A 142,789-nucleotide genomic window follows, 5' to 3' on the forward strand; every position below is an offset into this window, starting at 1 on the left:
CTGCCTTACCCTGATGACTTCATAGTTCTTGTATTCGTCACCAAATCCTCATTGAGAACGTTTAGATACACTGTACTAGGCAAATCAAGGTAATTAGTTTTGTCCAGCACTAACACAAATGATGGTGGTGGGAGGGGGACACTAGGCATGAAACTAGGACATGAGAGGGGGCACTACTGTGAATCCTCTCTCCTTTGTCCTCAGATGTGCCCTCTCTTTGAAACTTGGAAAAAGTTGACAGTTATATTTATATGCAAAAGTTCAGAATTTAAAGTCTTTAAATAATTACCTTGATGTTCATTCTGGAGCAATGACTAAACCATTGGAGCAGACACCAGGAAACTGGAGATATTGTCTAACATAGGATTCTGCTCTACATTATGTAAAAAATGCTTTTCAATACCTAGACATTAAAGGCAAAAATTTCTTGGCCTTTCGTTAAATGGAAATGAGAAGAAGAGGCAAGGACTCAGCCCTATCTCTAAAAACGGGAGGAGAACCAACCCTGATGTAAATTGACTTTTCATTTCTGTTTCATTATGAGTGACTTCTAAAAAGCAATACCAGTTGCCACGGAGTCGATTCCAACTCAAAGCGACCCCACCTATGACAGGGTAGAACTGTTCTCCAAAGGGTTTTCAATGGCTGGTTTTTCTCAAGTAGATCACCAGGACTTTCAAGGAGCCTCTGGATGGACTCGAACCTCCAACTTCTCTTTTAGCAGCTAAGCCTGTGAACCATTTGCACCACCCAGGGACTGCCTTTAAACAAATAGATTTCTCATAATGCATTTTATTTTCTTAACAGTTTTATTTTCAACAAACTTCAGAGCAATGAAGAGACCCAAAGAGTGGGAAGCCAATATAAATTAGGTATTCAAAAACAACTTAAATGAGAAGCCAATATAAAATTAGACATTAATGAACAATTTGATTCAAAATTTTGGTAAAGACTTTATTGTGATTGGGTAAAGACTTTTATTGTAAATATTTAGATTTACTGTTAAAAATGCCAGGCATTTTTTGCACAATGGCATTTATAAAGAATATTTAAATAACCAAGAAAGTATCTTTGTAATGTTTTTGTTGTTGTTAGCTGCCATCTAGTCAGCCCCGTCCTATGGCAATCCCACGCACAACAGAATGAAATGCTGCCCAGTCTTGTGCCATCCCCATGATAAGTTGCTCATTAGACAGATATGATCCATAGAGTTTTCACTGGCTGATTTTTGGAAGCAGATCACCAGGTCTTTCTTCCTAGCCCATCTTAGTCTGAAAGCTCTACTGAAACCTGTTCAGCATATTAGCCACACGCAAGCCTCCAGTGACAGGTGGTGGCTTTGTATGAGGCGTACTGTCCAGGAATCCAACTTAGGTCTTCCACACGGAAAACAAGTGTTCTACCACTGAACCACTAATGTCCTCATGTTTGGAATGGCTTAATTTTTGTGATAAAATGCTCATTTTCATCTGTACTTAAATGCATATTTTGCGGGACTTACATTGACTGTGGACTAGCATGCAACAAAGATCAAACTTTTCCTGTCCAATTCTGTGTCTCCTAACCTTTATTTGCTTCTCTCCCCCCTTTTATATTTAAGGAAATAACTGTTGTGTTAAGATATTCTTTCACGTTTTATATCAAGTAAGAGTCTCTCTTGCCTCACGTATTATATTGTATACATTAAAATATATTTATGGTAATAAACTCAAACTCATTCTTTCTGAATCTTAACTGTAATACAGAATTTCTCAGCCTTGGCACTATTCACATTTTGGTACAAGAATTATTTGTTGTGGGGGGGAGGGGCTGCCTTGTATATTGTGGGACATTTAGCAACATTTCCTTTCCTCTACACATTAAATGCTAGGTGTGATAACCAAAAATATCTCCAGACATTGCCAAATGTTCCCTGGGGCAAAATCACCCCCAGTTGAGAACCACTGCAATGGATCAATAAAACCTGTTGCCATCAAGTCAATTCTGACCCATAGCGACCCCACAGGACAGAGTAGAACTGCCCCATAGGGTTTCCAAGGAGCAGCTGGTGGATTCGAACCTACAATCTTTTGGTTAGCAGCCGAGCTCTTAACCACTGCACCACCAGGGCTCCATGTAATCAATAGTTGGAGGGGAAAAAAAAAACACAGTTAAAATTATGCAAATCACTATTTCCTTACATGCATTTAGAAATATTTTTCTTCTCATTTTTAAAATGCTGCCTTGTTGAAAATGCTAAAAGACCATCTATCATTACCACACTCATATCTATAAAATCCTAACCAAATTAAGATTTTTGAGCAATGAATCTAGTTGGAAGAAGGAGGTTGTTTGAAGACTAAGCCGCTACAGGCAAATAATTCATACACACAAACATGCACACACACAAAAGTGAGTTATTTGTGAAGTGCTTAAATCCTGAATAATTGCACACATATGCTCTCTTTATTATTTTCAGAATGCATAATAGATATTACTTAGGAAGGTGTTTATGTATTTGGCTGAGGCAGAGTGGCTCAGTCCATCATCCGCTGACACTACAGAGTGGAGTACAGAAAACTGGATAGCATCACTAAGCACTAAAAGCTGTACTGTCCAATTGGTAGTCATTAGCCAGGTAGGGCTATTTAGATTTAAATTAATTAAAATTAAATCAGATTAAAAATTCTTTTCCTCGGTTATTCTAGTCACATTTCAAGTACAAAATAATCAATGTGGCTAGTGGCTACCATATTGGGCAGCATAGAAAGTTCTACTGGACATCATTAACCCAATGCATTCTGTGCAGTCACTTACATAATCACTCATTCATCTAACAAACATTTCTTGAACCTCTACTATGTGTCATGCATGATTCTGGACACTGGCTATACAAATGTGAATAAAACCAAGTCCCTATTCTCAAGGCCAGATAAAGAGATAACATGTTTTTAATAACTGCCACTGAAAATAGCAGACTCTTTAGGGAATGTGAGTTGGCTAGGCACAGCAAGGCTACCTTTAGACTCTACTTCCTCTAGTGGTACTGGGTCCACTAGTGGAATTGAGCATTTCTGTGTGAGCAGGCCCACCAGAGACCTTCCAGAGACATGAGATTCAAGTGGTCAGAAACTAGTTTCTCAACCTTCCTTGCAAAATGATTCTAGAATTTCCCACAATTGATAGTATATTAAAAAAAAAAAAAAAGTATATTAGAAAATCAAAAAAGTTTTTTTTTTTAATCAGTGAGAAGGATACATTAATGGCAACCAAACAAAGCAGTAACAACTAACAGAGTACCACCAGAGGAATTTAGTCGCAAACATTAAAAACATCAAATGATATTTTAAGCAAACAGCCAACCCAAATAAAACAAGGATTTGATTATGCAATCTGTTAATGTCATTTTATTTAGTTTAACCCTGGAAATCTGGAACTAGCAGATCACTGTGACCCATACCTGTGTTCATTAAAACTCTGCAGGAAAGGTGTAAAGAAACATAGACCCAAATGTGTTATTATACTGCCATCTCCTGATCCATGTTATTTTTAAAATATACTTTATTGTAATTTCACTTCAAGTTATAAAGTCATATGAGCTCTTTTCCAACATAGAGTAGAACAAAGAAAAATCTTATAGGTCAGAGTAGAATTGCCCCATATGGTTTCCAAGAATTGGCTGGTGGATTTGAACTGCTGACCTTTTGGTTAGCAGCCATAGCACTTAACCGCTACACCATCAGGGCTCCATCTTGAACTAGAATGTCTAGGAAAGGTAGGTAGATAAAGCCTAGCATGGAATGAGGAAATAGGTGAGAGAAAAACTTTTTAAGTGTCCCCCCCAACACCTTGCCTTGTGCTGTATGGCCTTGAGACAATCTTTGTCTATCTTTCTTATCAGAAACAGTCCAAACCACCAATTTAGAAAATATCAGGGCAAAATCCCACTGGGGGGAGGAGTTTATTAAAAAGATGGTGTCTTAGTTATCTAGTGCTGCTATAACAGAAATACCACAAGTGGATGGCTTTAACAAAGATAAATTTATTTTCTCACAGTCTAGGAGGCTGGAAGTCCTAACTCAGGGCAACAGCTCCGGGGGAAAGCTTTCTTTCTCTGTCAGCTCAGGTAGAAGGTCCTTATCGTCAATCTTCCCATGGTCTAGGAGCTTCTAGATGCAGGGATCCCAGGTCCAAAGACTTTGGTCCTGGCACTGCTTTCTTGGGGGCATGAGGTCCCACTGTCTCTCTGCTCACCTCTCTCTTTTATATCTCAAAAGATTGATTTACAACGCAACCTAATCTTGCAGATTGAGTCCTGCCTCATTAATATTACTGCTGTTAATCTCACCTCATTGACATCATAGAGGTAGGATAAAATCACCTCAGATGACAAAATGGTGGACAATCACACAATACTGGGAATCATAGCCTAGCCAAGTTGACACACATTTTGGGAGGACATAGTTCAATCTACAACAGGTGTCAACTAATCAGCTCCATTCAGACATTCTCTTTCCTACTTTCACCCTTCTCAACCTCCAGGGCATTAAAGTTGAAGGAGACTGATTTCGTCCAGTGCTGCTTTACTAAGAGTTTATCAGCAAAATTCCCTTTAAAGGAGTTGGCTTGTGGAGGGTCAGCAAATGAGTATGATCGATAATAGTTACTGTGGTCCCATGGCCTCTATTATTTCAGGGCTCCATCATCCCTATGGATAAGCGTACCTCTGTGACTGCTTCTCCTCCTGTCAGACGTGGCCTACAGAGAAGAGCCACTTTTGAACTTTTTAGTGTTGCTCAAGCCGTTTCACCAGTTCATTTTTAATGGCTTTGATAAATGGTGTGTCTTCTGGGCCCTCACATGGAATGTATTTCTCTGGTGGGTCTTCTGCCCACATGTAATATAACCATCCCAGCATGCCCACCTTCCTCAGCCTCTTTATTTCTTTCTCCACTGTCTGCCATGGCAACTGAGGCATTTCACTCAGCCTTGGCTATCAATTATTTCCTCCAGGCTGCTAAAAGCCACCGTAGTAGCAAGTTTGCTTGACTTCCTTAGGTATTTGCCAGAGTGTTAAATTCCATATTTTGAGAAAGTGCTCCCAAGTCAATGAATTCTTGCTTATCCAGTCTTCCATTCCAGCTCCCTTGATAAAGAAACCTCAAAATTCAATCCCAGGAACAGGAGTATTCTTCTGCCCATGCATTTTAGCTAATTCTTAGAACTTTTTCTGTGCAGAGTCTCTTTTATCCCTTATCAGGCCAAGCACATTCCCATTAGGGCTATTGCCCTGGATGTTGGTTGAAGATGCCAGAATATCACCATAGGGGGCATTTGTTGACTTACGGGAAAGCTGAAGCAGCTTTCAACATAGTGGAAGAGCTGGCTCTTACAATGAGAGGAAGGCCACTTCTGCAAGCTCTGAGGTCTCAGGGAGGCCTCCAGAACCAGCATCATTAAATACATCCGTGTAGTTGTCCCCATCTTATGTTTAAGGGTCCCAGGTTTCAACCATGGCCCAGCATAACAGACCTGCCTTGACTTATTCAAGGCAGTATTCAAACATCTTGCCAGCATTCAAACAGCTCTGGAACTCTGTGAATCAACCTATTAGATCTTCAGTTTGGTGCTTAACTATGTCAATTTTTCCTCTGCAGGAAATAAGGGCCTCTTTGTAATTGGCTGCCCTACTCAGCCTTTACCAAAAAAACAAACAAACAAACCCATTGCCCTCAAGTTTATTCTGACTCATAGCAACCCTATGACAGTAGGATGGAGTAGAACTGCTCCACAGGGTTTCCAAAGAGCAGTTGGTGGATTCAAACTGCAAACCATTTTGGTTAGCAGCTGAGCTATTAACCACTGCACCACCAAGGCTCCACTCAGCTTTTAACCGATTATAAACAGCCCTAAATTTCTCCTTATCCTTCCTCAGGGCAATAAAACAATTTAGCAGTAACCAGCCAACTCATTGTCTTTGTAGGTATTTTCTTGCTTTATCTTGCAAATGCCTGAATAAACCACCAGGAAGATTCCCCAGGTCACAACTAGCGAAATCTTTAGCAATTCAGTGCCATTTTATGCCAGGTATTATCTGTGTCCATATACCACTCAGGTTGGCACCCTCTCTGCCCAACAGGTAGTGAAGTGAGTTAGTCAGTCCTACATTTTCTCAGAATGATCACATACCCTCCACTCAGACCACAAGATGGAATTTGAGGTGCAGGAGATTTATTGGGGATAATTTCTGTGAAGGAAAATGAGATGCAAGCTGGAGGCTCAGAGGGAGCCTTCAGTACAGTGCAGGGCAGTTCTGATACATGTGTAGTAGAGTGAGAAGAAAGAAGAGTTATATAGGAAGAGTCCCACATGGCAGTGCAGTTCCAAGGAAATTCAGTCAGGACTATGAGCAGCCCTCAAGCCAAGGTCTCCCATCAGAGAAGTCCCACATCTCCCAGGAATGGGCCTGCATTAAGACCTCGCTGTGCTTAGTCACAGGCAGAGAGAAGCCTAGGAAAAGCATGGTTTATGTGAATGCAGTGGTGGGCTCAGAGGGTATCACCTGAGCCATTTGTCAATTATACACCCTAGAGCAAGAGATCTGAGAGGTTTATTTCTATGGTCACCACAACCACAAATCCCTGTCTAAACTACACACAGAACTAAATGAGAAAGAGAAAATGGTAATGTTAGTACAAAAACACAATTTTTGTGACCTAAGTTGAGGAATAGATTTCTTAAAGCAAAGAATCAAAAGTAAAAGTTTTAAGGAAAAATCATAATTTTCCTTTTCTCCTTAAAATTTGACTACATAAATTTTTGACTTTCTGTTACGCAAACAATACTATGCATAGAATGTTGTTGTTGTTGTTAATCAATTCAGTTCTGACTCATAGCGACCCTATGCACAACAGAGTGAAACACTGCCTGGTCCTGCACCATCCTTACAATCTTTGTTATGCTTGAGCTCATTGTTGTAGCCACTGTGTCAATCCATCTCATTGAGGGTCTTCCTCTTTTGCACTGACCCTGTACTTTGCCAAGCATGATGTCCTTCTCCAGGGACTTATCCCTTTGACAACATGTCCAAAGTATGTAAGATGCAGTCTCGCCATCCTTGCTTCTAAGAAGCATTCTGGTTGTACTTCTTCTAAGACAGATTTGTTCGTCCTTTGGTCAGGCCATGGTATATTCAATATTCTTTGCCAACACAATTCAAAGGCATCAATTGTTCTTCCATCTTCCTTACTCATTGTCCAGCTTTCACATGCATATGATGTGATTGAAAGTACCATGGCTTGGGTCAGGCACACCTTAGTCTTCCAAGTGACATCTTTGCTTTTCAACACTTTGAAGAGGTCCTTTGCAGCAGATTTACCCAATGCAATGTGTTGTTTGATTTTTTGACTGCTTGTTCCATGGCTATTGACTGCGGATCCAAGTAAAATGAACTCCTTGACAACTTCAATCTTTTCTCCATTTATCATGATGTTGCTCATTGGTCCAGTTGTGAGGATTTTTGTTTTCTTTATGTTGAGGTGCAACCTATACTGAAGGCTGTGGTCTTTGATCTTCATTAGTAAGTGCTTTTTAATGATTTTTTTTTTGATGCATAGACTAGGAGAAGATATTTGAAATGCCTAAATCTGACAATGCAGTGATTATGTAGAACACATACACATGCACACATACACACACACTCCTGCAAATCAACAAGGAAAAAGAGAAATCTTAGTAAAAAATATGGGCAAGGGATATGAAAATGCAATTTACAGAAAATGAACTCAAAAAGCTAGCAAGCTTGTAAAGAAATGCTCATATCACTTGTATTCAGGGAAATACAATTAAATCAGCAGAAAGACACCACTTTACAACTAATAGACAAGTATAATAAATGCAAAGTACAGGCAAGGATGTAGAACCTGCATGAATTGCTGGTGGTAACAGTCAATGCTGGTCAAATTATATCTTTGCCTGCCATGTTGTTGCTGTTTTTAGGTGCAGCCCAGTCGGTTCTGATTCACAGCGATCCTATGTACAACAAAACGAAATATTACTCGATCCTGTGCCATCCTCACAATAGTAGGCGTGTTTGAGCCCATTGTTGCAGCCACTGTGTCAATCCATTTTATTGAGGGCCTTCCTCTTTTTCTCTGACCCTCTGCTTGACTGAGCATGATGTCCTTCTCCAGATGAGACAAACCTTGCCATCTTCACTTCTAAGGAGCACTCTGGTTGTACTTCTTCCAAGACACATTTGTTCTTTCCTCTGGCAGTCCATGGTATGTTCAATATTCTTCACCAATGCCATAATTCAAAGGCATCAATTCTTCCTTGGTCTTCTTTACTCATTGTCCAGCTTTCACATCTATATGAGGTGATTGAAAATACCATGGCTTGGGTCAGGCACACCTTAGTCCTCAAAGTGACATCTTCACTTTTTAACACTCTAAAGAGGTCGTTTGCAGCAGATTTGCCTAATGCAATGTGTCATTTGATTTCTTGATTGCTGCTTCCATGGGTGCTGACGGTGGATCCAAGTAAAGTGAAATTCTTGACAACTTCAATCTTTTCTCCATTTATCATGATGTTGTTCATTGGTCCAGTTGTGAGGATTTTTGTTTCCTTTAAGTTAAGGTGCAATCCATACTGAAGGCTGTAGTCTTTGCTCTTCATCAGTAAGTGCTTCAAGTCCTCTTCACTTTCAGCAAGCAAGGTTGTGTTACCTGCCTATCACAGATTGTTAATGAGTCTTCCTCCAATCCTGATTCTGCTTTCTTCACATAATCCAGTTTCTCAGGTTATTTGCTCAGCGTACAGATTGAGTAAGTATGATAAAAGAATACAACCCTGACGCACACCTTTCCTGGTTTTAAACCAGGCAGTATGCCCTTGTTCTGTTCTAATGATCGCCTCTTGACCTATGTACAGGTTCCTCATGAGCACAGTTAAGTTTTCCAGAATTCCCACTCTTCTCAATGTTCTACACTGGAGTTAATATCTCATATAATGCACAAAGCCACTTTAAAATTGTATCTAGTATACTTTCTTCAGGTTAGACCAATTAGAATCTTTTAATTTTCTCTTATAATTTCAAGGATAAACTAAAAATCAGGAACACAGGAATTCTTCATTTGAAAAGAATTTGGGTCTGAGAAGTGGAGACTTATGGCAGAAGAAAAAACAGAAATCCTTGAGTAATGCTTCCAATTGTTACAACCTCCAGGCTCAATGATCCATCTTTATTTAATTTTCAAAGAAAGGAGAGAGCATTTTCTCAGCTTGAATAAATTTCTCAGGATGTTAGAATAAGAGTGAAAGGATTATGCTCATAATTCTGTGCAAAATAACCATCATAGAAAGATTTCATTTCTCAGAGTTGCAGGCAACATAAAGAGAAAGTTCTTATACATTAATCTTTTAACTTAGTTTCTCATATTCCTAACTAATACTTGTAATTAACTGCACTGACAAATTTGATTGGAAGAAATACATTAACACATTCCCTTTTTTCTGTTCAACTTAAAATCATGAACAGTATGATAGCTACACCTATGATATTCCTAGATCATTATTCAAGCCATGTTCTTTTGCTTGGATGGAACAGCCACCTACAAAAGCATAAAACAGCCTTATACTAAAATCTTTATGACAACAATTTTCACAGGAACCATCTCTCAGAAGGAGATACAGGGATGATGAGTAAGTGAAATTACTGGTCTCCCCTGCCCACGTCAACTCAGAACTGATTCCAGGTGATTTGTTTTATGTATTTAGCTTAGAATTCAGTTAGAAAAATTGTTCCACTGCCTCATCCTTGCCCCAAATAAAAGTTGTGATTCAATGTTGTAAGAGGATATTTGCTATATTTTATGCCCAAGTTCAATGGAAATAGAGAGGTGGAGTATAGATTCTTGTGTAAATAAGAAAGATTATGAAGAGAGTAAATGAAGGCTATGAAAATTGAATGGATGTGGAAGGCCAAGGAATAGATAGCAGGGGATTAATTAGGGAACAATGTGAAGTTTGGACTTATTATATTTCAGATGTCAGAAAGCACAGAACTGTTCCAGGAGTCAGAGGAAATGTCAGGGATTTAATTCAGAAGAAATATAACCGTGTATAGAGATTCGAGGGTCAAATGCATAGAGGTGATATTTGAATCTGTGGCAGTAAATTAGATCACCAAATGAAAAAGTATGCTCAGGAACTCTGGAGTGAAAGGAAGGTGGGAACAGTGCCAGGAAAAATAAAAAGGAGAACCAAAAAAAAAAAAATCATGGAAACCAAGGGAGTAAAGATTTCATAAGAAAAGTGCAATTAGCAATATAGAATACTATACAAGACGAAGAAAGGAAAAGACTAACAAAAAGCCCTATAGATTTGGTATTGGAAGGAAGTGATTGGTTTTAAAGAAAAATTTTAATAATGTGGTATGAATAGATTTTGTTAAAATAGTTTTAGAGTTAAATGGGATAATGCAAGTCATCTACTGCAACTATTCATCCAGTGATTTCTCTCCCAGGCTATCCATTTCAAGGGTTGGTCCAACTGAGGCTTACCAGTTACAAGAGTCTCACCACATCCCCTGACAATGCTGTCCATCTGTTGGCAGCTCCAACTGTTAGAAAATCACTAATGGTATGTTCACACTAGTTTTAAGTTCTTTCATTTGTTAACCTTCCAAACATTTTCTGACAGTAATTGTTTCCTTCAAGCTATTCTTTTTGTCTGTACCATGGTGGCTCCTAACTTTTAAACATACTCCAATGTGTTGATTTTCCTCATAAAGAATGACACTTAGAAAGCAACACGGTAGCCCTCTTTTTGTCTGAAAGTATAGTCAGAATTGGCCTATCTCTCTTATTCCTAGATTCTAACACCTGTAATATGATGCTAAAATTTAAACTTCAGGGAGATACCAAGGGAGTGTAGTTGCGAAATTCCCAAGAGAGGTGCCAGAACATGATTTGCCACCAAGGACCTGCCCAAGGCTCTTGAAACCCTCATTCAAAACAAGGACAAGTATGAAGGGAAACTGGTGAAGGTATTTCTTTGAAGAAAGTTGTTGCCACGCCCAATCTTAGGAAAGGTGGTGTAAGACTGCAAACTTCTAACTCCATGCCTAGCAAAGAGGACTTAAAGGGACTACCTCAGAAACCTATGAAACGTGATTCAGTTCCTTGCAGTTGAGAGACACACAGGACTATTATACCTGACTCATGCCTTGGAAAGCCTGAATGGACTGTGTCTTGAAACTGACTCCTGATTTAGTGATACTGAGTGTGAGACACACTGGCCCCCAGTGTGGCATCAGGGCCAGGTGCATGCTGCTCCCCTTGGATCAGTACTTTCTAGGGATTAGATGTGGGCCAAGAGATCAGGAGAGCAGACTAAGAAGTCTCCTGGGGTCGCTCCAATAAGGTCACCTGACAAGTGAGGAGAAACTAAATTAAATCTACTGCCATCAAGTCAGTTCTGCCTCATAGTGACCCTATAGGACAGAGCTGAACTTCTCCACAGGGTTTCCAAGGCTGTTAATCTTTACAGAAGCAGACTACCACATCTTTCTCTCATGGAGCTGTAGGTGGGTTCAAATCACTGACCTCCCAGTTAGCAGCCAAGCATTAAACTACCAGAGCTTCTCATCCAAAAGAGGAGAGGTGTACCCCATATGTCTCTGTACTATAGGAAGAATCTTGAGTGACCACAACAAAAAGAAATGCATTCCTTCTGAACACTGGAACTGCACGAAAGAGTCAGTTTAGTTATCTGCTAGGCCCAGCATAAGTTAAACCAGTTACAAAGAGTATATGTTCAAGAAAGAACTGTTTTTTTCTCATTACCTTTCCTTAGAATAAGGCTGGGACAATGAGTGGAGTTAAAACATCTTGAAACGGAGAAAGGTAAAAGCAGAGGAAGAGAAGCCTATACAACTTTTCCCACTGCAAACTTTCAGCCACAGTGGAAAGAGGGAAGAAGATATAATGCTAAATCAAGTTAGAAATTTTGATTAATATCTTGGACTGAACATTTTAATTACTGAACTAAGACTGTGTGAACTAACATAAGACTTGATGAGCAGAAAAGCCACGGGACCTGCCAGATTTTCTATAAAGGAACAGAAGAAAATTATCCCCTGTGAAGCATGTGAATACATCGTGTTATTCAACTTACCAATTAAAAAAAAAATTACAAGTCTATTAATGCTGCTGAAAGTTGAATTGGTTTTGTGGGAAAGTATCACACAAGTGAAGTTGTTGCTGCCTGATATATAGCATCTACTCTAACTGAACTCCTAAGTCCCATTTATATTAAAAAAAAAACTGCTAATTCATGTGTTTCCTTTTTCTTTAGGGTGGGCTTAAAGAGGATTTCATTTTACTTGGATCCACAATCAATGTCAATGGGAGCAGCAGTCAGGAAATCAAACAAAGTGTTGTATTGGGTAAATGTGCTGCAAAAGACCTCTTTAAAGTGTTCAAAACCAAAGATGTCACCTTGAGGAATAAGGTGTGCCTGACCCAAGCCATCATGCTTGGTAAAGTAAGGCATCAGAGGGAAAGAGGAAGACCCTCAACAAGATGGACTGACACAGTGGTTGCAACAATTGACTCAAGCATAACAACGATTGTGAGCATGGCACAGGACCAGGCAGTGTTTTGTTCTGTTGTACATACGGTCGCTATGAGTCAGAAGCAGCTTGACAGCACCTAACAATCACAACAACATAAGGCAGGCTTTAAAAAAAAGTATGTGGTGTTAAATAAAAGATCATTGACAATCATATCAGAACACCTGGATCTAATTTCTAGCTCCAGCACTAACTGAGGCAACTTATACTATTCATTTAATTTCTATAAATCTTTCTAAAACAGGGCCACAATAATTTATTAAGAGTGCTTAAAGGATAAAATGAGATACTTAATTAAATTGATTTGTACACTAAAATACTATACTGAGGTTTGTTAAAAATAAAAATAATTACGATAAATAAGATGCATAAACAAGCAGATACAATGAATAGAAGAGTCTCAGAAGAAGTGAGAGGTAATAGTATCAAGAACAAAGAGACAAGGTTACATCTTAGATAAGAATATTTCATCTTTCAAGACCAATGGCCAGGAAGAAATGAGGAAGAGGATAAAAAAAAGATTTTTGAGGTTCAGAAAAAGGATGCTAAGGGACTTTACATTATTTGGATTTATTATCCATTATTTTTTTTTACTATGAACTAGATAGGTGGGAAGATTGGGTCATATTGTAAATGTATGTTGTCGTTAGGTGTCACTTGATCTGTTCTGACTCATAGCAACCCTATGTACAGCAGAATAAAACACTGCTTGGTCCTGTGCCATCCTCACAAATCATTGCTATGCTTGAGCCCATCATTACAGCCACTGTATCAATACATCTCATTGAGGGTCTTCCTCTTTTTTTCTGTCTACTTTACCAAGTATGATGTCTTTCTCCAAAGAATGTTTCCTCCTAAAATGTCCAAAGTATGTAAGATGAAATCTCACCATCCTCGCTTCTAAGCAGCATCTGGCTGTACTTCTAAGAAAGATATGTTCATTCTTTTGGCACTCCATGGTATATTTAATATTGTTCACCAACACCATAATTCAAAGGTATAAATTCTTCTTGGGTCTTCCTTATTCACTGTCCAGCTTTCTCATGCATATGAGGCAACTGAAAATACCATGGCTTGGGTCAGGCACACCTTAGTCCTCAGAGTGACACCTTTGCTTTTTAACACTTTGAAGAGATCTTTTGCAGCAAATTTGCCCAATGCAACGTATCTTTTGATTTCTTGACTGCTGCTTCCATGGGCATTGATTGTGGATCCAAGTAAAATGAAATTCTCAACAACTTCAATATTTTCTCCATTTATCACAATGTTGCTTATTGGTACAGTTGTGAGGATTTTTATTTTCTTTTTTATTGTTTTCTTTATGTAATCCATACTGAAGCCTGTAGTCTTTGATCTTAGTGTTTCAAGCCTTCTTCACTTTCAGCAAGCAAGGTTGTGTCATTTGCACGTCGAAGGTTATTAATTAGTCTTCCTCCAATACTGATGTGCCATTCTTCTTCATACAGTCCAGCTTCTTGGATTATTTGTTCAGCATACAGATTGAAAAAGTATGGTAAAAGGATACAATCCTGATGCACACTTTTCCTGATTTTAAACCAGGTAGTATCCCCTTGTTGTGTTTGAATGACTGCCCTTGGTCTATGTACCGGTTCCTCATGAGCACAATTAAGTGTTCTGCAATTCCCATTCTTTGCAATGGGAATGGATATAAATATTAAAATTAAATATATTCTCCTGATTGTTCATATATACACATTGATAGCAAAATACAACTTCTTTAAGTGTGACAACTATTAATCAATGTCAATAATTCCCCAGAGACCAGATCATATAGATGCATCCCAATATGGTTCCAAGTTATCAGAAAAAGATTCTTTGTGACTAATGATAAAAATTGATAATCCAAATATACTGAAAGATAAAATTCTGTTATCAAAAGATACAATTTAAAAAGCAAAAGAATAAGCCACAAACTGGAAAATATATTTTCAATTCATATAACCAAAAAAAAAAGATTTATAATCATAATATTCATTTGTTTGATAAATATTTATTAAATGCTTAATATACAGGGACCTACAAGTAAATAGGAAAAAAGACATACAACCCACAGAAAATGTGAGCAGAAGATGTAAATGACATTTCAAAGAAGAGAAAATATACTTTAAAATATGCTACATCTCACTACTATTAAAATAAATCCCAATGTAATACCATTTTATACTCTCTAGATCCGCAAAAATTAAGAAATCTGATAATACCAGGTGTTGTTAAGGACTTGAATCTCTAGAAATTTTTATAAACTGCTAGTAGGTGTTTCAGGAAGACCAAAGAATTGATACCTTTGCATTATGGAGTTGGCGAAGAACATTGAATAAACTGTGGACTGCTAAAAAACAAACAAATCTCTCTTGGAGGAAGTACAGCCAGAATGCTCATTAGAAACGAGAATGGCGAGACTTCGCCTCACATACTTTGAACATGTTATCAGGAGGGATCAGTCCCTGGAGAAGGACATCATGCTTGGTAGAGTGGAGAGTCTGTGAGAGAGAGGAAGACCCTAAATGAAGTGGATTGACACAGTGGCTGCAACAATGGGCTCAAGCACAACAACGATTGTGAGGACTGTGCAGGAATGGATAGTGTTTCGTTCTGTTGTTCATAGGGTCGCTATGACTTGGAACTGACTTGACAGCACCTAATGAGAACACTGTTTTTTTTTTTTTTTTTTTTGGTGATTAAGTATTTATTAGGAAACTCTAAGTATGTAGATTCCACAGTGCACTGGGAAGTTGGAGTACTTGGTCAGGAAGTGGAAGGAACCACACACATTAAGAATTTCAGCATTGAACTGACTGTGTCATAAAAATATTGAGGGCATCAGATACAGATTATACATTCTCATTCAGCTAACGGTGTGTCTCACATTTGGATACTAGGATGTTTTGACTTAGCCTAAAAAGCAAATCATCATATTTTAAAATTAAAAAATAATTTTTTGAATATATTTTCTCTACCCACTTCTGAGTTTCCCCAATGGCATCAGGGATGGGTTGGGCTCATGGATAGGATAAACTCAGGTATGGGGTAAGGAATAGGATAAGCAACAGAGATGGGTAAACTTCATCAAGGTCTGTGAAACACATTACTTTGCTATGAAAAGTGTTTTTATATATTGAATGAGCTCTTGTTAAAAAGCCATATAAACAGCTGTATCCAAAAGGCTACACCAAAATGCCCTGCAGTTGGTCCAGTCACCTCCCTGCCTAACACCAACATGCTTTTCTCCTCAGCTCAGACTCGCCATGGTTGACAACAGTGGGTGTTTTAATTGGCGCCTTTGAAGAAATGATGTTTGCGAAGGTGAGCATTCACATATCTAGAAAGCCAACAAATCTGCCCCTCTGAGTATCCTTGCATATGTTTACTGGGCAGTATGTGCAATAATATTCATAAAGGAATGTTGTCCATATTAGCAAAAAAAAAAAAAAAAAAAGGAAATAATCCATTTTGTTTAACAAGAGAATGGGTAAAAATTTTTAGTATAGTCACACAATAGATTATTACACCACAGTGAAAATAAATGAACTAGAGATACATGCAAAAACATGAATAAGTTTTAGAAATATAGTAAAAATATGGATAAGTTTTAGAAATATAGTACTGAGCTAAAAAAAATTCCAGAGATTACATACTGTCTGGTATTTTTTTAAAAAGCTCAAAACTAAGTAAAAGTAAATATGTTGCTTAGAGTTTCATACATATATTAAACAAAAACACTTAAAGAAAAACATAAAATAGTAAATAAATAAGCATAGTGGTTAAGTGAGGATTCAAGGATGGGAAATGGGGGAGATGGGATGGGTAAGGAAGAATAGGAAGGTATTAATAATACTGGAGCTCTTAAGCTTGGTGTTGGGTACATAGGAATTTATTTTAGTGTTTTCCATAAAATTCTATAAGCTGTGAATATACATATTCTTTATATTCTTATATGTATACAAACTCACATAATATTAAAAATTAAATTTAAGTTAAAAATTTAAAAGTTCATGAAGGCAAAATTTGATTGAAATAGATTTTATTGAAAACTAAGGTTTCCCAGTCATTGAATTTTTGAGTATCAGTAACCTCTCTTTGCAGTTGGGCAGTTTTGCAAACGGGTATACCTTTTTAATAGTTAATTTTTCAGAATTCCCCTTTTAATTTCTAACATATGCTTACGTAAATCCTGCATAATTTGTAATAGCAAAAAATTGTAAGCAACTTGAATGCCTAACAATAAAAAAAAAAACTAGACAATAGGAAAGGCAAATAGAAAAGAATTTAAAAACATTCCTCAACTTTTAAGTACTGTTTGACACTTGGCAGAAGAGATTACAAATTGTTATTAAATGTTTTTGTTTTAGTATTATATTTTATAAATTTCTGTTAATGGACATACATTAAGAAAATATAGACAAAAGATATGTTAAAAAACACTTCAAACAATAAAAGAAAATGAGCTAGAGTTTTCAGGGTTTTTAATTTTTTTCTTTTACATATATTAACTTTGAAGTATTTCTCAAATTTAACAGTTACATAAGACTCAGAAAAGGAATATTTGTCTGAAACACAAATCAAACATTAAAATGTCAAATATATACCTGAAAGATACTGAAACATCTATACAAATATTTACTGTAAAATAAGAAAGATTTGCTGGAAAATAGTTATTTTCTAGTAAATTATTGTTTCAAACTAACAGTCACTGTAGTGAAAATTCGTGATTTTCGTGGCAACAGTAGCCTAATTCCCCTAAAAAAAAAAAATTCCTCTTCCATTCTCAACCTTTTTTTTTTTTTTCAGGTAGAGGTGAAACTAGGTAGGGATATAAGAAAAACGAGGTCAAGGTTGACCCCAAGGTTGTTGGCCTGAGCAACAAAAAGGTTGGAATTGACATCAAATTAAATGGAAAAGGGTAGGTGAAGTAGGTTTTGAGGGAAGACTCAATTTTAGATACGTTGAAGTTCAGATGTCTATTAGAAATCCAATGGCCACAATTCTTCTTCCCTCACTCTATCTCTGCTGTTTGCTATGTAATTTTGCAGAGTCTACCTTCCCCACCTCTTTAATCTGGCCTCAACCATGTGACTTAATTTAGCTAACAAAGTGCAAGAGAAATGAGTAAACCTAGGTCTCAAGAGAATTTTCATGTTTCCACATGCTCTCTTGTGTCTCTACCAACCTCACGAGAAGGATATGCTCAGGCTTCCTTGTTGGCCCCAGCTTGTGATCTATAGATTCATGAGAGAGGCCAGACTAGATCAACTGAACCCCACAGGTGTCTGAAAAGTAAATGCTTATTGTTTTATGCCACTGAAGTTTCAGGGTGGTTTTATTATGTAGAAATAGCTGATTAATACAACTGATGTATACATTTAGGGGTCATCAGTACACAGTTGGTATTTTAAAGCTTTTGGACTGAATGATCTAACCAAGAGGGCAATGATAAATAGAGAACAGTTTCTGAGGTACACTAACATTAAGAGGTTGGGGAGAAGAGGAGAAACTAGCAACAAGACTAAATGGGAAGAACAGTGAGGTAGGGGGAAACATGAGGAAAAATAGTGTCTCATAAGCCAAGTGGAAACCCTGGTGGTTAAGAGCTATGGCTGCTAACTAAAAGATGAGCAGTTTGAATCCATCAGGTGCTCCTTGGAAACTCTGTGGGGCCATTCTACCCTGCCCTATAGGGTTGCTATGAGCCTGAGTCCACTTGATGGCAATGGGTTTGTTTTTTGTTGTTGTTGTTGTTATTAGCCAAGTAAAGAAAGATTATCAAGGAGGAGGAGGTAATCTGGTTAACTGCTGCTGATAGGTCAAGTAGAATTAGGACTAAGAATTTAGGACCACTAGATTTAGCAACATGAAGGGCACTAATGACCTCCATAAGACCAGATTGGGTAGTATGGTGTGGGAGAGAACCCAATTAGATTCAGTTTAAGAGAAGAACAGAAAAGAGAAAGCATAGACAACTCTTTTAGAGACTTTTGCTGCATAAGGTAAAATACAAATCAGACTGCAGCTGATAGGAGAATTAGAATCAAGGGAAAATATCTTTTTTTTTTTTTATTAACTTTTATTGAGCTTCAAGTGAACGTTTACAAATCAAGTCAGACTGTCACATATAAGTTTACATGCATCTTACTCCGTACTCCCACTTGCTCTCCCCCTAATGAGTCAGCCCTTCCAGTCTTTCCTTTCGTGACAATTTTGCCAGCTTCCCACTCTCTCTGTCCTCCCATCCCCGCTCCAGACATGAGATGCCAACACAATCTCAAGTGTCCACCTGATATAATTAGCTCACTCTTCATCAGCATCTCTCTCCCACCCACTGTCCAGTTCCTTTCATGTCTGATGAGTTGTCTTCGGGGATGGTTCCTGTCCTGGGCCAACAGAAGGTCTGGGGACCATGGCCGTCAGGATTCCTCTACTCTCAGCCAGACCATTAAGTCTGGTCTTTTTATGAGAATTTGGGGTCTGCATCCCACTGATCTTCTGCTCCCTCAGGGGTTCTCTGTTGTGCTCCCTGTCAGGACAGTCATCGATTGTGGCCGGGCACCAACTAGTTCTTCTGGTCTCAGGATGATGTAGGTCTCTAGTTCATGTGGCCCTTTCTGTCTCTTGGGCTCTTAGTTGTCTTGTGACCTTGGTGTTCTTCATTCCCCTTTGCTCCAGGTGGGTTGAGAACAATTGATGCATCTTAGATGGCCACTTGTTAGCATTTAAGACCCCAGACGCCACATTTCAAAGTGGGATGCAGAATGTTTTCATAATAGAATTATTTTGCCAATTGACTTAGAAGTCCCCGTAAACCATGGTCCCCAAACCCCCGCCCTTGCTCCGCTGACCTTTGAAGCATTCATTTTATCCAAGGGAAAGTATCTTTAAAGAGAAAAAGTAACAAAGTGTACAGTAATGGGTGAACAATTCAGCAAAAAGTAGAGAGCAAAAAAGTGGTGCTGTAGATGAAAGAGAGAAATTTTCTTAGAACGACGTACTTGAGGAGGTAAGAGATGATGGTATGTAGTACACAAGGGGAAGGATTGACTTTAGATAGAAACATGGAAAGCCCATATACGGCAACAGGCCAGAAGGCAGAATACGTGGGTGCAAGTGCAGGTAGGTGGGCGGATGTGATGGAGGGTATCTGTGAACATTCTCCTTGACAGCTTCAATTTGCTTAGTGATGTAGGAAGCAAGGTCATCAGCTGAGCGACAGAATGGAGGAGTAAGTGAGGGTTTTGAGGAAAGACGACAATCAAGAAATCATTGCACAGGAATGTGGGAAAGTGAATGGACTAGGGAAGTATAAAATGACTGCTTGAAGCAGTAGGGGTCCTTTGAAGGATCTTTATTGGGGATTTAAAATAAGATCAGTCAGCTTATGCTTTTTTTTTCCTACAGCCCTGTTTATCCGCACAAAGGAGCCCTGGTGGTGCAGTGGTTAAGCAGTAGTTCAAACACACCAGCTGCTCTGAGGAAGAAAGATGTGGCATTCTGCTTCCATAAAGATTACAAACTCAGAAACTCTATGGAGTAGTTCTGCTCTGTCCTGCAGGGTTGCTATGAGTCAGAATTGACTTGACAGCAATAGGTATTTTTTTTTCTTGGTGTATTTGCACAAGGGTACAGGTAAAAAAAAAAGTGGAAACTTGGATTTGTCCAAAGCTATGTTTTCATCAAGAGAATACAAAGTAAAAGATAGGCAAAGAAGTTGATGTATGCAAAGAACTGATTTTAATGATTGCCCATGCAATTTAAGCTGGGTAAAGGAAAATACAGTACATAATTTAAGAGGGGGAGCAGTGGAAAGGTGGTGGGATCAGCAGACTGGAGGCTCCAATTGGGTCAAGGGATGGCTCAAGTTGGAGTACCAGACTAGGAAACTGGAAAGATAGGATGACACATGAAATTGAGATTATGGAGTGGGTGTACTTATTGGTAACAAATTCTAATGTCCATACAAAGTTTTATGGAGGATAAGATTGGAGGTGAGAAGTTCTAGGAAGAGGCTAGGGTTGGAAGTATCAACCTCATGCATGTGGAAATCACCAAGAATTAAGACAGGGGTCATATTGAAGAGAGTATCAGTGAGCTAGGAAATAAAATATTTGAGAAATAAGAATAAGTGAACCAGGGATCAATAGAGGATAGCCACAAGGAAGATCTAGTGGGTGCTATAATCTGATGACATGAGATTCAACGCTGAAGGTTTTAGGGGAAGGAGGAGTAACCTGAAGACAGTAATAAGGACCAACAAGGACCCACCCCAATTCTAGGCTCAATGATATAAGGGATGGGTAGAATAAAAACAGTAGCTATATTAGGAAAATGAAATTAAGACTACAATGTTTTCAATTGGGAAGGGGGATACAAACTCCTTGTCATGGCTCACCAGACCCTTCATGACCTCTCTGATCACACCAACTTCATCTTTAGAACACTGCACACATCACACCACTCAAGCTACATTGGATTTCTTGCTGCTCCTGCAACACACTGTGGCAGCTCCTGCTATGGGCTCTCTACCCTTGCAGCTCCCTCTGACTGGACATCCCTCCCCCAGCCCCACCATCTTCACATAGCTAATTCCCTCACTGTTTTCATGTCTTGGCTCAAATGGCACCTCCTCAGATAGGGTATCCCTGTATTCAGTCCCCAAATAGGATCCCTAACACTCTCTAACTTTTGATTCTGCCTTATTTTCTGCACAGCATTTTTTTCTGGCTGAAGATAGAATTTCTGATTTTTTTTAATTATAAGAATAGGTCAGTGGAGACAGGGCCTTCCCCCACCCCACCCCCACCCCCCACCCTAATCCTAAAATACATAAAACATAGCCTGGCATATCATAGGAGCTGAACAAATTATCATTCTATTGAATGAAACAATGAATGTCATTGTATTTAAGTCTTAGGCTTCTCTGAAATATTATAACGCTATGAAATCTGAACATACAACTCCTAAGCTATGTGATATTTTCCACCTGATTATTTCCAACAACATAACAACACTTGTTTGTCACCTAGTATCAGTTTTGTAATTTTGCCTTAGCAGAGATAGGAAAAACACTATTAGTTGAAGAAAAATCTCATTCAGAGATATATCTTAAATCCCCCTTTAAAAAAAAAACCATTGCTGTTGAGTCGATTCTGGCTCATAGCAATGCTGTACGACAGAGTAGAACTGCCCCACAGGGTTTCTAAGGAGGGGCTGGTGGATTCGAACTGCCAGCCTTTTGGTTAGCAGCCAAACACTTAATATTATGATTATCTCATGATATAATCCTTACGAGCTATAACATTTTTTCATCACAATAGCAAATTAATATGAGGCAATAGCAAAGCAGTAGCATGCCAATGTAAAGTTGGCAAATCTTTTTTTTTAATCCTTAAGGAGTATTTTCTGCAAGAAATTTCAACTTTAAAAGTACAGTTTTAGGCATTAACAACTCCATGCAATTTAGAGATAAAAAAAAAAATTATTGAGATCCACTCAAAAAGATGCCTAAAGTGAAACAAACATATAAAAATTCACCTGTGTTAAAAGTGTAACTGTTGACAATAACTGTTTACAACTTTATTCCTATTACACCAGGGAAGTTAGATTGGGACATTGTAGTTGCCTGAGCTGGTACAATATGAAGGATAGACTAGAAGAATGGCCAAGAGCTGCTACTCCCATCTTCAACTCCAGTAATTACCGAGCCATGAGTTAAAAAAAATTTTAAAAAAAAAAAACTTTTTTTTTTTTTTTGAGGTCAGCTATGTATCAGGTACCATGAATACGGCAATTGTAATTGATAAAGATTAGGGGCTTTGGAGTCAGAGACACCAAGTGATAAATGAAGCCTCCACCACTTACATATGTGAGATTAGGCACGTGATCCTCGGTTTCCATTTTGTAAAATGGAGTTAATTACTACTTCAAAAGGGATATTTTGAGTATTAAATAACATAATTCATGGAAGGCATTAAGTGCAATGTCTAGTTCTTGACAAATAATAATATAATACTTGAAATTTGTTAGTTGCAATTACTATATTGTTATTTGTTATTCTATTTTAAATATATTTTTATTTAGGTAAAATTTACATTCAGTAAAATTCATTCTTTTTAGTGTATAATCCAGTGCACAGTTACTAGTATTATCCCTGTTTTATAGACATGGAAGCTGTCAAGATTTTAATCTTGGCACACTGACTGTGGAGAGTCTGGCCACTTAAAGCCCTAAGCTATACTGTCTAAGGAGATTATTTCAAATGTATTTTCATTAAGTGTTAAAAGCAACAACTGATGAACACCCTTTTTGAAAGTAGTGTTTCCCTTAAATGGGTGTTGTTGCTGTTGTTATTAGGTACCATCAAGTAGGTTCCCACTCTTAGCAAACCTATGTACAACAGAAGAAACACTGCCTGGTCCTGTGCCATCCTCACAATCATTGCTATGTTTGAGCTCATTGTTGCAACCACTGTGTAAATCCATTTCATTTGGGGTCTGCCTCTTTTTTGCTGACCCTCTACTTAACTAAGCATGATGTCCTTCTCCAGGGACTGGTCCCTCTTGATAAAACCAAACCAAACCCACTCTTGATAGCATGTCCAAAGTATATGAGACAAAGTCTCACCATCCTCAGTTCTAAGGAGCATTCCAGCTGTACTTCTTCCAAGAGAGATTTGTTTGCTCTTCTGGCAGTCCATGGTATATTCAATATGCTTCATCAACACCATAATTCAAAACCATCAATTCTTCTTCGGTCTTCCTTCCTTATTCATTGTCCAGTTATCACATGCATATGAGGCAACCGAAAATACATAGTTTGGGTCAGGTGCACCTTAGTCCTTAAAGTGACTGCTTTTTAACATTTTAGAGGTTGTCTTTGTTATCTAGTGCTGGTATAACAGAAATACCACAAGTGGATGGCTTTAACAAGGATAAATTTATTCTCTCACAGTCTAGAAGGCTAGAAGTCCCAATTCAGGGTGCCATCTCCAGGGGAAAGCTTTCTCTCTCATGGGCTCTGGGTGAAGGTCCTTGTCATCAATCTTCCCCTAGTCTAGAAGTTTCTCAGAGCAGGGAACCTGGGTTCAAAGGATGCACTATGCTCCCAGTGCTTTTTTTCTTGGTGGTATGAGGTCCCCATGTCTTTCTGCTCACGTCTCTCTTTTATATCTCAAAAGAGATTGGCTTAAAACACAATCTAATCTTGTAGATTGAGTCCTGCCTCATTAACATAACTGCCACTAATCCCCTCTCATTAACATCAAAGAGATAGGATTTATAACACATAGGAAAATCACATCAGATGACAAAATGGTGGACAATCACACAATACCGGGAATCATGGTCTAGCCAAATTAATACACATATTTTGGGGGGACATAGCTCAATCCACAACAGAGGTATTTGCAGCTGGTTTGCCCAAGGCAATGCATTGCTTGATTTCTTGACTGCTGCTTGATTGGGTGTTGTTGTGGATCCAAGTAAAATGAAATCCTTGACAACTTCAATATTTTCTTCATATATCATGAAGTGGCTTATTGGTCCATTTATAAGGATTTTTGTTTTCTTTATGCTGAGGAGTAATCCATACTGAAAGCTGTAGCCCTTGATCAGTAAGTGCTTCAAGCTCTCCTCGCTTTCAGTAAGCAAGGTTCTGTCATCTGCATATCGCAGGTTGTCGGTGAGTCTTCCTCCAATCCTGATGCTGCATTCTTCTTCAGACAGTCCAGCTTCTTGTAGTATTTGATCAGCATACAGGTTGAGTAAGTATGGTGAAAGGACACAACCTTGATACACACCTTTTCTGATTTTAAACCATCCAGTATCCCTTTGTTCTGTTTGAATGACTGCCTATTGATCTACGTACAGGTTCCTCACAAGCACAATTAAGGTTTCTGGAATTCCCGTTCTTTGCAATGTTGTTCATAATTTGTTACGATCCACGCAGTTGAGTGCCTTTGCATAATCAATAAAACACAGGTAAACATCTTTCTAGTATTCTCTGCATTCAGCCAGGATCTATCTGACATCAGCGTTGATATACTTTGTTCCACATCCTACTGTGAATTTGGCTTGAATTTCTAGCAGTTCACTGTCGAAGTACTGCTGAAATTGCTTTTGAATTGTCTTCGGCAAAATTTAACTTGTTTGTGATTTTAATGATAACTTCTGCATTCTGATGAATCACCTTTTTTTGGAATGGGCACAAATATGGATCTTTTCAAGGCAGTTGGCCAGGTAGGTGCCTTTCAAATTTCTTGGCACAGATGAGTGAGTGCTTTCAGCATTACCTTTGTTTGTTGAAACATCTCAGTAGGTATTCCATCAATTCCTGGAGCCTTGTTCCTTCTTTTTCACCAATGCCTTCAGTGCACCTTGGACTTCCTCCTTTAGTACCAACAGTTTTGATCTTATGCTATCTCCTGAAATGGTCGAATGTCAATCAATTCTTTCTGGTGCAGTGACTCTGTGTATTCCTTCCATCTTCTTTTGAAGCTTCCTGCATCACTCAATATTTTGCCCATAGAACGCTTCCTTATTGTAAATTGAGGCTTGAATTTTTCTTCAGTTGTTTCAGCTTGAGAAGCATGTTCTTTCCTTTTGGTTTTCTAATACCAGGTCTTTGCACATTTCATTATAGGAGTTTACTTTATCTTCTCCAGCTTCCCTTTGAAATCTTCTGTTCAGCTTTTTCACTTCACCTTTTTTTCTGTTTGCTTTAGATACTCAACGTCCAAAAGCAAGTTTCAGGATCTCTTCTGACATCCATTTTTGTCTTTTCTTTCATTCTTGTCTTTTTAATTACCTCTTGCTTTCTTCATGTATGATGTCCTTGATTTCATCCTACAACTCATCTGGTCTTTGGTCATTAGTGTTCAATGCATCAAATTTATCCTTGAGATGGTCTCTAAATTCAGGTGAGATATACTCAAGGTCGTACTTTGGTCTCATGGAATTGTTTTAGTTTTCTTCATCTTCAACTTGAACTTGCATAGGAGCAATCGATGGTCTGTTCTGCAGTCGGCCCCTGATTTTGTTCTGACTGATGATATTGAGATTCTCCATCATCTCTTCCCACAGATATAGTCCATTTGACTCCTGTGTATCCTGTATGGCAAGGTCCATAGATATTGTCATCATTTATGCTGTTGAAAAGAGGCATTTGCAATGAATAAGTCATTGGTCTTGCTAAATTCTATCATGTGATCTCTGGCTATGTTTCTCTCACCAAGGCCATTTTTTCCAATCACTGATCCTTCTTCTTTATTTCCAACTTTTCCATTCTGATCACCAGTAATTATCAATGCATCTTGATTGCATGTTTGATCAATTTCAGACTGTAGAAGTTGGCAAAAATCTTCAATTTATTCTTCTTTGGCATTAGTGGTTGGTGTGTAAATTGGAATAATAGTCTTACTAACTGGTCTTCCTTGTAGGCGTGTGGATTTTATCCTATCACTGACAGAGATGTGCTTCAGGATAGATCTTGAAATGTTCTTTTTAAATGTTGAACACAATGCTATTTGTCTTCAATTTGTCTTTACTGGCATAGTAGACCATGTGATTCTCTGATTCAAAATGGCCAGTACCAGTCCATTTCAACTCACTAATGCTTACAATATCAATCTTTATGCATTCCATTTCATTTTTGACTACTTCCAATTTTCCTACAGTCATACTTCATACATTCCATGTTCCAATTATTAATGATGTTTGCAGATGTTTCTTCTCATTTTGAGTTGTACCATAGCAGCAAATGAAGGTCCCAAACACTTTACCCATATCATTAAGGTAGATGCTACTTTGAGGAGGCAGCTCTCTCCCAGTTGTGCTTTGAGTACCTTCTACCCTGAGGGGCTCATCTTTTGGCACTATATCAGACAATGTTCTGTTGCTACTCATAAGGTTTTTACTGGCCTCTTTTTTTAGAAGTAGATCACCAGGTCCTTTTTCCTAGTCTGTCTTAGTCTTGAAACTCCACTGAAACCTGTCCACCATGAGTGACCCTGCTAGAATTTGAAATACCAGTGGCATAGCTTCCAGCATTACAGCAACACGCAAACCACCACAGTTCGACAAACTGACAGACGAGTGGTGGTTAAATGGTTACCACTGGTTAAAAGATTATTGTCAAGGTGGAACACTGTGTATAGCCATACTATGGAAAATTATGTAGCCATTAAAAAGAATAAGGTAGATGTGTGTCCAACATAGAATGATCTTCAAACATTAAGTGAAAAAAAAGCAACTTGCCTAAGGATGTGTACTATATGGTTTTGTTAATTAATCTGCATATATGCTTCTCTATGGCTGTGTGTGTGTTTGTAATATTTAGAATATTCTGTAGAATGAAAGGAGGCTTGTCTTAAAACAAATGAATGCCATAATTACTTTTGGGGAGAAGGCAAGGAAGTTGTGGTCAAACAGGGCTTCAGCCTCATTTCTAATGCTTCAATATTCACAAACAGCATACATTTATATACTATTTGCCTAATTGAAAATATTATTTTTCCCCTCCTCATCTCTTTTTTTTTTTTTGACAAAAGCCTCTGTCATATACGTATGATAGTATATATGTGTGTGTGTGTAGGTGTATAAACATATGTGTGTATACATATGTATATATATATATATATATACGTTTTGGTGTTGTGTGCTGTTGTGTCAATTCTGACTCATAATGGCTCTACATGACAGAAGAGAACTATATAAAACATTGTTATATTGTAAAAACCTGCTTGGCTATGATTTTATTTGTATGTACTCTCAGAAGTATTTTTTAAAAACATGATTATGTTTTAATAAATTCACTATATCTCTGTGTTAAGTGGAGATAATCATTGTTGAACAAAAATTAACAAATATTTCTTTAGTTTTATTATGCACTGGCATTTTAAGAACACCTGACTATTTTTACTGAGAACTATTATGTAATGATTTTTTAAAAGAGATTTGTATATCTATAAACAGTCTTCTTTAAACTCTTAATCCTAGTGCATTCCTAAGATATTGCTCATTTAAATTCTTGCAACCCATTTCTTCTTAAAAAAAAAAAAAAGAGTCAATACCAAAAAAACACTGCTTTCTTATTGGGGCTATGCTGTCTTCTGGCTGTTTTTTTCAAGCTATTCTTTGGGTTGAGGCTTCTCTGTCCAGACTTGTCAAACTAGTTTCATTTCAACTACTTATAATTTGTTTCCTTATTTCTTCCAGCCGTGTACCTCTAATATATCCAGAGATGTCATATAGTTGATTAGAAAGTCAAGTTCAGTGGGTGCAGACCTGTAAGATCGTATTCTTCCTCCCATAGAGAATGTATCGGTAAGTTCAGTTTTGCTTCTTTGCTGTACTGCCTATCCGTGGCTAGATTCCTGACTTGTCAGGGGACAGCTGGCGAGATGTACTTACTAGATTCAATCTGCGTTGGCTCTTGTTAGATTTCTGGAATTATTATAGCAGCCTGGATTAATTAATCTCTGTTTAAAGTCAATGTTTTTGTATAAAACTCATTGTAAGCATTATTTCATGGTGCCAAATTCAATAGTTGGGGTATTAGAAGTTGATGAAAAACTATATTGCATTGTGTCCTGGTTGATTTTAATTTTTGTTGTTGTTTTGGGTGCTGGTAGTGGTGTGGTAGTGGCATTCATTGAAGACAAGCCTCTTTTCAGTCATCTGACAACTTTAGCTTCTAGAGCACTTTCTGCTTATCTGTTTCCCTTGTACCTTACAGCCGTGGACTAATGCAGATTGGGAGGTAAATAACTGCAGAGGCATCCGCCTTCGCTTTAGAAGTTCCAGGACTTGTTGGGAGGGGAGGGAATGAGGAAATAGGAGATCAAGAGTGTGGAAAACATGTTTACTCCTTGAAATTCTCCCTATTAAATATTGGGGAAAAAATTATTCAAGGCTTTTTTTTTTTTTTTTTTTCAAACTGGGGTTTGTCACAAGCGGAGGAAAAAGTAAGACTCCTTGGCATAAGTTTTCATATAATTAAAATAGTCATTTAAAATGGTAATGATATTAATACTTCACCATTGTTGAGAGTTATGCCATTTTCACATATTATTTCATTTCATAATCAAGACACCCTTGTGAGCTCAGTAGAGCTGATATCATTAACCCTCATTTTAAAATGAGGAATCTGGGGAACACAGAAGTTAAGGGGCTGTCTGGGTCTGCAGAGTGGTCAGGTGCCAGGGTCAGAGCTGTAATCCACTGGACTCCTTAGAATCCAGTGTGCCTTCTTAGCTACTAACGCCTGTCTAGGTGGCAAAGATGCCAACCAGAGAATCTCAGCAGTGGAATTGATTTAGATCTGCCTCTACATTGGTGAACCTCCTGAACTTCCTTCCCCACTCAAAATAAATGTTTGTATCAGCTCTTTAGTGAGCACACACTAATTGTCAAAGGCACCTGAACGATCTTCTTTGAGACCCTCAGAAAAAGTTGCTACAATGCTTCATTTGTAATTGGAATGCCATAAATACTCATTGAGCAAATGAATGAAAAATGCAAGATATCTAGCATTATTTATTTCTTTATTAAAACTCACTGATTTTGAGAAAGCATACTGTATGTTTTTGAAAAGAACTGTCTATGGAAATCATGATGTTGTAAAGCAGTAGTTTCCACCTTTTGTATTTCGCACATTCTCAAAATTATAGACACCAAAAGTTTTCTTTCCCGATGAACATTTATGTGTTTACAAAAATGTTTTAAGTTTAAGGGAAGTGAATTACAATAGTAATACTGGGGTCAATACTATTGTTTCGGACATTTATCACTTCTCCTGGTGAAGAGGGGACAGAGTTTTCAGAGAAAACAACAAATGGTTATAGCTTTTTTTAGTTAAATTTATGAAACATTAATCTAGAGTTTGGAAAGTTTGAAGGAGATGTCAGGTCACACTAACAGGCAGGATTAAGAATTGAGGCGAAGCGAATGCTTAATAATTACTATGACACCCTATGTCTCACCTACGTTAATTCTACAATATGTTCCACTGTCATTCTCACCACTCTTGTTTCTTTGTTAATGAGAAACATGATGTGGAAGCGTTGTCAAGATATATTTCTTTCAGAGCTTTGCTGTTTCTGCTATAATAACCCTTGGATATCTTCTCCCTGGGTTTCATGATCCTCCTCTCTACATTTAAGAAATGTTTTTTTCTAGTGTTCCACTTTACTGTGAATATTCATTTGCATTTCCTTTTAGTAATATCTGCACTGCTTCTTATAAATTCAGAAATTGAATGATTCATCAACTTTAAAATTTTAATTATCTTCCTTATAAAAGATAAAATACCAAATGACTTCATATGAGATTGTTTCCTGTTCCCTGAAGTCCGGCCTATCTCTCTTCCCATGGCTCATTTATGTTCGGTATTGTTTAATAAATGCAAAAATTAGATTCTTATCCTTCCTTATCATACTTTAGGAAAAAAGGTAGTCCTCTCAAGTCCTTTGCAAACTTTCATGTTTTACATTTTAATTTCATTTCAGACATGTTTCAATAAACTTGTTAATTTACCAAGTCATTCCCAAATATATTCTAAAACTGCATCTTCAGAGTTAAAACCAAATTAGCAAAGCTATGTGTAGCTACTGAGCATAAAGTTTTGCATAAATTCTTAATTGAATATTACTTTTTTGGTTAGTTTTCAATAAACTCATCATACTTACTATGTGCAATATACACATATTATATTAACTCACTAAATCTTAACAACAGTCTTATGATACAGGTACTGTTTTTATTGCCATTTTACAGATAAAGAAAATAACTAGCCCAATGTCACACAGCTAATGAGTGGAAGAGCTGGGATTTGAACACAGGCAGTCTGGAACCAGAGTCTGTGCTTAGCTATTATGATATCCTGATTTTTCTTCTTTTTGAAAATTGTCAGCAGAAAAATAACTTTTTTTAATTTAATTTAAAGCTTGAATAAAAGTTCCACAGTGCTAGTCACTCAGTAGGGTTCTATCTACAGTCAATGAATATGTGTTTATATCGTAGAGATTTAAATATCCTTTATAATATCCTTGCCTTGGTTTTGCTTTCCTTTTTTTTTTTTTTTTTTTGATTTTCTGACATATAGGGAACGATATGTTTGGTAGATGAAGAAGAGAGGATGGTGGTTATGTGCAGATATGGATACAAAAACCAAGATGTGTAAGAATTTACTGTAAGAAAAGTATTATCCCATTGTGGGTGGTGATTTCTTTATCATTATTTTAATACCAGCTGCAATTTATTATGTATTTACTAAATACAGATCACTAATATACTATTTCATTTATTCCTTATAATCATCAAACAATTTAAACTTTATTATTACCCAATTTTAGAGAAAAAGAAATTTACCCCAGGTCACAGAGTTACCGAGCTTTAAACTCAAACTATCCACCCCATCCTATTCCCATTACATTTGTAGATGTGCCCCTGAAACATTTTGGAAAGATGACAAGAAATTGACTCACTGAGGATACAAAAATAATATCAGCAAAATTTGATTAATATACTCCCAAAGGCTTTCATATTCATGTCAGAGTGATTGAGATACAAACAGGACAGATAGTTTTGAAGCCAGATAAAACCTCCCTTTCCCTTAGCTCTGTAACCTGTGTTGCCTCTTTTCTCTGAGTCTCAGTTTCCTCATTAGTGAAATAGAGACAATAAGGCCTGTCTCACCATGCTGTGGCAACAATTACATGAGAAAGCCTGTATGAGAACTCTAGACATGGAGAAGGAATTTGATACATGCTGGAGTCCATCATTTATTCACTTCTTCATCTCAATATCTCTGGGTAGTATTTATTATCACCAATTTACAGATGGAAAAACTGAAATTCAGAAAGGTTATGTAAATTCTTAAGCTACATGTTAAAGTGCCACAACCAGGGACAGAAGCCAAAGTCTACTGACCCTAAAAGATGGGCCATCTCTGTTATACCAAGATCTCTACAGATGATTTGCCCAGGCAGGTGAAGGCTTAGAGGAATGGTCTTTTTAATCTTTAACTCTCGTTTTGTTATTTTCATGGAAATTTATGATTTGTGACATTTTAAATATTTACAGAAGTTTTCTAGTACTTCATTGTTTTCAATCTCATAACACATATTAAGGCAAAAGCATTAAAGGTTATACCATAAATTGCATGAAGATAAAATCCACGTCTTGTTTGTCATTGCCTCCCTAGAGAACAACATGATACCTAAAACATAATAGATGTTAGAAAAAATATTGTGGAAAAGATAAATGGGTGGGTGGATGGATAATTGAATGGATGAGTAGATGGAGAAAGGAAAGCACAAACAAGACAGGAGTAAGAATAATTGTAATGTCTGGTGACTTCTTAGAAGTAGTTTGTTAAGACATTTCTAATGTGCAAGATTGTAAACTGGGCATTTGAATACAAACAATTCTATTTGAATCCACCCATACCATCCCAGTCTGGGTCCTAACTACCAATATGATACATACTTTACAAACTTTGTTATGTAGGACTGCAGCCTGTAACAAAAATATGTTAGGGCTAAATTTCAAAAACTTTAAAAAAAAACGCCTATACAACAATCTCCAGTAGTTCACTTTGTATTTCCAAAAATTATTACTTGAATAAAATATCCTTTATTCTTCTTCTAATTGTATGCTTAACACCGAGTTCCCTTTTCATGGACTAGTTCTCCACAACCACCACCACCTCAAAAATTAGAGTTTAAATCTCACATGCTTTCCCTGAAAGCTATAAATGCCCATTTTTATGAAAGTCATGATATTTTCAGTTATGTCAGGAAAAATTCTAAGACGGTTGTAAGATTCTCATCCCTTACTGTACATACATCTTCTCCTAGGTATTGAATCAAACATGAGTCTAAATACCACTATGAGAATACTTTGCAAATGCGATTAAGCCCCAAAGCAGCCTACTTAAAATTGGGATATTATCTTCGGTGGGCCTAACCTAATCAGATGACTTAGTAAAAGGGCCTGGGCTTTTTCTGGAGAGTTAGATACAAAGTATGAGGGAGATTTTATGTGAGGAGTCACAAGGGTAGCATCTAGGAGTTGAAAGTGACTTCTGGCTGAATTCAGCTTTAAGGAAGTTAATTCTGCCTAAACCTGAGTAAGCTTGGAAGAGGATCACAAATCTGAAATGACATTGTAGCCCCAACTGATACCTTGATTTCAGCTGCGTGATACCCTGAGCCGAGAACCCAACCATGTTGCGTACAGAACCACATGCTAATAAACTGATGTTGATTTAAGCAGCCAAATTTGTGGTTATTTGTTACACAGTGATAGAAAACAAATGCACCATTGTTTGTTTTATGGGTGCAAGTAAAGTAGAAAAAAAAAATACATGAGTGTAATTGTGAGTCTATAGTTACTGAAGATTCTCTACCTACAAATAGGCTTTTTGTAAGGTATTGTCTTGGTTATCTAGTGCTGCTGTAACAGAAATACCACAAAGGGATGGCTTTAACAAAGAGAAGTTTATTTTCTCATAGTAAAGTAGGCTAAAAGTACAAATTCAGGGTGTCAGCTCCAGGGGAAATCTTTCTCTGTCAGCTCTGGAGGAAGGTCTTTCTCATTCATCTTTCCCTGGACTACAAGTTTCTCTGGGCAGGAACCCTGGGTCTAAAGGACAGGCTCTGCTCCCTGAGCTTCTTTCTTGGTGATATGAGGTCCCTAACTCTCTGCTTGCTTCCCTTTTATCTCTTGAGATATGAAAGGTGGTACAGGCCACACCTTAGGGAAATTCCCTTTACATTGCATCAGGAATGTGACCTGGGTAAGGGTGTTACAATCCCACCCTGATCCTCTTAACATAAAACTACAATCACAAAATGGAGGATAACCACACAATACTGGAAATCATTAAAAAAAAAAAAATTTTTTTTTTTTTTTTTTTCTATCCCAGCCAAATTGATACACACATTTTGGGTGGAACATAATTCAATCCATGACAAGTATAGATATTTTTTCAAATATAATAATATTATGTAAGTGACTGATAAACAACCTCTCCAGAATGGGAAGTTGATGATACATTCTTGCTTTCAAGCATTGCTAGTTCATAACCATGGAAGTTGGCAGTAAATTGAAAGTTTATTCATATAGCATTGAGTAGCTGCAGCTTTTATTTTTGGCTCTGCAGCTTTTGTAATTTGGCATTGTGTCCCTGCTATATTCCCCAAAGATTTTCTCAAAAGGAGAAACACTGTAACCCACTACTTATCACCCTAGTCCGTTAATCACCATTTTCCTCCAGGTGCACACAGCTCCTTCTATATGATTTGTGAATGTGACTGTTTTGGCCGCTTGAAGTGATGTGTAAATGTACATTAATTGTTCTTCTGCTCATGATCCCAGAATTCAGTCTGTAACAGTATGAGTGTGTGTGTGTTGGACATGGATGTGTAATCTTCCTGTCACCTACTTTCTCTTTTTGTCTTATTAAGAGGCACTGTGTTGTGATGCAGAGATAGATTTCAAAGCCTGTAAATTCCCTTTCTCCTTTGGTCCTTTTTCATTTTAAAATGACTTGGGGACACACTGATACTGTTCTCTGCAAAAATGAATGAAAATTGTACGAATGAATGCATGAGATGAATACACAAATGATAAATCTATTCTAGAATTTAAATGTAATCGATAGAGAGTCAGTCTGGCATGGAGGATAAACTAGGTTCTTAAGAATTAAAAGACCTGGGTTTGAGATGACTACTTCTATTATACTGAAGAAGTCACTTAATCATCTCTGGACCTCAGTTTTCTCTTCTGAAAAATGAATAAATTATACAAAATAGTCTTTCAGGTCTCTTTCACTTCTGACCTTAGGTTTTAAACCATTTAAATGGCTACGTAATGGCACACTCCATGGAGCTTCTGCTTGCAGTTATATGCTAGTACTTTAACTCTGTTATCTCAAAGAACATGCTGCCTTTCCACAGTCAATTCTCTAGTGTCTTTTTAATCAGTCAATGAGCACATGGTCAATATTTTACATATCCAGAAGAATTCAGCTCTCTCAAGTTCTACTAGGTTTTTGGCTAAATTTATTACTTAAGGTAAAACAGTTGTCTTAGGCTGGGTTCTCTAGAAAAGCAAAACTGGTGAAGCATATAAATGTGTGTGTGTGTGTATAGAGAGAGACAGAGACAAAGAGACAGATTTAAGTCAAGGGAACGGCTCAGGTGGTTGTAGAGACTGGAAAGTCCCATGTCCGTGGGTCAGGAGTCAGGCTGGAGGTAGCTACAAGTAGCTACAGGGGCTGAGGAACACATGATTGGTAGATCAGATGGCAGGTTGCTGGCTCAAGTCCCAAGAATTTGAGCTGAGATGACAACAAGCCAAATGCAGGATCCAGAGCAGAGCAAAAGCCAGTGAGCTTTGCCAGAAATTCCATACACGTTGGATACAGGCCTTACACCCAAGGAAAATCTTTTCAGTTGATTGGCCACTCATACCAGATCTCATCATGGAGGAGATTATACTATATAAGATTTCAACATGGGGATGATTATGTCATTACAAAGCTGCCAAACTACCAAACCACTGAGAGTCATAGTATAGCCAAGTTCACACACAACCTTAACCATCACAACAATCACGTTCTTAACTTTTTAATTTAAAAAATTTGTACCTTTTTTCAGGTATTTACATATAAAATATATCCTATATTTAAAAAAAACACATAAATCAATCAATATTTATTAAAAGCCTACTTTGTGCAGGGCACTGCACTAATTGTTGTAGAGGAAATGTGAAAAACATCTGTATATATACACATGAAAAGATAAACTACAATGAAAGGAATAAATAAAGTTTACCAAAGTGGCAAAGTACAATGCTGTCAGTAATAGTATAATATCCATATGCCTATAAGGAAGACCAGTTAATATGACTATTATTCAAAATTACACCCCAACCTCTAATGCCAAAGATGAAGAAATTGAAGATTTTAAACAACTACTGAAGTCTAAAGCTGAACAAACATGCAATCAAGATGAGTTGAAATTACTGGTGAACTACTGTAAAAACTCATGAAAAGGTTTACATACAAAAAGAAACAACACCTGATGGTTACGAGGGAGGGCAAGGGTGGGGATGGAAAAACACTAAATAGACAACTGATAAGTGGTAATTTGGTGAAGGGTAAGAACTTACACGATACTGGTGAAGCCAGCACAACCTGTACAAGGCAAGGTCATGGAAGCTCTATAGACACATCCAAACTCCCTGAAGGACCAAATTGCTGGGCTGAGGGCTGTAGGGACATGGTCTCAGGAAATATCTAGCTCAATTGGCATAATATGGTTTATAAAGAAAATGTTCTACATTCTACTGTGGTAAGTAGGAGGCGGGGCCAAGATGGCGGACAAGGTGGACGCTACTGCGGATCCCTCTTGCAACAAAGACTTGGAAAAACAAGTGAATCGATCACATACATAACAATCAACAAACTCTGAACAACAAGGACAGACTTAGAGACGGAAAACGAACAAATACAGGCAGACAGCGACTGTTTTCAGAACTAGGAGCCAGCGTACCAGGCAGGTGACCTTCGGAGCCCGATCTGGGAAAGAGCCCAGGGGGGCAGACGGCACAGACAAGGTGCCCAGCCCTACCCCCCGAAACCATCCCGGGAGAGAGTCTAGCTGGTTGGCGCGGGCTGCATAGCGGCGCAGCCGGAGGGAGAAGCACCAGGGAGGCAGTGACTGATCTTGGAGCGGGGAGAGCAGCGTCCCAGCCGGGGAGCCGTCCCGCAGGGAATTTGGCGGGGCGCGAGTGGGGGGGGTCAGCTATATTTCCCTAAAGCGACCCCGGGGCAGGGCCCACACGTTCGTGCGGGGGGACGCCCACCCAGTTCGCGCGTGTGGCGCGGCACACCAGAGGGAGAAGTCCCCGGGAGGAAGTGACAGGTCTTGGAGCGGGGAGAGCAGCGTTAAGCCGGGGAGCCCTACCGCTGGGATTCTGGCACGCCCGGGCGGGGCGTGAGCGCGGGGTCCAATTATATTCCCCTGAATTGACCCAGGGGGCGGGCCCACCTGGTCGTGCGGGTGACGCCCACCCAGTTCGCGCTAGCGGTGCCGCGCACCGGAGGGAGAAGTCCCTGGGAGGAAGTGACTGGTCTTGGAGTGGGGAGAGTAGCGTCCCTACCGGGGAGCCGTCCCGCCCAGATTTTGGCGGACAGGGGCGGAGCGTGAACGCGGTGATCAGCTCTATATTCTGTGGTGCTACACTCCTAGCTCTCTGATCCCTCCCCCACCCTCCCCAGGCGGCTCCATTAACATCCGAATACCTGGAGCCAGAGGGACAATTCAGATAGGGATTTGACTGCATCTTTTTTAGCTGATTACCTGGAAAATCTAGTTTCCCTGTGATGGCTCGGAGACAGCAGTCCATATCAAACCCCATAAAGAAACAGACCATGACAGCTTCCCCAACTCCCCAAACAAAAGAATCAAAATCTTTCCCAAATGAAGATACAATCCTGGAATTATCAGATACAGAATATAAAAAACTAATTTACGGAATGCTTAAAGATATCACAAATGAAATTAGGATAAATGCAGAAAAAGCCAAGGAACACACTGATAAAACTGTTGAAGAACTCAAAAAGATTATTTAAGAACATAGTGGAAAAATTAATAAGTTGCAAGAATCCATAGAGAGACAGCATGTAGAAATCCAAAAGATTAACAATAAAATTACAGAATTTGACAACGCAATGGAAAGTCAGAGGAGCAGACTCGAGCAATTAGAATGTAGACTGGGACTTCTGGAGGACCAGGGAATCAATGCCAACATAGCTGAAAAAAAATCAGATAAAAGAATTAAAAAAAATGAAGACACCCTAAGAATCATGTGGGACTCTATCAAGAAGGATAACTTGCGAGTGATTGGAGTCCCAGAACAGGGAGGGGGGACAGAAAACACAGAGAAAACAGTTGAAGAACTCCTGACACAAAACTTCCCTGACATCATGAAAGACGAAAGGATATCTATCCAAGATGCTCATCGAACCCCATTTAAGATTGATCCAAAAAGAAAAACACCAAGACATATTATCATCAAACTTGCCAAAAACAAACATAAAGAGAAAATTTTAAAGGCAGCCAGGGAGAAAAGAAAGGTTTCCTTCAAGGGAGAATCAATAAGAATAAGTTCAGACTACACAGCAGAAACCATGCAGGCAAGAAGAGAATGGGACGACGTACACAGAGCACTGAAGGAGAAAAACTGCCAACCAAGGATCATATATCCAGCAAAACTCTCTCTGAAATATGAAGGCGAAATTAAGATATTTACAGATAAACACAAGTTTAGAGAATTTGCAAAAACTAAACCAAGACTGCAAGAAATGCTAAAGGAGATTGTTCGGCCTGATGACCAATAATATCAGGTACCAGCACAATACAAGGTCACAAAACAGAACGCCCTGATATCAACGCAACTCAAATAGGGAAAGCACAAAAACAAAGTAAGATTAATTCAAAAAAATAAATGAATAAACAAAATAATTCACATAACAGGAAATCACGGAAATCAATAGATAAACGATCACAATAATCAAAAAGAGGGACTAAATATAGGAGGCATTGAACTGCCAGATGGAGAGTGATACAAGGTGATATAGAAGGATACAAGTTAGGTTTTTACTTAGAAAAATAGGGCTAAATAATAAGGTAACCACAAAAAGGAATATCAATTCCATAACTCAAGAAAAAAGCCAAGAAAAACGTTATAACGACTCAACAAACACAAAGTTAAACATTATGAAAATGAGGATCTCACAAGCTACTAAGAAAAACGTCTCAGCACAAAAAAGCATGTGGAAAAATGAAATGGCCAACAACACAAATGAAAAGGCATCAAAATGACAGCACTAAAAACTTATGTATCTATAATTACGCTGAATGTAAATGGACTAAATGCACCAATAAAGAGACAGAGTCATGGACTGGATAAAGAAATACGGTCCATCTATATGCTGCCTACAAGAGACACACCTTAGACTTAGAGACACAAACAAACTAAAACTCAAAGGATGGAAAAAAATATATCAAGCAAACAGCAATCAAAAAAGAGCAGGAGTAGCAATATTAATTTCTGACAAAATAGACTTTAGACTTAAATCCGCCACAAAGGATAAAGAAGGACACTATATAATGATAAAAGGGACAATTGATCAGGAAGACATAACCATATTAAATATTTACGCACCCAATGACACGGCTGCAAGATACATAAATCAAATTTTAACAGAATTGAAAAGTGAGATAGACAACTCTACATTTATAGTAGGAGACTTCAACACACCACTTTCGGAGAAGGACGGGACATCCAGTAAGAAGCTCAATAGAGACACGGAAGACCTACTTACAACAATCAACCAACTTGACCTCATTGACTTATACAGAACTCTCCACCCAACTGCTGCAAAGTATACTTTTTTTTCTAGTGCACATGGAACATTCTCTAGAATAGACCACATATTAGGTCACAAAACAAATCTTTGCAGAATCCAGAACATAGAAATATTACAAAGCATCTTCTCAGACCACAAGGCAATGAAGCTAGAAATCAATAACAGAAAAACTAAGGAAAAGAAATCAAATACTTGGAAAATGAACAATACCCTCCTGAAAAAAGACTGGGTTATAGAAGACATCAAGGAGGGAATAAGGAAATTCTTAGAAAGCAACGAGAATGAAAATACTTCCTATCAAAACCTCTGGGACACAGCAAAAGCAGTGCTCAGAGGCCAATTTATATCGATAAATGCACACATACAAAAAGAAGAAAGAGCCAAAATCAGAGAACTGTCCCTACAACTTGAACAAATAGAAACTGAGCAACAAAAGAACCCATCAGGCACCAGAAGAAAACAAATAATAAAAATTAGAGCTGAACTAAATGAATTAGAGAACAGAAAAACAATTGAAAGAATTAACAAAGCCAAAAGCTGGTTCTTTGAAAAAATTAACAAAATTGATAAACCATTGGATAGACTGACTAAAGAAATACAGGAAAGGAAACAAATAACCCGAATAAGAAACAAGAAGGACTACATCACAACAGAGCCAAATGAAATTAAAAGAATCTTTTCAGATTACTACGTAAAATTGTACTCTAACAAATTTGAAAACCTAGAAGAAATGGATAAATTCTTGGAACAATACTACCTACCTAAACTAACACATTCAGAAGTAGAACAACTAAATAGACCCATAACAAAAAAAGAGATTGAAACGGTAATCAAAAAACTTCCAACAAAAAAAAGTCCTGGCCCAGACGGCTTCACTGCAGAGTTCTACCAAACCTTCAGAGAAGACTTAACACCATTACTATTGAAGGTATTTCAAAGCATAGAAAAAGACGGAATACTACCGAACTCATTCTATGAAGCTACTGTGGTGAGTAGCGTCTGGGGTCTTAAAAGCCTGTGAGTGGCCATCTAGGATGCTCCACTGGTCTCACCCCTTTGGGAGCAAGAAAGAATGAAGAGAACTAAAGATAAAAGGGAAAGACTACTCCAAAGGATGAATGGACCATATCTACCACAGCCTCCACCTGACTGAGTCTAGTATAACTAGATGGTGCCCAGCTACTACCACTGACACCTCTGACAGGGATCAAAATAGAGGGTCCCAGACAGAGTTGGAGGAAAATTTAGAACAAAATTCTAACTCAAAAAGAAAGACCAGACTTGCTGGCCTGATAGAGACTGGAGAAACCCTGAGAGTATGGCCCCCAGACATTCTTTCAGCTCAGTAATGAAGTCACCCCTGAGGTCCACCCTTCAGCCCAAGAGTGGACAGGCCCATAAAACAAAATGAGACTAAAGAGGCACACCAGCCCAGAGGCAAGGACTAGAAGTTAAGAGGGAACAGAAAAGTTGGTAATAGGGAACCCAAGGTTGAGAAGGGAGAGTGTTGACATGTCGTGGTGTTGTCAACCAGTGTCATAAAATAATATGTGTACTGTTTATGAGAAACTAGTTTGTTGTGTAAAACTTCACCTAAAGTACAATTAAAAAAAGAAAATTACTGGTGATTGGAATGCAAATTAGGAAACAAGAAGGACCAGTAGTTGGAAAATATAGCCTTGGTGATACAAATGATGCTGGAGACCCCATGATAGAATTTTGCAAGACTAACAACTTCGTTGAAAAGTCCTTTTTCGAATAACATAAATGGCAACTATACATGTGGACATCAACAGCTCGAATGCCCAGGAATCAAATCAACTATGTCTTTGGAAACAGACAATGGAAAAGCTCGATACCATTAGTCAGAATAAGGCCAGGGGCTGGCTGCAGAACAGACCATCAATTGCTTATATACAGATTCAAACTGAAGCTGAAGAAAATTAGAACAAGTCCACAAGAGCCAAAATACAACCTTGATTATAACCCACCTGAATTTAAAGACCATCTCAAGAACTGATTTTACGCACTGAACATTAATGACCAACAACCAGACGAGTTGTGGAAGGACATCATACATGAAGAAAGCAAAAGGTCATTAAAAAGAAAGGGAAGGAAGAAAAAAAAACAAAATGGATGTCAGAAGAGTCTCTGAAATTTGCTTTTAAACATCAAGTAGCTAAAATGAAAGAAAGAAATAATGAAGCAAAAGAGCTGAACAGAAGATTTCAAAGTGCAGCTCGAGAAAACAAAATAAAGTATTACAATGAAATGTACAAAAACCTGAACATAGAAAACCAAAGAGAAGAACAGGTTCAGCATTTCTCAAACTGAAAAAACTGAAGAAAAAATTCAAGCCTCAAGTTGCAATATTGAAAGTTTCTGTGGGATAAATATTAAATGGCACAGGAAGCATCAAGGCAAGATGGAAGGAATACACAGAGACTCTACCAAAAAGAAATGGTAGATGTTCAATCATTTCAGGAGGTAGCATTTGATCAAAAACTGATGATGGTACTGAAGGAGCATGTCCAAGCTGCACTGAAGCAAATGGTGAAAAACAAGGCTCCAGGAATTGATGGAATACCAATTGAGATGTTTCAATAAACAGATGTAGCACTGGAAGCACTCAATTGTCTATATCAAGAAATTTGGAAGACAGCTTTGTGGCCAACAGACTGGAAGTTATCCACATTTGTGTGTGTTCCAAAGAAAGGGGATACAACAGAATGTGGAAATAATTGAATATCATTAATATCACACACAAGGAAAATTTTGCAGAAGATCATTCAAAGTGGTTGCAGAGAGGCAGAGCCAAGTCGGCAGAATAGCCAGACACTTCCTGCAACCCCTCTTACCACAAAGACCAAAAAAACAAGTGAAATGATTATACTTATGACAAGCTAGGAGCCCTGAGCACCAAAGGCAAAGTTGAAAATGGACCTGAGTGGCAAGAGGAGGGAGAGACAGTACAGAAGCAGAGAGGAGTTACTAGACCAGAATCGCCAGGATCCCTTAGGCACCATTCCTGGGAGTGGCTGCAGAGAGCTGGTGGTAGCATTCGGCCACAGTTTCCTCAGGGAGAAGCAGCCAGTCGCACAAACTACACACACTTCTGGAACCAGAGAAGAACGGTGCTCTTGGCAAAACCTAAGAACTTAAGTATATTTTACTGCACCCCCAGCCACCAAGCCAGCTTCGGTGGCTGTTCATTTCCCTGGGCCTGAGATAGGCCATGTTGAGCGCCCGGAGCCATTCTCCTGGCCTTGGAGTCGGAATAAATTCACAATTTTGGGAAAAGATAATTTGCCAGCTCCACTAAACAGGGGAGCTCAGGACAGAAGTGGCTTCTGTCCAGGCATAAGCAGTCTGTAGACTTTGAATACCTTTCCCCCCCTGCATGGACCTGTGTGAGCCTGTTTCAGGAAAATAGGCCCAGTTGGCAGACTGCAACCATTTCAACTGTATGGTGAAGATGTGGGTGTTTGATATTTGACATTGCTTTGCCTATTAAATAGGGTCCTCACCTACCCTAATCAGGGGTGTAAGGACTAGAGGCTCCACTCAGGTCACCCAGACACCCGTGACAGGGGTCCAAAGATAACTGGTACCTCCCAGTTCTTACAAACAAAAGCACTGGGTTCCCATGGTCAGTCTGCAGAATCCACCCACCTGTACGCTCTAGGGAACTGGGATGCACTTTCCTCACAGATATTTGGGGGACAGTTGTCAGCCCCTGCCTTGTTCAGAGAGTGACCCCCTGCTGCAACCAGACACTGGAACCTACCCCAATCACCCCTGCCCCTCTAAGACTATAGGACAGAGCCTGTATCATGCACTTGAGGATCAGCTACCTGGACACCTAAGCTGTATTCATACAAGAAAAGTGAATGGACTCCTAGACTGACATACCTGATAACAGCTCTAGCCATCTGGTGACAGGATGTCAGAGCCTCAAAGTCAAAAATAATCAAGCTAGCTTACTCAACAAACCCATTTGGGCACACCAAAACAATGCAACAAGCTAGGATACAGTAAGCAAACATAAAATAAACTAATACAATCACTTATAGATGGTGTTGGCAAAGAATATTGAATATACCATGGACTGCCAAAAGAACAAACAAATCTGTCTTGGAAGAAGTAGAACCAGAATGCTGCCTAGAAGCAAGGATGGTGAGACTAAGTTTACATACTTTGGACATGTTATTAGGAAGGATCAGTCTCTGGAGAAGGACATCATGCTTGGCATAGTACAGGGTCAGCAGAAAAGAGGAAGCCCCTCAACGAGGTGAGCTGGCGCAGTGGCTGCAACAATGAGCTCAAACATAACAATGATTGTAGAGATGGCTCAGGATCGGGCAGTGTTTCATTCTGTTCTGCATAGGGTCGCTATGAGTTGGAACTGACTCGACAACACCTAACAACAACAACATAGGTGGCTTCGATACAAAAATCAATATCAAGTCACATAAGGAAACAGACCATGATCACCTCAACAAGCTCTCAAAGCAAAGAATCAATGGATCTTCTGGATGAAGGTGCTTTCCTGGGATTACCGGAAGAAGAATTCAAAAGATTAATATACAGAACTCTTCAAGACATCAGGAACAAAATTAGGAAGGAGATCAGGCAATACACAGAATGAGCCAAGGAACACACAGATAAAGTAGTTGAAGAAATTAAAAAGGTTATTCAAGAACATGATGAAAAATTTAATAAGCTGCAAGAATCCAAGAGAGACAACAATCAGAAATTCAGAAGATTAACAATGAAATTAAAGAATTAGACAACTCAATAGAAAATCGGAGGAGCAGAATTGAGCAAGTGGAAGGCAGAATTGGTGAGCTTGAAGATAAAGCACTTGGCACCAATATATTTGAAGAAAAACCAGATAAAAGAATTTTAAAAAATGAAGAAATCTTAAGAATCATGTGGGACTCTATCAAGAGAAAGAAAGTATGAGTGATTGGAGTACCAGAACAGAGAGGGACAACAGAAAATACAGTGAGAATTGTTGAAGATCTGTTGGCAAAAAACTTTCATGTCATCGTGAAAGATGAGAAGATATCTATCCAAGATGCTCATCGAAATCCACATACGGTAGATTGTAAAAGAAAGTCACCAAGACATATTATCATCAACCTTGCCAAAATCAAAGATAAAGAATTTTTTTTATCTATGTTCCAGTTTTATTGAAATCTTTTTTACATCTTGCTAAAGGGCCATGAAGTTAATAATACCAACAATAAAATTTAAAAACAAAAACCAAAAAAACCTGTTGCTGTTGAGCCTATTTCAAATCATAGCAACCCTATACCATACAGTAGAACTGCCCCATAGAGTTTCCAAGGAGTGCCTGGTGAATTTGAACTGCCAAGCTTTTGGTTAGTAGCCTAACTCTTAACCACTACACTACCAGAGTTCCATATATATATATATATATATATATATATATATATATATATATATATATGTATGTATGTATGTATTTTTTTTTATGTATGGGACACCAATGTTGGAGCCATTTGGAGTGCTGCTGCTGGTTGCTATGAGTTGGAACCAACTTGATGGCAATGGATTTGGCTTTTTTTTTTTAATCTTTTTTTTTATATAAATTGTATTGTGCTTTAAGTGAAAGTATACAAATCAAGTCAGTCTCTCACACAAAAACTTACATACACCTTGCTACATATTCCTAATTACTCTTTCCCTAATGAGATAACCCACTCCCTCCCTCCACTCTCATTTTCATGTCCATTCTGTCAGCTTCAACCCCCACTACCTTCTCATCTTCCCTCCAGGCAGAAGATGCCAACATAGTCTCAAGTGTCCACCTGATCCAAGTAGCTCATTCCTCACAAGCACCCCTGTCAAACCCATTGTTCAGTTCAATCCACGTCTGAGCAGTTGGCTTCAGGAATGGTTCCTGTCCTGGGCCAAGAGAAGGTCTGGGGGCCATGACCACTGGGGTCCTTCTAGTCTCAGTCAGACCATTAAGTCTGGCCTTTTTATGAGAATTTGGGGTCTGCATTCCACTGATCTCCTGCTCCCTCAGGGATTCTCTGTTGTGTTCCTTGTCAGGGCAGTCATCGGCTGTGGTCGGGCACCATCTAGTTCTTCTGGTCTCAGGATGATGTAGTCTGTGGTTCATATGGCCCTTTCTGTCTCTTGGGCACATAATTGCCTTGTGTCCTTGGTGTTCTTCATTCACCTTTGACCCAGGTGGGTTGAGACTCACTCGTGCATCTTAGATGGCTGCTTGCTAGCGTTGAAGACCCCAGATGCCACTCTTCAAAGTGGGATGCAGAATGTCCTTTTAAAATTTTTTATTATGCCAATTGAATTAGATGTCCTCTGAAACCATGGTCCCCAAAATCCCCGCCCCTACTACTCTGGCTTTCAAAGCATTCAGTTTATTCTGGAAACTGCTTTTGGTTTAGTCCAGTTGTGCTGACTTCGCCTGTATTGAGTGTTGTCTTTCCCTTCACCTAAAGTAGTTTTTATCTACTATATAATTAGTAAATAAACCTCTCCCACCCTCCCTCCCACCTCCTTGGTTTAAACTAATTCTCAAATTCTTATAATAGTGGTCTTATACAATATTTGTCCTTTTGCAACTGATTTCACTCAGCATAATGCTTTCCAGGTTCCTCCATGTTATGAAATGTTTCACAGATTCATCACTGTTCTTTATCGATGCATAGTATTCCATCGTGCGAATATACCATAATTTATTTATCCATTTATCCATTGATGAGCACCTTGGTTGCTTCCATGTTTTTGCTATTGTAAACAGTGCTGCAATAAACATGGATGTGCATATATCTGTTCATGTAAAGGCTCTTATTTCTCTAGGATATACTCTAAGGAGTGGGATTACTGGATCGTACGGTAGTTCTATTTCTAGCTTTTTAAGGAAGTGCCAAATTGATTTCCAAAGTGGTTGTACCATTTGACATTCCAACCAGCAGTGTAGAAGTGTTCCAATCTGTCCACAGCCTCTCCAACATTTATTATTTTGTGTTTTTTGAATTAATGCCAGCCTCGTTGGAGTGAGATGGAATCTCATTGTAGTTTTGATTTACATTTCTCTAATGCCTAATGATAAAGAGCATTTCCTCATGTATCTTAGCCACCTCAATGTCTTCTTTAGTGAAGTGCTTTTTCATATCCTTTGCCCATTTTTAATTGGGTTGTTTGTCTTTTTGTGGTTGAGTTTTAGCAGAATCATGTAGATTTTAGACATCAGGCGCTGGTCACAGATGTCATAGCTGAAAACTTTTTCCCAGTCTGTAGGTGGTCTTTTTACTCTTTCGGTGAAGTCTTTAGATGAGCATAGGTGTTTGATTTTTAGAAGCTCCCAATTATCTGGTTTCTCTTCAGCATTTTTAGTAATGTTTTGTATGCTACTTATGCGTGAATTAGGGCTCTTAACATCTTCCCTATTTTTTCTTCCATGATCTTTATCATTTTAGACTTTATGTTTAGGTCTTTGATGCATTTAGGGTTAGTTTTTGTGCATGGTGTGAGGTATGAGTCTTGTTTCATTTTTTTGCAGATGGATATCCAGTTATGCCAGCACCATTTGTTAAAAAGACTGTCTTTTCCCCCATTTAACTGATTTGGGGATTTTGTCAAATATCAACTGCTCATATGTGGATGGATTTATATCTGGATTCTCAATTCTGTTCCATCGGTCTACGTGTCTGTTGTTGTACCAGTGCCAGGCTATTTTGACTACTGTGGCAGTATAATAGGTTCTGAAATCAGGTAGAGTGAGGCCTCCCACTGTGTTCTTCTTTTTCAGTGATGCTTTACTTATCTGGTGCTTCTTTCCCTTCCTTATGAAGTTGGTGATTTGCTTCTCCATCTCATTAAAAAATTTTGTTGGAATTTGAATCAGAACTGCATTGTATATATAGATGGCTTTTGGTAGAATAGACATTTTTACAAGGCTAAGTATTCCTATCCATGAGCAAGGTAAGTTTTTCTACTTATGTAGGTCCCTTTTGGTTTCTTGCAGTAGTATCTTATAGTTTTCTTTGTATAGGTCTTTGATGACTCTGGTTAGATTTATTCCTAGGTGTTTTATCTTCTTGGGGGCTACTGTGAATGGTATTGATTTGATGATTTCCTCTTTGATGTTCTTTTTGTTGGTATAGAGGAATCCAACTGATTTTTGTAAGTTTTTCTTGTAACGTGAAACTCTGCCAAACTCTTCTATTAGTTTGAGTAGTTTTTCTGAGGAATCTTTAGGGTTTTCTGTGCGTAAGGTCATATCATCTGCAAACACAGAGACTTTTACTTCTTCCTTACCAATCCGGATGCCCTTTATTTCTTTATCTGGCCTAATTGCTCTGGCTAGGACCTCCAGCACAATGTTGAATAAGAGTGGTGATAAGGGACATCCTTGTCTGGTTCTCGTTCTCAAGGGAAATGCTTTCAGAATCTCTCCATTTAGGGTGATATTGGCTGTTGGCTTTGTATAAATGCCCTTTATTATGTTGAGGAATTTTCCTTCTATTCCTATTTTGCTGAGAGCTTTTATCACGTTGGACTTTGTCAAATGCCTTTTCTGCATCATTGATAAAATGATGTGGTTCTTTTATTTTCTTGGTGGATTACATTAATTGTTTTTCTAATGTTGAACCATCCCTGCATACCTGGTATGAATCCCACTTGGTCACGGTGGATTATTTTTTTGATATGTTGTTGAATTCTGTTGGCTAGAAGTTTGTTGAGGATTTTTGCATCTATGTTCATGAGGGATATAGGTCTGTAATTTTCTTTTTTGTGGAGTATTTACCCGGCTTTGGTATCAGGAATATGCCAGCTTCACAGAATGAGTTTGGGAGTACAACGTCCTTTTCTATGCTCTGAAATACCTTTATTAGTAGTGATGTTAACTCTTCTCTGAAAGTTTTGTAGAGCTCTCCAGTGAAGCCGTCTGGGCCAGGGCTTTTTTTTGTTGGGGGTTTTTTGACTACCTTTTCAATGTCTTCTTTTTTTATGGGGCTGTTTAGTTGTTCTACCTCTGTTTGTGTTAGTTTAGGTAGGTAGTGTGTTTCTAGGAATTCATCCTTTTCTCCTGGGTTTTCAAATTTGTTAGAGTACAACTTTATTGGTCCATTTAGTCCATTTACATTTAGTGTAATTATAGATAAGTATGCGTCTAGTGCTGTCGTTTTGATGCCCTTTTTTGTGTGTTGTTGACCTTTTTGTTTTTCCACTTAGTTTTTTGTACTGAGTTTTTCTTTGTAAATTGTGTGTTCCTCATTTTCATAGTAGTTGAATTTATTTTTACTGAGTCATTATGATATTCTTGGTTTTTATTTTGAAGTATGGAATTGTTAAACCTCTTTGTGGTTACCTTAATATTTACCCCTGTTTTTCTAAGTAAAAACCTAACTTGTATCACCTTATATTGCCTTGGTTTCCTCTCCATACGGAATATCCATGCCTAGTGTATTTCATCCCTCTTTTTTGGTTATTGTAATCTTTTACATAATGACATCAATGATTCCCTGTTTTGAGCATTTTTTTTAATTAATCTTATTTTGTTTTTGTGATTTCTCTATCTGAGTTGATATCAGGATGTTCTGTTGTGTGACATTGTGTTGTGCTGGTATCTCATATTATTGATTTTCTCATCAAAGAATTTCCTTTATTAATTCTTGTAGCTTTGGTTTGGTTTTTGCAAATTCTCTAAGCTTGTGTTCATCTGTAAATGTCTTAATTTCACCTTCATATTTAAGGGAGAGTTTTGCTGGATATACGATTCTTGGCTGACAGTTTTTCTCCTTCAGTGCTCTATGTATGTCATCCCATTGCCTTCTTGCCTGCATAGTTTCTGCCAAGTTGTCCAAACTTATTCTTATTGTTTCTCCTTTGTATGTGACTTTTTTTTCATCCCTGTCTGCTTTTAAAATTTTCTCTTTATCTTTGGTTTTGGCAAGTTTGATGATAATATGTCTTACTGATTTTCTTCTGAGATCTATCCTCCATGAGGTTCAATGAGCATCTTGGATAGATATCCTTTCATCTTTCACGATGCCAGGGAAGTTTTCTGCCAACAGATCTTCAACTATGCTCTCTGTATTTTCTCTTATCCCTCCCTGTTCTGGAACTCTCGTCACTCACAAGTTATTCTTCTTGATAGATTCCCACATGATTCTTAGGATTTCTTCATTTTTTTTAATTCTTTTATCTGATTTTTCTTCAAATATATTGGTGCCAATTGCATTATCCTCCATCTCCCCAATTCTGCATTCCAATTCCTCGATTCTGCTCCTCTGACTTCCTATTGAGTTGTCTAGTTCTGTAATTTTATTGTTAATCTTTTGAATTTCTAAAAGCTGTCTCTCTATGGATTCTTGCATCTTATTAAATTTTTCACTATGTTCTTGAATAATCTTTTTGATTTCTTCAACTGCTTTATCTGTGTGTTCCATGGCTTTTTCTGTAGATTGCCATATTTCATTTCTGAGGTCATCCCTGATGTCTTGAAGCATTCTGTATATTAGTTTTTTATGTTCTACATCTGGCAATCCCAGGAATGCATCTTCATCTGGCAAAGATTTTGATTTTCTGATTTGGGGGTTTGTAGAAGCAATCATGTTCTGCTTCTTTATGTGATTTGATATCAACTTCTGTCTCTAAAAAAAAAAAAATCTCCAAGCCATCTATAAAATATTGTAATGATTTATTTTATATTTGCTCACTGAGTCTTATCTTCTTGTTTTTTTGTTTGTTTCAATACACCCAGATGGGCTAGTAGAATGCACTAACTTGATTTTTGTAGCCTCTGAATCACTTATGTCCTGTTACCAGCTGGTTCGAGCTGTTACTAGGTATCCGGGCCTATGAGTCCATTCACTATTCTTGAATAGAACCAGTTCAGGTGTCCTGATAGTGGGTCACCTACTGTGTAGTGTAGGCTCTCACTTATTATCTTAGAGAAGTAGTGATGATGGTTGTATGTCCCAGTTTCTAGTAGTGGCAGGGGGACACACTCTGAGGAGGACAGGATGCTGACAGCCTTTCCCCAAGTGCCAGTGAGGTAAGAGTGTCTCTATTCTCTACAGCCCTCTGGTGGGTGGGCTCTGGAGCTGTACCTTAGGCACCCAATGCTTGTACCTCTAAATATTGGTATGTGTCTCTATCCTGAGACTCCTTTTGCAGGTGGCTAGGTGGTGTGGATGGAGCCTCAGCCCTCAGTTCCTTGCTGTGGATCAAAGAGGGCTCTGTTTAATAGGTTGAGAGGTATCAGACCTCCAAAACGTACCTTCCCACTGATCAGCTAAAACAGTTACAGTCAGATCTCTATCAGAATTGCCTTTGCACTATAATAGCCACCTGGTCCCTGTAGGGGTGAAAGCCAAAGACTTGATCTCTTATGCCTGGATGCAGCTGGTTCTGTATCTTTATTCCAGCTTAGGGAAGTCAGGAAAGGATTTTTCCCCTGACTGTTAATTGCTGTTTTTCCCAGACCAGAAGAATGGATTAGAAAAAAGAAAAAAAACCTCCAGGCACTTCACTCACTGGCCCAGGGAATCCAAATGTTAATGAAGCCGGCTGGGGCAGGGAAGGGAGGGATCAGATAGACAGGAGAGAGTAGTGCGGTAAGATGGACAAAATTACTTATCTTATTTGGTGAAGACCATTTTATCTGAGATTCCAGAGTTGTGTGTAGCCTCTGTGCATTGGCTGGGTCCCTGCCAAGGTTGCCCCAGGGAGTTAGGGCTGTGTTGTGTGCTTGCCCAATCATGGGAAGCCACTATCAGCCATACCACACTTAGTTCAAAGCCCAGCTCTGAGGTCTCCTTGCTGGGATGCTGTGCTCCAGGCTCTGAAACCAGTTGCTGCTTCCTTTTGGTTTCTCATTCCCCTGTCAGCTGCATTGGTATGCAGCCTGCGTGCACTGGCTGGGTTCCTGCCGAGTTTGCCCCCAGGGGGTTAGGGCTGCATCCGGTGCTTGCCCTGTCTCAGGAAGCCACTATTAGTTGTGCCGCGCTTAGTCCAAAGCCCAGCTCCAAGGTCTCCTGGCTGGGACGCTGTGCTCCAGGCTCTGAAACAAGTTGTTGCTTCTCCACAGTTTCTCATTCCCCTGTCAGGCATGTGGGTATGTAGCTGGTGTCCACTGGCTAGGTCCCTCCCAAGATTGCCCCAGTGGGTTAGGGCTGTGTCCTGTGCTTACCTTGTCTCAGGAAGCCACGATCATCCCCACCACTCTGGCTCCAAGGAACCACAAGGACTCAGGACTGGGGTGTGGCACGCAAGGCTCCAAAACTGGACACTGGTTCAGCATGCGGCTTCTCACTCCCCTGTCACTAGGTCAACTCTTTAGTTCTGTGTTTGATGGTCAGGGTTTGTAGATTTTCATGTATGTAATCCATTCATTTGTTTTTTTTTTTTTTTTTTTTTGAGTCTTTGTTGCAAGGGAGTTCAGTGGAAGCTTCTTCCTTGTCAGCCATCTTGGTCCTGCCTCTAAAGAGAGAATTTTAAAAGCAGCTCTGGATAAACAAGAAGTCACCTACAAAGAAGGGTCAATACGAATAAGCTCGAACTACTCGGCAGAAACCATGCAGGGAAGAAGACAATGAGATGACTTATATAAAGCATTGAAGCAAAAAAATTGCCAGCCGTGAAATATATATCCAGAAAAACTGTCTCTCAAATATAAAGGTGAAATTAGGACATTTCCAGATAACCAGAAGTTTAGGGAATTCATAAAGACCAAACCAAAACTACAAGAAATACTAAAGGGAGTTCTTTGGTTAGAAGATCAATAATATCAGGTATCAACCCAAGACTAGAACACTGGACAGAACAATCAGATGTCAACCGAGACAGGGAAATCACAAAAATAAATCAAGATAATAAAATGCTCACAACAGGGAAACAGCAATGTCATTATGTAAAAGAAGACAACATTAAAACAATAAAAAGGAACTAAGAAATGTAGTCCTAGATCTTTCATATGGAGACGAAGACAAGGCAATACAAAGAAAAAAAGTTAGGTTTAAACTTAGAAAAATAGGAGTAAATATTCAGGTAACCACAAAGGAGACTAACTGTCCTATTTATCAAAATAAAATACAAGAAGAAATGAGAGAATAAGCAGAAACAAAATCAACAACAATGAATACGAGGAAAAGACAATATATAAAGATAAACTACCCAGCCCAAAAAATTCAGTAGGGAAAAGAAACTGTCAACAACACACAAAAAAGACATCAAAATGATACCACTAAACTCATACCCAGTCCCAGTGCCATACCTATCTATACTTATGCTGAATATAAATGGACTAAATGCACCAATAAAGAGACAGAGAGTGGCAGAATGGATTAAAAAACACAATCCATCTATATGCTGCCAACAAGAGACATACGTTAGACATAGAGACACAAACAAACTAAAACTCAAAGGATGGAAAAAAATATATCGAGCAAACAACAATCAAAAAAGAGCAGGAGTGGCAGTATTAATTTCCAACAAAATAGACTTTAAACTTAAATCCACCATAAAGGATAAAGAAGGACACTAGCATAATGATTAAAGGGACAATTTACCAGGAAGATACAACCATATTAAATATTTATGCATCCAATGACAGGGCTGCAAGATACATAAAACAAACTCCAACAGCATTGAAAAGTGAGATAGACAGCTCCACAACTATAGTAGGAGACTTCAACATACCACTTTCAGTGAAGGACAGGACATCCAGAAAGAAGCTCAGTAAAGACACAGAAAATCTAAAGGCCACAATCAACCAACTTTACCTCATAGACATAAACAGAACAGTCCACCAAACAGCAGCCAAGTATACTTTCTTTTCCAACACACATAGAACATTCTCTAGAACAGACCACATATTAGGACATAAAGCAAGCCTCAGCAGAACCCAAAACATCAAAATATTACAAAGCATCTTTTCTGACCATAAGGCCATGAAAGCAGAAATCAACAACAGAAAAAGCAGGGAAAAGAAATCAAACACTTGGAAATTGAAAAATACCCCACTTAAAAATGACTGGGTCATAGAAGACATTAGAATGGAATAAAGAAATTCATAGAATTCGGTGAGAATGAAAACACTTCCTATCAGAACCTTTGGGACACAGTGAAAGCAGCGCTCAGAGGTTAATTTACATCAATAAACACACACATCCAAAAAGAAGAAAGGGCCAAAAGCAAAGAATTATCCCTACAACTTGAACAAATAGAAAGAGAGCAACAAAAGAAACGCTCAGACACCAGAAGAAAGCAAATAATAAAAATTAGAGCAGAATTAAATGAAATAGAAAGCAGAAAAAAAAAATTGAAAGAGTTAACAAGACCAAAAGCTGGTTCTTTGAAAAAAATTAACAAAGCTCATAAACCATTAGCCAAACTGACAAAAGAAAAACAAGTGAGGAAACAAATAACCCGAATAAGAAATGAGATGAGTGATGTTACAACAGACCCAACTGAAATAAAAACAGTCATATCAGGTTACTACAAAAAGTTGTACTCTAACAAATTTGAAAACCCAGGAGAAATGGATGAATTCCTAGAAACACCCTACCTACCTAAACTAACACGAACAGAGGTAGAACAACTAAACAGCCCCATAACAAAAGAAGATATTGAAAAGGTAGTCAAAAAACTCTCCCCCCCTCAAAAAAAAGAAAGCCCTGGCCCAGAAGGTTTCACTGGAAAGCTCTACAAAACTTTCAGAGAAAGGTTAACACCACTACTAATAAAGGTATTTCAGAGCACAGAAAAGGAAGGAGTACTCCCAAACTCATTCTATGAAGCCAGCATATTCCTGATACCAAAGCCAGGTAAATACTCCACAAAAAAAGAAAATTACAGACCTGTATCCCTCATGAACTTAGATGCAAAAATCCTCAACAAACTTCTAGCCAACAGAATTCAACAACATATCAAAAAAATAATCCACCGTGACCAAGTGGGATTCATAACAGGTATGCAGGGATGGTTCAAAATTAGAAAAACAATTAATGTCATCCATCATATAAATAAAACAAAAGACAAGAATCACATGATCTTATCAATTGATGCAGAAAAGGCATTTGACAAAGTCCAACATGATAAAAGCTCTCAGCAAAATAGGAATAGAAGGAAAATTCCTCAACATAATAAAGGGCATTTATACAAAGCCAACAGCCAACATCACCCTAAATGGAGAGAGCCTGAAAACATTCCCATGGACATCGGGAACCAGACGAGGATGCCCTTTATCACCACACTTATTCAGCATTGTGCTGGAAGTCCTAGCCAGAGCAATTAGGCTAGATAAAGAAATAAAGGGCATCCAGATTGGCAAGGAAGAAGGAAAAGTATCTCTATTTGCAGATGACATGATCTTATAGACAGAAAACCCTAAGGAAGCCTCCAGAAAACTACTGAAACTAATAGAAAAATTCAGCAGAGTATCAGGATACAAGATAAACATACAAAAATTAGTTGGATTCCTCTACACCAACAAAAAGAACATCGAAGAGGAAATCACCAAATCAATGCCATTTACAGTAGCCCCCAAGAAGATAAAATACTTAGGAATAAATCTTACCAGCGATGTAAAAGACCTATACAGAAGAAAACTACAAGACACTACTGCAAGAAACTAAAAGAGACCTACATAAGTGGAAAAATATACCTTGCTCATGGATAGGAAGACTTAACATTTTAAAAATGTCTATTCTATTAAAAGCGATCTATAGATACAACACAATTGCAATCTGAATTCCAAAGACATTTTGTAATGAGATGGAGAAACAAATCACCAACTTCATATGGGAGGGAAAGAGGACCCGGATAAGTAAAGCATTACTGAAAAAGAAGAACAAAGTGGGAGGCCTCACTCTACCTGATTTTAGAACCTACTATACTGCCACTTGGTGACGTAGTGGTTAAGTGCTATGGCTGCTAACCAAAAGGCTGGCAGTTCGAATCTGCCAGGCGCTCCTTGGAAACTCTATGGGGCAGTTCTACTCCATCCTATAGGGTCGCTATGAGTCGGAATCGACTTGACGGCAGTGGGTTTGGTTTTTGGTTTTTATACTGCCACGGTAGTCCAAACAGCCTGGTACTGGTACAACAACAGACACATAGACCAATGGAATACAATTGAGAATCCGGACATAAATCCATCCACATATAAGCAGGTGATATTTGACAAAGTCCCAAAGTCAGTTAAATGGGAAAAGGCAGTCTTTTTAACAAATGGTGCTGGCATAACTGGATATCCATCTGCAAAAAAATGAAACAAGATCCATACCTCACACCATGCACAAAAACTAACTCAAAATGGACCAAAGTCCGAAACACAAAATCTAAAATAAAAAAAAGATCATGGAAGAAAGAATAGGGACAACACAAGGAGCCCTAATACATGGCATAAACAGTATACAAAACATTACGATGAAGAAGGGAAACCAGATAACTGGGAGCTCCTACAAATCATACACCTATGCTCATCCACTGACTTCACCAAAAGAGTAAAAAGATTACCTACAGAGTGGGAAAAAGTTTTTAGCTATGGCATTTCCAATCAGCATCTGATCTCCAAAACCTACATGATACTCTAAAAACTCTACAACAAAATGACAAATAACCCATTTAAAAAATCGGCAAAGGATATGAACAGGCACTTCACTATAGAAGACATTCAGGTAGCTAACAGATACATGAGGAAATGCTCACGATCGTTAGCCATTGGAGAAATGCAAATCAAAACTACGATGAGATTCCATCTCACTCCAATAAGGCTGGCATTAACCCAAAAAACACAAAATAATAAATGCCGGAGAGGATGTGGAGAGAATGGAACATTTCTACACTGCTGGTGCAAATAGTAAAATGGTACAACCACCTTGGAAATTGATTTGGCGCTTCCTTAAAAACACTAGAAATAGAATTACCATATGATCCAGCAATCCCACTCCTTGGAATATATCCTACAGAAATAAGAGCCTTTACACGAACAGATATATGCATACCCATGTTCATTGCAGCACTGTTTACAGTAGCAAAAAAATAGAAGCAACCAAGGTGCCCATCAATGGATGAATGGATAAATAAATTATGGTATATTCCCACAGTGGAATACTAAGCATCAATAAAGAACAATGATGAATCCGTGAAACATTTCATAACATGGGGGAATCTGGAAGGCATTATGCTGAATGAAATCAGTTAGTTGCAAAAGGACAAATATTGTATAAGACCACTATTACAAGAACTGGAGAAATAGTTTAAACAGAGAAGAAAATACTCTTTGATGGTTATGAGAGGGGGGAGGGAGGGAGAGGGGTTTTCACTAATTACATAGTAGATAAGAATTATTTTAGGTGAAGGGAAAGACAACACAATATAGGCGAGGTCAGCACAACTGGACTAAACTAAAACCAAAGAAGTTTCCTGAGTAAACTGAATGCTTCAAAGGCCAGTGTAGCAGGGGCAGGGGTTTGGGGACTACGGTTTCAGGGGACATCTAAGTCAATTGGCATAATAAAATCTATTAAGAAAACATTCCGCATCCCACATTGTAGAGTGGCGTTTCGGGTCTTAAATGCTAGCAAGCGGCCATCTAAGATGCATCAATGGGTCTCAACTCACCTGGAGCAAAGGAGAATAAAGAACACCAAAGACACAGGTTAATTATGAATCCAAGAGACAAAAAGGACCACATAAACCAGAAACTACATCTGTCTGAAACCAGAAGAGCTAGATGGTGCCCGGCTACAACTGATGACTGCCCTGACAGGGAACACAACAGAGAACCCCTGAGGGAGCAGGAGAGCAGTAGGATGCACATCTCAAGTTCTCGTAAAAAGACCAGAGTTAATGGCCTGACTGAGACTAGAAGGACCCCAGAAGTCATGGTCCCTAGACTTTCTGTTAGCCCAAGACAGCAACCATTCCCAAAGGCAACTCTTCAGACAGGGATTGGTCTGGACTATTTATAGGATAGAAAATGATACTGGTGAAGAGTGAGCTTCTTGGATCAAGTAGACACATGAGACTATGTGCGCATCTCCCGTCTGGTGGGGAGATGAGAGGGTAGAGGGGTCAGAAGCTGGCCAAATGGACACAAAAATAGAGAGTAGAGTGAAGGAGTGTGCTGTTTTATTAGGGGGAGAGCAATTAGGAGTATATAGCAAGGCATATAAATATTTTTGTATGAGAGACTGACTTGATTTGTAAATTTGCACTTAAAGCACAAGAAAAATTAAAAAAAAAAAGTGGTTGCAGTAGTGTATCAACAAGGAATTGCCAGAAGTTCAAGTGAAATTCAGAAGAGGACATGGAATGAGGGTTATCATTGCTGATGTCAGATGGATCTTGGCTGAAAACGAAGAATATCAGAAAAATGTTTACCTGTGTTTTATCGAGTATGCAAAGGCATTTGACCCTGTGGATCATGACAAATTATGGATAAGACTCAAAGAATGAGAATTCCAGAACACTAGAATTGTGCTTATGAGGATCCTGTACATAGACCAAGAGGCAGTCGTTTGAATAGAACAAGGTAATATTGCATGGTTTAAATTCAGCAAAGGTATGTGTCATGGATTGAATTGTGTTCCTCAAAAATATGTGTATCCATTATGCTAGGCCATGATTCCCAGTATTGTGTGGCTGTCTACCATTTTGCCATCTGATGTGATTTCCCTATGTGTTGTAAATCCTATCACTATCATGTAATGAGATGGATTAGCAGCAGTTACATTGATGAGATCTACAAGATTAAATACTGTCTTAAGCCAATCTATTTTGAGATATAAAAGAGAGAAGCGAGCAGAAAGACATGGGGACCTCATACCATCAAGAAAGCAGCATTGGGAGTAGAGCGTGTCAGTTGGACCCAGAGTTCCTGTGCAGAGAATCTTTTAGTCCAGGGGAAGTCTGGTGACAAAGACCTCCCTTCAGAGCCAACAGAGAGAGACAAAGCCTAATCCTGGAGCTGATGTCCTGAACTTGGACATGTAATCTACTAGTCTGAGAGAACAAATTTCTCTTTGTTAAAGCCATTCACTAGTGGTATTTCTGTTATAGCAGCATTAGATAATCAAGACAGTGTGCATCAGGGTTGTATTCTTTCACCATACTTATTCAATCTGTATGCTGAACAAATAATCCAAGTAGCTGGACTATATGAAGAAAAATGCAGTATCAGGATTGGAAGAAAGCTCATTCACAACCATTGATAAGCTGATGAGGCAACCTTGCTTGTAGGAAGTGAAGAGGACTTGAAGCCCTTACTGATAACGATCAAAGACTACAGCCTTCAGTATGAATTGCACTTCAACATAAAGAAAACAAAAATCCTCACAACTGGATGAATGAACAACATCATGATAAATGGAGAAAACACTGAAGTTATCAAGGATTTCATTTTACTTGGCTCCACAATCAACGCCCATGGAAGCAGCAGTCAAGAAATCAAAAGATGCATTGCATCTGGCAAATCTGCTGCAAAAGACCTCTGTGAAGTGCTGAAAAGCAAATATGTGACTTTGAGGAGTAAAGTGTGCCTGACCCAAGCCATAGAGTTTTCAGTCCCCTCATTTGCATGCAAAAGCTAGACAATGAATAATAAAGACCAAAGCAGAATTGACTTCTTTGAATTACGGTGTTGGCAAAGAATATTAAATATACCATGGACTTCCAGAAAACGAACAAATCTGTCTTGGATGAATTACAACCAGAGTATTCCTTAGAAGCAAGGATGGCAAGACTATGTCTCACATACTTTGGACATGTTATCAAGAGGGATCAGTCCCTGGAGGACATCATGCTTGATAAAGTAGAGGCTCAGCAAAAAAGAGGAAGACCCTCAAGGAGATGGGCTGACACAGTGGTTGCAACAATGGGCTCAAGCATAGCAACGATTGTGAGGATGGCACAGGACTGGGCAATATTTTGTTCTGTTGTACATAGGGTCGCTATGAGTCAGAACCTGCTCAACAGCACTCAACAGCAACAACAACCAGAGTGGCAAGTTGCAAGGAAGGGGCACTGCAATGAACTAGAACACCTGGGTCTTTCTAAGTTACTTGACTCCTAACAAATCAGCTACCGTATCTCTCTCAGCCTCTGTTATACCATATGTAAGGTTGATATAACACCTGCCTGACTTCCATGGATTTATAAAATTCCTACTTTGTATCAAGCACCTTTTTAGGTCCTGTTCCAAGGATAAAAGTTGCAGCAAGACTAGACTAGTCAAGCCCACTGAGGAGCTCACAGTTAACTGTGGGCAAATATATATGCAAGCAAATACTTGATGTAATGTGATTAGCACTATTATTGATGACAAGGTACTAGAAAAAACCCAAAATTATTACTTTATTTCTCCAGAATTGTGGAAATTTCCACTATCTCTGATGTACTACAATATAAAGTACACAGCATTACTTTTGAAATATTCTTACCAAATTAATTGAACCAAAATCTAATCAAGACTTTAGATCTAAACCCCAGCTTACAGGAAATGCAGGAGCCAGAAGAACAATTTAAATGAAACCACAGGTAAGCATTCAGACAAAACCTGATGATGGGTCATTCTAAAGAGCAACTAGTTTGATCTTGTCAACAAGCCATTGTCTTTAAGAATAAAAAGAAAGCAGATTCTTTTAGATTACAAGAAATTTAAAAGCTGTAACCAAATGTACTGCATGGTCCTTCATTATATCCTGGTTTGTACAAACCCGCAGTAAATACAATGGGGATAATTGAAGAAATTTGAAGGATGACTGGGTATTAGAAGATATTAGAGAAATATTGTTAATATTGGGAAGAGTGTTAATGATATTGTGGTTAAGTGATTCATAATGATTTGGCAAAAAGTCATGCTTTTCACATTAAAATGTATCAGCAAAAAACTAGATGAAGCAAGTATGGCAAATGTTAACAATTGGTAAAAACTATGTAAGAATATATGGGTGTTCAGTTATACTATTCTTTCTAATTTTCTGTGAGTCTGAAATTTTCATAATAGCCAACAAGCAATAAAAGAGAAAAAGTAAACGAGACAATATATTTAAAAATCACTTTGCAAACTCTAAAAGGGTAGAAAGATGAAAGAGATGCTGAGGTGTGGGAGAATTGGAGGAGAGGTCCTCCTTAAAGTATATGTGCTACTTTGGACCAATCACACTACTAAGAGGAATCAGGCCTGGCCACGTCAGAGTCCACCAAGTGCCTGTACAAATAGAGACCAGGAGCAAGATTACGGACTACCAAATCCAAATCTTTTTTAACATCTTCTATTAGGCAAAAATGATCTTGATCATAATTATAGAGAAATGTCTTCTTGCTGGGAAAGGTAGACTAAAGTAACTTGTGTGTATCCTAAGAGATACAAACAGTCTGTAACCATTACGATGTGAGACTAACTAGTAGATTTCCTTTTTTGCAGAGCGGTAGGATTTGGCGCTCGAAGCAGTGATTTGAAGCCATGGATGATTGCCCTTTTCCTTGTGTTATCACTGATGGTGGTGGCAGTGACCATTGGTCTTCTGGTTCACTTCTTAGCCTTTGGTAGGTAAAATGAAGGATTTCAGTCAGTTCGATTTTATTTTTCTTCAAAGCCTCATTCGCATATATGTAAACACGATTTAATAAAAAATACTTGTGTTTCTACCTGTAAATGTTCATATTCAGAATTTTTTTTCATTTATTCAGTTACTCAGTCACATAGTTATTAAATGCCTACTACCTGGTGGGCACTTTTCTGGCTACTGTTGATACATCATTAAACAAAGCAGACAAATCTATCTCCATGGACCTCACAGTCCATTTTTCTTTTGAGAATCTACACAAAAGATCAAAAATAGCAATTGTGTGAAATTTACTAGTAATCACTAAAAAAATTCCAAATTATATATTCCAGTAAAAAGTGATGATAAATTAGTTATTAAATTAGTTATTAAAATTTTACTCATGGCCATCCTTTTTTGTCCACCAACATTTCTTTGGCAAGAAAAAGTTACTTGTTTAATAATGAATGTCAAAATTATGGATAAGCTATAAGTATGACATACCACTATTATTTATTTTTAGAGAAAAATTATACCCTCTCCAACAAAATACTGAGAGATTACATTCTATGCCTATTGTTGTTGCTGTTGTAAGGTGCCATCCAGTCAATTCCAACTCAAAGCTATGGATAAGAGAATGAAACACTGCCCGGTCCTGTGCCATCCTCACAATCATTGTTATGCTTGAGCCTATTGTTGCATCCACTGTGTCAGTCCATCTTGTTCAGGGTCTTCCTCTTTTTTATTGGCCCTCTACTTTAAGAAGCATGATGGCCTTCTCCCAGGGATTGATCCCTCCTGATGACATGTCCAAAGTATGTGAGATGTAGTCTCGCATCCTTGCTTCTACGGAGTATTCTGGTTGTACTCTTCCAAGACAGATTTGTTGGTTCTTTTGGCAGTCCGTGGTATATTCAATATTCTTCGCCAACACCACAATTCAAAGGCTTCAATTCTTCTTTGGTCTACCTTATTCGTCGTCCAGCTTTCACATGCATGTGAGGCAATTGAAAATACCACAGCTTAGATCAGGCGCACATTAGTTTTCAAGGTGATTTCTTTGCTTTTCAACACTTTAAAGAGTGTTGCAAAAGATTTGCCCGATGAAATGCATCTTTAGATTTCTTGACTGCTGCTTCCATGGGTGGATCCAAGCAAAATGAAATCCTTGACAACTTCAATCTTTTTTTGTTTATCGTGATGTTGCTTATTGGTCCTGTTGTGAGGATTTTTTTTTGTTTGTTTTCTTTATGTTGGTGTGTAATCCATACCGAAGGCTGTGGTCTTTGATCTTCGTCAGTAAGTGCTTCAAGTCTTCTTCACTTTCAGGAAGCAATGTTGTGTCATCTGCATACCGCAGGTTATTAATAAGTCTTCCTCCAATCCTGATGCCCCGTTCTTCATTTAATACAGTTTCTCAGATTATTTGTTCAGCATACAGATTCAGTTAGTATGATGAAAGATACAACCCTGACGTAAACCTTCCCTGACTTTAAACCAATCAGTATCCCCTTGTTGTGTTCGAACAACTGCCTCTGGATCTATGTACAGGATCCTCATAAGCACAATTAAGTGTTCTGGAATTCCCATTCTTTGCAGTGTTATCCATAATTTGTCATGATCCACACAGTCGAATGCCTTTGCATAGTCAATAAAACACAGGGAAACATCTTTCTGGTATTCTCTGCTTTCAGCCAGGATCCATCTAACATTAGCAGTGATATCCCTGGTTCCATATCCACTTCTGAATCCAGTTCGAATTTCTGGCTGTTTCCTGTTGATATACTGCTACAGCTGCTTTTGAATGATCTTCAGCAAAACTTTGTGTGTAATACTAACTTCTGCTTTCGATTGGATCACCTTTTTTGGGAATACACATAAATACTAGTCTCTTCCAGTCTGTTGGCCAGGTAGCTGTCTTCCAAATTTCTTGGCATAGACAATTGAGCACTACCAGTGCTGCACCTGTTTATTGAAACATTTTGCTTGGTATTTTGTCAATTTCTGGAACCTTTTTTTTTGCCAATGCCTTTGGCGCAGTTTGGACTTCTTACTTCAGTACCAGCAGTTTCTGATCATATGCTACCTCCTGAAATGGTTGAACATTGACCAATTCTTTTTGGTATAGTGACTCTGTATATTTCATTTATCTTCTTTTAGTGCTTCCTGCATCATTTAATATTTTCCCCATAATCCTTCAATACAGCTACTCTAAGCTTGAATTTTAAGTTCAGTTCTTTCAGCTTGAGAAATGGCTATTGTGTTCTTCCCATTTGGTTTTCTACCTACAGGTCTTTACACTTGTCATTATAATACTTTACTTTCTCTTCTCAAGCTGCCCTTTGAAATCTTCTGTTCAGCTCTTTTACTTCATCACTTCATCCTTCCATTTTAGCAATTCGACGTTCAAGAGCAAATTTCAGAGTCTGTTCTGTCATTTTGGTCTTTTTTTTCTTTCCTGTCTTTTTAATGACCTTTTGCTTTCTTCGTGTATGATGTTCTTGATGTCATTCCACAACTCCCCTGGTCTTTAGTCATTACTGTTCAACCCATCAAATCTGTTCTTGAGATCATCTCTGAATTCAGGTGGGATATGCTCCAGTTCATCCTTTGGCTCTAGTGGACTTGTTCTAATTTTCAACTTGAACTTGCATATGAGCAATTGATCATCTGTTCCACAATTGGCCCTGGCCTTGTTCCAACTGATGATATTGAGCTTTTCCTTTGTCTCTTTCCACAAATGTAGTTGAGTTGATTCCTGTGTATTCCATCTGGCTAGGTCCACGTATATAGTCACTGTTTATGTTGGAGAAAAAAGGTATTTGCAATGAAGAAGTCGTTGGTCTTGCAAAATTCTATCATGCAATCTCTGGCATGGTTTCTATCACCAAGGCTATGTCTTCCAACCATCAATCATTCTTCTTTGTCTCCAACTTTCACATTCCAATCACCAGTAATTATCAATGCATCCTGATTGCAGGTTTAATCAATTTCAGACTGCAGAAGTTGGTAAAAAATCTTCAATTTCTTCATCTTTGGCCTTAATGATTGGTGTGTAAATTTGAATAATAGCTGTACTAACTGGTCTTCCTTGTAGGTGTGTGAATATTATCTTATAAATCACAGCATTGTACTTTAGATCTTGAAAAGTTCTTTTCGATAATGAATGCAACGCCATTCCTCTTTAAGTTGTTGTTCCTGGCATAGTACATCATATGATTGCCTGATTCAAAAGGGTCATTACTAGTCCATCTCAGCTCACTAATACCTAGGATATGTGTTCCATTTCATTTTTTTGACGATTTTCCATTTTCCTAGATTCATACTTGGTACATTCCCTGTTCCCATTATTAATGGATGTTTGCAGCTCTTTCTTCTCATTTTGAGTCATGCCATATCAGCAAATGGAGGTCCCAAAAGCTTGACTCCATCCATGTCATTAAGGTTGACTCACTTTGAGAAGGCATCTCTTCCCCAGTCATCTTTTGAGTGCCTTCCAACCTGAGGGACTCACCTTCCGGCACTATATCAGACAATGTTCTGCTGCTATTCATGAGATTTTCACTGGCTAATTCTTTTCAGAAATAAACCACCAGGCCCTTCTTTCTGGTCTATAGTCTATTGCCTGTAATCCTACAAAAAATACATTTCACGGTTCTCTCATTATATATTGCATCTGTCTGCACAGAGTGCAAATCCTTTATTATTTTTTACAAATCCCAACAATGTCACTCCCACATGGATATATGTGATAAAACCACAAGCTCAGGCTGGATAACTTGAATGGTCTAATCCACTGTCAACCTCCACAGACTTGATAGGGGAATGAAGAGTCTATTAGAACTTTAAAAGTCTTAAGGACATAGTCCTAGGCCTCGTATGACAATCCCGTATGTAGTTTCTTTACACCAATGGCAAAAGATTCTCAGGTCAGTTAATTTGATTGTACAAAAGTCCCTTTACTATGAGTGTGAGTTTTGATAACAGTATAGCAGATACTGTTATGATAGATAATGTTAAAGTAGTTAGGTAAGTGATCAGGGAGACCAAAAAGACATTATAGTGTTCAGAGATGTCTAGCTTAGGGAATACATCATCCTGCGAGCCCTCTGTCTTTCCTAGGTTCATGGCCAGAAAATCCATTGTGACCTCCCTAAGAAGAGAATTTGTTTCATGTCTGCTCCATGCTGTATCGTTAATTCTTCGTAGCTTCCTTGCCCTCTCTGGCCCTCACTTTTAAAATGGTCAAGTTCCTTGGTAGTCTCCACTGCTGTCTATTGTCTTTTTGTTTTGTTCATTTGTTTGTTTGTTTTTAATTGTGCTTTCGGTGAAAGATAACAGCACAAGTTAATTTCTTGTTCAAAAGTTTACACATATCTTGTTTTGTGACATTAGTTGAAATCCCCGCAATGTGACAGCACACTCCCTCTTTCCGCCCTGGTTCCTTGTGTCCATTTGACCAGTTCCTGTTCCTTCTCGCCTTCTCATCCTGCTTTTGGACAGGAGCTGACCATTTATATCTGATTGAACTAAGAAGCACATTCCTCACGTGTATTATTTTTTATTTTATGGTCCTATCTAATCTTTGTCTGAAGAGTGGGATTAGGGAATGGTTTCAGTTCTGGGTTATCAATGCATCCGGGGGCCAAGGTTTCAGGGGTTCCTTCAGTCTCTGTCAGACCATTAAGACTGGCCTTTTTTAAGTGAATTTGAGTTTTATTCTACATCTTCTGCTCTGTTCGGGACTCTCTGTTGTGTTCCCTGTCAGGGTGGTCATTGGGTGTAGTCAAGCACAATCTAGTTCTTCTGGTCTCAAGCGAGTGGAATCTCTTGTTCATTTGGTCCTTTACTGCTCTCTATTTTCTTACCTTTCCTGATAGCAAAGCAGAGATTTGATTAACTTACACCTATTAAACCCTGTTCTCATCTCCAAACACAGCCAGCTTTTTTCCAAGTCTTTTCTTTCTTCATCTTTCTTAGTGTGCCTGGCTCTCCTATTACAAATCCAAATTTACTAGTCCATTCATTTATGTCTACTTCTAGTAGACTATAAGGTGGCATACATTTCACATTAGGAAGAGTCAATGCAGAAATTAAGTGTCCAGGCTCTAGACACTTACCTGGGTTAAAGTTTGAGTAGGTTGCTTATTGGTTGTACACCATAGAGCAAGTGACTTATTTCCTTTGTACATCACTTTCCTCAACTGTGAAATGGAGATAATGCCAACTTTAGAGAACTGGTGTGAGGATCAAATGAGTTAATACATGTCAAATGCTCAGAACAATGCTTGGCACTCACATCAGATACTATTATTAACATAAAACATTAATTATTGATTTCATTTTAATTTCTATGAAACTCAATTAAAAAAATCCCAGTAATATATTTAAGACTTTCTAATTAGCCCCATTATACTGGGACCTTAGACTTTGAAATCTATGACCAAAGCGCTTAATTTCTTACTTTTCCTTTTCATCATAGACCAGAAAATGGAGTATTATCATAGCACTTTTAAAATTTCACATCGACGTGAAAGTAGCAATTCTGGACAAAACAACACATACCAATTTAAGGACTTACGGGAGATGAGTGAGAATTTGGTAAGTCAGATAAAGCTATTTTTATCATAAAATAATGCAAATGGAAGGAATTTTGTGGATCATTTTCAATATTTTTCAAAACATGACCTTCAGATCACATGCACCAAAATCAACTTGTAGAGTCCTAGGACCCACCCCAGACCTGCTGACTCAATGTCTGATGAAATGAGCAGGTGGGAAAAAGGGAATATAGGCGAGGAATCTGCTTGTTCAACAAATGAGTGATTCCAGTGAACTATTCTTTCTAACTTAACCATCTCATTTAAAGGTGAGAGAATTGAGGCCAAGGTATCCCAGCCCACTGCTCTTCCCAATGTACCGTATTATCACCCAATTGCAAAAGCCTAACCATACCAGAAATGTTTATTTGTAAGACTACATGCTTTTTTTACTATTATTTTATTGTGTTTTAGGTGAAAGTTTACAGCACAAACTAGTTTTTCATTCAAAAATTTATAAACAAACTATTTTCTGATACTGGTTGCAACCCCTGTGATGTGTCAGCAGTCTCCCTCTTTCCCTTTCTACCCTGAGTTCTCAGTGTCTATTCTTCCAGCTTTCCTGTCCCTTTCCTGCCTTCTCATCTTTGCTTTTGGGTAAGTGTTGCCCATTTGGTCTTGTATACTTGATTGAACTAAGTAGGACATTCTTCACATGTGTTATTGTTTATTTTATAGGCCTGTCTAATCTTTGGCTAAAAGGTAGACTTCAGGAGTGGCTTCAGTTCTGAGTTAGCAGGGTGTACGGGGGCCATAGCCTCAAGGGTTCCTCCAGTCTCTGTCAGAGTAGCAAGTCTGGTCTTTTTTTGTGAATTTGAATTTTGTTCTACATTTTTCTCCTTCTCTGTCGAGGACCCTCTATTGTGATCCCTGTCAGAGCATCTGTTGAGGACCCTCTATTGTGATCCCTGTCAGAGCAGTTGGTGGTAGTAGCTGGGTGCCATCTAGTTCTTCTGGACCCAGGCTTGTGGAGGTTATGGCTCATGTGGTCCGTTAGCCCTTTGGATTAATATTTTCCTTGTATCTTTTGTTTTCTTCATTCTTCTTTGCTCTGGACAGGATGGGATCAATAGATGTATCTTAGATGGCTGCTTGCAAGCTTTTGAGACCCCAGACACTACTCACCAAAGTAGGATGTAGAACATTTTCTTTATGAACTTTGTTATGCCAGTTGACCTAGATGTCCCCCAAGGGCACCTGTTTTTTTGTAAGGCCTTATTATAAGATTTAAGTATTTTTAAAGTTCATGAGAAAAGGAAAGATAACCATAGGTCTTTTTTTTTTTTTTTTATCTCACAAACATACTAATAAAGACAAAAAGCCCACATCTATCGTGTAATAATATTCAGATTAAATACTAGCAATTTTTTAAAAGCTAAAATACAGGACTATCACCAAAGGGGAAAAGATTAAGCACAGTTGCATAATAGTTTTACTCAGGATGCCTATGAATACTCATTCAAAAACTAAGTTCAAGTAAATTGACAAGGAAACACAGGAGTGTGGAGTTATTTAAAAGGGGAAGAAAAGACAGGTGTTTTGGTTTATTTTAGTCAGAACTTTTTCTTTCCAAAACATTTCTTTTTCAAATCAATTTTCATTTTTCCATGCCACTATCTGCTCCTTGTCCATATGCATACTCAGTTTCAACACATTTACAATATCTTAAATGGTGTTTATAGTTTATATTTTAAATATTAAATCGTGTATATTTTTTCCATTTTGTGGTTTCTTTAATCCTTAATCAATAATTAATGTTTATAGATCAAAATGCATCCTTCCACTCTTTTATATTGAGATGATCTTAGAAAATAGCATATGCAAGCAATCCCTTTTTGTTGGTGGTGGTGAAAATACACACCACAAAATATACACCACTTCAACAATTTCTACATGTACAACTTAGTGACACTGGTTATACTGTTCAAGTTGTACCATCTTTCTTGAAATCATTTTCCAAATTATTTCACCATCATTAACACAAGCTTACTGTTCCATGCCTCTCATCTAACCTTTCAAGTTGCTATTGTCAATTTGATCACATATGGATAATTCTTTAAAAGAGCACAATGCTTATGGCAGACATTTCCTAATTAAGCTAAACTATTGTGTGGTTTTAAAGATGACTTCAAAGGATAGCTTCAGTTTAAAGTTTAAACATTTTCTCAGGGTAATATTTTCAGGGCTTCATCCAGCCTCATGGCTCTAGAAAGTTTGGATTCCATGAGAATTAAAAATTCTATCCCTTATTTTTCCCCTTTTGATCAGGATTTTTCTACAGAATCTATGATCAAAATGTTCAGGAATGGTAGGCAATCAATTCTTGAAGGATGTCAGAATAAACCTGGAGCCTACATACATATCCCAGTCCCTCCTTTAATCTTAATTAACTCCAGATTTCCTAATGTTAAAAAAAAAAATTCTGACTTAGTTACAAAGATATACACATTATTTGAACAATTGAAATGTTATACTTTATTAGGAAAGTTTAAAATCTGTTTTCTTTATGGTTTATAGCCAGCATTGATGTTACTATTGCTGTTGTTTTAAGAAATTCTTCCTTTTCTGAAGTAAATGAGCAGGAACCCAATGTTGTTGTTGTTAGGTGCCGTTGAGTCAGTTCTGACTTACAGCGACCCTATGCACAACAGAAGGAAACACTCCCCTGTCCTGTGCCATCCTTATAATAGTTGTTATGCTTAAGGTCATTATTACAGCCACTGTGTCAATCCACCTCGTTGAGGGTCTTCCTCTTTTCCACTGACCCTGTACTTTACCAAGCATGATGTCTTTCTCCAGGGACTGATTCTTCCTGACAACATGTCCAAAGTATGTAAGATGCAGTCTTGACATCCTTGCCTCTAAAGAGCATTCTGGTTGTTCTTCTAAGACAGATTTGTTCATTCTTTTGGCAGTCCATGGTATATTCAATATTCTTCACCAACACCACAATTCAAAGGTGTCAATTCTTTGGTCTTCCTTTTTTGAGTTTAAGAAATGCAATAGAACTTTTGAAAGGAAGTGGGAGAAATTTAGGAAAGTAGACCTTTAAGTTTCAGTTAAGCAAGTACTTCTGGGGTGAGGGAACGATAGGTACAAAGGCTGAGTTAGGTAATGGCACATTATCATCATTGGCACATGTAAGGCTCTTCTCTGGCTGTCATTACTTATTTATTCTCTTACATCTCCATATCTCACTTCTATTCCCCTCCTCCCTGCAAGCTACCATTATAATGTGTTTCATGTTTTTTCTTTTGTTTGTATTCATTCTTGCAAAAACATACTTTATTGTTTTGTGTGAACATACTTTTAGTTAATAGAAGCGGTACTGTTGTAGCTCACTTTTTTTTACACTTTTTTATTTAAAACATTTTTTTAAGATCCATCCATGTTGATGTCCATCTAATTTATTGCTACTAACCGCTACATGATGATTCATAGTGTTCATCTACCATACTTTACCTCTGTGCTTGCTCACCATCCTGAGAAATGCCATACTGAATACCCTCCTATTATCCCCTTATATATCTGTGCAAGTACTTCTGGGACCAGAAATACTGAATCATTGGGTGGGCAAATACTTAATTGGGTGGGCAAATATTTAATCAGGTGGGCAAATGCTTAATTAGTGCAAGATTAAACTTCATAATGACTGAGCCAGTATGCATTCCCACCTGCAGTGCACAAGGGTTCCTCTACCTGCCCCCACCCCATGTCTTTGCTAACATTTGGTATGACAGGCATGCCTCGTTTTATTGTGCTTCACTTTATTGTGCGTCACAGATATTGCATTTTTTTACAAATTGAAGGTTTGTGGCAGTCCTGCATTGAGCAAGTCTATTGGCGTCGTTTTTCCAACAGCATGAGCTCACTTGTTATCTGTGTGTCACATTATGGTAAACCATGCAATATTTGAAACTTTTTCATTATTATTATATCTGTCATGGTGATCTGTGATCAGTGTCTTTGTTGTTACTATTGTAATTGTTTTCGGGCACATCAACCTTGCCCACATAAGACCGCGAACTTAATTGATAAATGCTGTGTGTGTTCTGATTGCTCCACCAACCGGCCTTTCCCCTTCTTTCTCCCACCCCTTGGGCCTCCCTATTCCCTGAGACACAACAATACTGAAACAAGGCCAATTAACAACCCTACAATGGGCCCTAAATGTTCAAGTGAAAGGAAGAGTCACACATCTCTCACTTTAAATCAAAAGCTGGAAACGATTAAGCTTAGTAAGGAAGGCATGTCGAAAGCCAAGATAAGCTGAAAGCTAGACCTCTTGTGCCAACAGGTAAGCAAGTTGTGAATACAAAGGAAAAGTTCTTGAAGGAAATTAAAAGTGCTACTTTAGTGAACACACAAATGATAAGAAAGTGAAAAAGTCTTATTGCTGATAGAAAGTGTTAGTGGTCTGAATAGACAGTCAAACCAGCCACAACATTCCCTTAAGCTAAAGCCTAATCCAGAGCAAGACCCTAACTCTGTTCAATTCTATGAAGTCAGAGAGGTGAGGAAGGTGTAGAAGGAAAGTCTGAAGCTAGCAGAGGTTGGTTTATGATGTTTAAGGAAAGATGCCGTCTCCATAACATAAAAGTGCAAGGTGAAGCAGCAAGTCCTCATGTAGAAGCTGCAGCTAGTTACCCAAGATCTAGCTAAGATGACTGATGGAGGTGGCTACACCAAACAACAGATTCTCAGTGCAGATGAAACAGCCTCACGCTGGAAGAAGGTGCCATCGAGGACTTTCATAGCCAGAGAAGAGAAGTCAATGCCTGGCTTCAAAGCTTCAAAGGACATGCTGACTCTCTTATTAGGGGCAAATGCAGCTGGTGACTTTAAGTTCAAGCCAATGCTCATTTACTATTCTGAAAATTTTAGGGTCCTTAAGAATTATGCTAAATCTACACTTCCTGCGCACTATAAATGGAATAATAAAGCCTGGATAACAGCACATCAGTTTACATCATGGTTTATTGAATATTTTAAGCCCACTGCTGAGGTCTACTGTTCAGAAAAAAAGATTCCTTTCAAAATATTACTGCTCATTGACAATGCACCTGGTCACCCAAGAGCTCTGATGGAGATGTACAAGGAGATTAATGTTGTTTTCGTGCCTGCTAATACAACATCCATTATGCTGCTCGTGGATCAAGGAGTAATTTCAAATTTCAAGTCTTATTATTTAAGAAATACATTTTGTAAGGCTATAGCTGTCATAAAGAGTGATTCTTCTGATGGATCTGGCAAAGCAAATTCAAAGCCTTCTGGAAAGGTTTCACCATTTTGATGCCATTAAGAACATTCGTGATTCATGGGAGGAAGTCAAAATATCAACATTAACAGGAGTTTGGGAGAAGTTGATTCCAGTCCTCATGGATAACTTTGAGGGTTAAAGACTTCAGTGGAGGAAGTACTGCAGAGGTGGTGGTAATAGCAAGAGAGCTAGAAATAGAAGTGGAGCCTGCAGATATGACTGAATTGCTTGAATCTCATGATAAAACTTTAACAAATGAGGAGTTGTTCCTCATGGAAGAGCAAAGAAAAGTGGTTTCTTGAGAAGGATTCTACTCCTGGTGAAGATGCTGTGAAAATTGTTGAAACAACAACAAAGGATTTAGAATATTACGTAAGTCTAGTTGACAAAGCAGTGGTAGGATTTGAGAAGACTGACTCCAATTTTGAAAGAAGTCCTACTATGGGTAAAATGCTATCAAACAGCATCACATGCTACAGAGATATCTTTTGTAAAAAGAAGAGTTAATCAATGCAGCAAACTTTATTGTTGTCTTATTTTAAGAATTGTCACAGCCACCTCAACCTTCAGCAACTGCCACCTTGATCAGTCAGCAGCCATCAACATCAAGACAAGATTCTCCACCAACAAAAAGATAACAACTGGCTGAAGGCTCAGATAATGGTTAGCATTTTTAGCAATAAAGTATTTTTTAATTAAGATATATACACTTTTTTAGACATAATGCTATTGCACACTTAATAGACTACATACAGTATAGTGTAAACATAACTTTTATATGTACTAAAAACCAAAAAACCAAGCCCGTTGTTGTCAAGTCGATTCTGACTCATAACGACCCTATAGGAGAGAGTAGAGCTACCCCATAGGGTTTCCAAGGAGTGCCTGGTAGATTCAAACTACCAACCTTTTGGTTAGCAGCCACAGCTCTTAACTGCTAGCCACCAGGGTCTCCTTATAAACCAAAACCAAACCCAGTGCCCTCGAGTCCATGCCGACTCATAGCGACCCTATAGGACAGAATAGAACTGCTCCATAGAGTTTCCAAGGAGCACCTGGTGGATTTGAACTGCCAACCCTTTGGTTAGCAGCTGTAGCACTTAATCACTACGCTCCTTATACACACTGGGAAACAAAAAACTTCATTTGACTCACTTTATTGTGATATTCGCTTTATTGTGTTAGTCTGGAATTGAACCTGCAATACCTCTGTGGTATGCCTGTGTGCAACTTACTCTTTTTATCAGGAGCCCTGGTGGCACAGTAGTTAAGAGCTCAGGCTGATAACCAAAAGGTCAGCAGTTTGAATCCACCAGCTGCTCCTTGGAAACCCTATGGGGGAAGGTTTACTCTGTCCTGTACGGTCGCTATGAGTCGGAATCTACTCGACGGCAGTGGGTTTGGCTTTTTGGGGGTTTATAGGGTTGCTATGAGTTGAAATCCACTCGATGGCAACGGGTTTGGTTTTGGTTTCTAACAGGTGTAAGGAGTCTCTGGTTGGTGCAAATGGTTAATACACTCAGTTGCTAACTGAAAAGCTGAAGGTTCAAGTTCACCAAGAGGTGACTGGGAAGAAAGGCCCAGTGATCTACTTCCCAAAAAATCAGCCATTGAAAATCCTGTGGAGCAGAGTTCTAGTCTGACACACCTGGGTTCAGAATCGACTTAATGGCAACTGTTTTTTATTAGGCATAAAGTAGTATCTTATTTTTTATTTGTTTTGCATTTTTCTAATTACCAATGAGTATACGCATTGTTTTATATACTTATCAGCCTTTTGGGCTTTGTTTGCTATAAATTGTACATATTCTTTGGCAATTTTTCTATAGGAGTTGTTTTGCTTTGTTTTATTCTTATGCTTTGCAGGAGTTTCTTACATATTCTACAGATTAAGTTTATTAGTTTTATACATTGTACTTATCTTGTACTTTTTTGTTTTTGATTATTTCTGGCCTTTATGATACTGTTCATAATTGAAAACTAAGTTGTTTGTTGTAGAAAATAAGTGCAGAAGAACTTCAAAGAACAGGAAGACCAAAAAGGGTCCCCCCGCCACCACCACCAAGTTAGCTTTAGAAGAATTACACGAAAAGTTCTTGCCTCATCCTGAGCCACTTCTGTTTATTGTTGCTTAATCTCAGTGAATAGGCAACCAAGAAAACATGTTGCAGGTCCTGTTCTTCCTCATAATTTTAGATTTTCTGATTTGAATACAAGCGGAGAGGTAAGAGTAAAATGAATTCACTCTCAGGTGCGGCTAAAACCCATCCCAGGTCCAAGTTCTCCGAGATACTGGCACAGACATGTCTCATCTGTCATCTCACTCTTCAGAGACCTAGTAATTCATTGTACCTCCAAATAGGTATGTTATTTTCATTATTATTCAAACTTTATAAGTTTAGGTAGGGTCACTGTATTAGTCAGGGTTCTCCAGAGAAAGAGTACCAATAGAATAAATATCCATTGCCACTGAGTCAACTGCTACTTATAACAACCTTATTGGACAGAGTAGAACTGCCCCATTAGGTTTCTACAGCTGTAATCTTTATGGAAGTAGGCTGCCATGTCTTCTGTGGAACAGCTTCGAAGCCCTAACCTTTCAGTTAGCAGCCCAGAATTTAACCACTGTGCCACCAGGGCTCCTTATAGAAAATATATACATATATATACCTATATGGTTTCAAGTTATAAGTTACTTATACTGTTTCAAATCTCCCCTCCTTCATTTATCAGCTGTGGCACCTTAACTCCAGAGGCCTATTATTATATTAAAGGTTTTAAAAGTGGCTGAGAGATATATTTGCATATGTATGTCTAGCATTTGAAGCTGAAGAAAATTAGAGCAAGTCCACAACAGCCAAAATACAAACTTGAGTATACCCGACCTGACTTTAGAGACCATCTCAAGAATAGATTTGATGCATTGAACGCTAACGACAGAAGACCAGACAAGCTGTGGGATGACATCAAGGATATCATACATGAAAAAAAAAAGGTCACTAAAAAAAACAGGAAAAAAAGAAAAGACCAAAATGGATGTCAGAAGAGCCTGTGAAACTTAATCTTGAAATAGAGTAGCTAAAGCAAAATGAAGAAACAATGAAATAAAAGAGCTGAACAGAAAATTTCAAAGGGTGGCTCGAGAAGACAAAGTAAAGTATTATGATGAAATGTGCAAAGACCTGGAGTTAGAAAACTAAAAAGGAAGAACATGCTCAGCATTTCTCAAGCTGAAAGAACTGGAGAAAAATTTCAAGCCTCGAGTTGCAATATTGAAGAATTCTACAGGGAAAATATTGAACAATGCAGGAAACATCAAAAGAAGATGGAAGGAATACACAGAGCCATTGTACCAAAGAGAATTTGTCAATGTTCATCTATTTCAGAAGGTAGCATATGATCAAGAACCAATGGTACTAAAGAAAGAAGTTCAAGCTGCACTGAAAGGATTGGCAAAAAACAAGCCTCCAGGAATTGACAGAATACCTATTGAGATGTTTCAAAAAATGGATGCAGAGCTGGAAGTACTCAATCCTCTATGCCAAGAAATTTGGAAGAGAGCTACCTGGCCAACCAACTGAAAGAGATCTGTATTTGTGCCCATTCTAAAAAAAAAAAAAAAAACAAAAAACTGATCCAAGAGAATGCAGAAATTATCAAACAATATAATTAATATTACACACAAGTACAATTTTGCTGAAAATCACACAAAAGCTATTGTAGCAGTACATCGACATGGAACTGCCAGAAGTTCAAGCCAGATTCAGAAGAGAACGTGAAATGAGGGATATCATTGCTGGAGTCAGATGGATCTTAGCTGAGAGCAGAGAATACCAGAAAGATGTTTACCTGTGTTTTACTGAGTATGCAAAGGCATTTGACTGTGTGGATCATCACGAATCATGGATAACATTGCGAAGAATGGAATTTCCCAAACATTTAATTGTGCTCATGAGGAACCTGTACATAGACCAAGAGGCAGTTGCTTGAACCGAACAAGGGGATACTGCATGGTTTAAAACCAGGAAAGGTATGCATCAAGGTTGTATCCTTTCAACATACTTGTTCAATCTGTATGATGAGCAAATGATCTGAGAAGTTGGACTATATGAAGAAGAACGGGGCAACAGGATTGGAGGAAGACTCATTAACAACCTTCTATATGCAGATGACACAACCTTTCTTGCTGAAAGTGAAGAGGACTTAAAGCACTTACTGATGAAGATCAAAGACTACAGCCTTCAGTATGAATTATACCTCAACATGAAGAAAACAAAAATTCTCACAACTGGACCAATAAGCTACATCATAATAAAAGGAGAAAAGATTGAAGTTGTCAAGGATTTCATCTTACTTGGATTCACAATCAATGCCCATGGAAGCAGCAATCAAGAAATCAAACAACATATTGCATTGGGCAAATCTACTGCAAAAGATCTCTGTAAGGTGTTAAAAAGCAAAGGTGTCACTTTGAGGACTAAGGTGTACCTGACTCAAGCCATGGTATTTTCAATTACTTCGTAAGCATGTGAAAGCTAGATAATGAATAAGGAAGACTGAAGAATTGACACCTTTGCATTATGGCACTGGCAAAGAATATTAAATATACCATGGACTGCCAGAAGAACAAACAAATCTATCTTGAAAGAAGTACAGCCAGAATGCTCCTTGGAAGCAAGGATAACAAGACTTGTCTCATGTGCTTTGGAAATGTTATCAGAAGGTAACACTACTTGGAGGACATCATGCTTGGTAAAGAAGAGGATCAGGGAAAAAGAGGAAGACTCTTAATGAGATGGATTGACATAGTGGCTGCAACAACTGGCTCAAGAATGACAATGATTTTGAGGATGGCACAGGACCAGGCAGTGTTTTGTTGGGTTGTACATAGGGTTGCTATGAGTCGGAATCAACTCAATGGCACCTAACAACCTAACAATACGTCTAGCATAAACATCCTATATGGTTGGAGAAAAGATATAGATAGGTAAGTTTTCTGGGGGAAGTTTTTTAATGAAGGAAGCAATATGAGCCAACTCTAGCTTCCTGCTAAAGTTGTGAATATGGCAGAGTCTTCCCTTCACATAATAATCCAGAATCTTTCATTATTCAACACATATAGTGCCATGTTAGTCACTGTAGGAGAGACTAAAAGACATCATAATCTCACTCTTTATTCCCCTCTTATAATTTTTTTTAACAGAATAATTAAATTTAGTGGGTAACAAACCTAGGAAGGACATGAACCTTCTAAATAATGACCTTCTAATGTGTCAGACACTCAGGTTTTAAATACCTTTAGTACAACTTTTAACAGATCCTAATTAGATATTTTCCTCTTTTAAAATGATAATTTAGAGATATAGGTTTTGTGATACCCTTAAAGTTACTTTATCTTTTATAACCCTGAATCTCAAAGTTCTAATTCTATGAATTTACTTTGCTTCTCAATCTCAGGAATGTCAACCCATCTGAGATAAGATTATACAATGTATTGCTGCTTGCTTGGTGTAGTGGTTAAGTGCTACGGCTGCTAACCAAGAGGTCGGCAGTTCGAATCCGCCAGGCGTTCCTTGGAAACTCTATCGGGCAGTTCTACTCTGTCCTATAGGGTCGTTATGAATCAGAATCAACTTGATGGCAGTGGGTTTAGTTTTGTTTTTTATATGCAGCTAGTTAGTCACAGATGTCTGATTGATTCTCATTCTACAAGGAAACATTGAGGAAGGCTAGTGCGATCAAATGAATGAATTTGACAACATCATGTAATGTCACATTCCATTCAGTTATATCATTACTTCCTGGCTCAAGGTAGTCAGAAATTTACACTTCTATGACACTCTACCTACATCCACAGACCGCATATGACATAGGTCTAACAGACTTCTCTAATAGACCCAGCACTTGGCTCAAAGATGCAGGTGTTACAAAGATAACTATTGTGACAAAGGGAGTAACCTGATGCCCAGAAGGCCAACAAGCTTCAAAATCCTGTGAACACTATGCAGTGCTCAGGTTGGCCATGCTCTATCTAGGCTTGGAATAAAGATTCACAGCTTACTTCTAGAATCTTGGGTTTCATCAAAAATCTAGAGTTTTAAGTAGATGCACTAACACCTTTAAAGGACTGTGATAAAAATTATCAAGATTATAGTCCCTATTTTGGGAGGACAAAGAAAGCAGCCTTTGGAGGAGGGTATAACAGTTTCTGGTCCACTTACACGCTGCTTCTTGCATGTCATCAGGTAGGAGCTCTTAGTGAGAACCCACCTGTGTGCTCACCCTGAAGTCAGCACTGTAAGGGCATTATCAGGCTCTGAAGCTGGACTGTCCTGGTTTGAATCCTGTCTCTATGGTTCACTGCCATAACACCTTGGATGAGACACTTCCTCATTTCTATAATGCAAATAACAATACTACTTACCTCAGAGGGTTGATGAGAAACCAACTGAGTTCAAATACTTAGAGCCATGCTTGGTACACAGTTAGCTCACAATAGTGTAACTATTTCTGCTATTATAACTATTGTAGTCTTACCATGGAGGAACTTTCCACAAGGAATCAAGTTATCTGAAAATATGAAAAAAAAAAACTCTTCAAATACTTCATGTGAGATTTTCTTCTTTCTCTAGGAGCATTGTTCTCAATTTGATGTAAAGTACATTCAAAACTCTTGTGAAAACTTCATGGTAAATGAAAAACTTTCTGATAAATTCTCTCATTCATTCATTCAGCAAACATAGGCTTTATACCTACAGTATGCAAAGCGCTGTGCTAGGTATTGTAGAATAAGAAAATATGAATCACCGTCCCTACCCGTAAAACATTTACAGTTTAGTATGGGAGATAATGTATTTGCATAAATCACTATAGTAAGGAGTAGAAAGTATAAGAGGGAAGAAAAACTAAGACAGGAGGAGGAGAGATTACTCAGGATTATGGAACGAGCCCTAAAGAAAACAGCGTCTGAGAGAGACTTTGAAGGATAAGTGTGATTCAGAAAAGCAGAGCTAGTAGAGTAGGGAAGGTCATGACAGACCAAGGGAATAGACTGAGAAGTGGGAGTATGCAGGAAAACAAGGGCCATGACTGATGATGGAATTGTCAAGCCTAAAGTGGACTGGTGGTGTCCAAGTCTGGGCAGGTGAATAAGCCACGGAAATCTGGCCCTGTGACTGACTACAGGCTCAGATGTAATTGCACTCTATTCTCTAATTCTACTTGAGTTCAGCCCTTGTAGCAACGTAATTTCAATTAAGACTTCCTTAAAGCTAGAGATGTCTTTTTAAAAAGCATCTCTAATACTATCCTTTGCATGCTACTTTTGTTATGAGAAAGCAACAGGGTCCGAAGCTTTCCCTTCGTCACGATATTTTTTTGGTTCTTTTAGTTCTGGTATATGTTGAGAGAAGCAGATGTTATAGTCCATCTGCCAGTCTTTGGTGGCATATCTATGAGGTTTGCAGTCTCAGCCCTGAAACACCTCCTGTGTGAATACATGGACTGGCTGTGAGAGAAGTCAGTCGGGAAGCATCTGACAGTGAAAAGCTGATGACCTGTGTAAACAGAGTTAGTATGGGAATAAGAACTAAATGGTGGGGCGAGTCTGTCTGTTTGTTTGCATTGCCAGCCTCTCCCTAACTCTTTCATTAAACACCCAACTAACCTTCAATTGCCCTTTTAGAAATTAATCTCAGTGCAATTTCCAGCATTTCAAAATCATCAAACAGAAAGAGGCACTCCCCTGAAAGAGGGTCTTTTGTTCAATGTTATGAAACTAACTCTAACTAGAAAACTCTATAAATGCCCCAAGGTAGAATAATAAATTACTGACTTTATTAAAACCAAACTCATTGCCATCGAGTCGATTCAGACTCATAGTGACCGTATAGGACAGAGTAGGGCTGCCCCCTAGGGTTTCCAAAGAGTGGCTGGTGGATTTGAACTGCAGACCTTTTGGTTAGCAGCTGAGCTCTTAACCACTGTGCCACCAGGGCCCCTCTGATTCTGTTAGGACTGTAAATAATAATAAATTCATAACAAGTTGGTACAGAGCTAAAAAAAAAAAAATAGTATCCTTCAAAATTTCTGGGAACTTGGGATTGTAAAGTATTGGCAGGAAGAGTGTTTCTGATGAGGTAAACCTTATTGTGCAAGGGAAAATGATTTCAAAGCCTTTAGAAAGCTATTTTATGCATACGCTCCATTCAGCAATAAATTTTATGTTAACTATTTCTCTGATTTTCCTCTGTTGTAAACTCTACTAGTGTAGGAACTCTTTGTACCCATCCTTGTGTCCTGGGATTTCTCAAGCTGCTGCCCGCAGACTGCCTGGATCACCTGAAGATGATTTAAATGCAGATTCCTAGGCCTCGCCTCAGACCTGCTGAACAAGGCTGTATTAGGGCAGGGCCCTGGAATCTGAATTATAAAGAAGAAACTGCTTTTTACTGTGATTACTGAAGTTCTGCATAGATTTTTCTTATGTTATTCTTCCAGCTTTTATCTCCCCAAACAAACTAACCACTCAAAGATAGAATTGATGCTGGGCTTAGGTATCTTCTCAGTAGGCATGCTGCCAGATGAATGATGTCATCGAAAGAGTCCAAAATTTAATCCAATTCATCAACAAGTTACGAACTGCCAAGGGATCAGTCATGGGTGGAACTTACTCAGAGGATAATTACAAACCAAACTTCTTTAAATACACAACTGCTATTTGTTTCCTTTTAAAATGTGCCACTTTTTCTCCCTATTGTGTTTTGTTTCCTTTTCTTTTCTTCTCAATTTCCCCCTGATAATGAGTAATAGTACTGTCTGTGTATGACAAGAAGCTAAATGATTACAAATAACAATGTCACTCTAACAAAACATGTTTTCAAAAATAGTTGTACTTCTAGTATATAAACCCCATATCTCCACACCCCATTTAGGTTTTTCTTATTCAAGTACAAATAAAGGTATATTTTGGACAACAGCAATTTCTCTATTTTCTAAATGCTATATCTGATCTTAACTTTATAGCCATTACCAAAATATACACAAGTGTTATACTTCATCATTAGGTCAATCAACTATTTTTTATAACTTAGTGATATGTTTTCTATGAAAGAAATTGAAGTAAAATTTGTATCACATTTAACGGGGGCCTGTGTGGTTGAATATAAAAAGATGGACCCTAGAGTTAGAAGACCTGGGTTCAAGTCCCAGTTTGTTATCTGTGTGATGCTGGGAAATTCACATAATGTTTCTGGGTCTCAGTTTACTCCTCTAGTAAAATAGGAATGACAATAATTCTATCTCGTAGGATATTTGTAAGGATTAAATTAGAATATAGAATATTTCGGTTCCTAACGAGCACATTTATGATTGCCTTTTTTAATAGGCAATAGGTTTTGTTTGGTTTGGTTTAATAATGCTAAGGAGCCCTGGCAGCACAGCATTTAAGAGCTCAGCTGCTAACCAAAAGGTTAGCAGTTCGAATCCACCAGCTCCTCCTTGGAAACCCTATATTGCAGCCCTACTCTGTCCTATAGGGTCACTATGAATTGGAATCTACTTGATGGCAATGGGCTAACAGTGCTAAGGAAATTATAATTTGTTCCTTTTCCCTGAAAAGACCTCTCATTTACTTTTATTTAGTTTTCTTGCTCTCACTTAAAGGATTTAGGAAAACTTTTTGCAAGTTCATCTTACCTAGTAAAGAAAAAAAAAAAAAACTAGTGCCATCGACATCTTAAAAAAAAAAAAAAAAAAAAAAAAACCTAGTATCAAATGTAAAATGTAGTAACTGCATTCAGAATGACACTCTTGCCACCCAGTGGTCATTAGGGGATACCTCAAGTGAGCGCTAGGTGTGATAAACCAGCACAATGATGCCATCGCAGCAATTAACACTGGGGATATATGAAGCAGAAGCAATAGCTTTTCTTTCCCTTCTTTGGTTACATACACTGAATAACACAACTATGATCTAATCTTGGAACACCAGCCTACTTTCTTTCTCCCTGATTTACCCTAGAGCACACCATCAACAGTACCAATTTAAAAATCTTTGGCTTTCTCCTAAATCCCTAATACCTCCCCCCTATGTTTTACAGCCAAAGTCATGCAGAGAGATGTGAGGCCTTCAGTGCCAGAATGGGGGTAGGAAACTAACAGTAATTAACTACCAAACCATACCTTTCATTTTATATTTGTTTAACATTTATAACCCTATGAGTACCACATCAATATTTTTGTTTTGCAGGTTAGGAAACTGAGGCTCCAATTAGTTCAACAGTTTTCTAAGGTCTCCCAGTTCATAAGTAGAAAGATAGGCTTCAAATCCGGGGCTATGAGGCTCCTAGGCCATGGTTCTTTCCACCACCCCACAGGGCCTCCTTCTTTTTTGCCTCCTCTGCTCTGTGTCTTTCTGTTTCTCCTTCTATGGAGTATAAAGAAGGTATTTTCTTCTCCAGACACCTATTTCCAGCACATGAGAATCACTTGGGGAGATTTTTTTTAAATATGAATACCTAGGTCCCCTCCAGAATAACTGAAACCAAAGCTCTGGGGGAGGGGCCCTACCATCTATAATTTGTAAAAAAAAAAATTCTGCAAGTGATTCTGTTGTACTGTTTGGGGTTCAGAAATCACTGTTTTAAATAATGGTATTGCTCATATTAATTTTTTTCTATTCCTTTGTTATTTAAGCTAGAGTATATCCTCGCTATAAAATATCTTATTAACATATAGTTTCTCTTACAATTACAGGTAGATGAGATATTTATAGATTCGGCCTTGAGAAAGCATTATATCAAGAACCAAGTGGTCACACTGATGTATGTATGTCTGGGCAAAGGTGGAGTCACAAGTCTGGAGGAACAAAGAGCAAAAGAGTCAGAGGACCCTCATTTATTGTGTGCCTTTATGAGCTAGATTCTTGGTTAGAATTTTTCATAAACATTATCTCCTTAAAAGCCTTGAAAATATAAGGCTGACCTCTATTTTGTAAATGAGAAAACTAAACTTGGGCAGGGTGGAGGGGCAGTGATTTATTTAAAATTCCTCAAGTGACAATGTCCCCAAGTGAGGGAGCCAGGATTCAAACGCCCATAGGCTGATCGTAAGGCCCAAGACCTACCAAAGTTCTTGGCCTCAGGAAAACCCAGCAGCATATCACTCATATGCAACAGGTGGTATCCAGATATATCATTTCTAAAAATATTAAGAAGGCAAAATTGACTACAAAATGGGATCATAGGTTTTACCTGTAATAAGGCTCTAGTGGAAGGAGGCATGTCCAAATCTAAAAAAAAAAAAAAAAAAAAAATTCTGTTATAATAATGTTTGTTTGGTAGAGGTGGAAGGAAGACTAATATCAGTTGTAGGTTTCAACTATGTTATTTTGAAAATCACACAAGAGAACATATACTTAATTAGGCACAAACCCAAGCTCATCTACTTAATGAAAAAATGTATATATCTAGGCTTGGATTTATTAGAAGGGAATAACAATAATTTTTCTCACCAACAGACATTATTGCACTCTTGACAGAGTTACTACAAGTTGCTTCCATTTTTACTGAGTAACTAGTGACCTCAGAAAGAATTTTATAACATGAATTGGATAATTTTTGGAGATGATGAACATATAAATACTGGAACTTTCTAGATGTCATGACTCTATTTTCAAATTCTGACCTGTAATAGCATTCCAGCCATATTATCATAGTCTTAGGAACTCCTTGGATTTGTAGTCATATCAATATGGGAGCTTTCCTATGGGTCCAGAAAAATTCCGCCCAATAAATATTGTTAATCCCGCTGACTTAATAGGGGAAATTACTTTGTCATCTGTTTGCCAATTTAACTTAAAATTCTGATTATTCATGTCATAATGTTCCAGAGCCTAAATGGACCGGAATATATAAAATGCCTCTCAACTTACATGATATCCTCTTTTTAAGCCAAAGGATAAGGCTTTTGTGTCTTTTAGAGGTTTGACTTTTTGAATTATAAAAATAAGATATATGATAGGTCAATACCTGTTGGTTTCAATTTTTTAAAAAGATTTTAATTGTTTGATTTTCCAATTTAAGAAAATGTAAATTCAGTCCCACAGGTGAAGAGACATGACACCTGTCTATACAAAAAAAGTCAAAGGAATTGGCTATATTTAATCTGGAGAAGATTCAGGGACTACAGTACTGCTGTATTCAAATATTTATATCAAAGAAGAATTTGATGTTTTGTGTATTTTCCAATTAGCAGACCTAAGTCTATTGGAATGGAAGATATAGGGAGACATATTTTAACTCAAAGTGAAGAACTCTCTTAAAATCAGAGCTGACCAAAGAGGAATGAGTCTCTTTAGGGAGGTGAATTTCCCATTATTTTAATTACTCCAGCAGGGTTCAAGAATCTTGTGTCATGGGTACGGTAGAGGTGATTCAGTTATCAAACAGATGGGTGATTGACCTAAGGGACCATTAAAATTTCTTCCAACCCTCAGAGTCTATGATCTGAACCATTATTTTTTGATGTCTGTGTCATACACAATTGCTGTAACAAATCTTCAAATTAATAATGGAACTGCACTTAAAACATAAAGAAAACACATTAAGAAATCATCTTTGGTCAGAGAGTGACATTTAGAAGAGTGTCAATGTGCGAGGATTAGTCCTTGATGCTCTCAGTAACCAAGACACAATTCAGGGGAAGAAGACAGAGGGACAAATGTAGGAGAGTACTGGATGTATTTGCTGAATACACATCTTTCTCTTGTGCATCCTAGTCCAGAGGAAGATGGTGTGAAAGTAGATGTCATTATAGTGTTCCAGTTCCCCTCAATGGAACAAAGAACAATGAGAGAGAAGGAAATCCATAGCATCTTAAATCAGAAGATAAGGAACACAAGAACTCTGCCAATAAATATCTCCTCAGTTCAGTTTAACGGTAAGTAGGTACCTTTGTACGTGATATGAAGTACCTTATAAAGTCAATTTTATGACTAAAATTTACTTGTCATTATTTCCACTTCAAAAAAAAACAGCAAGAATTTAGCTGGAAGAAATTTTTAAGTTAAAAAACTGACATTTCAAGGCTTTAATATTCTCTGATGAAAGCATATCTGAAGTTAAACATCAAGTAGCTTTACCTGCAGTAATTTAATGGCATTTGTTCCAAAATAAAAACAAACCTTTACTACCATCAGAGGTTAATCTGACCCAGCCACCGCCTCTGTAACTAAGCAAGTGAAAACACTGAGGGTTTAGCAACAAAGGCATTTCCGGGTGGTACAGGCCTAACACATGAACTCATGTGTTGCCTTTTAAAAAATACCAATAGTTTCTGTATATATTGATGTTATATTTTGTTAGCTTTTTCTCCATGAAACTTTGGGTGATATACCAACTTTGGAATCTGTAAAGGCATCTTAGAAAAATGTTTTAAAAATAACTAAACTAGCAAAAATAAATTATCGGACCCATTTACACATAAAACCAAAACCAAGCCAAACCCATTGCCATGGAGTCAATTCCAACTCATAGTGACCCTGTAGTTCTGCTTTTTTTTCCTCCACCCTTAGCTTATTACATCATTATCATTTCTCTAAAAGGATCTTTATCAACTCCCTTCTATGCCCTTTATATGAAGCATCTAATTTAATTTCTAGATTCCTGCTACATAGGCAAATTCCCCTTTATAGATGTGAAAGGAGTACAAAAAAGAATTCAATAAGTAAAAAGAGCTAAAATCCAAACCTATATCTCACTCCCAAACTATTTTACTACCGTTACCCCAAATGTGTTCCTGAAACACTAATTTCATGGTAGTTCCATGAAAAAAGGTTCTGTGGTCAAACTCATTTTGTAAGTTTTATGTATGATATTCATCTCTTGGAAATTCATCACTAATATTACCATATTAAAGGTGCCGAGGAGCCCAGCTAGACAGAAACCTGTTTATCCTTGTACACTAAGCTGCTTCCACAAGCATCTACTTCCAGCAGATGGGTGTAGACTTCCATTACAAATTTCTATGGTTATCAGACTTAAAGGAATTCACAGAAAAGAATTAAATGATTTATATTAGATGGAAACAGGATGCCCTGTGCTTTTAAGGGTCTGGCTGACTTCTCAAGAGGGAACCTGGTCAAGAAGTGAAAATCCTGGTCAGGAAGTGAAAATCTGAGGGAAAGAGATGGGCAGGAGTTTGCTGATGTGACAAAGAGTCAGCTACTCAGGGAATAAAGATGGGAAACTCTCCCATCCCAGGAAGGAAGAACCTGTCAAGAGTTTAATCCACTTTGTTAGGAGGGGAAGCAAATTAATCAAGGTTGTGAAAGAGTGGCCATTCTGATAAGTTACATGAGGTAGTCTCTGTAATGCCCAACATCCAGTTAATTTGCCAGGAATTTAAAACCAGAAATGTTTTTAAATTCCTATCTGAAACCAGAAATGAAGCATGAAATGGCGTAGGCTGCCTGGCCTTTTTCTTACAGGCTTAGCTTATAAGCTTCAGCTTACTTTAATGACTACTAGATTAAAAGGCAGGGTATGCTGATGGAGAACCTGAGTTGAGATTTAGCTGACTAATTCTAACTCCACTGAGTCACTACAGGACCACCCAAATAATTGGCCCATGCCTTTGCCTTCGTTTCTCCTCAGTAAAATTGCAATGACCATGTTTGCTCTTCCTTAAATCGTAGAAATATTATGAAGATATGTAAGAAATTAGAAAACATGATATAAACATAGAGACCATTACTATTTAGAGAGCTTTTAAATTATGCATATACCTTGGAAACCTGAAAACATTAATTCAAATGATTGGCAGTAGAAAGAGCTAGAGCTTTCGTAATCTCCAAATGTAAAAACAGAAGTATTTACTAGCACTTAGAAGGTGTCCATTTAGTGGAAAGCTCAGAAGAATCCTTACAGGCAAAAACATCACTCTCAGGAACACTTAATTTACTTCCAATTCACTTCCAGGGAATGAGCAACACTCACTTCCAAAGAACGGAAAACCATAGACATTTCAAGACAAAGTCTAGAAATGATCCTGCAACTTAAGATTTATCCAGAATTTTTTTTCTTTGTCAAGAATCTGTGCTTTGTTTTGACAAATAACCTTCATGTGATGCAATGCATCAAAAAAAAAAAAAAGCAAAGTTAAAATCTACTTCTTCACACTGCCAATGCCATGACTAAGGTAGAGCACCTACCTACATGCCAGTTGCCTACATATATGCTTCTGCTCACATCATGATGCTTGTAGCATGCAGAGCCCTAGATACATCAATTACTCCCAGCTCAGAAGTGTGTTAGAGGTCATTTTCAAGACGAAAATGTTAATGCTTCTTTTCACTCCAAAACCTGGAAATCTTCATCAGCTAGTTACTTGTGTATAGGCAGTTTTCCTCCAGATGCAATCATTCTCCCTAATTTTAAAATCCAATTACACTCACAACCATTACACACCTTCATACCATTCCTAGAAATGGATGGGTTGTATCTTATTTGAACTAGGCTGAAGTTTTAACTGAAGAATTATAATATTATGCCATTTTTTCACTTTTAATGCATTACTACTAGGGAAAAAATAAGTTAGTTTTTAAAAAGTGAAATAGGACATTTACTATCTTAAACTACATTTCAGAGTAAATTGAGTTTCTTCTACAGAATAAGCTCTGAGAATCTGTCCTGAGCAATTGATTTTTTTTTTTTTTTTTTTTTACCATGAAAGGATTTGAGAATACCTTCAAGGGTACCTTGAATTGAGTATTTTCAAAACTTTCCACTTTGTAGAGTTCAACATCGCTAGTTTTCCTAGTGGGACTCATAGAAAGCTAGTACAAACATTCTTATTTTGTACAAGAGGAAATAAGATGCAGAGAATACGAATTCGAGAAACATGGCCCTGATAGAAATAAAAAAACAGTTCTATCCTCATTCTGCTCAGTAAGTCATTTTTACTTGAAAATCGTGATTGTTTCATGCAACCTTCCACCAGTTTTAGGTTTAAAGGTTTGTGTTTCCTTTGTCAAATTCCTAACTCTTATAAACTGACAGAGTTTAATCTTATTTAGGTTCAGTACAATATTTATCTCTTACCAGTACTCAGCAAATGTTGGGTAAGGATGCATGATAGTTTCATCTTCAGAAAAAGCATTTTGATAGTTAAAAAACTGTATTTTAGAAATATTTTCTGTATACTTTATGAGAGTTTTCAGACTTTTTTCTGCCCTGCAATGCTTTGATCAAGCACAAGGCTTATATAAAATCTTACACAACAAGACAAAAGCAGACCTGTTCTGGTTAAGCCTGGTTTTGACACCTGGAGACACATTTACTTGCTCCTTCTTTCCCATCTCATGAAGTAGAATCAAAAGAGGCTTCAACCTGCACCGTTGAAAAACCACTGCCCTGTACTAAGCAAGCTATGTGTGGTTTAGATGCCTTAAACTATTCACTGCTTAGGGTATCATCCACCCAGTTAGAGGTTTCCAATAAGTGTCTACAAAAATTGTACATGTTTGTTGTCATATCAGATATCCATTCTCTTAACTGATCTATATGGCCAACTGTCTAGAATGCACATACGGTCACTATCCTCTGGTAATTCCTAGTCATTGACACCATCTGGGAGAATATCAAATCACCATTATTTGTTCCATTTTGTTTTTCAGCAATGAGCTCATCAACAGGGAAGCTAACTGTCCAAGCATGTAAGTCTAGTGAGTTAATGTAAACAAGTTCAAATTCCATATCAGAAAGGATATCTTCAAATATTAGCTCATAGTTTCCCATCCATGTTCCACATTTTTGGGAAGAGAGAGTAAGAATTAGACAATAGATATAAAGGTGTCTTTTACCCCTAATACTCAACACTTTTTTTTTTTCTAACTCTGAGCCCGATCTTTTAGTCATGTTTTAAGAAAAATGTTTTACATGGTGGAAATTTTTAGGCAATTTGAAGAAACTATATATTTCTGGTTTGCAATAAGTGGACTTGCTTTTCTAGTTTTTCTAAATTCTATGAAATGTTCTTTCTGCTAAGAAATAAAATGAGAAAGTAATGGATCCCTTATCTTTAACTGACCTGAACAATTAGCTTAATATACTCATCTCCATAGTGCAATGGTTCCACTCACTCATTTTGTATCAGCATGGCCTTCATTTTGAATGATTTTTACCAAAGTGGCCATGAATTTGAATAAAAGTGTTTATGCTTTTCCCTCTATGTCTTGCAAACTTAGTAAATATTTGCATTCATTTATTCGACAACTTTTTTTTTAACATCTACCAAGGACCAGAAACTGTGTCGGAAGCTAACAATGCCATTGTATAAGGCACAATCTCTACCTTGAAATAAATTAGAGTTCAGAGATTGGGGTGATAGATAAACCAGGAAATGCTAAAATTGTATAAGTGTTATGACAGAGAAAGTTCACGGTACTATGAGAGTCAATAAAGGAGGCAGCTGACGAGTCTTGTGGGCTCAGAAAATGATCCCTGAAACAGGACAAAGGAGAAGACGTGAGTCAAATGAAAGGTGGGGCGAGTGTTCTAGACAGGCAGAGTAGTATGTAAAAATATCCTCAGGCAATCAAGAACATAGTCATTTCTTGTAACTGAAAAAAAGTCAATATATCCGGACTTGAAATATGGAGCTTAAAAATTTGAGGAAAGGGTGTGGTTAACAGTAATCAAGGGCCAGAACCATGCTGAAACATTTAACTTTATTTGGAGGGCAATGAGGAGTCACTGAAAGATTCTATACATTTCAGAAAGATCACTCAGGCTACGGAGAATGGAGAATGGATTCGAGAGGCAAAGCTGGAGGCAGGGAGAGGAAATGGTAGTCTAAAGTAAACTAGAGTAACTACAGAGGAATGGAGATTTCTAAAATGGCTGGCTGTATTTCGAGAGTAATTAATACCAGTAAAATGAACTTTCTTCTCGGATACCTAATTCCTTGAGACAAGAATAGAACATACTATATTTTCCTTATTGGCATCATACTCAAAATATGCTTAATTCTTAGTAGGAAACCTAAGTAGTATAATAATCTTTGATCTAATGAAGATAATATACAAAAAAAAAAACCCAAGCCTATTGCCATCAAGTCAATTCCTACTCATAGCGACCCTACAGGACAGAGTAGAACTGCCCCCATAGGGTTTCCAAGAAGCAGCGGGTAGATTCAAACTGCCAACTGACACAAGCTCTTAACCACTGCACCACCAGGGTTCCTAAAGCTTATACAGCAAAAACCCAAATCTGTTGCCATTGAGTTGATTCCAACTCATAGTGATCCTATAGGACAGAGTAAAACTACCCCATAGGGTTTCCAAGGAACAGCCAGTGGATTCGAACTGCCAACATTTTGGTTAGCAGCTAAACACTTAACCACTGTGCCACCAGGGCTCCAAAGGATAATATAGTATAAATTTGGTTCCCCCCACCCCCAACCCCAACATCTGTAAAGATGAAGTTTATGTGGAAATAATGGACCAGGGACTGGTAATGGACATTAACCCTGCACATCTTAGGAACGAAGTCATCAGAAGACTAGATGGGGAGTGGATTTCGACAAATGAACAATTTACTTGTCTGACCAGGGGGAGCTGTTCTTCTGGTGATGACTTCATGTCAAGTTAGCACTGCAAGATCACCCAAAATGGAGAAACAATAATCTTAGTATGAGCTCCCAGGATATCTGCATAATTGCTACTGCAACTCTTCAGGACTGATTTGACACTTTCTGGTGTGTCACCCTTTGCAATTTAACATAGCTTCAGTAGGAAGCATATATCCATATATATACATACAGAGGTGGGCAAAACATCAACACATCAGGAAATACAGGAAAGAGTATTCATACACTACATGCTTGTACAATGATAGATGTAAAAGTTATTGCTTTGCAACACTCCATTAAGTTCTTTGTGTCATATAAAATTCAGGGAGCCATTTCTTATAACTTAACGATCTCATTTCTTTCAGGTTGTGGTAAACGAGTTGTTCCATTAATTGTCAACAGAATAATGTCCGGTGACATTGCAGCCAAGTCTGCCTGGCCTTGGCAAGCTTCCCTTCAGCATAACAACGTACATCAGTGTGGAGCCAGCTTGATTAGTGATACGTGGCTCATTACTGCAGCACACTGCTTTAAGAAGTAAGTTACTGACCTTAAGTTGGACCCCATTACTGGTAAAAATCACTGAGTTGTATCATGTTTTGAGTGATACAATCCCTAAATATTACTGAGGTAAAATAAGAAAAAAATTATTTCAGGATCTTTCCTAAAATGCAACTTGAATACTTACTGGGAAAGTTTGGTCAGAATAGAGACAGTAGTAGTCATTATCTTAGTGTTGGTTAATCAAGTCCTAAGAGTTTTAAATAAATGGCATAAGAAAGCAGAAATCATCCTAATGCAAAATAACTACTAACTTTAAAAATTAATCCCTTGTCAATCATCTCTACTTAAAATTAGTTCTGTTTCTGCCAAACATCTGTGCCAATCACATGTTGATCATGAATAATATGCAAATTAATTGCAATCTTTAAAAGATGCAAGACGTTGGTAACTGTAATGATAGAGAACCGCTCATATCAAATTTACAGCATTGACATAAGAAGATCTGGTGGATAAGAGCAGTCCACAACCAAAATGAGAAAATCACCAGGCTGATAAGGATAGGCACTTCAAAAACTATTTATTTGATTAAGAAAGATTTTTGGGCCATTCAATGTGGCCTCTATATCATATAATCATATAGCACCTCTTATTAATGGTGCACACTGGTCATGAAGAATACTGTGCTTTCATATTTTTTTTCCAAAAGAATAGTTAACAGTTGCTTCATTTTTTATTCATTTTGACTATAGCTGTAACATAAATTGTATTAAATCTAAGATGAAATTACTGTTTTTTTCATAATTTTTAGTTTTACTTTTCAAGATGAAATTACCGTTTTTTCATAATTTTTAGTTTTACTTTTCAAGATAATAACCAGTCAAATTATTTTATCACTATTATATTTAAAATTTTGCATTTCTTTCTAAGCAGATTCACTTGATGGCCTTTCTCCAGTACTATTTTTCATATTGATAACAAGGGCTTCCTAAGCATCTCTGTAAAGTAGGTGGCAGCCAGATTTAGTGGATAAAATATTGCCCCAGCCAGCAGGAGAGATGGATCTAATCTCTGTGACCTTGGGCAAGTTATTGAGCCTCCTGCATTAGGAGATGGATGGACATGATCTTATCAAGTTCCTTTTGAGCTCTAAAATTTTGACTTTTGTTACCACAGCAAACTCCATCTACTAAGGAGTCTAAATCAATATAGAAACTTGAATTCTTAAAGTTCGAAAACATGAGATCAAAAGTCCAAATACATTAAAAAGCACAGAAATCCCTGATTGAGGTGCCTCGTTTCACACTGAATACCTCAAAGTTACAGGGAGCTTGTTATCTCAAAAGCAAGCCAATTTTGTGGTAAATCTGTTTTTTGCAAATATCCTTGTAACACTGAATATCAAATTTGCAACCTAATAACTTCCACCCACTGATATTTATGCTTTCATCTGGAAGAACAGGGATCAAATTTATTTCATCATCTATGTCTTTTTATTCAAAGAGAATTGTTCCTTAGCTTCTCTTTTTCAAACCAAACACTATACAATGAGTAAGAATCTCCATACCGTATGTGAAGATAAACATCATTAGTTTATTGCCACAGCACCAGCTCCCAGATACCCTACCTACCATCTTGATTCTTCTCTTCTGAACGTTACTGATTTTTTGAGTGCCTCCCTTAAGGTGTATGCCAAGAACTAAGGACACTTCTCCAGCTATGACTAATGTCATACATGACAAAGTAAAATGGGAAGGCTTATGGGAAGAACAAAATAAATTGAATAAAAAGATAATATGTATTTTAGAACTAAACAACTCTACCCAAAGAGTGATGATTAAGAATTCTTGGGATACTTTTATGACTTGCCAAAGATATCTACCCTGTACCATGTTTTTTAGGCTTAGAAGATGATGGTAGAAATTAGGCTCAACAATTTAGCTGATGATACACAGCTAGAAGGAAAAACAGGTGTGTTGAGTGAAAAAAAAAAAACACCACAAATATTAAAATGACCATAATTATGTTAATAAGATAGAACTAAATGATTAACTTCAGCAGGTATAAATGTAAGGCTCATATTTGAGTCCAAAAATCTAAGTGTTTCAGTACGAAAAGGGGAAATGTGCTTTAACATGTGAAAATTACTTAGAAAGTTTGCTGGAAGTGAGTTAACTATGAGTCAGTTGCCCCCAAAACTAATTTAGGATTTAGTTGCATTAAAAGAAATTTAGGGAGGCGGAGCCAAGATGACGGAATAGACGGATGCCTCGCGGAGCCCTCTTCACAACAAAGACCGGAAAAAACAAGTGAAACGAGTATATTTGTGACAAGCTGGGAGCCCTGAGCTTCAAAGGCAAGCTTAGACAAAGAACTAAGGGGCAGAGGAAGGAAGAGACTGTTCAGAAGTGGAGAAAAGTTGCTGGACATGAATCACGGGGAGCCCTCAGGCACCATTCCCGGAGCAGCGACAGTGGCAGCAGTGTAAGCGGTGGTGGCGGGGTGGTCCTAGCATTCAGCCGCAGTTTCCTCAGGAAGAAGCAGCCAGCCATACAGCCCACTCGCACTTCCAGAACCTAAGCAGAAGGGCGCTCTCAGCAAAAACTAAGTACTTGCATATATTTTACTGTGCCCCCACCAAAACCAACCCAGCTTCAGTGCCTGAATCCCTAGGCCTGAGAGAGACCCTGGTGAGCACGTGGAGCCATCCTCCCGGCCTTGGGGAAGGAAAAAATTTGCAACTGGGGGGAAAAGATAATTTGCTAGCTACATTAACTGGGGGAGCTCAGGACAGAAGCAGCTCCTGTCCAGGCATAAACCGTCCATGGACCTTGAGCACCTTTCCCTTCTGCATGGACCTGTGTGGGCCTATTTCGGGAGAATAGGCCCTTGTTGGCAAACTCCAACTGTTTCAGCAGTGCGGTGGAGAGATGGGTGTTTGATGTTGGACATTGCTTTGCTTATTAAACAAGGTCCTGACCTACCCACAACAGGGACCTAGGGACTGGTGGCTCCACTTGGGTCACCCAGCCACCCGCAACAGGGGCCCAGGGATAACTGGCACCTCCCAGTCCTTACAACAAAATCTTTGGGTGCCCATGGTCCCTCTGCGGAGCCCACCACCAGCACGCCCTAGGGAACAGAGACGCGTTTTCCTCAGAGACACTTGGGGGTCGGTTCTCAGTTCCCTGCCTTGTTCAGAGCGTGACCCCCTGCTGCAATCAGATACAGATATATATGCCAATCACCCCTGCCCCTCTAAGACTGTACGACAGAGCCTGTACCACACACTTGACATCAGCTACCTGGAAACATGAGCTGAATTCATACAAGAAAACTGAATGGACTCCTAGATTGATATACCTGATAACAGCTCTAGCCAGCTGGGGACAGGACACCAGAGCTCCAAAGGCGAAAATAATCAAGCTAGCTCAAACAACCCATAGGGGTATATCCAAACAAAACAAAGCAAGCAGCTATGACACAGTAAGCAAGCATAAAATAATACAATAACTTATAGATAGCTCGGAGACAACAGTCAATATCAAGTCACATAAAGAAACAGGCCATGATCACCTCAACAGGCTCTCAAAACAAAGAATCCAGGGATCTTCTAGATGAAAGTGCATTCCTGGAATTACCAGATGCAGAATACAAAACTTTAATATACAGAATCCTTCAAGACATCAGGAAGGAAATGAGGCAATACACAGAACAAGCCAAGGAACACACAGATAAAGCAACTGAAGAAATTAGAAAGATTATTCAGGAACATAATGAAAAGTTTAATAAGCTGGAAAAATCCATAGACAGACAGCAATCAGAAATTCAGAAGATTAACAATAAAATTACAGAATTAGATAACTCAGTAGAAAGTCAGAGGAGCAGAATTGAGGAAGTAGAAGCTAGAATTTCTGAACTCAAAGATAAATCACTTGGCACTAATATAATTGAAGAAAAATCAGATAAAAGAATTTTAAAAAATGAAGAAACCTTAAGAATCATGTGGAACTCTGCCAAGAGAAATAACCGATGAGTGGTTGGAGTACCAGAACAGGGAGGGATAACAGAAAATACAGAGAAAATAGTTGAGGCTTTGTTGGCAGAAAACTTCCCTGATATTGTGAAAGATGAGAAGATATCTATCCAAGATGCTCATCGAACTCCACATAAGGTAGATCTTAAAAGAAAGTCACCAAGACATATTATAATCAAGCTTGCCAAAACCAAAGGTAAGGAGACAATTATAAGAGCAGCGAGGGATAAAAGAAAAGTCACCTACAAGGGAGAGCCAATAAGAATAAGCTTGGAGTAAGTACTCAGCAGAAACCATGCAGGCAAGAAGGCAATGGGATGACATATTTAAAAAATTGCCTGCCAAGAATCATATATCCATCAAAACCATCTCTTAAATATGAAGGTGAAATTAAGACATTTCCAGATAAACACAAGTTGAGGGAATTCGTAAAAACCAAACCAAAACTACAAGAAATACTAAAGGGAGTTCTTTGGTTAGAAAATCAATAATATCAGGTAAGAACCCAAGACTAGAACACTAGGCAGAGCAACCAGAAGTCAACCCAGACAGGGAAATCTAAAAAAAAAAAAAAAAAACACAAAGCAAGTTAAAAAAAAAGCCCAACACAGGGTAACAGCGATGCTATTATATAAAAGAAGACAACATTAAAATAAAAAAGAGGGTCTAAGAAATGTAATCATACACCTTCCATATGGAGAGGAAAATACGGTAATACAAAGAAATAAAAGTTAGTTATAAATTTAGAAAAATAAGGGTAGATAATAAGGTAACCACAAAGGAGACAAGCTATCCTACTCATCAAAATAAAATACAAGGGAAAAATACAGACTCAGCAGAAACAAAATCAACAACAACAAATATGAGGAAAGAACAATATATAAAGAAAATCTACTCAGCACATGAAATCAAGTGGGAAAAAGAAGATGTCAACACACAAAAAAAGACATCAAAATGATAGCACTAAATTCATACCTATCCATAATTTCCCCGAATGTAAATGGACTAAATGAACCACTAAAGAGACAGAGAGTGGCAGAATGGATTAAAAAACAAGATCCATCTATATGCTGCCTACAAGAGACACACCTTAGACTTAGAGACACAAACAAACTAAAATTCAAAGGATGAAAAAAATATATCAAGCAAACAACAATCAAAAAAGAGCAGGAGTGGCACTATAAATTTCTGACAAAATAAACTTTAAAGTTAAATCCATCAGAAAAGATAAGGAAGGACACTATAGAATGATTAAAGGGACAATACACCAAGAAGATATAACCATAGTAAATATTTATGCACCCAATGACAAGGCTGCAAGATACATAAAATAAACTCCAACAGCATTGAAAAGTGAGATAGCTCCACAATAATAGTAGGAGACTTCAACACACCACTTTGGGTGAAGGACAGGACATCCAGAAAGAAGCTCAATAAAGACACGGAAGATGTAAATGCCACAATCAACCAACTTGACCTCATAGACATATACACGACACTCCACCCAACAGCAACCAACTATACTTTCTTTTCTAGTGCACCTGGAACATTCTCTAGAATAGACCACATATTGGGTCATAAAGCAAGCCTTAGCAGAATCCAAGACATTGAAATATTACAAAGCATCTTCTCTGACCATAAGGCCATAAAAGTGGAAATCAATAACAGAAAAAGCAGGGAAGAGAAATCAAACACTTGGAAACTGAACAATACCCTGCTCAAAAAAGATTGGACTATAGAAGACATTAAGGATGGAATAAAGAAATTCTTAGAAACCTTTGGGAAACAGCAAAAGCAGTGCTCAGACGCCAATTTATATCAATAAATGCACACACCCAAAAAGAAGAAAGGGCCAAAATCAAAGAACTCTCCCTACAACTTGAACAAATAGGAAGAGAGCAACAAAAGAAACCCACAGGTACCAGAAGAAAACAAATAATAAAAATTAGAGCTGAACTAAATGAAAAACAGAAAAATGACGGAAAGAATTAACAAGACCAAAAGCTGTTTTTTTTAAAAACTCAACAAAATTGATAAACCATTGGCCAAACTGACAAAAGAAAAACAGGAGAGGAAGCCAATAACCCGAATAAGAAATGAGAAGGGCGATATTACAACAGACCCGACTGAAATTAAAAGAATCATATGAGATTGCTATGAAAAACTATACTCAAACAAATTTGAAAACCTAGAGGAAACAGCTGAATTCCTAGAAACATACTACCTACCTAAACTAACACAAACAGAGGTAGAACAACTAAATAGACCCATAACAAAAGAAGAGATTGAAAAGGTAATCAAAAAACTCCCCCCCAAAAAAGCCCTGGTCCGGACGGCTTCACTGCAGAGTTCTACCAAACTTTCAGAGAAGAGTTAACACCACTACTACTAAAGGTATTTCAGAGCATAGAAAAGGATGGAATACTTCCAAATTCATTGATGAAGCCACTATATCCCTGATACCAAAACCAGGTAAAGACACCACAAGAAAAGAAAATTATAGACCCATATTCCTCATGAATGCAGATGCAAAAATCCTCAACAAAATTCTAGCCATTAGAATTCAACAACATATCAAAAAGATACTTTACCATGGCCAAGTGGGATTCACAGCAGCTATGCAGGGATGGTTCAACATTAGAAAAACAATCCACCACATAAATAAAACAAAAGACAAGAATCACATGACTTTATCAATTGATGCAGAAAAGGCATTTGACAAAGTTCAACACTCATTCATGATAAAAACTCTCAGCAAAATAGGAATAGAAGGAAAATTTCTCAACATAATAAAGGGCATTTATACAAAGCCAACAGCCAACATCACCCTAAATAGAGAGAGCTTGAAAACATTCCCATCGCGATTGGGAACCAGACAAGGATGCCCTTTATCACCACACTTATTCAACATTGTGCTGGAAGTCCTAGCCAGAGCAATTAGGCTAGATAAAGAAATAAAGGGCATCCAGATTGGCAAGGAAGAAGTGAAAATATCTCTATTTGCAGATGACGTGATCTTATACACAGAAAACCCTAAGGAAGCCTCCAGAAAACTACTGAAACTAATAGAAGAGTTCAGCAGAGTATCAGGATACAAGATAAACATACAAAAATCAGTTGGATTCCTCTACCCAGTGCCCAGCAACCCTGTGCCATCAAGTCGATTCCATCTCATAGCCCTCTACACCAACAAAAAGAACATCGAAGAGGAAATCATCAAATCAATGCCATTTACTGTAGCCCCCAAGAAGATAAAATCTTTAGGAATGAGTCTTACCAGAGATGTAAAAGACTTATACAAAGAAAACTACAATACACTTCTGCAAGAAACCAAAAGAGACTTATATAAGTAGAAAAATATACCTTGCTCATGGATAGGAAGACTTAACATTATAAAAATGTCTATTCTACCAAAAGCAATCTATACATTTAATGTAATTCTGATCCAAATCCCAACGACATTCTTCAATGAGATGGAGAAACAAATCACCAACTTCATATGGAAGGGAAAGAGGCCCCGGATAAATAAGATATTACTGAAAAAGAAGAACAAAGTAGGAGGCCTTACTTTACCTGATTTTAGAACCTATTTTACCGCCACAGTAGTCAAAACAGCCTGGTGCTGGTACAACAACAGATACATGGACCAATGGAACAGAATTGAGAATCCAGACATAAATCCATCCACATATGAGCAGCTGACATTTGACAAAGGCCCCAAAACAGTTAAATGGGGAAAAGACAGTCTTTTTAACAAATGGTGCTGGCATAACTGGATATCCATCTGCAAAAAAATGAAACAAGACCCATACCTCACTCCATGCACAAAAACTAACTCAAAATGGGTCAAAGACCTAAATATAAAATCTAAAATGATAAAGATCATGGAAGAAAAAATAGGGACAACGTTAGGAGCCCTAATACATGGCATAAACAGTATAGAAAACATTATAAATAACATAGAAGAAAAACTAGATAACTGGGAGCTCCTAAAAATCAAACACTTATGCTCATCCAAAGACTTTTTTTAGCTATGACATTTCCGATCAGCCCCTGGTCTCTAAAATGTACATGATACTGCAAAAACTCAACTGCAAAAAGACAAATAACCCAATTAAAAAATGGGCAAAAGATATGAATAGACACTTCACTAAAGAAGACATTCAGGTAGCTAAGATATATAAGGAAATGTTCACGATCATTAGCCATTAGAGAAATGCATATCAAAACTACAATGAGATTTTATCTCACCCAACAAGGCTGGCATTAATCCAAAAAACACAAAATAATAAATGTTGGAGAGGCTGTGGAGAGATTGGAACACTTCTACACTGCTGGTGGGAATGTCAAATGGTACAACCACTTTGGAAATCGATTTGGCGCTTCCTTAAAAGAACTACCATACAATCCAGCAATCCCACTCCTTGGAATATATCCTAGAGAAATAAGAGCCTTTATACAAACGGATATATGCACACCCATGTTTATTGCAGCACTGTTTACAATAGCAAAAACATGGAAGCAACCAAGGTGCCCATCAAAGGATGAATGGATAAATAAATTATGGTGTATTCACACAATGGAATACTACACATCGATAAAGAACAGTGAGGAATCTGTGAAACATTTCATAACATGGAGGAAACTGGAAGGCATTATGCTGAGTGAAATTAGTTGCAAAAGGACAAATATTGTATAAGACCACTATTATAAGAACTTGAGAAATAGTTTAAACCGAGAAGAAAACATTCTTTTGTGGTTATGAGAGGGGGGACGGAGGATGGGTGGGAGAGATGCATCCACTAATTAGATAGCAGATTAGAACTACTTTAGGTGAAGGGAAAGACAACACACAGTACAGGGGAGGTCAGCACAATTAGACTAAACCAAAAGCAAAGACGTTTCCTGAATAAACTGAATGCTTTGAAGGCCAGCGTAGCAGGCACATGGGTCTGGGGACCATGGTTTCAGGGGACATCTAAGTCAATTGGCATAATAAAATCTATTAAGAAAACATTCTGCATCCCACTTTGAAGAGTGGCATCTGGGGTCTTAAATGCCAGCAAGCAGCCATCTAAAAAAAGCATCAATTGGTCTTAACCCACCTGGATCAAAGGAGAATGAAGAACACCAAGGACACAAGGTGATTACGAGCCCAAGAGATAGGACCACATGAACCAGAGACTACATCATCCTGAGACCAGAAGAACTAGATAGTGCCCAGCTACAACTGATGACTGCCCTGACAGGGAACACAACAGAGAACCCCTGAGGGAGCAGGAGAGCAGTGGGATGCATACCCCAAATTCTCATTAGACCAGGCTTAATGGTCTGACTGAGACTGGATGGACCCCAGTGGTCATGGCCCCCAGACCTGTTGCCCCAGGACAGGAACCATTCCCGAAGCCAACTCTTCAGACATGGATTGGACTGGACAATGTGTTGGAGAGGGATGCTGGTGAGGAGTGAGCTTCTTGGATCAGGTGGACACTTGGGACTATGTTGGCATCCTCTGCCTGGAGGGGAGATGAGAGTGTGGAGGGGGTTAGAAGCTGGCAAAAAGGACACAAAAACAGGGAGTGGAGGGAGAGAGCGGGCTGTCTCATTAGGGGGAGTGTAATTGGGAGTGTGTATAGCAAGGTATGTATGGGTTTTTGTGTGAGAGACTGACTTGATTTGTGAACTTTCACTTAAAGCACAATAAAAATTATTGGAAAAAAAAAAAGAAATGTAGAACCCAGTATAAATAAGATGTTAGACTTTGTGTTGGTCAGATCCTACCTGGGGTAATGCATTCTGTCCTGGTCAACACACTGAAAGGGAATGTGACAGAATGAAATGCTCTTAGAGGGTCTTAGCAAAGAAAGATGACAGTATATACCTTGAGTTTATCACTTAAAGTGTGGCCCACAGACCAGCAGCATTCACATCACTAGGGAGTTTGTTAGAAGTGCAAGAATCTCAAGCCCTATCCCAGACCTTCTAAATCAGGAGCTGCATTTTATAAGATCCCCAGGTTATTTGTATATACATTAAGGTTTGGCAAATACTGCCCTACGAGACAAAAATTTTATCCTGAGAAATCTGTAGCAGAGATAATAGTTGTATTCATATATATGAAGTACTTTTATGTGGAACAGAACTAGGAAGTCAAATTTATACTGAATTGAAGGAAGAACTTGCGAACAGAACTGCTGAAAGATGAAAGAGGCTCCAAGAAGAAGAAATGTATGCTAAGGCCAAGAGGATGCCACCATCTGCAGAATAGTTCAAGCATGGACAGTAATCACCTGACGGTGTTCTTATAACAACTATCAATATTTACTAGGCAGTACTTTACAGGAAACCTTGATAGTGTAGTAGTTAAGAATTGAGCTGCTAACCAAAAGGTCAGCAGTTCAAATCCACCTGGTCCTCCTTGGAAACCCTATGGGGCAGTTCTGCTCTGTCCTATAGGGTCACTATGAGTTAGAACCACAGCAATAGGTTTGGTATTTTTTGGTTTAGTATGTTACAAGGAGCCCTGGTGGCACAGTGTTTAAGAGCTCAGCTGCTAACCAAAAGGTTGGTAGTTTGAATCCACCAGCCATTCTTGGAAACCCTATAGGGCTGTTCTACTTTTTCCTATAGGGTCACTACGAGTCAGAATCATCTTGATGGCAACAGATTTGGGTTTTGGTTTAGTATATTACAAATATTTGGTTAAGTGCTTAAAGATTTGTTCTATGTAATTCTTGCATCCACCCTGCTCGGTAAGTCCTATTTTAACTGAGGGGGACAAGAAAATTTAAGTAACTTGCTCAAGGTCACGATGTTAGGACATGGTAGAGATGAAAACAAGCATAGTCTTCTCCGTGTCAAATCATATCTCTCAGTCTTTCAAATCCCACTATATCAGTGAGAGGGCTAGATGACTTTTTATGACTCTTCCTACCACGATATTCTTTCATGTTTCGTTATTGCAGCCTAATATTAGATTAACACTTTAAGAAACTCCATGACATGATTAATTATTTTTCAGCTAATAATATACATAATTCCGTGATACTTTTTATACACAAAGGAAACCGTGGTGGTATAGTGTGGTTAAGAGCTACAGCTACTAATCAGAAGGTTGGCAGTTCGAATCCATCAGGTGCTTCTTGGAAATACTGTGGGGCAGTTATACTCTGTCTTTTAAGGTCACTATAAGTCAAAATCAACTTGACAGCAAGAGTTTTTATATAAATGACTACCAGACCACTTTGAATTTGTGTAATTTATTTTGGGAACTAAATGACTATTTTATATTTATCACCATGAAATTTCATCTATTTGATTTGGGTCCAGGCTGAAAGTTTAAAAAGTTTATTCTTATTCTTGACTTAGCTTTTCATATTAGGTATCTCTTTTAGGCTTTGACATCAAGAAACATAAACACAAGCTGTACTAAACCGTCAGGCCACTTTTGTTTGAAAGTTCTAGAATGATCATTCTCAGTTGAGTAAACACAATTCAAGGTCTGGCCTTTGTATTTCTAGCTCAAAAAACCTGATTTATGTTAATTTCACCTACACACAATTAAGTAGAGGGAACAGCTTTTCACAAATAAAAATCACAAGATACTTATTTACAAACCAGTATTTTTGCTATATGAACAACTGTATTCACAGAACAATTTTTATTTAGCTTTTTTCATTACAGTCTTTTTGCACATCAAAATGGTGTATCGAAAAAATGTAGTTACCTTGGAAGTAAAAAATAATAATAATCCCAGCATAATTAAAATGGTCAAATTAGACTTAACTCCCACTGATGTGCTTAAATGTTTCTTTCTAGGACTAAAACTGTCATGGGGTGCCTTCAAGATGATTCCGATGCATACTTACCCTATGTGACAGAGTAGAATTGACCCACAGTTTTTTTTGGGTATAATCTTTATAGGGAGGCTTGGTGGTACAGTGGTTATAAGCTTGGCTGCTAACTAAGAGGTTGGCAGGTCCAATCCACCAGCTGCTCCTTGGATAACCCTATGGGGAAGTTCTACTCTGTCCTACCAGGTCGCTATGAGTTGGAAGCGACTCAATGGCAATGAGTTTGGGTTTGATTTGGTTTTAATCTTTATAGAAATAGATCGTCAGGTCTTTCTCCCACAGAGCCGTTGAGTGGATTTGAATTGTCCACCTTTCATTTAGCAGACAAGCGCTTAACCATTAGTGCTACCAGGGCTCCTAAGCTACCCAATAAGAAATAATTAGGCTTAGAAACAAGTACCTATGGGCAGAATCTCTCTCTTTGCTTATCTCTGATGTATCGTGCTAGTTCAGTTAGGTACTTAAGGATTTTAATATTGCTACTGATAGGTTTTGATGGGAGACAGTGTCCTATAAAGAGAAAAGCAGAGAGAACCAGGCAGACATGTGAAACAAGGCAAATAATTTAACCCATTAGGCCTTACTTTCCTCAAGTATAAAGCAAAGGCTATATTACTACATGATCTTTCTGATCCCTAAAAAAAAAAAAAAAAAATACCTTAATCCACCAGTTACTCAACCCCACAAACTACAAGTTACCTATACTTCATCATTTCTCATAGGAGTACTACAATAGTCTTCTGACAGCTTTTACCACATCCTCTTGCCCTCCAACAATCTATTCTCCAGAAAAAGCCAATGTGATTTTTTTTTTAATGTAGATGAGACTATACTACTCCCTGGCTTAAAATCATCCAGTGGATTTCTATATCATTTAGAATAAAATCTAGACCTATCAGACAGTAAAAATCTGGTCTCTGTTTGATGAGGTTGTTACTTCTCCAACTTCCTCCCCCATCATTCTTCCCTGTATGTCCTGAATTACAGCCCATCTGGTCTACATTCTTGGGAAGATTGCCTAGTAACTTGTCTCTCCAATTTTCTCACAGCTGATTCTTTACCAACCATGTCTCAGTCTAAATGTCATGTCTTCAAAAGAGATTTCCCTAACCATCTAGTCACTCTACTCCATCTGATTATGCTCAGAACATAGGTATCCAATAAATATTTGCTGAAGGGATGAATAAATGAATACTTTATGCATAGCTCGCATCATTATCTGAAGTTATTTATGTATTTGTTCATTTGTTTCGTCTTTTTTCTTCATTAGACTCTAATAATTCTATGAGCAGGGACCTTATCTTTCTTGTTTATCATTTTATCCCCAGCACTTCAAATAATGCCCCACCCATAGGTGTTCAATATATATTTGCTAAAGGGATGAATGAATGATCTTTTATGTGCCTTCCAGTTCTAAAATTCTAATATTCTGTTTTGGATTTCAGCTCTAAGATGTTGTTTGTATACATTTTAGTTTTCAAACAGTAGCAATAGATTATATTTAAAAGGTCAAAGAAAATTTTCATCATAGCCAAATAGTCCCGGGATGATATTTTCTCATTTCCTAGCCTAAATACAATTAATGTAGTGCAGTTCACATATTCTGTTAATTTCTAATCCTTTCTAGTAATGCAAAGCCACGTCAATGGACTGTTAGCTTTGGAACAACAATCAACCCTCCCTTAATGAAAAGAAATATCAAAAGAATCATTGTTCATGAGAGATACCACTCCCCAGCAAAAGAATATGACATTGCTGTTGTAGAGTTCTCTCCCAGAGTCACCTTTACTGATGACGTACGCCCAATTTGTTTGCCAGAAGCCTCTGCATCCTTTCAACCAAATTCAACTGTCTACGTCACAGGATTTGGAGAACTTTTCTATGGCGGTGGGTATCTCAAAAAAGATCACAAAGCACTAAGCCTTACTTAGAGCAATGCAGTTTAATCTGCATCAATATTATTCTGCCAGGGTGGGCTTCAAGACAGATATAAAAGAAGCAGATGTTCCCTCAGCAGCATTAAAATCTATCCCTATGTGATATTCTGTATGTAATGCCAGCTGTGCATCGGTATGTTGGCACCCTTATGATCACCTTCACCTCAGGGTCCTTGTTAGTATCTCCCCTCTCCACATGAGCCCCCTGTCCCTAACAACCCTTTTCATTTCCTCCTCCCCTTAGCTTTGATCAATAACTCATTTTCACTTTCCTAAATCACCTCACAAATTTTTCTTTTGCTCAGGTACAAACTCCAGTTGCAGCAAAATGTGCTTCAGAACTAAAAAGGTTAATTTAAGGGTGATCAGGAATAGGAATACTGTGTAAATTGCCTCTGATTACAAAGCTTTCATCAAAAAAAAAAAAAAAAAAAAAACTCCACTGCAGTCCAGTCAATTCCAATTCATAGTAACCCTACAGGACAGAGTAGAACTGCCCCATAGAGTTTCCAAGGCTGTAATCTTTAGGAAGCAAGCTGCCACATCTTTCTCCCATGGAGCAGCTGGTGGGTTCAAACCACCAACCTTTTGATTAAGCTGAGCTTAACCACTGTGGCACCAGGGCTTCTCTAAAGCTTACACACCAAAAAACCAAACCTTTGTTGCCATCAAGTCAGTTCCAACTAAGAGTGACCTTACAGGACAGAGTAGAACTATCCCATAGGGTTTCCAAGGAATGGCAGGTGAATTCAAACTGTCGATTTTTTGGTTAGCACCCAAGCTCTTAACCACTGCACCACCAGGGCTCCTAAAGCTTACATTAAAAAAAAAAAAAAATCGCCATCAGTCGATTCCAACTCATAGTGAGCCCTCTCTAAATTGATTTAACTTGTTATACTAACTTAGTCTGCTAAGAAATAACGATGATTTGATTTTTGAACACTTTTGGGCATACAAAGTCAGGTACATTCTGGATCCTATAATCTGGTCCAGGTACCTATATGTAACAATAGATTGAGGGATTCTTTAATGCTGGGCTTGAGAAGATGCAAAAGAGCTTTTTGAGAATGGCAAAATCCATTTACAGAACTCTATACAATTTATTTATATACAACAAACTATTAAAACTAAACTTTTAATTCTCAGTCTCTACTAAGAAACTAGAAATAACTTTTCACCAATGTGGCTGGCAATAGGCTTTGTGGTCTGAATTATCACTGGATGTCCCATGTGATCTTATTCCATATTAAACAAGCTAAGATACCGATTTCTTTTTTTAGGGTCATGTTACCAGTCACGTAAAATATTAACCATCGCATACGAATTCTAGGTGTGGCTGAGTAAAGCTGTAAGCCTGACACCACAATGCCTGCCCTGCTGCTGATAGGTCTTCCCTTAAGACAGGGTTTGTGTTCTCTGCTGCATAACGATGAAAGGGGCGTCTCAAATCCCCTTTGGCTTGATGGGAAGAATGAATTTCTACCAGGAGTTTGAGGCTGCCATAATATTTTGTGAGAAACGGCAGAATCTAACTGACATTTATAGAACACTCCACCCGACAACAGAAAACATATTTTTCAAACACCTATGGAACACTCGCCTAGACCTCACCCGGGTCCATAAAACAAACCTCAACAAATTTAGAAGAATTGAAATCATATAGAATATGTTCTCTAATCATACAGAATTGAATTAAAAATCAGCAATGGAAAGACAACAGGAAAGTCTCCAAATACTTAGAAATTAAACAACATCTTTTTAAATCTATAAGTCAAAGAAGTCTCAAAGAAAAAAACTTTTAAATATGTAGAACTAAATTAAGATGAAGAACAATATATCAATATACTGAGATGGAGTGACAGCAGCACAGGAAGAAAATGTAGGGCACTAAATGCATACATTAGAAAAGAAGTCTCAAATCAATGATCTAAGTTCCTCCTGCAGTAAATCAGAAGAGCAAAATAGACTCAAAGCAAGCAGAAGGGAAGAAATAATAAACAGTGGAGATGAATGAACATATAAGTCTGGTTCTTTAAAAAAAAAATCAGTAGTTGGTGAGACATGCTACTGAGCGTTCCCATAGTAGTTGAGAAAATATTCGGGGATGTCCAGACGTTCTGGGCTACACTTTTTATGACTTGGAATCAGTTTTAAGCATCTTGTTTTCTGAAAAAGTTATGAATTTACATTGTCACCTGCAATATGTAGATTGTTGGTTTTACCACACCCTTCCCAGCAGCACTGGACATAACTGGTTTTTTAACTGATAATGTAGTTGGCTATACATATTTTTTTTCAAAGAACTGAGTGACTTGAAAATTCCTTAGAGCATTTGAGTTTCACACACATTTTCTGAACACTTTTTAAAAATGTGAGCAAATATTTCTCCAGAAATAAATCCTGTGTCGGCATTCTAAAGAAATTGGTATCTGTGTTACTGTTCTAGTTCTGTGTAATGAATTACCACAAACTTAGCAGCTTCAAACAGCACTCATGTATTATCTCACAGTTTCTGTTGGTCGGCAGTATCGATGTGGCTTAGCTAGTTCCTGTTCTCAGAATCTCACAAAACTGCAATCAACGTGTTGGACAGCGTTATACATGGTTTCTTGCAGCTGTAAAATGCATGAGGGCTTGCTTCTTCAACACTAGTAGGAATATGTTTCTGAACTCAAGGGAGGCCTAAGCCCTTTTTAAAGTCAAACTGATTACAGACCTTAATTACATCTGTAAATCCCCTCACCTGTGCCATATAACATACCCTAATCAAGGAAAGCCAGATTGAAATTCATAAGTGATGCTGTGTGCAAACAGTCATATCCATCATACCCATAGATCCTTGGAGCTAGGGGTTCACATCAGAACCATGGAGTCCATCTTAGAATTCCATCTACCACAGTGTCACCTTTTCCCAGCTATTTTAACATTATGGCTTGGTATAATGAATCAATGTTTGTGCCCTTCTGAGTTTTCCACTTTAAGCGATGGTCTACCTACCACATTATTGGTTTTAGACTGAGAATCTAGTTTACAATCTGGAGCCCCAAGTTTATAATACATAAGAAGTAAAGTCATTGCCTTTAAATGGCATTATGTATGTGAAAGCTCCTCATAACACATAGAAGATAAAATCAGTGTATACAGTATTATAGGTATTTTATCAAGCCAAGGAAGAAAACTATCTAGGTATGCAAAGTTTCTGGGAATAATCTGGAATCCACAAATACAAACTTCAGAAAAATAAAAAAAGCAAATGAAATGCCTTTCTCAATAAAATAAGCCAACTGTTTTAAAGAAAATGTTTTCCATGGGAAAAAAAATTCAAATTATTTTCTTCTTTGTAGAGGTGTTTATAAAAATGTGATAAGAACAATAATTTTTATTTCAATGTGCCAGATTTAACCAGAATTTTCTTCTTTAAAGACTGCTTATATTAGCCTCACTCTGTATCATATAGATAAAGAAAAAAAAAATTTTTTCAATACTAAATTTATTTTGTTTTCCCTGAAGGGGGGCCCCAAAATGATCTCCGAGAAGCCAAATTGAAAATCATAAGTGATGCTGTGTGCAAGCAACCACATGTGTATGGGAGTGACATAAAATTTGGAATGTTTTGTGCTGGATATTTGGAAGGAATTTATGATGCCTGCAGGGTAGGTTGGGAAGAAATTATTTTGATATTATTAAGTTAAAAATTTTTATCTGTTCAGGAAATAATCTATATTCTTTATATTAGTATAAACTACAGATATAATGTCAATTCGAAAAATATCTAAGTGAATATTTTAAATGTTTTAAGTAAAATTAAATAAGCAAAGAGTGCCTTTGATGCTCTCAAACTAACCAACAAAACTAAAATATCTTAATAACCAGAAATACAAAGATTAATTAGGCAAGTCTCTTTCCTCAAGGGCTTGTATTCTAGCAAGGAAGCAATCATATACAATGAACTGTGATGAAAGGTTATAACTTATATAATGGAGAGAAAATATTTTTTCCTCAAAGGGAACAAATTTGGAACAACTCTCAAAGAGATGATATTTAAATGAGGCCTTCAAGGATAACAGCATTTATCTTTTTAGAGAATCATAAAAGAAAGTTTTAGAAAAGAGAAGCAGCGTAGCCAAAATTATGAAATTACAATTCACATTTGAGGGAACTTCAAGTAATCTGTTGTGTCTCAAGTATAAGGCACATGGGAGGTGAGAGAACTGGTTAATGCTGAGGAAGGGGGTGCCCCATCTGTCGTTCCCAACAGAAGTATAAAGTGCGTTCCTCCCTGGAGGAACCTGCTTTTTAACTTGAGATTTTTGAAAACTCTAAGGTGGTGACTCTAACAGTGAAGTGATGGGAATGGCATTGATATCAGGCAACAGAAAGCCCTGCCCAGACTCCCACAAATTATACAACATGGACAACCACTATCAGAAAAGGAGCATGGAGTTTTGTAGCACAATTGGCTGTACAAGCCCAGGAGAATGTGTTACACGTTTAGCTTTAGCTGCCAAGAGCATGTAAGGAGCAGGGCTTCAACCAGTTCATTTCAGTTCAAGCCCTGCTGAAAATTTGCATTTCTACCCCAGATATACTGAATCGAGTCTACATTTTAACAAGATCTCTAAGCAATGCTTATGTATATATTCTTATGTATATATCCTTATATATAAGAATTACCTGGGGACCTTGCTCCACCTTGGGAGTCTTCCTCCAATCCCGATGCCTCCTTCTTCTTTATATAATCCAGCTTCTCAGAATATTTGCTCAGCATACAGACTGAAAAAGTATGGTGAAAGGATAACAACCCTGACGCACACCTTCCCTGATTTTAAACCACAAAGTATCCCCTTGTTCTGTTCAAACGGCTGCCCCTTGGTCTATGTACAGGCTCCTCAAGAGTATAATTAAATGTTCTGAGATTCTCATTCTTCAAAATGTTATCCATAATTTGTTATGATCCACACAGTCAAATGCCTTTGCATAGTCAATAAAACACAGGTAAACATCTTTCTGATATTCTCTGCTTTCAGCCAAGATCCATCTGATATCAGCAATGATATCCCTCATTCTACATCCTCTTCTGAATCCAGCTTGAATTTCTGGCAGTTCCTGTCAATGTACTGCTGCAACCATTTTTGAATTATCTTCAGTAAAATTTTATTCGTGTGTGATAGTAACGATATTGTGCGATAAATTCTGCATTCTGCTGGGTCACCTTTCTTTAAAATGGGCACAAATATGGATCTCTTTCAGTCAGTTGACCAGGTAGCTGTCTTTGAAATTTCATGGCATAGACAAGTGAGTGCTTCCAGCATTGCATCCATTTGTTGAAACATCTCAACTGGTATTCCATTAATTCCTGGAGATTTGTTTTTCACCAATACCTTCAGTGAAGCTTGGACTTCTTCCTTCCATACCATTGTGCTCAATACCATTCACCAAGGCCATTGGTTCTTGATCATATGCTATCTCTTGAGATGGTTTACATCAACCAGTTCTTTTTGGTACAGTTACTCTGTGTATTCCTTCCATCTTCTTTTGATGCTTCTGTATCCTTCGATATTTTGCCCATAAAATCCTTCAATATTGCAACTTGAGGCTTGAATTGTCACTTCAGTTCTTTCAACTTGAGAAATGCCTAGTGTATTCTTCTCTTTTTGTTTTCTAACTCCAGGTCTGTGTACATTTCATTGCAATATTTTACTTTGTCTTCTCGAGCCACCGTTTGAAATCTTCTGCTCTTTTACTTCATCATTTCTTCCATTTACTTTAGCTACTCTACATTCAAGAGCAAGTTTCAGAGTCTCTTCTAACATTTTGTTTTGGACTTTTCTTTCTTTCCTGTTTTTTTAATGACCTTTTGCTTTCTTGTTGTATGATGTCCTCGATGTCACCCCACAACTCGTCTGGTCTCAGTAGTTAGTGTTCAATGCATCAAAACTATTCTTTAGATGGTCTCTGAATTCAGGTAAGATGTATTCAAGGTTGTACTTTGTCCTCATAGTCTTTTTTTAATTTTCTTCAGCTTCAATTTGAACTTGCATATGAGCAAAAGATGGTCTGTTCCATAGTTGGCTCACAGCCTCATTCTGACTGATGATGTTGAGCTTTTCCAGTTTCTCTTTCCACAGATGTAGTCAATTTGATTCCTGTGTATTTCATCGGCCAGGTCCACAGGTCACCATTTCTGTTGTTAAAAAAAGGCATTTTCCAATGAATAGGTCATTGGTCTTGCTAAAATTCTATCATGTGATCTCTGGTGTCATTTCTATCTATCACCAAGGCCATATTTTCCAACTACCGATCCTTCTTTGTTTCCAACTTTTGCATTCCAATCACCAGTAATTATCAGTGCATCTGGATTGCATGTTTGATTAATTTCAGACTGCAGAAGTTGGTAAAAATCTTCAATTTTTTTTTCATCTTTGGCATTACTGTGTAAATTTGAATAGTAGTCATATTAATTGGTCTTCCTTGTATCATCCTATCAATGATAGTGCCGTACGTACTTCAGGAGAGATCTTGAAATGCTCTTTTTGATGATGAATGTGATGCCATTTCTCTTTAATCTATCATTCCCGGCATAGTAGACCATACAATTGTCTGATTCAAAATGGCCAATACCAGTTCATTCCAGTTCACTAATGCCTGGGATATCGATCTTTATGCGCTCCATTTCATTTTTGATGAGTTCCAAGTTTCCTAGATTCATACTTCTTACATTCCACATTCCAGTTATTAATGAGTATTTTCAGCTGTTTCTTCTCATTTTGAGTTGTGCCACATCAGCAAATGACGGTCCCAAATTCTTTACTCCATTCACATCAGTAATGTTGACTCTTCTTTAAGGAGGCAGCTCTTCTCCCATCATATTTTGAGTGCCTTCCAACCTGAAGAGCTCATCTTCTGGCACTATATCAGACAATATCCTGCTGCTATCCATAAGGTTTTCAAGGGCCAATTTTTTTTTTTTTTTTTATCGCCAGGTCTCTTCCTAGTCTGTCTTAATCCAGAAGCTCTGCTGAAATCTGTCCACCGTGGGTGACCCTGCTGGTATTTGCAATACCAGTGGCATAGCTTCCAGCATCACAGCAACACATAAGCCACCACAGTATGACAAACTAACAGATGGATGGTGGTGATTCCCCTTCTGTTTCTAGTTCAGTCAAGAGTTTGAGGAAAGAAAATACCTACAGGTAGCTCCCTCACTAACAGGATTGCATTTGACATAATTTCAGGAAACAGTAAGTTCATTTTTTATCAACTTGTAGAAAACAAAACAAAAAAAAAAATTTTGTTTTCTACTTTGTTTCTGGAAGACTCATAATTTAAACATAAAGTGTAGTAAATTAGTTCAAACTTGTCCCTAGTCATTATTTTGCTCATTTTAAGTCTCTTTACTTACTCAAAAGATGTTAAGTGTCTTACTTTGTGCCATGTACTCTGACGAGTGCTAGAGATAAAATCATGAGCAAAAACATGATTTCATGGAACTTATTTTCTAGTGGGCAAGACATATATTAATCAAATATTTATACCAATGGAGAAAAACAGAAAAAGACTACTTGGAATAAAAAAAATCATGGTTCTATAAGTATATATGTGTGATGAACATAACTAGCAGGGACGAAGTTGGGGTGGGGCAGTGGCTGAAGGTGAATGAGAACTTAAAACAAGAGTAGGACTTAACCAGGAGATAGGGGGCAGGGGGACGTTGCCCAAAAAGAAATATCAAATGTGAAGGTCCTATGATGCATGGAGCATGGAGAAATCTGGGGACTGAAAGAAGACCATGTGGTGGCAGATAGAATGTAAGAAATCCAATGGTACAGGCAGGAGAGTTTGTGAAAGGCCAGGCTATTGCCTAATTATTTTGCCTTTTATCCTAAGAGCAATGGAAAGCCACCAAAAAGTTTTAATCGAGGAATTTGTATTAAATTAGTTAATATGTATAAAGCTGTCAAAACACTGCCTGGCTTACAGTGAGCACCATAAAACAAAACCTGTTGCCATCGAGTTGATTCCAGCTCATAGCAACCGTATAGTAAATGCTTATTAAATTATATTAGTTAAATTGTTGTTGTTAGCAGCCAACAAGTAGGCCCTCCACTCATAGTAACCCCATTTGTGACAAAGTAGAACTGCTCCATAGGGTTTTCTTGTAATCTTTATGGAAGCAGATCGCCAGACCATTTCTTCTGCAGAGCTGCTGGGTGGGTTTGAACTACTAACCTCTAGGTTAACAGCTGATTGCAAACCCCTAGCACCACCCAGGCTCCTTTAGTTACATTCAAGGGCTGATATAACCAGATTTGAATATTGCAAAGATCATTCTGGCCACAGTAAGGAGACTATTTTGGAGAAGGGCCACTGTGAATCAATTCACATTTATTGCAGAAATCCAGGTGTAATTGCTGGTCATTTGGACAAAGAAAATGGCATGGAGATAGAGACAAATACAGTATTTAAGAGGTAAAATTGACAGAATGAAGTGATGCATTCTATATAAGTGAAGAGAAGAGGAGCAAAGCATAACACCTAAATTTTTGCCTTGAGAAATGGGTGGAGTGTGAGTTAGGAAAGAGAGGGAACGGTATGGATCTGGGGTGGGGGGAGGGGGAGATCATGAGTCCAGTGTCAGCCATGTCGACTTTGAGGTGTTTTTGAGACATCCACATGGAGATGTTGCTGGACATCTGCCCACAGCACTCCCCTATCTAGAATGCCATCTGTTCTCCTATCTATTTATTGTTCAAGTCTCAGTCCCATCTTCTCTGCCTCCAACATTTTGTGTTATTAGCAGGGCCATTAATTTGGCACTGGAGCACACACAGTTTTGTATTATTATGCAACTGGGGTTAGTTGTGAATCTGTGCCCTACCTCTTCATACGTATAATAAGGACCTTGGAGGCATAGGCTCTGCCTTATTTATCTTTGTTCCTTCTTGCATAGCTTCTTGCTCATAGAATTTTTCTTGAGTAATAGATTACTAAAGAAGAAATGAGAATTAGTGAAAAACAAAAAAAGAAGGAAGCCGAGGAACATTCTTCGCGCTATCATTCATCTAAACGTGTGCTTTAAAAGTGTCCTACACATGATCTGCAACAGAATCAACTGGACACTTATTAAAATTGCAGATCCTGGGTCCCACCTGGGGACCTACAGATTCTTTAGAAATAGAGACCCAGTGATCTGCATTTAAGAAGTTTTCCAACTGATTTTTACCGGCATTGAAGTTTAAGAAAAACATAAATCCTATGTCACTTATAAAATCCGAGGATGCCCATGATAATGTAACTATCTTTTCTGAATTATAGATAGCCCAATATCTTTTTAATACTCTGTATGGGATCCTGTATAATTTTACCTCTCTGTCCCCACTTCCTTAAATTGCGTGAGTTGTTTCTTATTACATGTAATACATTCTGTTATATCTTTAATTAGTTTTAATTTTGAGGTTTTTTTTTTTTAAACCTACTTTCTAACTGAAGGAAATGAAGAAAAGATCATATTCTGGATAATTCTAATCTGATCTAATCAGCATCACATCTACTGGAAAACTGTAATAAACAACACTCTAAAGGGAGGCAGAAACTGACCTTCTTTTATTGCTAAACAGATGACGATCAAGAAACCATGCTGCTACTACTAGAGAACTCTTAAAGGAAAATCCATTTCCAGAGCACGGACTAGGTCTGTGACATGACTAAACAGTGTTTCTATACAGTGCAGTAATCGTGGATGTTCATGATGAAAGCCCCAAGGCAGGGCAAAACCTTGCTAGGCCTTCTGAATAGATAAAGAAAGATTAAATTATCTTTAACATTGTACGACTATCAAGTGAATTTTAATGTGTTCTAATTTGGGCAGTAGACAAAGGGTCAGACTTCTTGCCTTCTCTTCTCTAACCTACCAGCTCCTTGGATATGATTTTAAACTCATCTGACTTTCTGGGTTTCTTCTTTCCACATCTGTAAAATACGTAGATTGGAACATACACCTGTACAACAAACATGCACAGAGCCTCCAATATGGTCTCTAACACCTTACTGTAGAATCAATCAAAGAAGAAGAGTCAGACCTGGGATATAGAAATAAGGTAATATTTTTAAAATCCAATAGAAGAATTAGAAAATAAGGAAATCTCTCTTGAAGAACAAAAAGGCAAAGAGAAGAATAATAACAAGAAATGTTAAGAAAATTCAAGAGTAAACTCAGGAGGTCCAACATCAGATGAATAGGAGTTCCAAAAACAGAAGACATGGGAGTAAATCATTAAAGAATAAAAGAACATGCTTAGTTCTGAAGCACACGTGTTTTCTATTGAAAGGGCCCAACTAGTACCGGGCACAATAGATTCCTCTCCAAGGCACACTGTTATAAAATGTCAGAACACTAGGGATAACGAAGACAACCTGGAAACTTCAAATGAAGAGTCATCTGAACTCACATAGAGCTTCTGAACAGTAATGCTAGAAGCTAGAAGACATCGGAAAATGCTTTCAAAATTCAGATGGAAAATTATTTCAATATAAACTCCTTCCCAAGTAAACTAATCAAGTGTGAGGATAGAATAAAGGCATTTTAGACATGCAATGGCTCAAAAACTGTACCTCCTGTACCCTCTTTCTTATGAAACCACTGGAGATGGTACCTCAGCAAAATGAGGGAGTAAATCAAGAAAGAGGGAGACATGGAATCAAAAATATTATGGATATAACACAAGAGAATGGTGAAGAAACATTTAGAATTACAGTTCTGCACCAAACTTAGACAGTAACCAGTTCAATTTAGAGCAGACAAAAGGGGAAGAATGTGTGTGCGTGCCTGTCTGTGTGTATCTGTGTGTGCGTGCGTGCGTGTGTGTGTGTGCGTGCACGTGCATGCGTAGAGGGAAGAGGGGTTGGGGAGGTGAGGACAGGAAGGTCTTCAGAGGAGTAAAAGAACTGACAAGTTACCTGATGTTCTTGAGCATCAGTAAAAATTGGTAGGCCCTGGTAGATCTTTCGGAGCATTCAACATTTGCCATTAGACCCGTAGAAAACTAGACAAATGGGGTAAAAAAAAAGAAAAAAATCTGTTATTAATTCTAGGAAATTAGAGTTTGTCCATGAAAGGTAATATAATCAAAATATGTTACTTGACTCATCAGCGAATGTTTACAAAGTGATATTAATGTAAACACTGATTATTAAGTTAACCAAAAATGAAGATACTATAAATGTAAAGACGTGGTGAAGGAAAGTTACAAGGAGGTTAAGGGTCTTTATAACTTTTTGATATACATGTTTCAATTAATTATTCTATGATTGGGAATATGAATATACTGTCTACTAATAAAATATATAGTTAATCAGAATATCTTAAATAACAAAATTTATATTTAGCTAATTTTCTTTATTTTTTAATTATCAGGGTGATTCTGGAGGACCTTTAGTTGCAAAGGATCTTAAAGACACCTGGTATCTCATTGGAATTGTGAGCTGGGGAGATAACTGTGGACAAAAGAACAAACCTGGAGTCTACACAAAAGTGACTTATTACCGAGAGTGGATTGCTTCAAAAACGGGTCTCTAATTCACCATATAAGTTAAAGAGAGTTGTATGCAGGTCATACACATATAATAATTCAAATATTTGGTGAATATAGTACAATAAAGTATACTACAAGAGATTAAATGAATGGACCTAGCAACACTTGACACATGACACGACTTATTTTAAAAGTACTTTAATCAACCAATAACCTGTAGTCAATGCACAGGGGAGCCCTGGTGACGCAGTCGTTAAGAGCTTGGCTGTTAACCAAACAGCCAGCAGTATGGGGAGTTTTCATTTGTAAAATAGTTTAGACTGACTTGGCAAATACAGTAGAGATACTCCATGCTTCATATCTTGCAAGCTGGAGTATAAATGAGGAGTTTTACATATTTATTAGGATAACCAGTGAGATTTTGAGTGTCTTTATCAGGGGTGTTCCTTTAAGTGAGAAATTTTTTAAAATTATTTTTGCAAAGAGTTCAGGAACCCCTTATAAAAATTCTTCTCATTTCTCTAGAACTCTCAAATACATCTTTCCCTTATTCTTCTAGATGTTCCAAAGGGATTTTTCCACCATAAGAAATAAATATGCTACTTCTAGACTCACTTAAGGGACACTCATAAAAGAAAGTTATATCTAGAAAACATCAGTGATAAATCAAGCCAGAGATCTTCTAACCTTTTTCAGTTATGACACCTCTCTCATTGTGTTTTTTTTTTTTTTTTTTTTGGTGATTTTCAACACACACACACACACATTTACATATCCCTACCCTACAATATACCCAGACAAAGCATGATTGGTGGATGAGTGTATGATGAATTAATAAAATAAAATAAAAAATTTTTTAAGAAAAAATTTGGGGAAGGTGATGATACCTCATGAGCAGTGCCAAAACAACGGCACAAGAATGGCATTTTACAGACGCATTTACAGACCACCACACCAAAGAAAAACCATTGCCATGGAGTGGATCTTGACTCATAGTGACCTTTTAAGACAGAGTAGAACTGCCCCATAGGATTTCCAATGCTGTAAATCCTTACAGAAGCAGACTGCCACGTCTTTCTTCTACAGAGCAGCTGGTGGGTTTGAACCACTTAGCACTTTAAACACTACACCACCGGGGCTCCTTGTTTAGATTACCAGGGATAATTTTATACATTATTTTTTTAAGGCTAAATGCCTTAAAAAGTTGACTGAGGGTTTATAAAAACACTAAGAGAACAAAGAACATTGTCTTTCTCCATGGGAAAAAAAAACAAAACAAAACTTTTATTCCCTTGTATTGAACAGTCAATTACTCCCTAAGGTTTGTGTCAGTAGTCTGACTGTTATAGTCATGAAATACTAGTTTAATTTTTTTTTCTAAAGATATAAATTCTGAACACCTACCACACAGAATGCACTGAGCAAAGTGTACCTCGTGAACAAAGTGAAGCCATTAGGAGAGCCAGGCTCATGCATCCCATGACACAATTAAATGATAGCTTTGTGGAAGCTGTTACTGTGCTTGACAATGCTGGATAAATGTCAGAGTTGAAGGCTGGGGTTTCTTGTACACACCGTAGTCCAAATATAAGCTAAACCATTGGCATAATGGAGCTACTTCAGAATTACTTTCCTCCACATAGTGCAATTGAGGAGGCAAGAAAATAGTCCTAAAATAATCTAAAAGAGATTTACAATTCATTCCAAAAAACTGATCTGTACTTTAGATTCAAAATTTTTAGATTTAAAAGAGGCTGCACAAGTGATATAGTTCAACGCACTTAGGTTATGGATAAGAGAACTGAAGCCAAGAAACTTAAATGATTTGATGAAGCTACCTAAGTAGTTAGTAGCCCCAATGGGCCTAGGATCTAATTTCCAATCTGCATGCCCTCTTCCTTTATCATTATATAATATCTTTGTCTTCATTATATTTATTAAATCATCAGATCTATAAAAATTTCAGTGAGTGCTAATGAATCTGTTTAAAATTAGGAAATTCTTAAGAACAGGATTTTAAGTGATGTGATTTAATCAGGCAGCTGGCTGCCAAGTCTCTGCACTTACTTCAAAACAAAGTTGCTTTTTCATACACGTAATTATACATAGGCATATAAAATATTCTGTATTATGGCGGTAAGATATAATTCTGACTTTTAATGTTAAGATTCAGGAAATGATCTTAGAGTTATAAACTTTATATGTCTAAACTGTTTAGTACAGTATTTTATTCTGAGCCACATATATGCAAAGATTGATGTAATACCACTATAAATCTAATAACACAGTTGGTGTTCAGTGCATAGCACAAATAATATCACTGAGTTTATGTTTATAAGTAGTATGAATTTTTCAACTGTTTTAAGAATTCCATTTCCTTCAAATAACAAGTTTGGGTCACTTGAAGTAGGTTTTCTCCACCTTGGCACTGTTCACATTTCTGGCTGGATAATTCTTGGCTGAAGGGCTGTCCTGTGCATTGTGGGATTTTTTAGCAGCATCTCTGGCCTCTATCTACTAAACGCCTGTAGCACATCCTTTTGTTCCAAATTGTGACAAACAAAAATGTCTCCAGACATTGCCAAATGTCTCCTAGAGGGTAAAATTGCCCCCTAGTTTAGAACCACTTTTCTGAAAGCATTTGATCATTTTTCAGAAATGCGAGAGACAGTTCAAAGGTTGTTTATTCAAGATACATAGTCTCCTGGTAAAGTTGAATATGCATTATCATGCTCCTAAAAGAAATAGCAGAATAAATGACTGGTGAGTCAGTAAGTGACAATTTCAAATACAGATTTATCTTCCTACACAAAATGCTGAAAGGTCTCCTTACAGACTCCTGCCTAAACTAGAGTATACTTATAGACCACCATTAACTATCATTGTGAAGACAGGTTTTGTAAATACACCCTTCAGACAGAGTTTCTCTCTCTTGACACAATACACAGGAATATATTTTAAATCACAGCTCTATACATTTTTATACATACATATTAAAAATTGAAACAGACATTTCATTAAAAAATACCTTTTCTAAGTGCAATAGAATCTGATTTATTCTATTCTATTTGGTCCTATTCTATTCTATTTTTTTAAAGACTAGTCACACCAACTAATGGGTCATGCTATGGAATAATCATCCATTATAATAACACCGTATTGTTATTATGTCACCTTCTTCTACTGCTCTGCCCACCTTCAAACTCTTCCTACTCTATCCATCTAGCAAATGACAGCCAGATTATAATGATTCAATGATAATATTGTCTGGCTTTTCAATCTTCATTGGCTTTCACTTTGCCTGACAGAGTTCCATTTCACCATAGCGTTTAAGGCACTTTACAATATATAAACAAGTAATAGAACTTCTCTTTTGTTTATTCTCAGTGCTTCTGTAACATTGGATGTTACTCTCTACTTCCTGAACATACCTCCCCCTTTGATCATTAAAAAAAAAAAAAAAAAAATCATACTGTTCTCTTTATCCTAAGAGATCTAGCTCAAACACTACCTCTGCTGAGAAGACTCTCCTGATTGTCCCAGAAAAAAGCACTCTCCATTCAAAATCTCTTTGAATGTTTTTGTTCCTCCATTAAAGTACTCCTCATACTTTACTCTGAGCTGTAGTTTTTACAGACCCATATTATCTCTTAAAATATTTTAAGTTCCATAGGGCTGAAAACTATGTATTATTTATTTTTTCATCTCCCAGAGTATTTAGAACAATATTCTGTTTATGTTTTAAATAAATGATTAGAGAAAAAATAAATTAATGGAGGCTAATTGCAATTCCTATAAGGTCAAGAAACTTCAGCTTCCAGGTGTTGATCACTTCTCCCAAGTCACTGTGCTTTACACTGCTTATACTGGTCCGACTTTGCATATTTTTGGACTTCCTGAAAGACCTTCTCTCTGCCTATACCAGAAGTAACCAAAATAAAAGCAGGCCCTCCTTGTATGATACTCACCTTCCAGGAGCCACTCTAACTCATAATCTCTCCCACATTCCCTTAAATGAGCATATCAAAAACCCACAGACATATTTGGAAATAAGGCCGAAAAGCAAATCACTGCCTTGCAGCACTTCTCATTCCCTGCTTTGTTTTTATTTGATCTACCTATGTTGTCCTTTCTTTCTCTTTCTCCATGGACTTCACACATCTGAGAGCCTCCAAGCAGCAGTGCTAGATTAAAAAAAAAAAAAAAATAGCCATGATAATCTCCTTCTTCCTCCTCCTCTTCTTCTTCCTTTTCTCCTCTGCCTCTTCTTTGTCTTCTTTTTTTTTGAAGGTGCACCTTTATTTTATTTTTATTTTTTGAGGGCAAATGTATTTTCTTTGGAGAAGTACAGATTGAGCAGGTAGGTCATTTATCTCAACAGAGATAAAACAAAACCATATGTAGTGTCTCCTTTTTAAAAGCTTACAGAAATAAAAGGATTTGAATTTCAGAAAAAGAAAATATTTGGCTCATAGATTTTAGTTATCCATATTATACTGTCCTCTCATTACCATTAGTAATCAAGATTTAACTAGTAAACTAACTTTTTAAACTACTTTCCTGTTTTCTAAGCTCAGGAACACCTACTATACCAAACCAAACTAGTTTCTGTCTAATCGATCCCAACTCATGGCGACCCCATGTGTGCAGAGCAGAACTGCACCCCGTAGGGTTTTCAAGGCCGTGACATTTAGGAGTTAAAGACACTATCTCAGTGTTATCCATTGAAAGATCCAAACATGTCTGCCAGATTTCTGAGGTGTAAGGATTGCTATCATAGCATTTCCCTCCATCCTGTCATTTCTCAGAAGACAAAAGTAAGAATTAGCCAAGAATCTCTTCAGATACTTGGGCTCTCTGCCACAGATTAATGTTACTGGGATACGGAGGTGTAAGCTGGAGGAGGGTCTTTGTGAACTGGGCACAGAGACAGCTGTGGAAGAAAGGATAGCCGTCAATAGAGGGGGCAATTGAAGCTAAAAGTTATTAAGTTAATATTAACAGCTTCTATCACCTCAAAGGGGCCCATCCATCAGAACTCTAGACCCTGCCACTGTTCACAAGTGCAATCAGAAAGTATATCCTACTCAATGTCTTCTATAGGAATGCTGCACAGTCAACATATTCTTTGCACCTGATCTTGGTATCCCAGAGACTTCAGTGTGGCCTATAGATTTCCCAGGTGCTAAAAAGTTACCAGAGTATCAGAGGCCCCTGGAGATATGGAGGAATAGAGAGGCTGCAAGAAGAAGTGTTCTGGACTAAGGAACACAGGGAGTTAGTATAAGGGAATATAAGTATAAGTTAGCATAAGGGAGACTTTTTATCAATGAGTATGGGCAGAGAAAATGAACTAAAATTATATTTCTTAAATACTTTTCAATACTACAATATCCAGTAGCATAAAATTCTGTGGAAACTTATCTCATTGACAAAAGTGATGGTGACAGACACATCAGGAGGCGGAGCCAAGATGGCGGACTAGGCAGACGCTACCTCGGATCCCTCTTACAACAAAGACACGGAAAAACAAGTGAATCGATCACATACATAACAATCTACGAACCCTGAACAACAAACACAGATTTAGAGACGGAGAACGAACTAATACGGGGAAGCAGCGATTGTTTCCAGAGCCTGGAGCCAGCATACCAGTCAGGTACGGCACAAGCACAGAGACCTGCTCCACCCCCCTGAACTAACCCCGGGAGGGGGACTAGCCGGTTCCACGGGCGGCGTGGGACGCAGCCGTTAGGAGAAGTCCCCGGGAGGCAGTGACTGATCTTGGAGCAGAAAGACCAGCACCCGAGCCGGGGAACCGTCCCACAGAGATTTGGACTGCACGCAGGTACGCCATAAACACGGAGAGTTGCTCCACCCCCTGAACTAACCCCGGGAAGGTGACCATCCGGGTCGCGCGGGCGGCGTGGGACGCAGCCGGTAGGAGAAGTCCCCGGGAGGCAGCGACTGGTATTGGAGCGGGGAGAACAGCGTTCCAGCAGGGACACTCGGTCGCGGCACAAGCACGGGGAGCTACTCCACCCATCTGAACTAACCCCGGGAGGGGGCCCACCTGGTTCACGGAGGCGGCACGGCCACGCGGCTGGAGGGACGAGAAGTCCCCGGGAGGCAGCGACTGATTTTGGAGTCGAGAGTGCACCGTCCCAGTAGGGGAGCCTTGACGCTGGGCGTGGGGCTGGAAGTGGAGGATCTGACCGTGACTCCAGCGGGCCAGACCCCCCGGGGGCAATCTCCACACAGACAGCACACATAGGCGACGCGCCCGCGGGAATCTCAGATATAATAGTCTTTCCAAGCAAGACAAGCAACTCTGGCTATATTCTGAGGTGCTACTCTCCTATCTCTCTGTTCCCTCCCCCACCCTCCCCAGGCGGCTTCATTAACATCTGAATAGCCTGAGCCAGAGGGAGAACTCTGATAGGGATCTGACTGCAGTTTTTTTTTAGCGGATTTTCTGGAAAAACTAGTTTCCCAGTGATGGCTCGGAGACAACAATCCATATCAAACCACTTAAAGAAGCAGACCGTGACAGCTTCTCCAACTCCCCAAACAAAAGAATCAAAATCTTTCCCAAATGAAGATACAATTTTGGAATTATCAGATACAGAATATAAAAAACTAATTTACAGAATGCTTAATGATATCACAAATGAAATCAGGATATCTGCAGAAAAAGCCAAGGAACACACTGATAAAACTGTTGAAGAACTCAAAAAGATTATTCAAGAACATACTGGAAAAATTAATAAGTTGCAAGAATCCATAGAGAGACAACATGTAGAAATCCAAAAGATTAACAATAAAATAACAGAATTAGACAACACACTAGGAAGTCAGAGGAGCAGACTCGAGCAATTAGAATGCAGACTGGGACATCTGGAGGACCAGGGAATCAACACCAACATAGCTGAAAAAAAATCAGATAAAAGAATTAAAAAAAATGAAGAAACCCTAAGAATTATGTGGGACTCTATCAAGAAGGATAACCTGCGGGTGATTGGAGTCCCAGAACAGGGAGGGGGGACAGAAAACACAGAGAAAATAGTCGAAGAACTTCTGACAGAAAACTTCCCTGACATCATGAAAGACGAAAGGATATCTATCCAAGATGCTCATCGAACCCCATTTAAGATTGATCCAAAAAGAAAAACACCAAGACATATTATCATCAAACTCACCAAAACCAAAGATAAACAGAAAATTTTAAAAGCAGCCAGGGAGAAAAGAAAGGTTTCCTTCAAGGGAGAATCAATAAGAATATGTTCTGACTACTCAGCAGAAACCATGCAGGCAAGAAGGGAATGGGACGACATATACAGAACACTGAAGGAGAAGAACTGCCAACCAAGGATCATATATCCAGCAAAACTCTCTCTGAAATATGAAGGCGAAATTAAGATATTTACAGACAAACACAAGTTTAGAGAATTTGCAAAAACCAAACCAAAGCTACAAGAAATACTAAAGGATATTGTTTGGTCAGAGAACCAATAATATCAGATATCAGCACAACACAAGGTCACAAAACAGAACGTCCTGATATCAACTCAAATAGGGAAATCACAAAAACAAACAAATTAAGATTAATTAAAAAAAAATACACATAACAGGGAATCATGGAAGTCAATAGGTAAAAGATCACAATAATCAAAAAGAGGGACTAAATACAGGAGGCATTGAACTGCCATATGGAGAGTGATACAAGGCGATATAGAACAATACAAGTTAGGTTTTTACTTAGAAAAATAGGGGTATATAATGAGGTAACCACAAAAAGGTATAACAACTCTATAACTCAAGACAAAAACCAAGAAAAACGTAACGACTCAACTAACATAAAGTCAAACTCTATGAAAGTGAGGATCTCACAATTTACTAAGAAAAACGCCTCAGCACAAAAAAGTATGTGGAAAAATGAAATTGTCAACAACACACATAAAAAGGCATCAAAATGACAGCACTAAAAACTTATTTATCTATAATTACCCTGAATGTAAATGGACTAAACGCACCAATAAAGAGACAGAGAGTCACAGACTGGATAAAGAAACACGATCCATCTATATGCTGCCTACAAGAGACACACCTTAGACTTAGAGACACAAACAAACTAAAACTCAAAGGATGGAAAAAAGTATATCAAGCAAACAATAAGCAAAAAAGAAGAGGAGTAGCAATATTAATTTCTGACAAAATAGACTTTAGACTTAAATCCACCACAAAGGATAAAGAAGGACACTATATAATGATAAAAGGGACAATTGATCAGGAAGACATAACCATATTAAATATTTACGCACCCAATGACAGGGCTGCAAGATATATAAATCAAATTTTAACAGAACTGAAAAGCGAGATAGATACCTCCACAATTATAGTAGGAGACTTCAACACACCCCTTTCGGAGAAGGACAGGACATCCAGTAAGAAGCTCAACAGAGACACGGAAGATGTAATTACAACAATCAACCAACTTGACCTCATTGACTTATACAGAACTCTCCACCCAACTGCTGCAAAATATACGTTCTTTTCTAGCGCACATGGAACATTCTCTAGAATAGACCACATATTAGGTCATAAAACAAACCTTTGCAGAGTCCAAAACATCGAAATATTACAAAGCATCTTCTCAGACCACAAGGCAATAAAACTAGAGATCAATAACAGAAGAACGAGGGAAAAGAAATCAAATACTTGGAAAATGAACAATACCCTCCTGAAAAAAGACTGGGTTATAGAAGACATCAAGGAGGGAATAAGGAAATTCATAGACAGCAACGAGAATGAAAATACTTCCTATCAAAACCTCTGGGACACAGCAAAAGCAGTGCTCAGAGGTCAATTTATATCAATAAATGCACACATACAAAAAGAAGAAAGAGCCAAAATCAGAGAACTGTCCCTACAACTTGAACAAATAGAAAGTGAGCAACAAAAGAATCCATCAGGCACCAGAAGAAAACAAATAATAAAAATTAGAGCTGAACTAAATGAATTAGAGAACAGAAAAACAATTGAAAGAATTAACAAAGCCAAAAGCTGGTTCTTTGAAAAAATTAACAAAATTGATAAACCATTGGCTAGACTGACTAAAGAAATACAGGAAACGAAACAAATAACCCGAATAAGAAATGAGAAGGACCACATCACAACAGAACCAAATGAAATTAAAAGAATCATTTCAGATTATTATGAAAAATTGTACTCTAACAAATTTGAAAACCTAGAAGAAATGGATGAATTCCTTGAAAAACACTACCTACCTAAACTAACACATTCAGAAGCAGAACAACTAAATAGACCCATAACAAAAAAAGAGATTGAAACGGTAATCAAAAAACTCCCAACAAAAAAAAGTCCTGGCCCGGACGGCTTCACTGCAGAGTTCTACCAAATTTTCAGAGAAGAGTTAACACCACTACTACTAAAGGTATTCCAAAGCATAGAAAATGACGGAATACTACCCAACTCATTCTATGAAGCCACCATCTCCCTGATACCAAAACCAGGTAAAGACATTACAAAAAAAGAAAATTATAGACCTGTATCCCTCATGAACATTGATGCAAAAATCCTCAACAAAATTCTAGCCAATAGAATCCAACAACACATCAAAAAAATAATTCACCCTGATCAAGTGGGATTTATACCAGGTATGCAAGGCTGGTTTAATATCAGAAAAACCATTAATGTAATCCATCACATAAATAAAACAAAAGACAAAAACCACATGATCTTATCAATTGATGCAGAAAAGGCATTTGACAAAGTCCAACACCCATTTATGATAAAAACTCTTACCAAAATAGGAATTGAAGGAAAATTCCTCAACATAATAAAGGGCATCTATGCAAAGCCAACAGCCAATATCACTCTAAATGGAGAGAACCTGAAAGCATTTCCCTTGAGAACGGGAACCAGACAAGGATGCCCTTTATCACAGCTCTTATTCAACATCGTGTTGGAAGTCTTAGCCAGGGCAATCAGGCTAGACAAAGAAATAAAAGGTATCCGGATTGGCAAGGAAGAAGTAAAGTTATCACTATTTGCAGATGACATGATTATATACACAGAAAACCCTAAGGAATCCTCCAGAAAACTACTGAAACTAATAGAAGAGTTTGGCAGAGTCTCAGGTTATAAAATAAACATACAAAAATCACTTGGATTCCTCTACATCAACAAAAAGAACACCGAAGAGGAAATAACCAAATCAATACCATTCACGGTAGCCCCCAAGAAGATAAGATACTTAGGAATAAATCTTACCAAGGATGTAAAAGACCTATACAAAGAAAACTACAAAGCTCTACTACAAGAAATTCAAAAGGACATACTTAAGTGGAAAAACATACCTTGCTCATGGATAGGAAGACTTAACATAGTAAAAATGTCTATTCTACCAAAAGCCATCTATACATTTAACGCACTTCCGATCCAAATTCCAATGTCATATTTTAAGGGGATAGAGAAACAAATCACCAATTTCATATGGAAGGGAAAAAAGCCCCGGATAAGCAAAGCACTACTGAAAAAGAAGAAGAAAGTGGGAGGCCTCACCTTACCTGACTTCAGAACCTATTATACAGCCACAGTAGTCAAAACAGCCTGGTATTGGTACAACAACAGACACATAGACCAATGGAACAGAATTGAGAACCCAGACATAGATCCATCCACGTATGAGCAGCTGATATTTGACAAAGGACCAGTGTCAATTAACTGGGGAAAAGACAGCCTTTTTAACAAATGGTGCTGGCATAACTGGATATCCATTTGCAAAAAAATGAAACAGGACCCATACCTCACACCATGCACAAAAACTAACTCCAAGTGGATCAAAGACCTAAACATAAAGACTAAAACGATAAAGATCATGGAAGAAAAAATTGGGACAACCCTAGGAGCCCTAATACAAGGTATAAACAGAATACAAAACATTACCAAAAATGATGAAGAGAAACCCGATAACTGGGAGCTCCTAAAAATCAAACACCTATGCTCATCTAAAGACTTCACCAAAAGAGTAAAAAGACCACCTACAGATTGGGAAAGAATTTTCAGCTATGACATCTCCGACCAGCGCCTGATCTCTAAAATCTACATGATTCTGTCAAAACTCAACCACAAAAAGACAAACAACCCAATCAAGAAGTGGGCAAAGGATATGAACACACATTTCACTAAAGAAGATATTCAGGCAGCCAACAGATACATGAGAAAATGCTCTCGATCATTAGCCATTAGAGAAATGCAAATTAAAACTACGATGAGATTCCATCTCACACCAGCAAGGCTGGCATTAATCCAAAAAACACAAAATAATAAATGTTGGAGAGGCTGCGGAGAGATTGGAACTCTCATACACTGCTGGTGGGAATGTAAAATGGTACAACCACTTTGGAAATCTATCTGGCGTTATCTTAAACAGTTAGAAATAGAACTACCATACAACCCAGAAATCCCACTCCTCGGAATATACCCTAGAGATACAAGAGCCTTCATACAAACAGATATATGCACACCCATGTTTATTGCAGCTCTGTTTACAATAGCAAAAAGTTGGAAGCAACCAAGGTGTCCATCAACGGATGAATGGGTAAATAAATTGTGGTATATTCACACAATGGATTACTACGCATCGATAAAGAACAGTGACGAATCTCTGAAACATTTCATAACATGGAGGAACCTGGAAGGCATTATGCTGAGCGAAATGAGTCAGAGGCAAAAGGACAAATACTGTATAAGACCACTATTATAAGATCTTGAGAAATAGTAAACCTGAGAAGAACACATACTTTTGTGGTTACGAGGGGGGGAGGGAGGGAGGGTGGGAGAGGGTTTTTTTATTGATTAATCAGTAGATAAGAACTGCTTTAGGTGAAGGGAAAGACAACACTCAATACATGGAAGGTCAGCTCAATTGGACTGGACCAAAAGCAAAGAAGTTTCCGGGATAAAATGAATGCTTCAAAGCTCAGCGGAGCAAGCGCGGGGGTCTGGGGAACATGGTTTGCGGGGACTTCTAAGTCAATTGGCAAAATAATTCTATTATGAAATCATTCTGCATCCCACTTTGAAATGTGGCGTCTGGGGTCTTAAATGCTAACAAGCAGCCATCTAAGATGCAGCAATTGGTCTCAACCCACCTGGAGCAAAGGAAAATGAAGAACACCAAGCCCACATGACAACTAAGAGCCCAAGAGACAGAAAGGGCCACATGAACCAGAGACCTACATCATCCTGAGACCAGAAGAACTAGTTGGTGCCCGGCCACAATCGATGACTGCCCTGACAGGGAGCTCAGCAGAGGACCCCTGAGGGAGCAGGAGAGTAGTGGGATGCAGACCCCAAATTCTCATAAGAAGACCAAACTTAATGGTCTGACTGAGACTGGAGGAATCCCGGCGGTCATGCTCTCCAGACCTTCTGTTGACACAGGACAGGAACCATCCCTGAAGACAACTCATCAGACATGAAAGGGACTGGTCAGCGGGTGGGAGAGAGACGCTGATGAAGAGTGAGCTAATTATATCAGGTGTACACTTGAGATTGTGTTGGCAACTCTTGTCTGGAGGGGGGATGGGAGGATAGAGAGAGAGGGAAGCCGGCAAAATTGTCAAGAAAGGAGAGACTGAAAGGGCTGACTCAAGACGGGGAGAGTAAGTGGGAGTAGGGAGTGAGATGTATGTAAACTTATATGTGACAGACTGATTGGATTTGTAAACGTTCACTTGAAGCTTAATAAAAGTTATTATTAAAAAAAAAAAAAAAAAAAAGTGATGGTGACAGTGTAGATAAAGGACCAGCACAGAGACTGAAGGTGCCAACTCCATGAGAGTGCTGAAGACTCCCAGGATAAAGTTATATGCATAACTCTTTATGTTAGTAGAGAAAATCAAAGACAAAATGTAGGTGTTCAGAAGTAAAAAAAAAAAAAAAAGTCCCTCAGATGACCCCAATCTGTCTTTAACCTTGAAATAGGTGTTACGTATTTGGGTATACTAGGTGATATTATGTAATATGCAGGATCACTGAAAAATTCCTATATAACCAGTTCAGTATTTTGCATGGACTATAATGATCAACTCACGTAACATCATGGCTCAGTAAAATTACTAGTGTAAGCACCTCCATAACTAAGCTATACGATCTCTGTTCTGATAGAGTAGAGCTGCTCTACATTCTGTGCCTCTCAAGGCCTTCTCAGGAAACCCTGACATTACAATAGACACTATTATCCATAGGAATTTTCCTGATACCCTTGAGGGATCATCTGTATTAGTTGGGCTCTGTGGGCTACATGACTTTATTCTCAAATTAGTAGAATATCCTAAGGAAAAGTTTCCTTTACCAATCCCTGGTAACCTGGCTTCCAAAACCAGAGGAGTTGCCTGATAGTTTTGACATTCTGCTACCAGTAAAATGAACACACCAAAAGAAATAGTGGCAATAACTACAGTTGTCCAGGCCACAGAAGTCTAGGCACAAGGTTCCGTGATGCTCACCCTCCTCAGAGAAACACTTCCAAATCTCAAAATTATGCTTGTCATTGAGTAAATGAGATATTTTATCTTTGTGGGAATACTTTCCTGGAAAATTAGGTACAAGCATAGAGATCCCTGGGAAAAGACAGACTTTCCTAATATCAGAGAATCAATTTTAATGATGTAAGATTAGAGAAGAAGAGTAGAAGCATATTCTATTATTACCTGAAAGAAGTACACAGTTATCTCTGGGGGCCCAGACAAGCTTCCTTCTCATGTGAAAATTTTTAAAGTAGCCAAGACAGAAAGTGTGAAATGAATGATGGAGGAACTTCCGATGCCTTTGATCAACCTTCAAGGTCCCCACTTCTAAACTGATGTTAATTATCTGGTTGGAATCATGTGTTGGATGGAGAGAGTATTCAGGGTTCTTATCAGTACTTTTCCTGAAAGCATCCTGAAAGTGGTAACATAATCTAGTCCGCATCATATACGACACTAGGGCAGTCCAGCACAAGCCCTTACCTGTACCTCCAACAGGAGGTTCAAACCTCCTGTTTTACCAGGAGTCTGGGTGAGGAGCTTGGAAATATATTGGAGCAATGGGGACTCACTTCTAGGACAGGAGTAAGCTCACAGCTGGTCACAGCTCTGTTTCCTCTCTCACACTGTCTCTGAGGCAATGAATACTGTCCTTGGTTCAAAAGCATAAATATTACTCCTGAATTTTCATGAAAACCACTCTAAAAACAGCCTAGCCTTCACATTGTTTTTCACTGGGCCATTTTAAATCTTTGAAACCATACATTTTGGGCCACCTTCTGATCATATTCATCCTATTTGACTCAAATCCTGTATTTTATTCTCATTCAGATGCCTCTGAAAAATCAGATAAACATGTTAGATCCCAGGACAAATAACACAGAAATCAGAGACTGGATTTCAGGGTGAGCTGGATAGATATTTCTTGTTCCATGACTACAGATTGTTCCTTAATTCTAGACAAATACTGCAGTATTAAATGTTATTTTTCAACAGTTTTGGAAAACAAAAAGGATAAATTAGTGGAAATACATTAGTATTAAAAAAAAAACTCAAGTACATGCTCTTTTGACAGTAAATGAGAATTGTTGTCTTCGCATTCGAAGCACATTATTGACATAATTTCATGGTTCCAAATGACCTGAAGCCCTGTTTCAGTAACTCTACAGTCACCTATTTCATAGTCTGGTGAAAGAACAAACCACTCATATAAAACCTGATCTTTAATGACTTTTTGTACCAACTGTATGGTTGAATATATTTCAAGTAATATTTTTAAATATTTGTAAAATATTACATTACCAAATCACATTTTTGCTGGTTTAGCATTGAGGTAAAAAATATGAAGGCAGACAGAATTAATATGAATCCCACCTCCAAAAGATAGCAGCTAAGTGACTATGGGCATGTTATTTAAATTCTATAAGCTTCCATTTCCTTAATTAAAAATCAGGGACAAATGTACTTACTTTATATAGTGGCAAGGATAATAAATGGTAAATATTATGATCAATATAAATATAAACTTGTCAATCCTAAAGTCCTGGTAAAAACAGGAAGATTGTTTAAACCTAGTGAGAAAGTATTTAAAGTTTCTGCTAAAAATTCATAACTACTTATTCATTGCTATTTCTCTGCCTGGAACACTGTTCCTCCAGATATCTACCTGGCTCACTCTCTCACAGTAGTACAGGCAGAAGGAAAAGGGAACAAGTAAACAGGGGAAAAAGAGAACAGGAGTAGGAAGAATAAGACCAGCTAGCAGCCACTTCAGTAATCTAAATGAAAGACAGTGATGGCTTGAACCCAAGTTGTGGCAATGAGAAGCTGGAATATAGCCAAATTCTGGGTGTTTTCTGCAGACAGAGCTGAAGAGATTTGCTGCTGGGTTGGAGGTGGGGTGTGGCAGAAAGAGACAACTAATCCCCTACTGTTTTCCCTGCTTTTGCCCTTACTCCCTTCACGAGAGCAACAGCCATCATGCAAAAATGTAACTAGGTGAATGGGTATGCCATACAGCAAGCATGGTGTACAGTGAGTAATTAGGTGAATGAGAATGCTATACACCAAGAGAAAGATTACTGGGGAAGAAGCAACTATTGGGAGGAAATCAAGACTTTTGACTTGGACATGTTAAGTTTAAGACCCCAATTAGATCTCCAAATGGAGAAATACAGGAGATAGTTGGATATGTTTTCGTTGTTGTTAGGTGCTATGAAGTCGGTTCCAACATATAGCCACCCTATGTACAACAGAACAAAATGCTCCCCAGTCCTGTGCCATCCTCCTAGTTGTTATACTTCAGCTTATTGTTGCAGCCACTGTGTCAATCCATCTCATTGTGGGTCTTCCTCTTTTTCACAGACCCTCTACCTTACCAAGCATGATGCCCTTCTCCAGGGACTGATCCCTCCTGATAACACGTCCAAAGTACATGAGACAAAGTTTTCCCATCCTTGCTTCTAAGGACCATTCTGGCTGTATGTCTTCCAAGACAGATTTGTTCATACTTCTGGTACTTCTGGTATCCATGGTATATATTCAATATTCTTCACCAAAACCATAATTCAAAGTCGTCAATTCTTCATCGGTCTTCTTTAGGCATTGTCCAGCTTTCACATGCATATGGGATTATTGAAAATACCATGGCTTGGGTCAGGTGCTCCTTATTCCTCAAAGTGACATATTTGCTTTTGAACACTTTAAAGAGGTTTTTGCAACAGATTTGCTCAATGCAACACATGTCCGACTTCCTGACTGCTGTTCCATGGGAGTTGATTGTGGATCCAAGTGAAATGAAATCCTTGACAGCTTCAAGCATTTCTCTATTTATCAGGATGTTGCTCATTGGCCCGGTTGTGAGCACTTTTGTTTTCCTTATGTTGAGGTGTAATCCATACTGAAGGCTGTAGTCTTTGATCTTCATCAGGAAGGGCTTCAAGCCCTCTTTGCTTTCAGCAAGCAAGGTTGTGTCATCTGCATATCACAGGTTGTTAATGAGTCTGCCTCCAATTCTAATGTCACGTACTTCTTCAGATAGTCCAACTTCTCGGATTATTTGCTCAGCATACAGATTGAAAAAGAATAGGGAAAGGATACAACCCTTATGCACATCTTTCCTGACTTTAAAACAAGCAGTATCCCCTTGTTGCACCTGAACAACAGCCTCCTGGTCTACATACAGGTTCCTCACGAGCACAATTAAGTATTCTGGAATTACCATTCTTCGCAATGTTATCCAAAATTTGTCATGATCCACATGGTTGAATGCCTTCGCACAGTCAATAAAACACAAATAAATATCTTTCTGGTATTCTCTGTTTTCAGCCAGGATTGATCAGACATCAGCAATGATATCCCTCATTCCACGTCCTCTTCTGAATCTGGCTTCAACTTCTGGCCATTTCCTGTTGATGTACTGCTGCAACTGTTTTTGCATTATCTTCAGTAAAATTTCACTTGGTGTGATATTAATGATATTGTGCAATTATTTCCACATTCCTGCTGGGTCACCTTCCTTTGGAATGGGCACAAATATGGATCTCTTTCAGTCAGTTGGCAAGGTAGTTGTCTTCCAAATTTCTTGGCATAGACGAGTGAGCACCTGTAGCACTGCATCCGTTTGTTGAAACATCTCAATTATTATTCCTTCAATTCCTGGAGCCTTGTTTTTCGCCATTCCCTTCAGCGTAGCTTGGATTTCTTACTTTGGTACCATTGGTTCTTGTTCATATGCTACCTCCTGAAATGGTTGAACGTCAATCAATTCTTTTGGTACAGTGACTCCATGTATTCTTTCTATGTATTTTTCCTGTAGAATCCTTCAGTGTTGTAACTCGAGGTTTGAGTTTTTTCTTCGGTTCTTTCATCTTGAGAAACGCTGAGTGTGTTCCTACCTTTTGGTTTTGTAACTCCAGGTTTTTGCACATTTCATTATAATACTTTACTTTATCTTCTTGTGCCACCCTTCGAAATCTTCTGTTTACTTCATCATTTCTTCCATTCACTTTAGCTACTCTACGTGCAAAAGCAACTTTCAGAGTCTCTTCTGACATCTATTTTGGTCTTTCCTTTCTTTCCTGTCTTTTTAGTGACCTTTTGCTTTCTTGATGTATGATGTCCTTGATGTCATCTCATAATTCTTCTGGTCTTCAGTCACTAGTGTTCAATGAGTCAAATCTATTCTTGAGATGGTCTCTAAATTCAGATGGGATTTATGCAAGGTCATACTTTGGCTCTCGTAAACTTGTTCTAGTTTTCTTCAGCTTCAACTTGAACTCGTGTATGAGAAATTGATGGTCTGTTCTGCAGTGAGCCCCTGACCTTGTTCTGACTGATGGTATTGAGCTTTTTCATCATCTCTTTCCACAGATGTAGTCAATTTGATTCTTGTGTACTCCAGCCGGCTAGGTGCACGTGTAGAGTCTTCGTTTATGTTGTTGAAAAAAGGTATTTGCAATGAAGAAGTCATCGGTCTTGAAAAATTCTGTCATGTGATCTCCAGCATCATTTCTATCACCAACACCACGTTTTTCAACTACCGATCCCTCTTTTTCGTTTCCAACTTTTGCATTTCAATCACCAGTAATTATCAATGTATCTTTATTGCAATCAATTTCAGACTGCAGAAATTGGCAAAAATCTTCAATTTTTTCATCTTTGGCCTTAGTGGCTGGTTTTTAAATCTGAATAATGGTAGTATTAGCTGGTCTTCCTTGTAGGTGTACAGATATTATCCTAACACTGACAGCATTGTGCTTAAGGATAGATCTTGAAATGGTCTTTTTGATGATGAATATAACACCATTCTTCAATTTGTCATTTCCAGCATAGTAGATCATATGATTATCTAATTCAAAATGCTCAATAGGTGCATATATAAGCCTGGAATTCAGGAGTAAGGCTGTACTTGAAAAATAAAATTGGGGATCATCTATTTATAGTTTAAAGCTTATAAAAAAAAAAAAGCTTATAGGCTTGAATAAAACAGAGAATAGATTTAAACACTGAGATTTCGCATTTGGTATTTATAGGCCAAGAAAAGGAAAAGGATCCAATAACAGAATGAGGAGTAAACAACGAGGTAGGAAGAAAATCAGGAGTTTGAGAAGTCCTAGAAGCCAAATGAAGGGGGAGGGGTGTTTATAAAAGGAAAGTATAATGAATGCTGTCAATTGCTACTAAGAAGTGGTTAGATGATGACTAAGAATTGACAATTATATTTTGCAGTATGGAAACCATTGTTATAAGGGTGACCATATTATAAGGAATACCTATATTTATTTAGCCATACGAGATGTATTTTCCTTCATTTGTACACATTTTTCATAATGTTCAGTAATGAACACTAAAACTCAGACTTATAAGATCTGAAAACCTCAAAAAATGTATTCTAACTACTGAACCAATATTGCTGTTCCCCCCATAGCTAGAATAACCAGGGTCAGAAATCAAGAGGTGAAAGTAGAATTAGCACTCTCACTATCATTCTGAGTGCACGACTCACTTGCAGAATGTGTGCTACCTGCCTTCAGCCATAGGGCTTATTGAATTAAAAGCCATGGTTCCTAGTGGAAGGAACACTCTCACCAGGGGACAAAATAAGAGTTTCACTGACTTGAAGCTACAACTACTATTTTATCACTTAACACTTTTCATGCCAGTGGGCCAACAGGTTCTATATTGCAAGGGTAACAGACCTTCATAGAGCCAAGATTGCTGCTGCTGTACGATGGAGCAGGTTAGGGTATATCTGAAATTTAAGGGTTCATGAGACTTCTCTTGGTGCCTCCATGCTCAGTGATAAGAGTGAATGAGAAATTATAACAATCATGGCTTTACAAGGGCAAGGCAACCAAGGACTCAGTCCACTTAGGCATGAAGGCCTGGGTCTCCTCACCGGCAGTAACCTAGACCAGCTGAAGTACTGGTTGAAGGTGAGGAAAATTTGAAATGAGTAGTGAAAGAAAACAATCTTGAAACCAGTTGCAGCAACAGAGAGTATAACTTTTCCACTGACACTGGTCTGGAAGACTCTCTGATAAGGACTCTCTGATAGTAGGGGTCACACAGATCTGAATGATGTCCAGATTCACATCCTATCAACCTCACTTCTAATTTTAGCTGTGAGTCTGAGGTGGACAGTTCCATGAAACTTTTATTTATATTTCATTGGCAGTATTTCCTTCTGGTTTCCACTTTCTGCCTAAGGTACCAGTGGGAAACCTGCTTAGAAATGTGGAGAAGTTAGCACTCCAGGGAAAACTCTTGACCAATGGACGATTGGCTAATGGAAGCCAATGGATAAATATTCTCACTTTCAGTCCTCTAGGCAGACAATTCTGGGAGACATTTTATATGCTTCTCTGGAGATCCAAGAATTGAGTCTACATTGTCCATAGCAGCAGTCTCATAAATACTTCCTTACATTGGCTTTTCTTCTTCCCTGTGTCAGTCTCTCCAGACCCTCACTCTTCTACCTGGGATCACCTCGCAAATAAACTCACTGCATAAAGTTTCATTCCTAGGATCTGCTTAAGGGGGAAACCCAAGCTAAGACAATCATGAAACTCAAGCATCTTAGGTTCCACTGTTCTAGAGATCAAAATTTGAAAAACGTTAAAGGTATTTAATATCTCTCTCTCTTTCTTCCTTTGTCTCTCCGTCTCTCTCTCTTACACACTCACACATACACAGACACACATACACACACACACAAATTTGCAAAATCTCATACCAAGGGTACATGTTGGTTTATTTGGATTTTTAATTATTCACGTCAGCTAGATTTTTTTTTTTTTTTGCATTAAAATCTTAAGCAGATTTAATACTAAATTGTAATTTTTGAACTTTTTTTAGGTCTAAAATTGAAGATTGCAATGTTTAGAACTACAAGATTGTAGTTTCAGAACTTCAGTTAAAAGGCTGGCCTGCAGTTATTAGTAAATCATAAATTTAATACTATCAAAGAGTGGTCCTACAGGGAATAAAAAAAAAGAGAATATTCCTGGAGTCAATAGGCTTTGCCTATTATATGAAATATCCTGGGCAAGGCATTGAAGATAAAATGTTAAACAAGATCAACATGTTCCTTCCCCAATGACACTTCCAGTTTAATGAAACAGAGAGATAATAAGTAAATAAGCAAATAAATAACCACAATTTTTTATAATTTCTGTAGAGAAAACAGAAGCTGTGATGAGAATAACGGGGGTAAGGAACCTCTGAGGGGGAGATATTTATGCTAAACTAAATGATGACTGTACTCTCATTTTTATGTATAATCTTCGGGTTTTATTTTTAGGAGGCCTAGTAAGAGTACAAGGAACCTTGGTGTGCAGTGGTTAAGTGCTCAGCTGCTAACCAAATGTTGGCAGTCTGAACTTATCCAGCAGGTTTGCAGAAGAAAAACCTGGTGATCCACTCCCATAAAGATTATAGCATAGAAAACCCTATGGGGTGGTACTGCTCTGTCACGTGGAGTCACTGTAAGATAAAACCAACTCAGCGCTACCTAACGACAACAACAACAACAGGGGTACAGTAGTCCTTGGGCTGTGCAAATGGGTGAGTGCTTGACAACTAGCCAAAAGACTTTGAATGCACCCAGAGGTACCTCAGAAGATAGGCTTAGCGATCTGCTTAAAAACCCTATGGAGCAGTTCTACTCTGCACCATGAGCTCGTCATGAGTTGGAATCAACTTGATGGCAACTAACAGCGACAACAAGTAAGGCGACTGCTCCTTTGGACTTAATCCGGAGCAGCCTCTGTTCAACGAATATGGGGAGGGACACAGGTAACGCGCTTATCAGAGATGTAGGCAACATGAAGTTCATAGAGTCAGTAAACAGGTTGTTAATTAATTCAAAATATTCCATCATTTAGGGAGTCCATAATTTATATAACCATTTCCTTCACATAAATAACATTTTATTTCTCAAGGACAAAAGACACTACATTGTACATTTTTATGTAGAATCTTTGTTCACATTTTATATTATTGCTTTTAACTAACTTTAACTCACGGCGTGACCTTAAGCAAGTTAGTGTCCCTCAGGAACAGCTGTTGAATTTTATCAAATAATTTTTCGGTATTTCTCAAGGTGGTAATATAGTTTTTCTTATTTGACCTTTCCATATAATTGCAACATGTTTCATAAGTTTAAATCATCTTTATGTTCCTCTAATATCTTATTTTATTTTACCCCTTATTTATTTTATTCCTTAAATCTTGTTTTATCATGATGGATTACCAAACACAGTGCCATCGAGTCGATTAATCTTTTGAAAATTGTTGAATTTCATCTTTTAACATTTCATTTTGGATTTTTACATTTATTTATCTTTCTGTTTTATTAACTTTACTCTTTTGTGTTGCTAATGATGTTAAAAAGAATCTTCTAATACTTTCTCAATATGAGCAAGAATCATGTTTAATAGTGTTTGTCAGGTTTTTTTGCTGCCTTTGATACAATTTTAATGTTATTCTTAAATAGGAGCACATGATCTTATTCGTATTCAGGGATTCTTTTAAAAAGATAAAGAAAGACACAAAAGGCATAAAACTAGTAAAAACAAGTCAACCTCATGTCACACTCTAATTGCAAAAGAACATACTTCATAGCAAAAAAAAAAAAAAAAATGAATTCTCTAGACTTTTTCTCCACACATCAAAAAGTGGAAAAAAAAAAAAGTAGGTGGTATTTCGAAAAATTCTCATTCGACTTCAAAAAAGCAGAACAATATAAGGTACTTTTAACAACTAGCAACACAAAGACAACAACAACAAAAATCATAACAAAATCAGTTATACAAGAAGTACCTCCAGAAAGCAAAACTAGCTTTTGAAGCATATAAGCAGACCAAAAAGATGATCCAGATTTGGGGGCTAAAAAAAATTTATTGAGAGAGGTAGGAAATGGTGTTCAAAGCTGATGGAACAGGCCTAGAGGAGACAGAGAAGATAGCATATTCAAGCAACTAAAGGAAGTTCAATGAATAGAGTGCAGAATGTGAGCAACAGAATGGGAAAAAAAGGAGAAAAAGTAGGCAAGGGCCAGATCTTAGAGTGATTTGTCAGCCATTTAAGAAAAATGTCAAGTGCAAGGGAAGCTATTGAAGAGTTTTTTAAAGGCCATTGACTAACTAAAGCATTATCATTTTGGAAGATGTGAAGAATAAACTAGTATGAAAAAAGACTGGAGGCAGAAAGGCCAATCAGAAGGGTGTAACAGTAATCCAGCTGAGAAATGGATTACTAACTAATAAGTGGTCTGGAGTCATGTGGTGGCTAAGTGGAGAAAAAGGACAAGGAAAAAATTTGATCCAATAAGTAGTTATGTTCATATAGCATTGAGAAAAGAGGTGGTGTCAAGGATGACACCAGGTTTCTGGTGTGAGAAACTGGGTGACTGGGAGGTGACCTTTGTGGAGATAGGAAATACTGGAGAAGCAGGTTTAGGAAGAAGATGGAGATACAGAGCCCAGATGAAAATATTAGCCTTTGAAAGGAGGAGGAAAACCTCTTCTGCTATAAGAGGAAGTAGGTGGGTAGATCTGTATAGATTTGTAGGTATGATAACAGGAAGGGAGTGTTCATCTGAAAGCTTCTATTTTTTTCTCCATAGCAGAAGGGTAAGTCATCTGTCAAAAGCAAAGGCTGGAATAAGGGATGAAAAATAAATGTTCGAAGAAGAATAGAAAAAAATTTGAAATAGTTTTATTAACCCTAAACTAGAAGCTGACCAGAAAAACCTAGCTATATTGCTGGGCAGTATTGAAGGGCCAGCTAAAGCTGACAGTCATAAATTTATAACGGGATCAATCTTAAAATAGATATTACTTAATAACAGTCATCTGGGTTCATACTGTTCTTGTTATCAACCAAATAAAAAACTACTACTTAATTTTAATAACTTGATAATTTTAATAATTGAATTTATCAACCAAACCCTTCAGTAGGTGAGATGACTTATGGTGTTGTATACTAGCATGCATTATAGTTATTTTCCCTGAATGCTTCTCTGAACGTGGAGACAAATTGCAAGAATCAAATCTGTGCATGCCTGAAGAAAGGCAGAAATTACCCTCCATAGAAGAAAAAGACTGTAAGTAAACCAAGGACAATTCACATGGAGAACTTAAGATAGGGGTAAAGGATACACATTGCTTCCTTCAATAAAGAAGTACCTTATTAAAAAAAAAAAAAAAAAAATTTTTTTTTTTTTTATATATACAAGATGGCTCTTTGGCCTATTAGAAGCTGATAAATTAAAAAAATATCTTTTACATGTGTAAAGCATAAGAAAGTAATTGGTTGCCCAACATAAAAGCTATTCCAGTTTGTAATGAGCTTCAGATTTCCTGAATCATGTTTGCATGAATGCTTTAGGAATAAGATTGGTATGGAGAACTAAAATAACATATGAATCCCCGTAAGCAGCAGGTACAAACATTCAGGGCCATTTTCAAACTGCACACATTCTCCACTTCCCAGTGATTATGATCCCTACACACGCTTACACACACACCAGCTTGGGAATCAGTGCTGAAGGAGAACTAAGTTTCAAATGGCTGAGTACACCAGGTGCTTTACATTCATTAGTTGATTTGTTTTTCTTTGTCTGAGTTTAATCTTTACAACTCTCTAAGAAAGGTATTTGAGCTCCATTTTTAAATGTAAGTTGTGAATATACAACTCAAAAAATAAAATTAAATGTAAGGAAACTGAGGCTTAGAGAGAAAAATTTTCTGAACTTCATTGAGTAATGAATAGAAGAGCCAAGAGTTGATTGTAGGTGTAGTCTAACTCCAAAAAGCGTGTTGTTTCCACTGCATTATGCCATCTAAATAGACAAAAGTTTTGAAGCATGGTAGGATATATTTATCTCGTTACCTCCAACTATCTGTAAGTCATAAAACACAAAATTAAATTTGGCCACACTTGCAAAATACAACTGTTACCCAATTTTTTTAATTTACGTTTAAAATAAATGTAAATTAAAAAAAAATAAATGTAAATACTTGTATTTAAATAATATTTTACAGATTTGAATGATGGGCATGTCCATTGTCTGTCTCTACCCCCCAATATTTATACTAACTCTGTGAGGGATGCCATGACGTATTCACTACCTACCATAGTCATCTGATTGTGCTGCCCTGGAACTTGATGACTAAATAAACCCCAATTCAAAGGAAACACTACTAGCCCACACCTTCTTAGATCACCTGCTTTTGGTTTTTTTTTTTTTTCTGCTCATGTTGTTATGACGGGCTCCACTGAGTGATTCATACTTCTTTCAAAGCAAGGTCTATTAACAGATATTTGCATAGAAATATATCCAGAGTTTAAAGGTCAACAATTTGGGGATATTCTCTTTATTATGAAAACTCTCTTAAACTAGGCAGGCAAAAGAACTAATGGTTTATCCTTCAACAAAATAAAGGATTCTTGCTATCTCCCTGAAGTCTGTTCCTGTCATTCCTTCTAGGTCTGGCTGCCCTTTTTGTTGTGTGAATATATAACTGAAAAAATAAAATCAAGCTTGTAACAGGGAAGAAGAGGACTCAATTTTTTTTTGTACAGAGTGATTCTACAGTCCTTATTCTTGCACTGGTAGCTCTTAAAAACAGAATATGTTAAGGCCTCTCCTGCCACTCCTTGAGGATCTGAAGATTAAGAGTCAACACCTTTTCATGTGTTCCCTGTTAAGAACAATTCCTGTGCCTCACAAACCATAATTTCGTGCCCCACCTTCCTTTCTGTGTTGAGCTCATTACAGGCATGTGGGAAGTCTCCTTCAGATTGAATTCAGTTTCCCCTATGTGACTTCTCTGACTCATTCCCAAGTTCTGTTGGACATTAAAATAATATGACTAAGCACCTACTTGGCAAAAAGGCCTTCACTTAGTAATTTAGGAAATACAAAGATGTTATAAGAAAGAGCATGCATAGTGGGGGGAAAGAGCTATAAACCAAAACCAGAAGAGAATACTTTAAATCCTAGAAATAATATTAAAACAAAAGTAAAATTTAAAAACCCACTAAAATATTAAATTATTTGACCTAATAAAACACTTCTAATCAAAAACACTTAATAGAAAATAGGTAAGTGGTAACTTTGGTGAAGGGTAAGACAGTACACAATACTGGGGAAGCCAGCACAACCTATGCAAGCCAAGGTCATGATAGCTCCATAGACACATCCAAACTCCCTGAGGGACTGAATTGCTGGGCTGAGGGCTGTGGCGACCATGGTCTCAGGGAACATCTAGCTCAACTGGCATAACATAGTTTATAAAGAAAATATTCTACAGTCTACTTTGGCGTGTAGCGTCTAGGGTCTTAAAGAGCCTGTAAGCAGCCATCTAGGATACTCTACTGGTCTCACCCCTTCGGGAGCAAGGAAGAATGAAGAAAACTAAAGACATAAGGGAAAGATTAGTGCAAAGGGCTAATGGACCACATCTACCATGGCCCCACCAGGCTGAGTCCAGTACAACAAGATGGTGCCCAGCTACCACCACTGACTGCTCTGACAAGGATCACAATAGAGGGTCCCAGACAGAGCTGGAGAAAAATGTAGAACAAAATTCTAACTCAAAAAGAAAGACCAGACTTGCTGGCCAGACAGAGACTGGAGAAACCCTGAGAGTATGGCCCCCAGACACCCTTTCAGCTCAGTAATGAGGTCACTCCTGAGGTTCACCCTTCAGCCAAAGATTGAACAGGCCCGTGGAACAAAACAAGACTAAAGGGGTGCACCAGCTGAAGATCATTCAAAAGCTATTTCAGCAGTACATCAACAGAGAATTGCCAGATAATTTCAAGCCAGATTCAGAAGAGGACATGGGATGAGGTATATCTTTACTGATGTCAAATGGATCTTGGCTGAAAGCAAAGAATACCAGAAAGATGTTTACTCGTGTTTTACTGATTATGCAAAGGCATTCGACTGTGTGGACCATGACAAATCATGGATAACATTTCAAAGAATGGGAATTTGGGAATACTTAATTGTGCTCTTATGGAACCTGTACATAGACCAAGAGGCAGTCATTCAAACAGAACAAGGGGATAATGTGTGGTTTAAAATAAGGAAAGCTATGTGTCAGGTTGTATCCTTTCACCATACTTATTCGGTCTGTATGCTGAGCAAAGATTCTGAGAAGCTGGACTGTATGAAGAAGAACATGGCATCAGGATTGGAGGAAGACTCATTAACAACCTGCGTTATGCAGATGACACAACCTTGCTTGCT

General features: G+C 38.0%; 1 protein-coding gene across 1 annotated transcript; it reads left to right on the top strand.

The window, feature by feature from the left end:
• The first annotated feature begins 60,543 nt into the window (after positions 1–60,543).
• On the top strand, positions 60,544–116,013 carry LOC126077134 (transmembrane protease serine 11A-like). Its single transcript, XM_049886166.1, has 8 exons — positions 60,544–60,622; positions 66,104–66,222; positions 82,237–82,304; positions 84,260–84,420; positions 90,477–90,648; positions 104,129–104,388; positions 107,949–108,091; positions 115,852–116,013. The coding sequence occupies exons 1-8, from the start codon at positions 60,544–60,546 to the stop codon at positions 116,011–116,013; spliced, it is 1,164 nt and encodes a 387-aa protein (XP_049742123.1).
• The last annotated feature ends 26,776 nt before the right edge of the window (positions 116,014–142,789 follow it).

This window comes from Elephas maximus, chromosome 5, assembly GCF_024166365.1.
Source record: "Elephas maximus indicus isolate mEleMax1 chromosome 5, mEleMax1 primary haplotype, whole genome shotgun sequence".
NCBI classification, from domain to species: domain Eukaryota; kingdom Metazoa; phylum Chordata; class Mammalia; order Proboscidea; family Elephantidae; genus Elephas; species Elephas maximus.

Bases quoted from the DNA above. Each gene is read 5' to 3' on its own strand.
- LOC126077134 (XM_049886166.1), top strand. From the start codon at position 60,544: ATGATTGCCCTTTTCCTTGTGTTATCACTGATGGTGGTGGCAGTGACC. The intron at 66,223-82,236 runs GTAAGTCAGATA...TTACAATTACAG, and splicing joins GGGAGATGAGTGAGAATTTG to GTAGATGAGATATTTATAGA. The intron at 90,649-104,128 runs GTAAGTTACTGA...AATCCTTTCTAG, and splicing joins GCAGCACACTGCTTTAAGAA to TAATGCAAAGCCACGTCAAT.